This window comes from Puma concolor, chromosome A1, assembly GCF_028749965.1.
Source record: "Puma concolor isolate L17-30 chromosome A1, mPumCon1.1.hap2, whole genome shotgun sequence".
Lineage (NCBI taxonomy): Eukaryota > Metazoa > Chordata > Mammalia > Carnivora > Felidae > Puma > Puma concolor.
In genome coordinates this window covers 224,778,110-224,900,005 of record NC_141667.1, presented here as the reverse complement: position 1 = coordinate 224,900,005, position 121,896 = coordinate 224,778,110, and the positions used below count along the sequence as shown (strand labels likewise).

Sequence of the window (121,896 nt, the reverse complement as noted above, 5' to 3'; positions counted from 1 at the left end):
CAGAATAGAACTCAAAAGAAAATTGCACCATGGCAACAAAAAGTTTCTGACAAAGCAATTTTTAAAATACATCACATCTATATTCTATTCTGTGGCTTCTTTATGTTTAGCGGGTGTTTTGTGTGTGTGTTTTGTCGTTGTTGTTGTTGGGTTTTTTGCTTTGTTTTTTGTTTTCTTGTGTGTTTTTTTGAGGGGGCCAATAGAGTTTACAAACAATTCTTAATGACTGGTGGCTCTTGGGACTAATAATGGAGTGAAAACATGAAGTCCACAGGAAGATGTTCCCCAGTGATTTCAACCAATGGGTTAGATAGGAGCATTCTCGTATCTAAACACCATGCCCTGTCCCACCTGCGACAAAGGTGCCAGGCCACTGCGCGTTGACTGCCACTCCGGGCAGGGGCACGGGCACCAAGAGAGGGGAGTACAGGCTGCTCTGGGGGTTGGCGATGAGTTTGCAGCTGGGAGCCTCAGTGCCTCTTCCGTCCTTAACGTCCAAATCCATCAGAATTGGGGCACCTGGGTGGCTTAGTCAGTTAAGCGTCTGACTTCAGCTCAGGTCACGATCTCATGGTTCGTGGGTTTGAGCCCCGCATCGGGCTCTCTGCTGTCAGCATCAAGCCTGCTTTGAAACCTCTGCCCCCTTCTCTCTCTGCCCCTCCCCCGCGTGCACACGCTCTCCCTCTCAAAAATAAATGAACATTTTTTTAGAAATCCATCAGAATTTCAAACATCGTGGGAGTTTGTGGCGATTATTGGAAATTTTACTCGGGAATTATAAAGCAAACATCTCGTGTAAACAGGTGGCCTGTGTGACTTTATAAATTATCTAGAGAACGTCCTCAAACCAATCAAAAGTAATGCCGAAATCTTAGTCACAGTCACCCAAGGATTTCTTCCCCTCACTGCAAAAATCTCCCTCCTTAAGTCAGGAAGGCCGGCTAACTGAATACAATAAGGATCATGCTGTTCATGCTCTTGAATAATAAAAGTACACAGCCCTCCTTTTTTTAGCCTCTATGGCATTTCCTCGCTAATGCTATTCCAGCTGGGGAGTCCTCTGCTTCAATAATGTTGGGATTCTCCGCACTTCTACCGCTGAGTTCTTCTGACAGACAGAAACAACTCCCAAAGCAAAGGCTGGCTACAGCCGGGGGACCTCAGGCTCTGTCAGGAACCTTCTTGCGGTCGTTGTAGCTGACACCACCAATGCCCTCCAGGATATTCATGGGCAGAGGAAACACAATGGTGGAATTCTTCTCTGTGGCTACGGTGGTTAAGGTTTGCAGGTAACGCAGCTGCAGGGCTATGGGGGACTCGGCCAGCACCAGGGAGGCTGACTTCAGAGATTTGGAAGCATTCATTTCTCCTTCTGCTGCAAGGACCTAAAGGGACGGAAACACAAAAAGTTCAGACATCAAAGTTTACAGGTGTAACTAGTGCTTTCTGCTTCCGGCGGCTGCGGCGGCTGCATAGGGACGCCTCCCTGCCAGCCCCCACTTTCCCACAAGGGTCTCTTCTACTTGCTTCGTTGGTGGGGGTGAGAGTTTCACGTCTTAATGTGATCAGGGGAATATGAAGAGGTTGTGGGAAGCCGGGAGAGACTGTGCGAATTAGGAGTCCCCAGATTTCATGTGCAAACAAAATAAAAGCCCTGACTTTAACTCAAACTAAGACAAGTCTGAAATTCAAAGCCTCCAACTGGCTTCTTTCTGGGGTTTTCACTTATCCTAGGAGATGTTTTTCTTTTATTCTGTTGTCAGCTTCGTCTCATTCTTACAACGTGAGAACCAACGTTTGAAGCTCTCTCTGCTCTTGACTACAAGTGCCACTCTGATAGTACTAGAAGGTTCCCTTTAGAGCTCCCTCCCCCCACCTAGTTCTCTCCCCACCAAGACCGACTTGCCCCTGGGTTGCCCCAGCCCAGCTGTGAGCGCTCTTTGCCTCTGTGCCAAAGCATCCTCCAAGCCCACTGCTGAGAAGCCGCTGGAGCTTTGCAGATTAATGAGAGCTGGGGAAGGGATGGGAGCAGAGGAAAACTTGCACTGGTTCACAAGGAAGATTCTGAAGAGGGTACGCGAAAGGTTTCTCTTAGTGGGCTCTGTTTTTAACGTTTATTCATTTATTTTGAGAGAGAGAGAGAGAGAGAGAATCTCAAGCAGGCTCCCCACTCAGCGTGGAGCCTGAGGCAGGGCTCGATCCCACGATCGTGAGATCGCGACCTGTGCTGAAATCAAGAGTCAGACGCTTCGCCAACTGAGGCACCCAGACGCCCCCCATCTTAGTTGGTTGCTGACACTCTAGGAAACCCATCCATGCAGACGTGAAGACCGTAGGTCCAACAGATTCAAGAGCATTCGAGGCCAGGCTATGCTCGCATTTTGTAATTCTGACCCGGACTGCATTTAATTACCACCACCACTCACTCTTAATCCAGTAGGCACTTTAACAATAATGTTCAAAAGACAGGCACCGGTTGGCTACCTCAGAATTACCAGCTCTCAGATGGTGAGTATACCTAGTGCGATGAGCACGGATTAATGATGAGTACAGGATTGTTGAATCAGTGTGTTGACAACCTGAAACTAATCTAGCTTTGCCAGTTATACTTCAATTAAAAAAAACAAACCACACACAGTCGTTAGCTTTAAAAAGTGTAGACTCCTGGGGGCGCCTGGGTGGCTCAGTCGGTTGAGCGTCCGACTTCGGCTCAGGTCATGATCTCGCGGTCCGTGAGTTCCAGCCCCGCGTCGGGCTCTGTGCTGACAGCTCAGGGACTGGAGCCTGTTTCCGATTCTGTGTCTCCCTCTCTCTCTGCCCCTCCCCTGTTCATGCTCTGTCTCTCTCTGTCTCAAAAATAAATAAACTTTAAAAAATAAATAAGAAAAATAAAAAATGTAGATTCCTGAGCCACAAGAAACTCTGCTTTGCTGAGTCCGAGGTGAGGCCTGGGAATTAGTGTTTGCTGCCTTAAGTTCTCTCTAGGAGACTCTGAAATGCAGCCCGACTTAGGACCCACCTCGCTGAGTCGCCCCTGACCCAAGACCTATTGCCAGACTTCCTCAAGGTACGTGAAGCTGCCCATTACCTTTTAATTCAGGAAGAAATTCGCAGTAAAGACCGTGAAAAAGAAACCCTTTTCTTAACAAAATAATGGAGAATGCCTGATCTTCCATTCAAGGTCTGTTCCTGTCTGCTCCAAGGGGAGGCATCTTGCAGTGTAGACAGAGTAGCCCTTACCCTGGCCCTGGCTTCCCGGGTCGCCTCTGCCTCGGCTGCCATGGATCTCTGTAACTGCATGGGAATCCGGACGTCTTTGATTTCCACTCGGGCCACCCGGATCCCCCACAGCTCGGTGGCATCATCAAGTAAGGTCTGTTTCCAAAGCAAAAGAAAGGCCACGGTTCAGAAGACAGGTGATATTACGGATGTGCTTTCTATTTGCAAGAGAAATCCCTCTTTTTTTTCTCCTTTTGTATTCACGGCATTTGGAGTGGGACCGTTTGGGAAAGGAATAGGAGTCCTTACCGATCACGTCCAGGAATTGAAGTGAATCCCAGGAAGGATTCAGAAGCATAGCCAGATAGATCTTTCAAAAGCTATCGGGATTGACCCCCAAACTATTCCTAATGTCATCCACCTAGAGCTGAGCAAATAGCCCACATTTTCTTGCCACGGACATCAAGCAGGCAGCAGCACACTGGCTCCTCAGACATTCCTGGATTTTGTCCCAGCTCTGCCATTGCAGCTGTGCATCATTGGGCCAGTTGCTTAACCTCTCTGATTCTTAGTTTTCTCATCCTTAAAAGATTTCCTTTCAGGATTCTCGTGAGACTTGGAGACTATATATGTAAGAAATCTACCAGTGCCTCACGGTAACTCAATAAATACTGTAGGGTACTTTTTGAGATATTACGTGCCTTGCTCCATTTAACCTCTGCCCTGTGTCCAGTTTTAAACAGGTAGCCAGGCACAATTTTTTTTTTTTTTTTTTTTTGTAGAGCACAAGCAGCCTATAATCAAAGATATTTTTGTCCTCTGTAAAAACTTAAGACCACCCTAGGATAGCACGTCGGTTATCCTGGATGGGGAGGGATGAAAAAAAAAACTGCCTTGCAAAACAATAAGATCAGACAAGCAGTAGAGATCTCTGTGCTACCAAATGGCAAGTGATCTCTCGCCTTTCCATGATGTCTGCAGAACCCGGGGAGATGAGGAGACCTCCCAAGGAGCCAGTGACCAGACGGTGGCAGGGGAAACATCCAACTTGTCAAACTCATGGGGCTCTTACAAATGATTTGGAGGGTTATGCAGAACTGATATTATCTCATGAAACCTTGGGGACTCTGTGCCAACGGTAGGGACTGAGGAGATGCCAAGACCAAGTTGAATTTCCCCCCTAAGGTACGGAAGGGAGGCTCAGAATCAAAACATAATTGATTTAAAAAACATACACAAATCTGTCTATAAACTGGGGTGTGCAAGAGGTGAGGAGGCTGCCTGCAACGTCCTCATGAATATTATAATTATGGTTACTACCGACGTCATTACTGATATTGGTAGTGTGATGTCAGATTTTCCAGGGATGGCAGGCCCGTGCTGTCTCCATCGAATCCTGTTTTAATATTCCACTTACATGCAGAAACACATGGGCTGACTGAGAAATGGCGGCCCCTCTTCTGGAGTAACCTAAGCTAAAAAGGACTCTAAGCTCTTCAGAAAAGCTAACGTGAACAATGCTAAGTCATAATTTCGAATTCCAAACAAAATGGGTGAAGTGTACAATTGCTATGGCTCCCCTTCTCCTGCTCCAAAATTTAAATCCACCTTGTAGATTGGGTGGCTCAGTCGGTTAAGCGTCCGACTTCAGCTCAGGCCATGATCTCACTAGTCGTGAGTTTGAGCCCCGCGTCGGCCTTTGCGCTGACAGCTCGGAGCCCGGAGCCTGCTTCAGATTCTGGGTCTCCCTCTCCCTCTCTCAAATATAAAATAAAACATTAAAAATTTTTTTAAATAAATAAATACATAAACAAAATCTATACCTTGTGATTAGAAAGGAATAAAACCAAACACTGAGGCCCAATGTTTACAGCGGCCCTGTGTGTGTGTGTGTGTGTGTGTGTGTGCGCGCACGTATGGTTTTTGTGTGAGTGTGTGTGCATGCACGTGAGAGGGGTTCTTAGAACTGCTGATGTTTGGTGATTACTGATCACTAAAATGAACCGACTAAAGATACGGGCTTTTCATTCCCAGCATCTTTACCTGGATGCTGTGGGCGATCTCCTCTCGGCCAGCTAAGATTTGGGACAAGGTCTGCGTCCCTAAGACATTTCTCAGAGTCGTCTGAGCCAACAGAAACGTGGCTTGGTGGACATCGTTGACGTTAGCCACTGCAGAGACAGCACTATGGATTCTGTAATAGACGACTCCATCCACTTGGGTAGTCACAGAGTCTCTGGTGAGGATCTGGAGGGCAAGAACAGGGAAAAGCACGTGTTTACTACGACTGGCACAGCGACTGACAAAGTGCCAGCCAGCCTAAGAGCCCTCTCCACGGGAGGAGAGCGTTAATGATTACGGCTCGTGCCAGCATCACCCAAAATCCGCCCTGGCTTGAGTACAACATCATTGTAGTTGGCGACAAAAATTCCTATACGTTTATAGTCCGTCCCCAGCCCTGTAACTTCATCTCAGGGAAGTCTTACACCCCGAGGCCCTTGATTTGCGCTGGTGAGAATCAGCACTTGTATTTTACAACGTAGCAAGAGCACCTCTCTGCAATTCTACTCTCTAAACAGAGGTAGAACGCTTGTCTCCCTGATGCCTGAAAACATTTTGGTTTTCAGTTTTTATCATATTTGACGAACAGCAGTGCTTCTTAGAAAACATAGATGTCACCGGAGACCGCGTTCTGCATTCAGAGAGGATGTTCTATAGTCTATATTTTACAGAGGCTCTGCCTTAATCGTTCTGAGTGAGGTGACAAGGGTCTCTGCAGCCACTGAGAGATCTCTGGCATAGGAGCAGAACTTAGGCCTCCCCTCTCCCATCTAGAACTGTTGATGAAAAGGCCCACGATAAGTCGCAAGGCATCCCAAACGCTCTCATGACACAGGCCGAATCCCAAAGTAAGGACTCTTCAGTTCCCACCAGGGGCACGGTGAGAGGATTGCCGGGTCTTGACCGAGTTTCCTGGGCCAGAGAAAAGAAAACTAACGTTGACTCATAACCCTCTCGTCACCTCTGCCCTCCCACATTGTAGGTCCCACTCCTATTTTCTTTCCTCTTCATGAGTCCTTCTTATTAGTAACTCTGTTTCTCCTCCCTTTTTGCCCAGTTACTGGTCTTGGATATTTATTTACAGTGCTTTAAGAACTGAAAACAGTTCTTAAAATGCCAGTGGGCTCTGTGCAATGTCTGTTCTTTCCCCAGGACCAGCCACTGTGCTGTATCCACTCACTATATATATATATATATATATATATATATATATATATATATCACCTTCTGGAAAGATGACAGCAAGGATAATATCATAACCAAACCCTGCCCTCCACCAAATTAAATTTAGCTCCTTTATACAACTTACCTGACTCTTCCGAGCATCTTGTCTATTGTTCCCCACCCAGATTCTCTGCCAACTGTACCTTTTCTCTCTATCCTCTGGCACTTTCCCCTCCCAGCCATTCCAAGGCTTAGAGCAATCCAACCCTTGCCCTTGGCTTTATTCTCAAAGCAAAGCCCAGTGGTTTTAGGACCCACCTACGGCTTCTCAAGCAGGCCTCCTATAGTTTGAAAATGAACTGTAAAATGTCAACTGGCCATGTAATGGGGAAGATACAGGTTTTATTTCTAGTGATTTAGCTTTAACCAGCGTTACCTCTTGTGGAGGAATGTTGCAGGTAACAGTTCGGAGATCAACTTTGACAAACACATCGATGCAGGGCAGGACCAGGATCAAGCCTAAGAAAATGAAAATATAGCTTAAAATCTTACCTTATGGTAAATAACAGCAACAAATCATATCCTAGTTATGTGATACATTATTTTTAAGGATTTCTGTTTTAGTTTATTTATGTATTTTGAGAGGGAGACAGAGAGAGAGAGGGAAAGAGCATGCTTGTGATCAGGGGAGGGTAAGCGAGAGGGAGAGAGATTCCCAAGAGGCTCTGCATTGTCAGCACTGAGCCTGACCTGGGGCTCCAGCTCATGAACTGCGAGATCATGACCATGAGATCATGACCTGAGCTGAAATCAAGAGTTGGACATTTCCCCGATTAAGCCACCCGGGTGCCCTACAAGTGTCTTGACCAAAATACACCTCTCGGACAATGTTAGGCAGTGTGTTGGTTGGTTAGAGGGCCTCCTGATACGGCTAATATCCTTTACATGTAACTTAATCCGCACAACTAGTTATTATTGTTAGGTTAGCGAGGGAGGGAGCCAAACCATAAGAGACTCTTAAAAACTGAAAATAAACTGAGGGTTGATGGGGGATGGGAAGGAGGGGAAAGTGGATGATGGGCATTGAGGAGGGCACCTATTGGGATGAGCACTGGGTGTTGTATGGAAACCAATGTGACAATAAATTTCATATAAAAAAAAGAATTGGCAAAACTTATTACTAACACTTGCATTATTAAAGCATAATGGACAATTTACAAAAGTGAAGAGGTTTTCCATTAGCAATTTGGCTTGTTTCCCTCTAGTTCTTATGGTTTTCTGAGGTAACTCAGCCCCAGAGACACGTATGACGAGAGTAGTTATCCTGGGACATCTAGTGGTGAAATCTTCTGGGAAAACTCATTTAAGAGAGATACAGTTTTCTCTAGAGTCCTCCAAGTTATCCAACTTTACCCTGCTTATACATTTGGCCGCACCAAATGCAACATAACCAACAAGGGGTCAACCTTGGTCCGATACACCTGAGTTGGATGAGTCTAACACTTCTATTTGGACAAACTCATGAGACCATCCATCATAAATAATTCTTGCATTCTTTCTCTTAGGTCCTTTACAGAGTTACACAAGTAGGAGTATACTACTTGAAATGACCAACTGTCTTTAGCAAGCTTCTGCTTTTGAAATTTCTTATATTTTTTTATGCAACAGGTATCTGAGTGCCTACCATGGTGCATGGTCAAGTGCAGAGCACTTGCAGTATCACAGTGGATAAGAGAGGTCCTGCCCCCCCAGAGGGGTTATATTCCAGCTGGACAGAGAACGTGTTTACTCACATACATCATAACAAGGAGAAGGAAACAAATGTTATTAGAGAGGTATTGCAGATAACCCGTCTTTTTCATGTATCCTCTAGGATGCTATTTTTGGTGACCTCTCCTTTCAAAATAGTAGAATTTATCCCATGAAATTGTCATGTTTGAGAGTCAAAAACAAATATTAGCCACTTCATATAGTTCAACTACACGTAGACCAAGAGAAGTTACGAGAATTAAATCAATATCTAACTTCTAGAGTTTTAGTACCTCAGACCTTCTCACGCCCCCTCTCCCAAACCCCATCCTTGTACAACATGAATTTAGAACACTCTTCATTCTAAGAGAAAAGATGAAAAGAAATGCTACCTTTGGCCAAAGGAGTTCTACAATGGCTTCCAGCTCTATATTTCTATTAATCTACTTGCCAGAAGAGGAAATTGCCTTTTACTTTTCCATTAGCTCTTTTTGAAGACGGAGAATCAAAAACCAGCTCCTGGAATATTCTTCCCGAGTAATTTAATCATCTACCTTGGCCATTTACTCCCTCTCCTCATTCTTCTGTCACTCCTTTAGTGGTCTCGGTAATAAGTGACATCCAGCCAACGTAACAGAGCCACTGTTTGCTCAGGTTCATTGAATCTCTCGGAGGGAAATGTTAAGAGACAGAAACAGATTTCCAAACTCTCAAACTAATGGTTTAGTGGTCATTCATATTTACTTGCATAACAGAACCACATCCTTCAATTATACAGAGAGGCAAGGGTTCCAGCTTCCTGTGATTTTTTTTTCTTCTCAGTAGAAGGTGCCGGGAAAAGTTTTGGTGGCAATAGTCATAGTATTAGGTGCCCGTGATCCTTGTCAGGGGCACCCACAGTGTCCTACCTGGCCCTCTGGCTTTGTCAGCTTGGATGCGTCCCAGTCGGAATACAACAGCACGTTCATACTCCTTAATGATCTAAGAGATTAAGGGAGAGCATTTAGTCTTAATGGTTCATCAGCTCATACAGAGTCCAATTTATTTCCCAGGGTATTACCTTCAAGCACATCCATATGGAGATGGGGAAGGTAATGATCATCAACAGGACAGAAAGGGAAAACAGGATCCAGCCACAGACACCAAGCCGTTTACTGCTGATGCCTAGAAAATGAGGAGGAAGCAAGCCTGTAATTTATGTGGTTCTTAGAAAAAGCCATTCAGCTGCATGAGTAAGGATACTACCCAGATGGCTGGCCATGCCTGATGGCACTGGGGCGGAGATCTAAATCCATGCACACCTATAAATGCAGTAAACACACACACACACACACACACACACACACACACTATTCACTCAGGGCTTTAGACTGAAATTGACCTGTCCCTTCCAAGCAAACTCTCATAGCAATCAGTAATAATAACTACCATTCTATTTGGTAGGATTGACATGGTTTATAATCCTCAAAACATATAAAACACTGTTGCCCAGAGTATGGACTACCTACATCAGAATCATTAGGGTACCATTTTAAAAGACAACTTCCTTTGCCCCCAGGATTCTCCAGGTTGAAATTCAAGACAATCCTTTAGGGAGACAGGTAGGTATCATTACCCCCAAAGGGAGACAGTGTGGCAGGAAAACCATTTTGAAGAGCCCAAGGTATGAGCTTCTACGAGAGATCTCTCACCTGCCGGTGCTGCGGTCTTAGGCAAGGCACTCAATCTTTCTAAGCCTCCACTTCCTCATCTATAGGCTGGGGATGGCAGTCAACTAGCTTGAAGGATTTGATGAGGACTAAATGAGATAATTTTTATATGGCACTTGGCCCATACATTAACATCTACATTAGTAAATATATATTATTACTCTTATTCTCATTTTACAGATATTACAGGGACTTGTCAGCCACTGATATTTGACATTTCTGACTTTTCACAGAATCTTGTTACACTGACTCATTACATTGGATGTCTTTTTGCTAATCCCACGTTATGATAACAGGGCCATTTTGGCTTAAAGACTATTGCCCTACAATGCTAACTTCAAATCAGACTCCAATCACTTAAAACTTGGTAGCTTTCACCACTTCAATTACATAATTTCTCAGGTTTTCGAGCTCATGTTTGTAAAACCCACAGGTCTGGCTGACCCTGTATGCTTATTTTATTGTTTATATTCACTATTCCACCCTCTTTTTCGTTCTCATTCCTTCTCCCTCTCCTCTTCTTGACGACCGCCCCACCTCACCCCACACTTCCTCCAACTGAGTCCTATTCTCCACACAAGCACCCGAATTAACTGCACATACTAGATGCCTTCCCACAGATAATTCCACAAACAACATGCACTATCTCTAGCTCCATTAATGCCTAAACCATGCACCTTATTGTCCACGTTAGAGACACAGGGTTATCACTGTCCCTTCCCTGTTCAGCCGCGGAAGTCACTAGGTCTAACTGATGCCACCTCAAAAGCATCCTCACTTATCCACTTTACTGTTACTGGCTCGTCAGTGCCCACGCCAGAAGTGTATGAACATTCAGGAGAGTTCTAGGATTTCGCGCTTACAAACAATCTTGTGATGAGTGCTTTCTAATATGTGTTTTTACACACTTTATGTAGGGTAAATGCCTAGCAGTGAAAGCGTTAGGTCAAAGAGATGAGTATTTACAATTTTGTTAAGCGGTAAGTGCCCTTCAAAGACTTCAGACCACCCCACACTGTCATCAAGGGCACACTGTGACACCGTGGCTATTTCCACATGCTTCTCCTCACTAGATATTTTGAGTCTTCTCAATTATGACATTCCGACAGATGAGAAGCATCTAAGTTTTAGACACATATTTAGTATTAAAAACTTGGGGGCAAATGCCCTTTAATAGGCTCTAGACACACATAAAGATATAGTCAATAGCAATAAGGGCTGGGCTGCATACCCAAAGTTTACCCAGGCTCTGAGCTGTCAGCACAGAGCCCCACACTCACGGACTGTGAGATCATGACCTGAGCTGAAGTCGGACGCTTAACCCACTGAGCCACCCAGGAGCCCCCAAAGTTTACATTTTTAAAATATCACCTTCCAAAGCCTCGGACCACACTGAAGTGGATTCGACTATCATTATGCAGGCTAAAAAGACATTTTGTACATTCTAATAGAATCTTTGCTGCATTTTGCTTATTAGTGCTTTTTAAACTATTATTAATGACACAGCCTGTTTATAAACATTCTTATTGTAAAAAAAAAAAAAATCCAAAGCAACATGGATAAAACCAAAGTCCCCCTGACCGTCCTCCCCTTAGTCCACTTTTATCTAGATTGGTCCCATAGTTGTTGATTTGGTGCATTTCATTATAGACCGATTCAATGTATTTATATACATGTAACTATCATTAGAAAACATTTGGCTTCGGGGCCACTGGGTGGCTCAGTCAGTTAAGCATCCAACTTCAGATCAGGTCATGATCTCACAGTTCATGAGTTCAAGTCTGGCATTGGGCTCTGTGCTGACAGCTCAGAGCCTGGAGCCTGCTGCAGATTTTGTGTGTGTCTCTCTCTGCCCCTCCCCTGCTTGTGCTCTCTCTCTCTCTCTCTCTTTCTCAAAAATAAATAAACAAGCATTAAAAATGCTTACATTTGTAGATTTGGTGAGCTGTGGCACCACATTAAACTCCGTTTTTAAAAACCGAACGTATCTTAGAGATGCTTCATGTCAGCACGTGCAGATCGACCTCATTCTTCGTAATTACCGCACACTGTCCCCCCCTCCCCCCCCGCCCCCGAACCCGTGCTCGTACACGTTCTCTCGGGGACAAGTTGCACTTCCCTGGAATCTCGGTGACGTCGTTGCTATTCAGGCCCCTTGGGGTGTCCCGGGGCTGTGACTCCAGCAGGGCAAGGCACACAGGTAGCTGGGCTCCAACAAGGACACGAGCTACACTCTGTGCCCTGAGGGAGCGCTAGACGTTTCCAGACCAGCTACGCTCTGAACACCACGCTGCATGAGCAAGTGTCTGCGGCGGAGAACCAGGCCCGTCCCCCCCAACCGTCGGCATGCCTCCGGAGCCCCATCAAGCCCTTGCGTCACCAGCTGCCAGTGAGGCTCTGTTAGGTACTAAACTTGCTGAGACACAACAGATGAGAGTGTGATTAATCTGCCCAGATTTACCCTTGAGCATTAGCATCCCCCAGGCCACTACCGCTGGGAGAATTGAGGAGCCCGGGGGTGTCATTAGCCGTCGTTAAAGTGGGGCTGGGAGCACAGTTACCCAGCTTCCCTGCAGGCCCAGCAGCCAGCCTGGCCAGCCAGCTGTACAGGCTTTGAGCAGAGGCGATCTTCCAGCCTCCCCTTCACAGAGAACCCACGAAGCAAGTGTTGGGAAGCGGGACCCAGGCTCCCCATTCTGACTGAGAAGATGGGCAGGGATTGTGTTACCAAGGATCTTCAGGAACCTCCCATCGCGCCTCCATTGCAGCCTCCACAAGGTTGCTGCAGGAGCCTTCCTGACGGAAGGAAAGGGCCCCATACAACCTCGGCATTAACCCGCTAAGCTCGCGGCACGCCTAATTCTCTCCTGCTTCCTCCAAATCCACGGAGGTGTCTTTTCTGTAATTGTCACAGTATCACATGGCCATCCTCGTACGCTCACTGCCCAGCAGAGAACTGGGTTTTGCCACCCCCAACAAATTCCTCTCGATTTCTCATCCCTCCGTTTAGCAGTATTTTCCCAGTTCTAGACCAGGCATCATGCTGGGGCCGAGGATACAAAGGAGGAGAAGATGGGGAACTTGCCAGCAAGGGTTCATGTCTGCAGGAGAGAGACAAGAGGGACAAGTCACAGGGTCAGGTCTTTGCTGTGCTGCCTTCTAGGAAATGTCCCCCTGGCAATGTAAGCGGCGGTTCCCTCCTGTATGTGACTGTGACAAAGAACAGCAGTATGTTCAATCACTACACTTCCTTCGAGCTGGAAAGAGAAAGGTAGAGCTGTGACGCACAGAACCCGAGACCCTGCACTGCTGACCCTGGGGGGAAGGACCCCGGGACTTTCAGCTGGAAGGACCTCAGGGATAACGGAGGCCAAGCCTTCATTTTGCAGCCCGAAAACTTCCCGGTTAGTGGTGTCATCATCATCTTAATCTCTTTTTAGGTAAACTGGGACCCACACGTCTCCCAAACTGACAGTAATTCCTGTGTGCCTTTAATGATTTAGGCAATGAGGCAAAACGGAGCCTCACTTACAGAGCCATACCTCTGGGGCTTTGTTTCTGCATTTAGCCCCAGCCTGTAGCACCAGAGGAAACTTACATTACCTTTAGGACTAGGGGTAAACGCTTAAAGCAAGATTGACAACTTACTTGGATGAGGCCAGGAAGTAAGGGAGATTATTCCAAATCCCCACTTATATGGCGCTCGAAGTAGAAACGAATTTTAGTAAAGCAGGCGAGGTGACTTGGTTGCTTATTTCTTACTTTGGCTCGGTCAATAGTCTTTAAATATCAGGTCAATACTACATACGACCCTTGCCCCCAGATCCGTGTTACTACAAAACAGTTATTTCTTCTCTAAGCAGAAAGAGCTGTTTGGGTTTTTGTGACATTGTTTCAAAACGCCAGAACAGAAGGACATACACTACACATCAGGAAAATGAAAAGCAAAACCACCATGAGATAATAATACACGGCTTCCAGAGAGGCAAGTGTTAAGGACAGACAATACCACATTGTGGCAAGGTTGTGCCCCAGTGAACCCTCAAGTATGCAAATTGACATGATCAGCTTGAAAAACTATTTGAAAATATCTACTAAAGTTAAACACACTGGCTCTATGACTCAGTCTTCAACTTCTAAATAATACTTAAGAGAAATGAGAGGTAATGACAGTGAAAACACGTTCAAGAATGGTCATCGCAATTTTATTCATAAAATTCAAGAAATGTAGAGCCACCCTAACCCATCAATAGTAAAATGAATAAATAAAATTGTGGCATTCTCATATAAAGGAGTACTACCCAGAAAGAAAAAAAGACAGGGGCGCCTGGGTGGCGCAGTCGGTTAAGCGTCCGACTTCAGCCAGGTCACGATCTCGCGGTCCGTGAGTTCGAGCCCCGCATCAGGCTCTGGGCTGATGGCTCAGAGCCTGGAGCCTGTTTCCGATTCTGTGTCTCCCTCTCTCTCTGCTCCTCCCCCGTTCATGCTCTGTCTCTCTCTGTCCCAAAAATAAATAAACGTTGAAAAAAAAATTTAAAAAAAAAAAAAAAAGAAAAAGAAAAAAAGACAAAGCTACCACCATATGCAAAATACAGATGAATCTCAAAACAAAATATTGAGCAAAATAAGCCAGACCCAAGAGGGCATGTGTTTTGATCCCATGTGTAATATACTTATTATATTATACTTATATATATTCTTACCCTATGTATAAGAATATATACTGTAAGAGCTCACTTATTTTGCATCATCTCATCCAAAAACAAGCAAAACTAATGTATTAGGTTTGAATTCAGAGTAGTAGCTGTCTCTAATTAATGGGGTTGGGTATTTTCTGGGAAGGGATGAGGAAACTTTCTAGGTGCTGTTATTTTCCATATCTCGATCAGGGTGGTGATCGCATAGACTTACACATATCAAGGCTGTGGAAATACACAAAGACCAATCAAATAAGAACAGCAAAGTTTCTTTATCCAGAGCCTTGCTATCTGGCACAAGAGTCAGCCTCTGTCATTGAGTTTTGTCAGAGACTGAAAGGCGGACAGAGGAGTCGGGGGGCTTCATGGTGGAAAAGGGGGAAGGCTTCAGGCAACTGGAGGCTGTTGGCATGGGGAAGCTACAGCTGGGCTCCCTGGAAGCTAGGCATCCCCTGTGATTGGGTAAAGGAGCAGACTTGGCTTTCGTTAGTTGGTCCTAAGTTGGAAGCAGGGACGAAAAGTAGAGAAGCTGTCAGTTATTTAGGCCCTTTGGGACTGATAGTTACAGAAGTTATTGTTTAGCTTCCTGAGTTGTCACTAGAGATAACAATCTAGTTTCTTGCAAGACTGACTTCCTGACAGGCTGGCTTCCTGGGCTGGTTATTACAGACAAAGGGGGTTATTTTGGGGGACAGGCAGCTACAGGCTGTTCCTCAGAGTTCTATTTTTATATATGGTCCAGCCATTGTCTGTTTGTCTATTCAGTCTCTCCAGATAAGCACTTACGTGTATGTATCTCACACTTCAATAAATAGTTCAAACAGGGGTGCCTGGGTGGCTCAGTCGGTCAAGCGTCCGACTTCGGCTCAGGTCATGATCTCAAGGTCCGTGAGTTCGAGCCCCGTGTCGGGCTCTGTGCTGACAGCTCAAAGCCTGGAGCCTGTTTCAGATTCTGTGTCTCCCTCTCTCTCTGACCCTCCCCCGCTCACACTCTATTTCTCAAAAATAAATAAACATTAAAAATCAATCAATCAATCAATCAAATAAAAACCAGAGGATATAAGGTCAGGCTAGTATTGAGGATGGAAAACTCACTGCTTACTCTGCATTCTCAGAGAGAGGACAGACAGAATGGGAAACCTTCAGCAAAGCCAGCCTGTGGACAGATGGACACAGTGCCCGGCCCCGATGAGCAGTGGAGGCCCTGAGTCATTCACCGCACATTGTAATTGAGACGCCTTCACGTGAAAGTTGGATGACATCCTACTCACCACGCAAGCCACTTAAGTCTTAGTTTCCTCCTCTGTTAATACAATAATAACTAGTTGCGTGGATTAAGTTACATGTAAAGGATATTAGCCGTATCAGGAGGCCCTCTAACCAACCAATACACTGCCTAACATTGTCCTAGAGGTGTATTTTGGTCAAGACACTTGGAGGGCACCCGGGTGGCTTAATCGGTTAAACGTCCAACTCTTGATTTCAGCTCAGGTCATGATCTCATGGTCATGATCTCGCAGTTCATGAGCTGGAGCCCCAGGTCAGGCTCAGTGCTGACAATGCAGAGCCTCTTGGGAATCTCTCTCCCTCTCGCTTACCCTCCCCTGATCACAAGCATGCTCTTTCCCTCTCTCTCTCTGTCTCCCTCTCAAAATACATAAACTTAAAAAAAAAAAAACAAAAAAAAAAACAACTCAACATTTCCATCAGATTGACTAAACAGTAAACAGATTTTTATAGATTCTTGGCCCCTGATCTCTGTTTTCTTAGTGCATTTTCTTTAGAAACACTTATGGTAAGTTCTTTCTCTGCCCCTTCTAGACATACATCTTTTTTTTTTTTTTATGTTTGTATGTTTGTTTGTTTGCTTGTTTTGAGAGAGAGAGATCAGTGGAGGGACAGAGAGACAGGGAGACAGAGAATCTGGAGCAGGCTCTGTGCTGACAGCACAGAGCTTGACACGGGGCTTGAACCCACAACCTATGAGATCATGACCTAAGCCCAGATCATGACCTGAGCCGAAATCAAGAGTCTGACACTTAACCAACTGAGCCAACCAGGCACCCCAAGACATAAATCTTTTTTAAGAAGATTTTTAAAAGCCTCTTGCTAGGATTATTTTCTCAAGCACCTGGGAGCCCTTCTTTTGAAATGTAATCCTCTAAGAAGGCAGCACTCCCAATTTTTTGTGGGGTGCGGGAGCCTGACTGCCGTGGGCACCTCGCTGCAAGGTGTAAATATGCCGCCTGTCAGAAAGATGAGAGAAGTGTATTAGCAAACACAGATGGCCTCTGACCATCTCCTAAGCTCCCCCACTCGTTTTCCAGTAGCTCGCTCCAGGCTTTAGAAACCCTATTCGCCTTTGTTTCAACACAGTTGGTTCACACTGAGTTGTGGCCTCTCTCCTCTATTGCAATAGTCTTCACTAAGTCTTTTAACTTTGGGGCATTTTTTACGCTGAGCACTTACATAATATTTTATTTATTTATTTATTTATTTATTTGGTAATTTGCTTTCTTTTACCAGATAAGATTCTACATATACATTGTGGATATTCTGGTCCGTCCAGACGATGGCCCCTCTATGTGGGCAAGAACGACATTTTCAAGAATGTACAATAAATCCCTACCCCTGAATGTATCTGCCTCCTAAAGTAATGGAGCCCCTGACTGTAAGTTCTTACTTAAAGAAAGAGAGAGGGGCGCCTGGGTGGCGCAGTCGGTTGAGCGTCCGACTTCAGCCAGGTCACGATCTCGCGGTCCGTGGGTTCGAGCCCCGCGTCGGGCTCTGGGCTGATGGCTCGGAGCCTGGAGCCTGTTTCCGATTCTGTGTCTCCCTCTCTCTCTGCCCCTCCCCCGTTCATGCTCTGTCTCTCTCTGTCCCAAAAATAAATAAACGTTGAAAAAAAAAAAATTAAAAAAAAAAAAAAGAAAGAGAGAGAGAGAGAGAGACCAGATCTTCAGTGCAAAACTACTAAATCAGAGCTAGGTGGTGACCTTATCGTCGCTACACCTATGACTACCACATTTCATAACCACGAGGGTTCTCTAAAATGTGATAATTACGTCTCACCCACAGAACGATGATCGGTGCTGAATAGTTACGTGAACCTGACGACACACGTATACTGATTTCCTTTGTGCCGTGGGGTCTCTTATAGAAATATGGAAGACATATTTTGAAATAGAATGTTTAAATGTTCGAGAACGTGTAAAAATAAGTGCTTCTAACGCCTTATGCCCTCCCACCTTCAGCTTAAGAATTCAAGCACGGCCAACCCAAGGGAAGCCCCTCGTGCGGCCCGTGTCATGACCTCCCCCCAGAGGAACCTTGCCTGCAGCCTCCTCACGATGAGTTCCAATGAGCCTTCATCCCATCAGTCAAATGCAGCAACACCCAAGCGCGCATTAGGAGACCAGGCTTGACACACGGGCTCTGAGGAAATCTTCAGTTCAGTTTTTCAGGTGGTAGGGCTATGGTCTGTCACCTCTGGGTCTAGGTGACTAAGCCACATGCTAACACCTGTATTAGAGTTAAGCACGAGTGTCCTCACACATCTTTGTGCCTCTGCGTGGGCCTTTGTGGCCCCCAGCCCCCCTTCACGTCCCCCATTCTCCTCTCCCTCACCTGGCCACACCGCTCCCCTCACTCGTCACCTCTTCTAGGAAGAGTCTTCTCTCTCACCCCCACCTTCGGGCGCTCCTCTTCTGAATTTCTCGTACACCTTCCATCGTGGCTTTTCATAGGACGTTGTAATTTTCAGCTAACTCGTGTGCCTTGCCTGGAGATTTGTGGGGCTTTGAGAGCAGGCATTTTATTTTTAGGTCTCCATCTCCTGACACACGGTAGATTTTAAATTCATTCATCAAACGAATGAGGTGAATGGCAACCAAATGCACCGAATGATCAAAAATGATGCTCAAAAACAAACAAACAAAAAGGATGATGTTCAGCAGCACAATAGATTTAGTGATCAGTTTGACGCCTCTTGTCTGGAAATAATGATCCGTCGGAAGAGATTCTGCCTGCTCTCCAGAGAGGCAATTAAACTGAGAACCATCTGGCCTCACATTTTGTCCTTCACGCTACTGCTGTACCAAACCCCCATACCATTATGAGAAGAAAACGAAGAACATGTTTTCCTCATGAAGGCGTCCAGAATGAGCCTCCCCAGAACGGGCTGCTTTGGCACACGGATTATTCTGAACTGCAGGTATGCAAGGCCCAAAAGACTCAAGAAGAGCTTTTGGTCCAGGAAGAGATCATCGGAGATCATTACAAAGGGTGTGGTTAGCCAAGGGGAGATGGGCAGGACCTGTTCGTTTAAATTCCTCTCCGTATCCCACGGTTTCTGCCTGGTATGACAAACATTTATTTACCAAACGTTTGCTCTTCTCCCCTTCCTGTGTGTTGGAAGCCCCAGCCCACCGCCCCCTTCTTCTTAGCTCAGGCTGGCACATAACCCTCAATTGCCTGACTGTCGTAGAGCCTCTCGCGTTCACGCGAGGTGTTTTTCTCCCGCGAGTCGTCTCACGTTCATTTAATTAGTAGACCTGCCAAAGAACCTAAAAGGGTAGAGAAAAGGTTTGTCTTCTCCCCTGCTTGCATCATTCTTCTGTCTCCTCAACCTCCCTTTTCTGTATGAAATAACAGCATGGCCAACAGCAACAACAAATACTTTGTCCTTAAGATTTAGGTGCAGTCTCGTGATAGTGTTATTTATGACACAGGTAAGTAAAAAACTCTCTGAGAGTCCAGTGGAGAGATAATGAAGCAAACCACCACATACCCACACAATATTGTATCACGGATATTTTTGTAAACAATTTATGAAAACATGAAAATGCCTATGGTATGATGTTAAAAGAAAAAAGCAGGAGAAGGAAAAATTCTATGCACGATATGATCCCAATCCGCACAAAATACACGCATGGAAAAATATTGGAAGAAACTGACCCAAATATTAACAGTGGTTAATTCTGAACAGTGCGAGTATGATTGGTTTATACTGAAGGGGGTCAGAACAAATCTCCCTAAAGTGGGCTACTTTGGCATGTGAGTATTTGGAGGAGAAATCAAGACCCAGTGAGCTCAAGAGAGATCTTTGCTCCTCCCTTAACTACCTAGAAGAACTTAAATCGGGGGGTTTTCCCAGAATGAGAGTTCTTACCAGAGATGAATTTTCTCTAAGTGACCCATCTCTGTGGCCGAGCAAACATGTAATTACCAAGCACCTGCTCTTATTGCCCTGAGAATTGCCCTCCTCCCCTTTGGGGCCCCAGGGCGCTGGCCCATCCCGTAGGTCAGGATGACACATGTACCTCATTTTCTCTTTCTGTCTTTGAACCTCTTATGCATGTGGGGTTCCTGTTTGTACACAATTAGATTATCTCCCGTTAGTCAGTCTCAGGTCAATTTAATTCCGAGGCCAGCCAGAAGAGTCTTTGAAGGGTAAGGGGAAATGTTTCCTCCTCCGCAAGACTGTCCTAAGTTTTCTTAATTTTTGATACCTTTATAATATTAAAAGGGGATCTTTAAATAAGAAACTTAATCACATCAAGTAAAAAAAGAAAAAAGTCCTTTCTGTTTCCACAGCAGGAAAACCTGGATGCCTCCCAGGGGAAAAATAAAAAGTGTGTAGATCGAGATCACCTTCCCTGGGCCTGGGGATGTAGAGTTACAAGTTCTTCCTCTTTCTATTCATTTCCAATCCTGTGGAGAAACAGTCAGTGAAGTACAGTCTCAGCACCTTCCTGGTTCTTTCTTCAGAGAATCAAAGATTTTAGGTGCCCAACGTAAAATCTGAAGTGAACCCCTCCTGGTAAATACTATCTTTTCATCACCTGTAAGTCATTTTCCCTCCTGCCTGTTTCTCTGAAATGTGCACCCAGCTTGCATCAAGGGATATTCTTCAGGGAAAACACAGAATTGCTAGAAAGAAATCCTGTGCTACTCGAAGTGTGGTCTCAGCCCGGCAACCTCACCAGCTTGCAACTTCCTTGGATGCAAAATCGTAAGCCCATCCCAGAACTAGAGTACCAGGCCTTCCAGGGATGAGGACCAAAGCCCCCTGTGTAGTAAAAAACTCCCTGGGAAAAATTTTTTTTCATATTAACATGGAGAAGAAATTCCAAGATTTGGATGATTAAGATTCCAATTGGCTTCACTTTAAGTCTTAAAGAGAAAGGGAACAAAGTAAGGAGTGTGAGAGAAGCCAACGGCTAATGAGTAGTGTCGTCCCGAGTTACATGAGTACGTTACACGAGTACGTGTAAACACGTTACATGAGTACGTGTTTAACAACCAGGTGGAGGGGGGGAGGGAGCCCTAATTTATAGCACTCTGTAGATTTGATCTCCCCTGTGATGTCACTGAGCTTGGAGTTGGGAAGAGACGCACACTGGTGGCTTCCGGACGTTTGTGCCACAAGCTAGTGGCACAGTACCGCAGAAGTCTCCTGCTGGAGGTGACAACAAGGGCTCAATCACTCATTTAATTCCCTCAACATTTGTAAGTGGAAATTTCCGCACAGTGTGAAACACTAACTAAGGTCAGCTCCTTGACGTATCCAAGATGGAGGAGGGCAAGGGCGAACTCACCCCCCCGATCTCCAGAGGATGACCGATGCCACATCTCTCATAAACTGCCAAAAGCATATGAAATCAGAAGTTGTGACATATAAGCTCCATGTCTGTTTGCACTGTGATAGTGCAGGGTTTTCACTATATTTAAAAAAAACCAAAACCGAGTAACCCTGTGGACAGTTTTAAATATCTCACTGGTCTGGAGCTCCAGCCATACCATTTCCCAGCTGCTGCTTTCTCTTGTTGATTGGAAGCTAAAATGTCTCAGGAAACGTCTTGTTTAAAAAGATAATGGAAGGTATTCTCGAGAGACCTCCCTCTTAGCTTCCAAGGGATATTTACTGCCTCCAACATATGGATGTAGATAAATATCTCTACACGTATACTTTTCCTTTTACAAATCGATCATGCCAAATGTGTTCTCTATTTCTAGCTTTCACTGGGACTTCTTCAGCAGCATAAAGTATAGAGAGGGTGGGTAAGGACCCCCTCTCCCTCCTCACACATATGCACATACCTACACATGTGTATCATCACTTTCTGGAAGTTGAACAAGTTTTTAAGCTCCCCCAAACTCAGTTTTCTCCCTCATAAAATGAGATTATGCAAGAAGCTACCTCAGAATTATTGTAGGATTTAAAAATCTGGGGCGCCTGGGTGGCTCAGTCGGTTGAGCGTCCGACTTCGGCTCAGGTCATGATCTCACGGTTCGTGAGTTCGAGCCCCGCGTCGGGCTCCGTGCTGACAGCTCAGGGACTGGAGCCTGCTTCGGATTCTGTGTCTCCCTCTCGCTCTGCCCCTGCCCTGCTCGCACTCTGTCTCTGTCTCTCAAAAAGTGAATACACGTTAAAAAAATATTTAAAACTATAATGCAAGCAAAATGCTTCATAATACCGACATGCCATTCAAGGTAGTAGTTAGCGCTTATGGCCTAAGTTTTTATTTTCCTCAACTTTTCTCCATGTACCAAACATGATGCAGCTCACATCAACTTTTCTTTTTAATCACAGCATCACCAGCTGATATTTGAAAACGGATACATTTCAGCCTGGGGTCTTTGCTATGTAATGCAAAAAAAGAAAAACAAAGAGTGTAAAGACAAACACAAATTCTAGCTAACACTGAAGAAAAGAGCAGATGATAGACTGCTGTTTGAGAAGAAAAAACAAAGCCACAAAAAGCAATGAATCCAAAATCCTGGGCTCCAACTGGAATTGACGCCAGTCCCGATATGTATCCATCCCCTTCATGGCTAACCCTGTAACTCTCACAAATGCCACAACTCTCGCTCTGCTTAACGTACAAAAAACAAGCTTAGGGCACAAAAGAGGGACTTACCCACTAAATTCTCTTTATCCAGCTTCTCGGGGGAAGATGCCCCAGGATCCATCTCATTCTTGAGAAGCTTTTATGCTTGGCCAATTTTCATGGGTTTGGAGCCAGGCCTGGGCTCCAGGCAGCACCCCGATGTGCTTGGGAGAGGGAAAGGAGACAGAGACGGAATGAGCGAGAGAGAGAAGTCCCTCGTCTTTCTGGAGCACCCCAAGGAGCAGTTTCCCTGGTGAAGGAAGCCCGTTAACATAAACAAAACGATTTCTTTCATGAATTCAGACTGCCTTTGTTCACAGAGAACATTCAAAAGAACATGACCTTTGCTTCCTGTAAAACAGCTCTAGGTAATTCTCTACATCATTTATATTTCATAACACACTTTTATGCACCTTGTGTGATTTGTTCACCACAATGAACTGTTGATATAGATTACCTATTCTTACGTTTCAGATGATGAGATTTCATTCAATTCAATCTATACACTGTAGTGAGTGATCTTTTAAAACCTGAATCTGATCATGTTGCCATCCTGCTTAAAGTAATCCAATGACTGCCAACTGTTAGTATGGCAAAGACTAAAATTTTAAGTGCCCCCAAAGTTCCTGCTAGTCTGCCCCTCTCTCCCTTTCCTGTCTCACTCACATGCTAATCCCCTCACTCGGCAAATAGCCCCACTGACCTTCTATGAACCCCACTAAAGCTGTGTCCTCTGTGCCACAGGGCCTTTGCATATGTTGCCACATGCACACTTATCTGGTTAATACTTGCTTCTTCCTCTAGACTAGGCGTTGGCTAACCACAGCCTGCTAGCCAAATTTGGTCTGTCGCCTATTTTTGTAAATAAAGTGTTACTGGAGCACAGCCACATCCATTTGTTTCTGTGTTGGCTGTGGCCACTTTTGTACCACACCTGCATAGTTGAGTATTTGCTATAGACACCATGCAGCCTGCAAAGCCTGAAATATTTTCTATCTATCCCTTTACAGAAAATGTTTGATGACCCCTGAACTATACGATAACTTGCTTAAGGGGTGTGACTAGTTCTTTATTTTTTTGCCATGGCACCTGCAGCATTAGAACAGCCCAGGCACGTAGCTGATGCCCAACAGATACATGTAGAATGAATGAATAACTAATTTGTCAACAATAACAGCTCACAAATGGCAACCCTGTTTCTCGAATTCAGGTCCCCAGGCTCCTGTTTCGGGAGTGCTCCTTTCATCATACCACTTACGGTCAAGGACAGTGTAGGTCTTCCTCCACTACAGAAAGAGCCAATCTTCTACTTTAATGATGTTCATCTTTTTTTTTTTTTAATGTTTTATTTATTTTTGAGAGAGAGAGAGAGAGAGAGAGAGAGACAGAGTGTGAGCAGGGGAGGGCAGAGAGAGAGGGAGACACACAATCGGAAGCAGGCTCCAGGCTCTGAGCCATCAGCACAGAGCCCGACGCGGGGCTCGAACTCACGGACCGCGAGATCGTGACCTGAGCCGAAATCGGACACTCAACCGACTGAGCCACCCAGGCACCCCGATATTCATCTTTCTTATATCAATATTCCAAACAATATTTTGTTTCCCAGGTGTGAAAACAAAGCGATAAAGAACAAACTCGGATCTTTCCCAGGTCATCCTGTCTTTTCCGGTCTTTCTTCCCCAGCTATCTAGCTATTGTCTTCTCCCAGATTGTGGGGTACTTTTGCCAACTACTCGATACTCTTAATTGCCTCCTCTACAAACTCAAATTACAGTAATAGCCAAAAACTGTCACACACAGTTTGTAATTATAAGAATTAATATGGAATATTAGAACTTTGGGAAAGGAGGCCAGGGACCAGAAACTCAGATTAAAACAGATACGTGTGCACAGAGTTCGTGTGTCTGCTGTAGAATACTTTTCTCTGCATTGTGCCCGTACATCCTTGGTTATGGCTTGATGTGGAAATCATGCCAGAGGCACAGTGGGTAAGAAAGCAGGCCCTGGGCTCGCACCGCCTGGGTATGAAGAAGTCTTGGCTCTCCTACAAACTGATCATGTGACACTGGGTAATTCATTTACCAACCCCCCCCCCCCCCCCCCGCCTTCATGTTCTGTTTTGTTTTAATCTGTAAAATGGGTTTGATAATGGTCTCTATCAGAGTTGTCTGCATGAGAAGTATATGAAATGTTCCGTGTAAAATACTCATTATGTTATCAAATAATTACCATTGGATTAATACCATTAATAAATGGTGACTGTTATTACCGTCGATGACAGCTGAGCTGCATTTCTCAGAAGTCAGTTCTCTTTCTGAAATGAGGATGTTGGGCTAACCTTCACAGTACTCTTTCATCCTTGCTTCCAGCAAATGTATGCTTGAGTAGGGATTGATTAGGTGAATCAAAGCACTCCCCACCTCTCGCTTGCCTAAGGCTTCTCCAACTTGCTGCAAATTTGAAAACTGGGGGTCCGCCCCCGGGTTCCCGGCTCTGGCTCTGTGAATCCGTGCATTCCACTCTGTTTCTTCCTGGCCTCTGCTTAATCACTGCGTCATCGTCACTTTGGGACTAACCTCTCATGGAAAAGAGCAACAGGAAAACTTCCTGTTTCCATCATTTCTTGCGACTCGGTCACGGACTCTCCTTGCCTGGCACAGGGAGCCCCTTGCCCTTCGAATCGGACGACCCTCCACAGTCATGCTGCAAAATGGAAAGTACGACTTCAGGTCATTTCTAAATACCGCCCTTACTATTCGCCAAATAGCACTTAACGCCAGCGCTGCCCATCACGCAGGCGCAACGCTCAAAACAACAGGAGGAATAATTGTTCCCTGGTGGCGGCTGGCGGGAGCCCGCAGCGTGCTTGCGACACATACATCCCTGTGGAAGATGACTAAGCAACTGTTTTTCGTCTTCCTGCAAAACGTTGTAAGTATCTCAGCCTAGAAAGCAAGACTGATTTCACCAAGCAAGGAACAAGCAGGCCTCCGGGGATGAATGAAACACGGAATCCTTTTCTAGGTTTCCTCCTCTCTTGTCTCAAGTATAAACCGTCGTGGGCCCCGTTACTGGAATTTTCTCCCCTCCATCGTGGGGGAGTGGTGAAGGTGGGGGAATGAAGCGGGTCAGGAATTGCTGGAATGTACTCCCAATGGGCATTTTCCCGTGTGTTTCTACATTTTCATTCTGTCAAGTACCGAACTAGGGCAAAGTCCTGAATGAGGACAGTTGTTTGGTTTTTGTTTGTTTACTTGTTTGTTTGTTTTCAGACAGCTATATGTTTAGAAGCCCTAATTCCATTCCAGCTCCTGAAATGCAAGATGTCCCTAAATATGTATATTTCATTTTCCTTGACTGTTCATCGTAGAGCACAAACGCTATCTTGAAACAACTCCTTCTAGCCGTAGACCTGTCTCCTTCCCCAAACTTCAGGTTTCAGGAATGCTCTCCCACCACTGGTCACCCACCATCGTTTCTTGCTAAGATGCACAAACACATTCCAGGACATTTCCTACTCCCTTAGGAAAATGTTCCCTTTTCTTTAAACGATGAAGTGCTCTGATTTCATTAACTTTTCACCAGTATATATCATCCATTCTATTTTATTCATTCTCATGTATACAATTCTTGAATTTCCACATCTCTAAATAACGAAGGAAGTCTGCAGATCCGTATGGATATTTATGTAGCGAGAACTCCCCAAATTGCCAATCTGGCCTAGACTTCTCTCCAGAATAATAAGTATTTTCAACTATCAGCTGATGAAATATCTCTACCCAAATATACTCCCCCCACCAAAGAAATATTCTACCCATTAGAAAGCATTCTATTAAATATTTTTGTTATAGAAATTTTGATGATGCATGTGGAATAATATATACAATGTGTGTATGTATATAATGTGTGCGTGTATTTATTGAATAAAAGGGGCAATAAATATACTACCCAACCTCAGAACTAGAACATAACCAACACCATTAAAGCTATTTGAGTATTCTTCCTAAGCTTCATCCCCTTTCTATATACATATATAGATATCAATATATATCAACATGTATATTGATTCTTGATAGTTACATGAGTGGTAAATATAATTCTCCCCATTGTGGCTTATCTTTTCACCTTTTTAATGATGCCTATGATATCAAATATAGGAAGCTTCAATATATTTAGTGCTTGGTACACCTTATTTAAAAATCCTTCCCTTTCTATGGTCTTAAGGATATGCTCTTATGTTTTATTATTTTTTACATTTTTAATGTTTATTTATTTGAGAGAGAGACAGAGCGTGAGCAGGGGAGAACAGAGAGAGAGAAAGACACACACAGAATCCAAAGCAGGCTCCAGGCTCTGAGCTGTCAGCACAGAGCCCAACGCGGGGCTCGAACCCACAGACTGTGAGATCACGACCTGAGCCAAAGTCGGATGCTCAACCGACTGAGCCACCCAGGTGCTCCTCCTATATTTTCTTTGAAAGCTTTAAGAGTTATTTGTTCTTTTTGACTTTAAGTCTTTAATCTACCTAGAGTTGCTTTTTGGGCATGGCATAGTGTAGGGATCCATTTTAATTTTCTTTCACAGAAATAACCAGTTATCACAGCACCTGATAAACAAATAGTCAAATATCTAACTGATCTTCCATGCCAGTTATAAATTAGTTCCCTACGAGTGGGTTTTCATGGTTTCCTTATTATATTCCACTATCATTTTGATTATCTCCAATGAATTATTCATTGTCTTAGATTCTAAGGCCCAATAAGTCTTGGTGTTTGGTAGAGCAGGTTCTTCATGGTCTTGAGAAGAGTATGTATTATTTGTAACCATGATGATTGTGGATCCTCCATTTAAATAGTTTCTCTTTAATGATTGTCATATAGTTAAAAAAAATTCTCCGTACTCATTAGAGTTTGCATTAGGATTCACTCTTGATGTACATTCTGCGAGTTTGCAAAAATGTATACTATCAGGAGGATGTCATCCATCACTATAGTATCATACAGACTACTTTCACTGCCCTAAAAAATCCTCTTCCCTCCACCTCTGCATCCTTCCCTGCCCCCCCACCCCCCGCAAACTCTAGCCACCACTGACCTTTCCACTCTGTCCATGGTTTTCTTTTCCTTTTCCAGAATGTCACTTAGGTAGAATCATAGGGAAGCTTTTTCAGATTGGCTTTTCACTTAGTATTATACATTAAAAGTTCCACTGTGTCTTTTAATAGCCTGATAACCTCCTTTTTTCAGTGCTGAGTAGTATTCCATTGCTTGGCGTTTCCCTTTGTTTGAATGGCATTTTTTGCTGTCCCTCATATTTGAAAATGCAACTGACTTTTGAATATATATTTTTAAATCTCACTAAGCTTTATATCTTCTTTTCCAATTATGTTTTATTTCTTTTTTGTACCTTAGCACATTAGAGTGTGTAGTACAATGCTGAATTGCGTTTTACTTGACCAGTCTCTGATTTTAAAGGGATTTTTATAAAATTCCAGTTATGAATAATGTGTGCTTTATTTTTATAGATTTCCTTACCTGATAAAGCTTCCTTCTTTTCCTGGTTTGCTAAGTGTATGTTTTTTAACCATTATTGTGATTGAGTTTCATTAACCATTTTTTATAGACTGAGAAAATGGTTTCTCTCCATTTGTTAGTGATGACTGAACATTTAATTTTATCTTTGCTTTACTGCTAATAAATCTATCCCTTACCCCTGGCGCAAATCCAACTTGATTATGGTGTATCATTTCTTAGGAATAAATTTGTGCTAATATTTTACATTTCACTATTTTCTTGAGTAAAGTTGACTTGCATTTTTTTCTTTAAAAAAATTTTTTTAATGTTTACTTATGACAGAGAGACAGAGACAGAGCATGAGCAGGGGAGGGGCAGAGAGAGGGAGACAGAGAATCCGAAGCAGGCTTCAAGCTCCGAGCTGTCAGCAGAGAGCCCGACGCAGGGCTCGAACTCGCAGACCACCAGACCATGACCTGAGCCGAAGTCGGACGCTCAACTGACTGAGCCACCCAGGCACCCCTGACTTGCATTTTTTCTTTCTCATACTACGCTTGTCTGAGTTTTAGTATTAAATTGGTCTGTAAGAGTGAGTTGAGGAACGTTTCCTCATATTCTCTTGGAAGAGTCTATGCAGTAGAATGAGGCTAAAAAGCCTTCTGAGCCTCCCGCCTCCTTTCCATTTCCAAGTGTTGTGAAACCAACATACAGTATGACATCTCACCATGTGCTGGTTTCTTCCACTTTTCTGTGCCTTGTTCTTGGTGTTTTATCTTCCTCCACTTTCCCTCTGTATCGATTAGGAGTTAAAAACACCAATGGCGGGGCGCTTGGGTGGCTCAGTCGGTTAAGCGTCCGACTTTGACTCGGGTCATGATCTCGCGGTCTGTGAGTTCGAGCCCCGCGTAGGGCTCTGGGCTGATGGCTCAGAGCCTGGAGCCTGCTGTGGATTCTGTGTCTCCCTCTCTCTGCCCCTCCCCCGTTCATGCTCTCTGTCTCAAAAATAAATGTTAAAAAAAAAATAATAAATAAAAACACCAATGGCTTTTAACTCATACTATAAAACTTTTACCAGATATAAATTAAATTAGAAATGTAAATATTTACTTAGTATCAAAATGCCCCTCCTGAATACAAGGACCTGGGAATACTTTAATTTTGATCTTCTTTCGCAACTGACTTGCCAGTGTTGCCCAATATTTTATCTCTTAACTGACCCAAATGGGACATTTGTTTACTAGTCTTGTGTCATCTTTAGGAACAACAAAGGCGCATTAAATTTGATTTGAAGTCTTTTTAAGTCAATAAATTTTACTTTAAGGAATTTCACATGTGATTCCTCCTACTACCAATCGCCTTAGTTCCTCCAAGGTCTGTCGTAATCTTCAAGGTAGCCCTTTGTATTATTTTATTTATTATTTTTTGAGAGAGAGGGACAGGGAGTGAGTACGAGCAGAGGGGATGCCGAGAAAGAGGAAGAGGAGCCCAAGCAGGCTCCACACTCACCACAGACCCTGACCCAGGGCTCAATCTCATGATTCCGAGATCATGACCTGGGCCGAAACCAAGAGTCAGATGCTTAACCAACTGTGCCACCCAGGCGCCCCCAGGTAGCCCTTTTTAAAAACAACTTTGGCTCAACCCACAGTTGTCATGGTCAGTCAGTCCATAATTCTTTCAGTTGGACTTCTTTGATCTCCACTTGAATATGGACATATGTCACAAAGTCCCCACCAGTAATCTTTGGAATCCAATTTCTTCAAGCAATTGGCTGTAGGGCCCTAGAAGTTAAATTCTAGAAAGTTCATTGATTTTTATTTTTTCAAGTGATGTAAAAGATATTATTCCTTAATTGTTTCTAATATTGAAAAGTCTTGTTCCATCCACTTTGAACTCATGAGCCTACAAGAAATGGTACAGGTCTCACCGTCACCCCTGCAATACACTTGTGATGGGAGCGTAACCTGTGCCTCAATGTAGCCACACTAACAATCTGTGGACACCGCAAACAACAATGCCCGTTCTCATCTAGGATGAGGCTTGGAGGGAATAAAGTCTTGACTAGATTCACCAAGTCAAGTGGTAAGGCTTAAAATTGTTAACCGATTATATGAATTTACAGTGTTTGCAAATCCCACAGAGACTGTGGGGCTTTATGGAAAGAGAATGAAGAGGTACATTTCCCTACGTTCAAGGGCACATTAATCCCTTTCCATAATGCAGATCTTCATCATCTTCGTTTTTAGATTTCTGTAAAAACCATCCAGTGTTCTACCTCTAATCCAACCTGCGTGCTGCAGCCTAAGTGATTTTTTGCAAAGTGCTTTCTATTTCAAACTGCTGACCTCTAACAAAGGCCCAAGCCCTTAGCATGGTTTACAATCAGGCCCCTTGCTTTTTCGAGTCTCCCAAACTACAAACTTCATTCAAACTCCATCCAGTTACAGGATGATATTGTTGTCCTAGTCTGTCACACTGGGCCTCCATGAGGGATGTTATTTCTTACTCATCCTAAGACTTTTTAGGTCACTAAGAAGGCTTTCTGGACTCCCTCAGGCAGAAAGGTACTCACCTTCTCTCCTAAATAGTTTTTTGAAATTTTATTTATTTTGAGAGAGAGAGTCAGAGAAGGAGCACGAGTGGGGGAAGGGCAGAGAAGAGAGAGAGAAAATCTCAAGCAGGCGCAGAGCCTGACACGGGGCTCAAACTCACGAACTGTGAGATCTTGGTCTGAGCTGAACTCAAGAGTCAATGCCTAACCCACTGAGCCACCCCGGCGCCCCTCTCCTATGTATTTTTTTTTTTTTTCAAATTTTTTTTTTTAACGTTTATTTATTTTTGAGACAGAGACAGAGCATGAACGGGGGAGGGTCAGAGAGAGGGAGACACAGAATCGGAAGCAGGCTCCAGGCTCTGAGCCATCAGCCCAGAGCCCGACGCGGGGCTCGAACTCATGGGCTGTGAGATCGTGACCTGAGCCGAAGTCGGACGCTCAACCGACTGAGCCACCCAGGCGCCCCTCTCCTATGTATTTTTTTTTTTTTCTTCAAATTTTTTTTTTTTAACGTTTATTTATTTTTGAGACAGAGACAGAGCATGAACGGGGGAGGGTCAGAGAGAGGGAGACACAGAATCGGAAGCAGGCTCCAGGCTCTGAGCCATCAGCCCAGAGCCCGACGCGGGGCTCGAACTCGCAGACCGTGAGATCGTGACCTGAGCCGAAGTCGGACGCTCAACCGACTGAGCCACCCCGGCGCCCCTCTCCTATGTATTTTCAAAGCACTTGGTAGTACAAGTACCCTCGTATTGGTATTAAATGCGTGGTTCAAATTTACCGTTTACTCGCTGTTGGACTTACATCTTGTCTTATTTATCTGGTTAATTAAGTTGCTAGTACTTCCTTCAGAGGGTTATGAGATACATAAACCCAGACCCCAGTCATTATTACAAGTGCTCCAGAAATGTTCTCTCCATTTTTATATAAACTTGAAGTGCCTGATACGTGAAAGATGAACAGGACATAGCTCCTTTGCTGTGAGAATAGGGGCTCGTTGGATGGTAAACTAAACCTGGCAGCAGGAAGCACTATAGAGCGATTACTCATTCAGTAAATTTTTTTGGGTGGTCAACATATAAAAAAAATATAATCTTTAAAAATTTTTATAAGTGTAAACTTAGAACAAATGACAACTTCCAGCAACTGGCTTCGGAGTAACTATGCAGTTACTTCTTTGTTTGCAGATAATTTAAGGCATCAATAGCTTGTTTCTAGTGTTGGTTATAATAGAACTTTCACGTAAGATACCATTTAAAGGAATGAGCAATCAGTAGTCTATGCGGAGTTTCAACTGAATTTGGATAAAATTATGCTCTATGTATTAGCATATATGAACAATTAAAAGGCCTGTCAAAGCACTTAATAAAACACTTATAAAATATTTGTCATATCCATAAAGTTTATTTTAAAAAATTGTTAAAAACTAACCATACAGGAATATTTATTAATATACTTAAAAAGTTTGTTCCCCGTGTTGAAGGAAAATACATTAGCAACATCTTCCAGACACCATCTTTATAAAAGTAAAACTTCTAGATGCTGAAATGTACTACAGTAGATTCTATAGTTTACACTTTTAAGATTGAAAATCATTCTCCCTACTACCCCCCACCCCCGCCCCCCCGAATGTGGCAGTTCTTCCCGTTAATGAATGACATTCACTCACATTCGATGCTACCACAGACCCTTAGAGCACACACTTCATGTTTACTAACAGAGCAAGTCTTCTCTATTGGTTGTCACATCAGACTTTTGGAGAAGCGTTGGACTTGAAGTACAAATAGAAATACTATGTCCCGTGATTGTAAACATTCACCAAGAGCTTCCGGAGTACAATGAGTAATAGAGGTGGCCCTATGGTCAGTCAAATGTCCCTCACTCGCTCGGATACTGCTGAGATTAAGAAATAAGTGTCGAAGGCCAATCATCACAAGCCTTACTTGCGTTTCTGTAAGAAAGTAGTTCTGGATACATTTTTAGTCGAAAACACCTGAAAGTCATTCTAAAGACTATATTAAGCACCATTTTCACTTACCTGAAATATATTAAGTTAAATTCAGCAGTAAATGTTTGCGCATAAATGTCAGAAGTTAGAAATAACGGTGGGTTTCAAGTTCCCTTCTGTGGCTACATAGGGAGTACTGCGTTCCAGCGATGCTAACGGGAACCACTCATGCATTCCAAGGGCAGTAATGCCCCCAGGGCCAAATGCAACCCATGAGTCTGAGGCACAACTATTACTTCTGTCAGTGGATGCTATACAAGCAGATTTAAGGCTGTATTCGGCTATAAAGAGTTCAACCTCCTCTTTAGTATTCTTCCCACACAGATCACATACATGACTCAAAATTTCATAGGGTGGGAGATGAAAAGTCCCCGAACACCTTTTTAATACTATTCTCCGTACAGTTCGTCATCAGCATATTTACATAGGGGAGTGTTCATACTTAAAACCATTAAAAAATGTAATCGTCGGGGCACCTGGGTGGCGCAGTCGGTTAAGCGTCCGACTTCAGCCAGGTCACCATCTCGCGGTCCATGAGTTCGAGCCCCGCGTCAGGCTCTGGGCTGATGGTTCGGAGCCTGGAGCCTGTTTCCGATTCTGTGTCTCCCTCTCTCTCTGACCCTCCCCCGTTCATGCTCTGTCTCTCTCTGTCCCAAAAATAAATAAACGTTGAAAGAAAAAAAAAAAAAAATTAAAAAAAAAAAATGTAATCGTCATTGTTTTAAACTCTTATCCCAATTTCCCCAAGATTATCCTCATTCTCATTTTCTGAGAATGTCAGCCAACCTCGCATTAGTCAGATTGTTCACTGCAGTCCTTAGGCATATCCGATGTCGCTCCGGAGGAGAATACAAATGAAAATATATTCACTGCCACCCACTTTGGGACAAGCCTGGTTGTAAAGAGAATGGTGTTCCTGGTGTCGAAGGATAACTAGGAAATCCATCTGGCTGAGCTGAATAGCTTTCCAGAGCCGAAGCTGAATGGACCTGATAGAAAGAAGGTGCAGGTTAGCAAGTGCCAAATTCATTCAAGTCTGTACCTGCTTTTGCTTACACCCCACCACAGATATTTAGAATGGGAAAGAACAAAAAAACAACAAAACAAACACTGGGGCAAGATTAAGTCTGCTTATTCTCCCGAAATTTTAATAAACGTTCAAAATACTTCAGATGCTGGAGGCAATGAGAGATACCACTGAAAGACTTCATATTCTTTCCAAAAAGTAAGTTTTCTAGAGAAAATATGCTTTAATGGTCCATTATTTCAGCTTAAATTATAAAAGACCAGCTCGAATTTAACGGACACATATGAAGATTCCATTTGTAAGCTCTAAACTAAGATCTGAAAGTCTCAAAGCGGGAAAAGAATTCATACAGACGAATAGACCCCAGCACCTTTGTTACTCTCCTGAAGGAGGACGAGGATAATCTGCACATTTGGGGAGATTAATCATAAGTCTGCAAACATTCTGCTACGAGCCATTTTGTGGCCAACGTTGGGCTACCATTATTGCACAGCCAGGTAACCACTACAGAAGCCACCTCCGGGTCTTGCCATTGAACTCCCGGTGGACCCTGCCTGCTTACCTGCTGTAACAAGGCAGACTGTGCAGCTGCATTATGCTGTAATTCCTGCAAGGATGACTGGGAAGGATTCTGGGAGAACCCGGGGATACCTGGGAGGGACAGCAGGCCTGGGAAAACAGAACTGCCTGCAGCTTGAAGGCCGGATGACAGGCTAAAACAATAGACAGAAGAATAGGTCAAAATGCGGCGAAGACAAAAGCTATTGCTTCTATATCTGTCAAATACCACCTTAAGACTTAAACTTTAAATTTCTCTGTTGGAAGGAATCCTAAAAGTCAGCCACTCACTGATAGCAAATGTACTTTCTCGTACACAGTATGTTAGTCTGAATTCAGGAAGTCTGTGTTTTGCATAGAATACTTCCCGCTGGTTTATAATGACGACACATGACAAACACTACAATTGCCTGCGCGGGCGTTAATATTGCACACGCTGCTCTCAACGTGGCTGCAGAGCTCCCCGTGTCCTGGGTACTGAAGCTCCGGCCCCGAAAAACCAGACTGCGGCACCAGCGAACAATGAGATTTTGCTCGGAAGACTCTAAACCACAACGTGGGCCAAGAACGACCGCAGCCTCCCCACGCACGAGCCACATACCCGGCCTGGGCAACGAGAGCAGAGTTGAAATTGGAGCTAAACGCCGAGGCGAATCCCGGGAGGACGGGAGCCGGGGACGGGGTCGTGGCAGCGACGGGCAGCGGGGCGACGGCGGCCACCGTGGACGGCGCCTGCAGCCCCGGGAACGAGGGGAGCGCGGGGGCGACGCTGGGGGTGTTGGAGACTGAGAAGCCGGGGTACGAGGGGTTTGAGGCCGGCAGAGGTCCCTGCGTGACCGAGAAGAGGGAGGGGACGGCGGTGGACAGGTTAAGGGGGAAAGGGGCCGCCGAGGCCGGCGCCGAGGCCGCAAGCCCCGGGAGCACGGCTGCGGTGGAGCTGGCGGCGGGCACGGGCGTGGACGTGACCGCCGCAGACGAGGTGGCTAGTAACGACCCTGGAAGAGACACGGAGGGGTTGAGAGACGGGTTGCCAGTTAGGGGGAAATTACTGGTCAGAGACGTGAACGGAGGAAGAGCCGTGAACACCGGAGTGATGGGCGCGGAGGAAGCGTGCGGCGGGAGAGCGATGGACGAGAGCGGGTTGGACACGTTCAGGGGGGCGGGCAAGCTGGGGAGGCCCGACAGGGCGGGGTTAAGGCAAGTAGACAGAGTGATGGGCACCGACGCGGACGTGTACGCGCGGCCCAGCGCCCCCAAACCTAAAGTGCCGTGGGGGGGATTCGCCGAGTGAGACGGGCCTTTGAAGGCCGAGGGAGTGGGGCTCGTGGGCTCGGTTTTGATCATGACAGGGATGGTGGTGACGGCGGGGGCGGACGCGCCGTGCAGCTCCGAGTTACCCGGGTGGGGGCCCTGCAAGAGCGGAGCCGACGAGCCCCCGCTGACCGGCACGGAGGCGGGACACGACGCCGGCGTCACCAGGGGAGAATGCGCGGGCAAAGTAGATGGCGTGGAGGCCGAGTTGGCCACGGTAGCCGGCGGGCCCGGGAACATGGCCAACCCGGGGGTGGACGATCTCTGCGCGGCGGGCACGGCCGAGGGGGCGTAGCACTTGCCGGGGCCTGGAGCGGGGGAGTCAGGGTTCGGGTGAGTCAGAGAAGACAGTGAAGCCAGCCCACTTGTAACAGCAGAGGACAGAGCGGATGAGTTGATTAAACTGGTGTCATTTGAGGTCAGAAAGCCTTTTAAAGCAGACAGAAGAGGACTGTTTGCACCGAGGGGACAAGCCACGCTGGGGGCAGAGCCGCCGGCAAGTACAGGAGGGGCAGGTTTGGACACGCCTTGGGATGTGGGTGTTAAGGGCAAGGGGAGGCCCGCAAACACTGAGGACAGAGAGGCGGAATTCGGGTTGTTGGTAGAAGCAGCGGTAGAGGTGGCAGCAAAGGGGAGGCCGGGGAAAGGGGCAGACGTAGAAGCGAAGGTTTCGCTGGAAGCAGGAGCGGCCCGAGGTGCGGACGTGGCCTGTGGGGTTGGGACGGAAGGTGCAGGGGGACCCGGCAGGGGAACCAGGCCAGAGAAAACGGACGGGACGGGAGCCGCAGTTGTGCTGTGGACGGAAGTAACGGGCGCCGCAGGCAAGGAAGGGGTTCGGATGACTGTCGGATTTGGCGTTGCTGGCTGAGGAGTATGGACGGCCGCGGAGACCTGCCCGGGGAACACAGGGAGGACAGTATTCGGCATGTTCATCCCAGAAACGGTAGCAGCTGCCAGTGCTGACGGATGATTTACTGCTTTGACTGGGGATGCGGTGGGGACTGGAGTTGCAGCCGGTGTTGAAGGGTTGGAACCGTGAGGAGAGAAGAGTTGACTTCCTGGGGTAGAGAATGCTACGGAGGGAAGAAAGAGGCAAGAATCTGTCACCATGCTGAAGTGTCAAACTGTAACCCAAGAGAAATAGCAAAATGTCTAACATTTAACAAACACAAAGAAAACCGGTGACAGGTGTAACTGGCACCCACGTTGCTTGACTCTACGACCCTGATCGGCACTGCGGAGCCTCCGTTAGAGCTAGCTGTCTTCTACCTAGACTCTGCTCAGAAGAGCCCTCAGATGCACACAGAGAAAGCCTTGAGAAATTAGCAAATTCTCTTTTTATATTTTCCCAATTTTTAAAAATTAAAAATTTATTTTGTGGTTAGTGTTGGTGTACTGACTTTACCTTTCATTCTTTCAAACCACTTACCTAGAGTAATAACAAGTCATTGCTCCTCTTAGGAGCTTTTGGGACATCACTTTCCTTGTAGGCCTTCCAGGATTCATGCCTATTTCTCCAGTATTATGGCCACTCGGTGAGTTGAACTTGATATTCCAGTTTATAACCTATACAGCTTTTTCTCCCAAGCATTTTCTCATACTGCCTCCTCTCCTCTACGCAATCTCAACCTCTAATATTTGCTTTGTCCTAGGAGCTCCCTTAGGGGCAAAAGCTGTATCTAATTCATCTTTAGAGCCTTAGCACCTGGCGCTGTGCATGGCATCTAATAAATGTTTGCCACACTAGATATATCACCATTACCTCAACTATAGTTACCAGACCCATCCAAGGACTTACTCTGAAGAACTGTACTATAGTTGGCTATCACATTTTTATTCTGATAAACTCTACGAATAATTACTGTAAGTATTTTGGGGGATGATCTGTGCTTTCTCCCTGAATCAATTTAGTGACAATGTTAGCCTTTGATGATCTTGTTAGTGTCAAGTGGAAAGCATGACTTAGGTTGCTGAAGTCCTAATGACAACTATCGTCTGCTGCCACGCTCATATCGAAGTCTGTTTCAGTTACACGCAGAGAATGTTCCTTTTGCAGTGATAATCAACTGAAAGATATTTTCATGGGCTAAGATTCAAGTTTCTAAGTTTATGCATAATAAAGACTCTTACATAAAAAAGTTAACATGGTCAATGAAGTAATGTACTATACGAATCATGGTGGGGAAGGGACCATAGGAAAAGAATGGAAGAAAATAGCATACACATAATCCATTCGTACTAAGAGACGGCCAAAAGATGCTATATTGGGCTGAACAAATTTACAGTAGTTTCAAAAAGAGGGGCACCTGGGTGGCTCAGTTACTTAAGTGTCCGACTCTTGATTTCAGCTCAGGTCATGACCTCATGGTTTGGTGAGTTCGAGACCCACATGGGGCTCCATGCTGACAGCACAGAGCCTACTTTGGATTCTCTCTCTCTCTCCCTCTCTCTCCGCCCCTACACCACTCACTCTCTCTCTCTCTCAAAAATAAACTTTTTTTTAAAAAAAGGAAAAATGGCAGAATTGACAAACAGTAATATATAAACACATACACTTCAAACCAAGAGGCCTGTACCATATTCATGTCATTGCCAGTAATTTCATTTCAAGAAAAGAAAGCCTAGCTATTTTAAATTTAGAGAACATATGAAAAATGGATTTGTACTTTTGTTGGCATTTGTTTCATGAGCAGAAGCTCAAGGAATATATACCTAGTTTTGTACTAAATAATGTACTCAAAATTTATCTAGGTCAGCATTGGTTGGGAAATATTTGAGAATTCACTATTTTATACAATGACATGCTGAGGACCATGCAGTTAATGACTGATCATAAGATAAGACCAAACTGTCCCACAGCATTCTTTATAGCAGCCTCCAAAAGACTGGAGATCTTTTTATATAACAGAGCAAAAGTCATGCACTGTTGATCGTAGTGCCTATAGTTAAAATGTGACAAAACAACAACAAATCGAAAAAACTCCAAAAATATACCATGATAAATACTACTTTCCTGTCACGTAATTTGGGTGTCAACCATAAAACAGTAGATACTGTGCCAAGTACTTTATGTCTGTCATTTCATTTGTCCTCACATAACCCTCTGAGATTGGTACTAAAAACCCCATCTTACAGACGGGCAATCTGCAGCTTGGTGTGGTTAAAGCAATTTGTTAGAAGATCATATAGCTATTAAGTAGTTTTCAAAGGGAATTAAGGTTCAGGGCACCTGGGTGGCTCAGTCGGTTGGGTGTCCGACTCTTATCTTGGCTCAGGTCATGATCTCATGGTTCGTGAGTTCAAGCCCCGTGCCCAGGATCTGCACAACAGCATGGAGCCTGTCTGGGATTCTCGCTCCCTCTCTCTCTGCCCCTCACCCGCTCCCATGGACACATGCGTGCCGTCTCCCTCTCAAAATAAGTTAGTAAACTTAAAAAGATAGAGAATAAAGTTTCAGTTATGCAAGCTAATAAATAATTTCCAGAAATCTGTTGTATAACACTATGCCTACAGTTAACAATGCTGTATTGTGTACTAAAAAATTTAAGAGGGTAGATCTCTTTGAGATCTTATCATCATAATAATTTTAAAAGGGTCATGCAGCTATTAAGTGATAGAACCAAAATTTGAACCCCAGACCCACATCCTTAACCACTATCCTAGTTTATCTTTTCGTTTCTTGATATTATTCAAAAGGCAAATAAAATCTTAATATCATGCTAACATTCACAACATAGGAAATCAAGGTATGCTATTCCTAACGTTGGTTCTTATGCCTCTTAACTCCCTTCAAAAATAGGTTAGTGAAGCTGAACATTAAGGCTCAAGTTTCCTTAACCTCCATTTCATAGAAGGTAAATGATATGGTCACAAAGCTAGGCAGCACCAGAGCCAGGATAAGAAAACGATGCCCTAACATCTCAGTGTTTTCCAGCCCATTATGATACCTCCTTTAGAAGCCACAGCTAAAAAGCCCGGTTTAGACACCCTGCTCAGGGGCGAGAACTCTCCCACAGAGGCTCCTAACTATGCCCTCTAATGATTAGATTCATGTGCTGCTTTGCTACACAAGAACCGAGCCCAAGTTTTGTCTCCTACCAGAGGGCTTGCATCTCCTTCCTGACCACAAAGATCCTCATCCAGAGGAAGAAGAAAATGTTGTGGCTCTACTGCCCCCTGCAGGCATCGTGCTGGCGACATTTTCCATCTTCCTTTTTCAATTCCACTTTCTGCTTTGGCAACCCTTACTTTTTGTTCTACACTAAACTACGCTACCCCTAATACTTATGAAAATAATGAAATCTGAAACGAGTACTTAAAATAGCTTTTGGAAAACAGGGTTTTTATCAAAAACCTTATGTGTTTCTATCAAAACAAAAATGAGGTTTCTAATATTACATAATGTAAAGTGAATGTGGAACGTAATGCCACATAGCACTCCCATTATATTGCAAGTTTTTCACATAAGACACAAGGGCATATGGTTAATTTTAAACCCAGTTAATATATACGTTTCCTTGTGTATATAAGGTACCACTATCAAGCAACTTTTAGCGAGTATTGATTAAATTCGTTAAGTAGGAACTTTCCCCAAAGCATAGATTCCAGATACATTCAATTCAAACTGTTGTCAGTGGGTAACGGAGCAGAAAACCGGGACAGACTTCAGCTATGTCTGGAGCAAATTTGGTACTTACTTTGATTCTGTGTAGGTTTTGACTGACTGGAAAGGTCTTCATTTTCTATATGAAAATAAATCAATAAAAAGGTTGATTTCAAGTTTTATTCAAGTTAATCACCACCATAATAACCAGAGATTGGCATCAAAAAAAGAAAAGCTCAGGATGTGGATGCATTCTATGTTAGGAAAAACAACGTACGCTTATAGAGAGAGAAAGGAAATGGAGACAATGGTAGTAACTATAGTGAAGATTGACAGCATCATGAGCAACTGACCCCTAACCTCCGTCCCCCACCACTTCTCCTTAACTTATCGGGCTTTAAATCACCATTGATATTTTGCAGACATATTTAAAAACACTTTCCGGAAAGGTGATGGCCTGAGACTGCCACCCAGGAGCAAGTGCAGGAGGACTTAGAGGTGGGAAATGGATGCCGAGCACAGAATCCACTGCCACCTGAGGGAGCGATCTCACAGGCCGTGTGACGATCCAAGCAAACAGAAAGAAAGGGGCCCTGCTTTCCTGTTGCACTCACACTTCTGCAAAAGGCCCTATGCTAGGAGCTGCCGAGAACCACCCTAATGGAGGTAGACTTGAAGCCTGTGACACGGACCCAAGAGCACACTCCCCCCCCCCCCCCCCCACACCCCCGGGAAAGGACCTAACTAGACCATCAGTCAAAGATTCAACGGGAAGAAAATTACCTCATAGCTTGACAGTAAATGCCCAAGAAACAAACAGTGGGACATATACAAGGCGCAGAAGGAACCTGCAAGCTCTGACGTGGTGAGCAAAAAAAGATCATAGCTTGGCTAAGGAACCTGGTACAAATAAACAACCACAACATATGGTGTCTATCAATAAAGATTCAATGAAAGGAAAAAAAATCTTTAAAAACTTGTAATGCAAACTGAGAACACATACACACACACACATAATATGCAAGAAAATATAAGCAGGGAAGGTGAACGTTTAGATATAGAAATCTGATTCCAAATCAATAGATGTAAAGAATGGTGAAGATTAGAAATAACATTATAAAAGCTAACTTGCTTAGTTGGGAATAAGAAACGACAACAAAGTCACACTTAAAATGGTAAAAATACAACAAAAAAAGAGGATATATAAATACATAGGTAAGAGACTTAGAAAACAAATACAGTGCAAAATAAAAGTACCAGAAGGAGAAAGAAAGAACAGATGAAAAAGCAGTAACTAATGGAATAATGAGAACAAAATTTTCCTAAGCTTTAAAGACTTGAATTTTCCTATCTAAAGGGCTTACAGAGTTCTGTGAAAGATTAATGCTAAGATCCACACCTAGACATCCTGACGAAATAGCTGAACTCCAAGATCAAAGACACTTCTGAATTTGAAAGATAAGGAATATTTTCTTTGCAAGCTTACAGAAGGAGACTGAGGTTCTAATAAAGAAGAGAAAGTTAGGGGCGCCTGGGTGGCGCAGTCGGTTAAGCGTCCGACTTTAGCCAGGTCACGATCTCACGGTCCGTGAGTTCGAGCCCCGCGTCGGGCTCTGGGCCGATGGCTCAGAGCCTGGACCCTGTTTCCGATTCTGTGTCTCCCTCTCTCTCTGCCCCTCCCCCGTTCATGCTCTGTCTCTCTCTGTCCCAAAAAAATAAATAAACGTTAAAAAAAAATTAAAAAAAAAAAAAAAAAAAAGAAGAGAAAGTTAACTGGAATTGGGTTTTTCATCTACAACTCTGTATATGTGCCCTTTTTAAAAAGTACTTAGAGAAATTTTCTGCTCACAGAAAAGCACAATGAGCACATCAGGACCGAGGATCAGAGAACAGAGGAAGTAGTAAGAGGCCGTTAAGTTCAGAGGCCCAGAAGGAAACACGTATGGTATTCCAACAAAACACACATACTGATGAAAAAGGAGAGTGAGAGAGAAGCCAGTGGAGCAGGGAGCAGCTTTCTTAAGTTTTTGTATACTGACAACCATTAACAATACAAAGTAATCACTAGTGATCAAAAGTTCTAAGTTTGGGTGGGGTAAGGCGAGAGGAGCTATTAAAAATAAAACAGCAGTGTGACCAATACAAGTAAACAAAAGTAAGGGAAATGAAAAACTGGGACAAAAGATTAATAATGAATACAAAAATAAAATGGAAGGACTAAGAACAAATATGCAATTTTTATGATATGATGACTGAAAATGCCTATTAAGCCTCATTCCCACCGGTTTAAAAATCAGAATCCAGCTATATGTAATCTATAAACCAACTAACCTAACAACAAAATAAAACCCTAAAATAAAAATTAAAAGTAAACATAAACATAAAATCAAATAACGTTATTTCTACAATATGAAAACAAAAAGGACAATACCCAATAACACCACGCAAGAAAGAACTATCTTAAAGTATAACTCAGATGACATTTTTTTTATACCTAGAAAACTCAAGAAACTTTCAAGAAAAAAAAGTAGAATAAGTAATTAGTAATAAGCACGTACAAATGAAATATTCCATTTATAATTTTAATAAAAAATACCTTTAAAATCCCTAGAGACAAACCTAAGGCAAAGAACCTATATAAAGAAAACTATAAAATCTTCAAAGAGATAAAATATGCCCTGGGGGAAAATCACTACCACCTGACATAAAGACAGACACAGGATTGAACAGTAAGACTTAATATCATAAAAATGTCAGATCTCTCTAAATTTATATAACTGTATATATTATATAATTACATATTAATTATATGTATAATTAATGATATAAAATTATATAACATTAATATCTGTAACTATAAATATATATATATATATACATGTACACATACATTCAACTGTTTTTAACTGCATAAAATGATCATGTTCAGATAAAAAAAATTTCCAAATATAGTAAGAAAAATAGAAAATATAGTAAGAGAAAGCTAGCCTTACCAGATATCAGAACACACTATAAATCTGCTAATCAAATCAACATATCATCATAACATAAAATAACTAGACTGGAACAGAATAAAGAATCCAGAATTAGAACCACATGTGTATATGAAAACTTAAGACAACTGCATCTTTCAAATCAATGGGGAACACAGATTAGTTAATAAATGGTGCTGGCATGACGGGCTACTCTCTGGAAAAAAATTAAGAAGACCCTCTATTTCACCCCTACATGAAAATAAATTCCAGATGCCGTAAGAGTCTTACAAGACCCGGATAACCTGGACTGCCCAGGGTTAAGAAGATCTGAAACAAGATAAAACAGTTCCAGCTTTTCTTTCCTAGCCTCTCTTTGTCTATGCAAAAATACAAAACTCTAAAGGCTAAAGGTACCATAAACAAGGGTAAGAAATAAAATGATAATTTTGGAAAAAACTGTTTAGCAACTCTCATCGGAGTACCTGCCTGCAAACAACAGAACCACTCTAGTGATTAAAAAAGAATTTGTTAATAAATGGTATTAAGTAACTCTGGGTCTCTGAGAAGGATAGAAAAAAAAAATTAAGTTCTATCCCTACCCTACACATATCTAGAAATAAATCGTGAGTAGATTAAAAGCTATATGTTAAGAAAGAGTCCCTATAAAAGTAATTAGCGAATACAGATGACATTTTCATACTGCCGGGATGGGGAAGGGTTTCCTTAGCAAGACAAAACTCAGAGGAGTCAAATAAACAATACCTAAGTGAAATATTACATTTTTGTGAAAGAACACAAATGAAAATATAGGCTAAATCCCATGTTCCCTACAGACTCAAAGGAAAATGGTGAACTGAAAACCCAGGGGAGGTTTAAGCCCCTCTGAGCACCTTCATACAAGCTTTTCCTCCCCACATAGGAGTGATGTGCCCAAACGGTAATACTCATTAAGTCAACTGTACTCTTCTACAGCCTCTCAAAGTTTCTTGCTCACGCGCAACTGTTCCTCGTTCCTCTGTCTCTAGCTCGCTCATGTTCGCACAGGTGGGCCAAGGCCGCTCTGGTAGAACCTGCACATCACACTCATCCATCATCAGGGTGAGCTCGTTCTCCCGTTAGGACACACCACGGCAAACAACTGTTCCCTCCAGTGTACATTTGTGTCTAAGTAAGCTCTTACTTTTAACATCCCGTAACAACACGATTTTACCTGTTCCTACTGGATTAGGAGTATATGGAGGCGGAGGGGGGACACCCGGAGCTATGACGTTGGCTAATGGTACCAGACCTGCATTGTTATAAGCACCTAAAATAAAATTAGAGGAAAAAACCATAATTTAGTATCATTCTGTGGCCACGAGTTCAAACCGTATTAACACAGCTATCTAATCTTTAAAACTGTTACGTAATAGAGTTGCCTTTCACGTGGCGGTTTGGGTCTACTGTTAGGAGAAAGCTGAGATCACATGAGACAACTGGAGATTGTGATTTCCCACTGCAGGCTCATTCCGGACATGAGCTCACTGAACGGCAGGGCGGGCAGATCCCGCCGTACTTAAATGATCTGCCTCTTCTGTCAAGCACACACAGTTGAGGATACCTTTGAAAACCAACTACTGAAATGGGATTCAAGATGATTCACCAAAGCAAAAACTCATAATGATTAAAAAGAATCTATAATTAATTTACCAAAAAGTAAATGCCCTAAACTAAACTGGCTGCTGCGCGGCTGTAGACCAAGGCACTGTGGGCAGAATGAGACTCATCAGAGCGTATTTCAGAAGTGCTCCAATTTTCCCAAGTACATACACCAACATTTACTTTCAACTTAAGAATAAAGGGCAAAAAGAAGAAAAAGTAAAAAACGTATGAACTGCTGCTTACTTGGTGCGATAGTTGCGTGTGGCCGGCACGGAGGTATCGGATAAGGGACCGGCTTATGTGGATTGTATGTTGGAGGAGGCTAGACGAAGGGGAAGTACAGCAGTTAGAAGAAAACTAAGTCAGGAGCCTCCCTGCAAAACAGAATACAACTCGTCTTTTGACATATTTAGTACTAAGAGGCTAAAAATGCTCCAGTATATCAAAGGCTACTGGAGCGATACGCGGCACAAAATCAGGGAAATGTCTTTGCTCGAATAAATGTGGTTCCTATAATTTCCAAAGGCAGATGCTGCCAAAGACTGCTGTAGAGGTGTTTTTTATTTCCGTGTTAAATCCTCTCTCATGAAGGGTCAGCTCTTCTCCAAAATAGCAAACTCCTCTCTGACCCAGTAGAGGTTAATGTGAGAATTCCTAGCTCCTCTTCTGTCACACAAGAATTCCGCTAGGTTTTGGAGCCTTGGCTACCCAAGAACTTCCAACATCCTCCTAAACTCATCAGAGATTCATGTTATCATTCTCACCCTCTTGTCACCTTGGGAAAAAAAAAGCACCATATCCGTTAGCATTCAGCACTCTGACAACTCCAGGAGAACGTGGATTGGGGGTGGGGGGGGGACTATGAATTCGGTGTTTTGGTCTTCTTGCCTTTTGAAATCCTCAACTCTTTTATTTTACAGTTCAGCTGGTCTCTAGAAAGCCAGAGGTATCTGAAGCTACGCCAAACGTTGTATTTTTCACTACAGTGAGCGAGAGAGGGACCCCACTTCGGGGAATCTCGCACTCATGCTCTTGAGGCAGAGGGCATCCATTGGTAGTAAAAGACCTAGATTCTTCCTAGTTCTCATACACGGCAGCCCAGTAAGATGCACTAGTCTTGTGCAAGGACTATGATCTGTGACTGTTTTGCTATAAACAACGGCCACTGGAATTCCTGTCATGTAAACAAGCAGGGACCGCAAGACAGCTGTGTGAAGGCCTCAGCCACTTCAACTCGAACAATCCTTCAACCTGCAGGGTCATCTGTGGGTTTAGTTTATATCCTAACCAATCATTAAAATCACTCCCTTAAAAATACCCTCAGCCTCCTGGCTCCGCTCTTGCTTCACCAGTAACACTCATTTGGCCACAACCTTAAAGGTCTCCAGACTCCACTCCTGCAAGGGAACAGGTGAATAGGGACAGCAAAACAAAACAAAACAAAACAAAACAAAACAAATTTGACTGGTCTCGCTTTGAAATAAAACACGGAACCTCAGAATGGCCCTTAACACTGTTAACTAATTATGCTTTTTTATTTCCCTAGACCCTTCACTTTCCTGGAGTTTCTGGTATACTCTAAACTTTACAACACAAAAACAGAATTTATGCTGTCTGCTGTGGACAGACAGAAAACTACATGTAAGAGTTAAGACCTGTTTCATCATTTCTTCTCTACACATACCGGTTTAGATGGACCAAGAATCCGTGCGGCTATTCCTTTGCCTTCATTAGTACATTCTTCACCATCTTTTTTCAAGGGAGTTCCCTATTTAAATAAATACGTAAATATGTAAATAAATATGTATGTATGTATGTAAGTAAGCAAATAAATAAATAGAAAAGAATTGAGACTTAAAAAGAAAAAATCACCTCAAAGCAAAACCAAAACAAATCCCTCACAGTATTACACTGAAGAAAAGGATTGAACACGGTAGGATAAGGACCTGGATTCCAGATCCAATCCTGACTTGGCTTTAAGACCCTGTTAAGGTCCTCAGCCTTCCTCTGCCATAGAACCCTCACAACATGTACAGGCACCCAGAAGCACGCAATACACATGAGGATGACAGGAGAGCAGAATGAAGTAGGTTTTAATTTTTCCCCTCCACAAATGGAGCAACCAGAAACAAGACTTCCATGCCTAGGTATGTGTAACGGTCAAAGGATCAAAAAGAGTACCTATATTACAATCAAAAATAGATGATAAAAAATGATGTTCTCAATAAGCATTAAGTGTGATAGTTTACATTACTCAAGAATAAGTGAGACCTCATTCAAGACTGCTATTATTAACAGATCAGCATGAGCGGACAGACTATTACGATGCATCCTCCTAAGGGTGTGTCCCTAAATGGTACATACTAGTAAGGAAGCCAACTTCCAAGATGGCTCCCAGAGGTCCCCACATCCTGTATGCCCTTGTGAAGTTCCCTTCCAGAATGAACAGAGCTGACCTGTGTAACAATAGGGTATTCCAGCAATGATGGCAATTTGACTTCCAAGACTATGTCCTAAGAGATAACACAGCTTCCACTTGCTTTCTCCTGGATTATTTGCTCTGATGGAAGTCAGCTACCAGGTCATGAGGTATTCAAGCAGCACTACAGGAAAGTCCTTATGGTAAGGAACAAAGACCCCCACCAACGACCAACACTAACTTGTCAGGCGTGTACACGAATCCCCTTGGGAGCAGAGTTTCAAGCTCTAATGGAGTCTTCTGATGACTATATCCTCATGAGAAACTCTGAGCCAGAACCAATCTAAGCCTCTCCCCACTGAGAGAGGCTGTTTTAATCCACTGTTTTAATCCACTGAGTTTTAGGGTTATTTGTTATAGCACAAAAAATATATACCATTCTTTGAAAAGATTATCTTATAAAGACATTTGAGGAACACCGGTTGGTATCAAAACAAATTTTTTTTCCTACAGGACTTCTCAGAGCCTTTAGCATGCAGTGTGACTCTCCAGGAAGGAAACATTGCACATAATTTTCCAAACACACTTAATTGTGAAACCGAGGAACACTGAGAATATGAGAAATGGTCCTTTATTAAGTGCAAATAAGTGCTTCTAACAAAACAAACTCATCCTCTTTTCTGTTTGGCTTGTTTTCTATACATTTGACACGCGTACTTTAACGTAGTCTGAACTTTCCATCAGTAAGGAATCCATGAATTAAGCTGCCAACGTAATAAATTTCCTTTCCTTGGTAGAAGCATCATCAACTGGTATTTTCTTTAAATGTCTTAACTATGCTAAATTTCATACTTAGCCACAAGAAGTTTCCATAGTCACAAACATATACTTACTGGGAAAATTCCATTTATGCGACTAGGTTTTCCTTTGGGATATGGATTTCCTGGGATTGTTCCACAAGAAGATATCATGGCATGAGGAGCTTTGCAGCCCCCCTTGAAAGCCTGTAACAAAAAAAGAGGGTTGTTAAAAAACAAAAAACAAACTCATAGGCTAAGTATTCTGGGTATTAGGAAGACCCGTTAAAAAACATGAACTGAGGAACAGCATCACATTAATCTGTTCATACATTCATCAGCACTTACAGTAGTGAACATGACCAAAATTCTTTAGTAAAATCATTTTATTTCAATGGAATTACTCAAACGGTAACATGTGTTTAATTAGCTTTCTATTGGTCACAACGAACAGACTCCTACACAAAGATATCTCCACAGGAGGTTTTGCAAATTGTGCGCAAAAAAGTTCATTTACTATTTAACGTGTCCCATTTCTCCAATGACCAAGAAATAACTTCGTCCAACTCTACAAATGCCAAGCTTATGTTACAGGTGAGGCAAAGAGAGCAACAGATGACACGGACATGGGTCTGCTCTGAAGACACGTGTAACTTGGTGGAGAAAACACAAGCAAGTAACATGGGAGGGACACTGGGTATCCAAAGAGCTGTACTGTTGAAAAAGCAAGAGATATCTGGGCAAACTGCATTCATCATAGTGTTCCATAGTCATGAGACACAATGAGGGATGTTCTGGCTTATTACTGCATTCTCAGCTTCTACAATGGTACACTAACCAGTCTTGAATTCATACTCAATAAATATTAAATGAATGAAAAACACTACATTAGGCGACATATATCCCAAGAGACCCATATTACGTTACAGGGGTATGAAGTTATATATGGCTGTATTTTACAGCTACGCACGATGTCACATATTCTGTTGCAGAAGTATATTGGTTTTATAAATTCACTCACAACACATGTAATTGGCTATATAATCCCACCCTAAAAATTATCTCAATTTTTGCTTTTTATAAATAGTACCAGGGTAAATACCCTTACATACAAATTGGTATATACTTATTTCCTTGGAATAAATTCCTAGTAATAGAGTTTTGGGGTCAAAAGGCATGAACACTTTAAGGCTCTCCTAGTTTACCTTCCAGAGAAGTTGTACTAACTTACATTGACTAGACAGCCTATTCCACAGAATACTCAGGCCCATGTTACTTCTGAGAAGGAAAAGTGACCTGATCAGAATGCTTTATATGGAAGAAAACAACAGCAGTAAATGCAGTGTGCCTTAAAGAATTTCGTCAAGAGAACCAATGAACAAGTTATTAACGTTAGAACTGTGGGCTCAGATCTTGCTTCTGCTCCAATAGTTCATGAGTAAGGTGAAGTTTTCTGCTGGCTCTGAGCTTAGCAGAGGCTGCAAGATTTAATGTGCCTCGGCAGTCAGGCCCCAGGAGAGGAGTCTGCATCTTCCTCAAGCAGGTTTTTAGTCATTAATTCAGTTTCCAGCCATCACGATCTTAAGAAACAAATACCTTAAGTAACAAGTCAAGTAGGTTTCAGTAAGTACTCCTTCTTCCATTCTTGAGATTTTAAAGTAGTAAACTGGAATTCTGCTTCATTATCTATCTCTTAGATCTGATTAACGTAAGACTGATGACAATGAGGGGCGCCTGGGTGGCTCAGTCGGTTAATCTTCTAACATTGGCTCAGGTCAAGACCCCGTGGTTTGTGGGTTCAAGGCCTGCGTCGGGCTCTGTGCTGACGGCTCCGAGCCTGGAGCCTGTTCAGATTCTGTGTCTCCCTCTCTCTCTGTGCCCTCCCACCCCTCCCCAACTCGTGCTCTGTCCCTCTCTTTCTCAAAAATAAATAAACATTAAAAAAATTTTTCTTTCAAGTTAAAAAAAAAGACTGATAACAATACAAATTTAAAACATCACATTCACAATTACAGAAGATTAAAGGCAAAAGCTTGGAGGCATGGCAAAGCTACTAGGGGATGGAGACCAAATACCGACTGAGGCTTAAGCTGAGGAGCTGAATACGTCACTCTCAAGCCATTTCCTCATCCACCAGTACCCCCTTCACCCAGCTCTCATCCTCCACGGACTGTAGGGCTGTCATTCTTGACCCATCGCACAAGAGCAGTCAGGTCATTTGTCACAGAAACACGGGAATAAGACTGTACTTTTTCATCAACGTTCAGAAGAACCCAGTGTTCTATTTATAGAGCAATCTTGAGAAAATTACCTGTTCAAGTACTCTTTTGCACCGTTTCTTCTCAGACATATTTATCCTGAATAAATCTTCAATGGGACGAGAATTCTGTGCATCAACAATGTTTCTACCAAGGAAATGCAATTTAGCTTTTAAGAACCTGGACATACAATACAAAGGCCACAATCTTTACCATACAACTCTACCTGGGTAAGCGTCTCCCCAATGACACAGGGAGAAAAGTGATTATTTCGTTTTAATTGGTGAATATAAACAACATGCTTACAGAAAATTGATAAATATAACTGAGCTGAGGCTCATCTGGTTACCTAAAAGTAACAAAGTAATTCAATAAAGAGCACCATTCTGAGATTCTTTGAAAACGTCCCCTCACGAGGAGTAGCAGGAGATCTAAGGCAACAGAAAAAAAAAAAACCTATGTGGCAAAATGCATAAGAGTCATGGTTGATCTAAAACTGAAGCTTACCTTGTGCTTTAATTTTGTATTTTTGTGCACATCTACAAAACACTTGTCGGTTGTAAGTTCCATATGTTATATGGTATACAAGTCCCTTATTGCACTTCAAAATGCACGTGCTCGAAATAAACAGCAACCTACAGACTGTTCCATCTTGCAGAACAGCAGGCTCTTTTCTCCTTGAGCTGACATTCATCACAGTCACTTACTCCATGCAGTGCTGAGTGCTTTCACATATCTTACAGTATCAAAAGTTCACATATCCTACCGAGTAGGTGAGATCCTTATCTTTACACCCGAGGAAAATAAGGTCCATAAAGAGTAAGTACGTATCAAGCCAAAAAAAACATGCTGATCAGAATGTGGCAGAACCTAACCACAAACCCGGAGCTTTCTCAATGAGCCTTTCAAACTATTCAGAGTAGGAAGGCAATGGAAGTCACTGAAATGCGGACAAACCAAACAAATAATCTCAGCATGGCCTGTTATTCTCTAAGGTATAACCACGTGTAATAAGTACACTAGATATTTAGATATAAAAAATTCAGTCTACACTTTCACAGATTTTATTAGAGTTCCATTTGCTAATAAAATTCTAACACACACTAATGAGTTAAAAAAGATTTAAAAAGTTTTCCAAATTTTCTCCAATGAAGTAACAAGAAAATGAAATACTTACGAAGCTAACAGCTCAAGAGCAACTAGCTTGTCTTTACTGAAGGTGAAACAATTGAGAATATGGACCACTTCTGCTGGGTGAACAGCCACCATTTTCTATTAATATAAAAAATAATGTTGTTTTCAACATGTCAAGTTTTCATGCCAGAAATTGCCTTTTTTAGGGAAACATGGTTAAATGTTCTTAATGTAAATATTTGAGGTAAAACTGCTTACTTAAAAGTAAGCCCTAACAACCATGTGACTTCAACTCAGGCTTTTTCTACATAACCATTTCAGTTGAAGACCTAAGTTCCCCATGCACTCTTTCTTATCATTTCTCAGTGGATTCATTTATAGAAAAAAATACTTACATATACTACTTTTCTCAGAAAGGTCACAAAAAAGGGGGTATTTATAAATATGGGAAATACTTGGCTTGAGAAGTTAGAAAAAAAACTACATTCCTCAGCTAGAACACCAAGTAGTCTATAATCAGGGATTCCTAAAGTGATGTCCACGTGCTGAATACTGTTACTAAGATAGGGGGACAGCAGAGTCACCTCAGGTAGGGAAAGGACAGGTTAAACAGTACGAGTGTGCACGTGTGTGAGCAGGGGGAGGGGCAGACAGAGAGGGAGAGAGAGAATCCCAAACAGGGACTGTCAGCGCAGAGCCCTGCTCAGGACTTGACCCCATGAACCGTGGCATCATGATCTGAGCCTAAATCAAGAGTCAGATGCCACCCAGGCACCCCTAAACAGAACTTTACTGCAGAACTTTCTTAGGAGTCTTACAATAACGTGCACTGTGACACTCCAAGATTGTGTGCAATGTTACATAATTTGACTAGGGTACTTTTGTTTTTGAAGATAAGATTCAGCCAATTTACAGATTTATGTTAACAGTGGATGGAATTCAAAGGAAAGTCAATGCCAGATCATTTAGAATCACTGCCCAATAGATTCCTACAATTTAAATTTTTTTTTTTTTTACATTTATTTATTTTTGAGAGACAGAGAGAGCAGGAGTGAGGGAGGGGCAGATAGAGAGGGAGACACAGAATCCGAAGCAGGCTCCAGGCTCTGAGTTGTCAGCACAGAGCCCGACGCGGGGCTCGAACCCACAAACCGCAAGATAAGTCGGACGCTCAACCGACTGAGCCAGCCAGGCGCCCCTAGATTCCTACAATTTAGAGCAGTGGTTTTCAGACAATTTTATCCAGGTTAGCACCAAGAGAATTGGTTTAACTATATACCCTTTTGCAAGTCTTTAAAATTTTTTATTTATTTATTTATTTATTTATTTTTTATTTATTTTTGGGACAGAGAGAGACAGAGCATGAACGGGGGAGGGGCAGAGAGAGAGGGAGACACAGAATCGGAAACAGGCTCCAGGCTCCGAGCCATCAGCCCAGAGCCTGACGCGGGGCTCGAACTCACGGACCGCGAGATCGTGACCTGGCTGAAGTCGGACGCTTAACCGACTGCGCCACCCAGGCGCCCCCCTTTTGCAAGTCTTTAAATGGACATCTAAAAACTATGCTACAAGTTTAAATATTTACAAAAATTGATTTATTTATCTTCGTTATATATTTGTAAAAACTTTGGAACTACTGATTTAGTTCACTTCATTTATGAAAATGTCTATTGTATAACCTAATTGTCAAGATCAGTCCTCTGTGAAAACAACCAAATCAGACTGACTTTGTCAGAAAAGACTGGACTCATTAAGTTGTGCCCATGCTAGCCTTTCGCCTCTAAATACCTTAGAATTTTAATTTTAAGGTAGGTCCAAGTAAGCAGGCCTCAGAGCTTTGTCATGAATTTTTCGTCTTAATAAAATAAGGTGAGGTCCCCATCAGTATTTCTTACAAAACCTCTCTGCTTTGCTCTCCCTCTTAGGAAATTACTGGTCTCTTGGGTCCTTGGGGAAAAGATTTTCACCCTGGGGTGATGGGTGGATGGGTGAGATAACCTTTTTTTTTATAAAGTTAAAAAAAAAAAATTGTTAAAGAGGAGAAACACTAACACATCCAGACACTTTCTTTGCCAAATTAGTTTAGGAAGCTAAGGAACTGTAAATTTCCTTAAAGCTATCTGTGCCTGATCCTCCGAGGAGAATCTTCCTACATAGCCAGATACTATTTGACTTAAATGTCTCCTTTAATTTAGGCTCCAGCACTGTGCTGGCCATACAGTAGCCACTAGGCACGTGTCTATTTAAATTAAAATGAAAGAAATAATACAGTTCCACAGGCAGACCAGACACATTAGGTGCTCAAAAGCCACATGTGTTCAGTGGTTACCAGACTGGACAGCAGAGATACAGAACTCTTCCATCATCGCTGGAAGTTCCATTTGGACAGTGTTGGTCTAAAGAATTATAAATATAAACCCAACTGACTACTGTTCTAAAACTAAATACAAAAGGATAAAGATATCAAAAATTTGAAGGACGTACACAAAAACACTTAACAATTCAAATTCTAGGGGTGCCTGGGTGGCTCAGTCGGTTAAGCGGCCGGGTCATGATCTTGTGGTTCATGAGTTTGAGCGCCAAGCCAGGTCTGCCTGCTTTAGATTCTGTGTCTCCCTTTCTCTCTGCCTCTCCCCCACTCACGCTCTGTCTCTCTCTCTCTCAAAAAAATAAATAAGCTTTAAAAAAAATAAGAATTCAAATTCTAGGGGCATCTGGGTGGCTCAGTCGGTTAAGCGTCCAACTCTTGGTTTTGGCTCAGGTCATGATTTCAGTTTATTGAGTTTAAGCCCTGCACCGGGCTCCAGGCTGACAGCAGGGGGGGCCTGCTCGAGATTCTCTCTCTCTCTCTCTCTCTCTCTCCCCCCTTTCTCTCTGCCCCTCCCCTGCTTGCACTCTCTCTCTCTCTCTCTCTCTCAAAAGAAATAAACTATAAAAGAAAATTCAAATTCTATATTTTGTTTGCCTATAAATATTTTCTCTTCCAATCTGCCAATTAGGATCCTATGGTTCACAACTTAATAAGGTACATACAATTTAAATTCACAGTTTGGGGAGTCTTAATTTTTTTAACAATTATTTGATTAATCAAAGTATAATAAAACTTAGGATTAGTTTTTCTAATGCAAACAAATTACAACCTGAGATCAATTATAGAAAACAAGGGGAGAATTCAAGATACTTAAATTCTTCATTCTAAAGAAATGTGGGTTACTTACATGTTGTAATGCTTTCATTGCCTTTAACTGAGGTTCAGCCCAGGAGAAATATCTCAGTAAATCAACCACCTGAAAAAGCAAAGAACTCCTTTAGCTTTAATGATATGTATTTGCCAACATTCTACAAGATTTGTTTCAGTACTTTGAATTACTATTCGGTCCCTTACTGGCACAAATCACAATTTAAGTGCTCAATGGCCATCTGAAGTAGGTAGTTACCACGAGGAATAGTGCAAAAAGAGAACATTTTGGTCATCACAGAGACTGGGGCAGCGCTGCTACAGAAATAAACAAAAAGTATAAAATACAGGAAAAACAAAGTACCTAAAGAAAAGAGAATGAAAAAGTACTAGATGGAGATAAATGTCAGCTGTATTACGAATGGAAAACTCTAAAAATTTAGTGGAGAGTGACAGTTTTAATCAATCACAAAAGGGTGTTCAGTGGTGTAGTTTAGAATAGGTCTGCTATCTCCTGCACTTTTCCTTGAATCTCAAGGGCACAGATCTCGTATATACACCACAGATCTATTCCCTAAAAGTGTAAGAAGCACCATGAGTTACTCCAGCAATTTGTAAACAGTAGGGCATTTGGGGAACAGTTAGCCAGGCTCTCCCACCACTACTGCCACCGGCGAATTTCAAATGAATGAGGGAGATACTGCGAGATCTCTTATAAAAGATGAGGAGGGCATCAAGGTCACAACACTGAAGTTCCTGCATAGTCACCACCACCCTTTTCACTGCCTCCAAGGGAAATCCAAAAGAAAAGAAAAAAAAAAAAAAAAGACTCAAAGAGGGAGTAATAAAATCTGGGTTAGTGAATTAATGTGTGAAGGTTTCAATTATTCTACAAAGCAAAATTAATGCTAGAGACTGGAGTGGTATATGAAGAGCAGAAAATACTTTCACTCCTTATAAAGTGATGTGTATGCTGCAAATGAGTATTATGCATATGTTCTTTACTATTATGGGAATAATGGTTTTACTATACATACACGTAGAAAATGCTACCTGCCCCTTTACCAACCAAAAAAACGTTGCTATCACGTCTGAGATAGGAAGAAAAACCTTCAATACAATAAGGAGGCTTAGAAGGTCATACTTAAAAAATAGTTTTTAGTTTTTTAAAGTTTTTGATGACTTTAGCAAAGTGGAATAACCACCAAGGGAAGTTTTCTACAAAATTTCACACACACACATATACTCAAAAGAAGAAAAGTTATTATCTATGAGATATTATAAATCTTTGTAAAACATTTAAATTAAGGTCATTTTGAAAAGTAATGGGACAGCTGAAAAACACTCACTAAATAGACAGCAATACAATGCATGCAATTTGTAAAGTAGCTTTTAGGCATTTAAGAGTCAAAACCTCTGTAGGCTTAAAGTGATCCAAACCTCAAGTTTTAAAAATCTTGAGATAACAGATGAGAAGTTGGAGCATTTACTAACTCCACCTACAGATTCATCCACTGTCTACCCTCTCCACATTCTTACCCTTTCTCAGAACTCTTCTCCAGATGCACATTTCTCTTTCTGCCCTATTTCCCTATCAAGTGTTTTTTAAGTATTCCTCAGAAATCAGGCCTCTCTATGTATGTTGTGTGTATGCATACGTATGCATATGCATTTTAAATTAGCAAACTCCCCCTAAAGCTGCATGAGTTTTCATTAAACTACCATGCTTAAAACATTATTTGTCTGGCAGTGACAGAAACTACTTCTTAAACACCACATTTTGTTTTAACATGTAGTCAATTTCGTAATTACTGACTTATAAATACTGTACAAATTTGGGTATGTTTACCATTAGAAATTTATAAATTCATGATGCTATGCTCAGAATAAATATTTGAAAACTGGTCTTGGACACTGAATTTTAAAATGTTACCAGGGGCACCTGGGTGGCTTAGTTGGTTAAGTCTGACTCTTGGTTTCGGCTCAGATCATGATCTCACGGTTCGTGAGTTCGAGCTCCATGTCAGGCTCTATGCTGACAGCTGTGGAGCCTGCTTGAGATTCTCGGTCTCCCTATCTCTCTGCTCCTCCCCCACTTGCTCTCTGTCTCTCTAAATAAACATAAACATAAACATAAAATAAATAAAATAAAATAAAATAAAATAAAATAAAATAAAATAAAATAAATAAAATAATGTTAACACAGGCGCCTAGGTGGCTGAGTCAGTTGAATGTCTGACTCTTGATTTCAGCTCAGGTCATGATCCCAGGGTCCTGGGATTGAGCCCCTCATTGGGCTCCACACTGAGTCTGGAGCCTGTTTAAGATTCATTCATTCTCTCTGTCTCTCTCTGCCCTTCTCCCCGGCTCGTGCTCTCTCTCTAAAACAAAAAATAAGATAAAGTTAATATATGATGTTGCAGTGAAAGTAGGTATGTTTATAAAGTACTCTAACTATACACTAGGTAAAATTTTCTCCCCAAATGGAAAGCTTCTAAAGTTTCTGAATAAATACAGCAACAAATGAAAAGCAATTCTGAACTTGACCAGCAAGTAAATAGACATTAACCAGAATATCAGAGTGAAAAAAGATCTTTGTATACACAAATACCTGTTCACTAGAGAAATATCCATGCACATATTCAATTGCTTTTAATTTGTACTCTGTCAGAACAGCCTAAGAAAGGAAAAAGAAAAACAGCATTAGCATGTGTAAGCTAAATAGTAACATGCAGACGTCAAAACTGCCTAAGCAACATGGCAGCCCTTCTTCAGCCCCAGCACAGGCAGCGAAAGTCACTGGGGTGACATGACATTCTACCTTTCCAGGTTCCGTGCAGTAAGGGATACATTGAGACAGCAGGAAAACCTCCTGAGTCTCCCTACTCACTCCTACCAGGAAAAGGAACAAAGCTGTAATAGGCAAGCGTTGACATTAATAGAAATTCCATACAGAATTCCTGTAAATGTTATTAGAGTTTCAGAACATCCCAAATTCAACCAAACTGTCATTTTTAAGAAGCCTAATTATATCAAACATTATTCACGCATTCATGCATCAGTTATTGAGCAGCTATTATGTGCTAACTGATAGAGAAACATGAATGACAAGGTCTGGTCAGGTTCTCAGTACTTCCACTGGAATGTTAAGACCCCAGGGAGCCAAAAAGGGCCCTCAATTCAATCTGTGTGCCTGCTACTAACTGGCCTTGTGGCCTCTGAAAGGCATTTTAATTAGCTTGAGAACCTTTTTAACCATAAAAAGGGAACAACATTCACTACCCACCTCAGAGTTACTGTGAAAATTAAAATAGTCAATAGTAGATCTGACACATAATAGTACTAAGTTATGGTTCCTTTCCTCACAGGGCCTCTATCGATGGGAAGTTCAGAAGGGAAAGTATGGTGGTCTTGACCCAGCACTATCCAGAACCAGCTGAAATCACATATGTTGTCCTTGCAACTGTTTGCCAAGCTTAGAGATGGAAACAACCATAATTTGGTAGCTACTAATCATTAAAAATCAACTAAACCCTTTGTACTATAAAACAATATTTGTACTTGGTATATATATCATTTTGCTAGGAGAAAATATGACCAGTTTACTGAAAGAAACATCCAGGTTGCCCAGTAGTTTTTCACTGAAAAGGGAAGTGAGGAAGAGAGAATGGGACTCTGGGTAAGGTACTCTTACTGTTGAGACGTAATCTCGGGAAGTGATTACCTGGTTTAAACCAATTTATATCTACAAAGTCTGGAAGCAATTTTTTTTTTTAATTTAAAAAAAAATTTTTTTTTCAACGTTTATTTATTTTTGGGACAGAGAGAGACAGAGCATGAACGGGGGAGGGGCAGAGAGAGAGGGAGACACAGAATCAGAAACAGGCTCCAGGCTCTGAGCCATCAGCCCAGAGCCCGACGCGGGGCTCGAACTCACGGACCGCGAGATCGTGACCTGGCTGAAGTCGGACGCTTAACCGACTGCGCCACCCAGGCGCCCTGGAAGCAATTTTTTTAAAAAACAATAGTAATTCTCATTTAGATATGCCTACATTTTTATCCCATTTTAACAGACTTAAGACAATGCTGATATATCTAATTTGCTTGCAGACCAAAAATAAGGATTTAAATAAGAAAGTAAATCGCTATCTCATGTATGACTTTCATCTCTGGAAAATATCCTATTCCCCTCATTAGTATTTGTGTGTGTGTGTGTGTGTGTGTGTGTGTGTGATCTTTTCACAACATAGGAGAGATTTTGCAAACTGCACCCTATAACTTCCAAAAGTAGAAATCTACTTGGTCTACTTGAACCCACAAATTACTTCCTCATAAACAGTAAATATCAGCTCATAAACAAATTGTTACAAATTCTATACATATAGTTGACAACCTGACATTTTATCGCAAATTTTAATTGGACAAGCTGGATTTGCAAAAGCTGAAATTTTGACCAAAAACAACATTCAATATCACCCAACATGTAAATTTAACCTAATACGCGAATTTGAAAAGCAGTTTTAGGACAGATGAAGAAAACTAACACTTTGCTTTATAGAAAATGCAGAAAAACAGCATGTCTACAGGCAATTTCATTCATCTCATAAGCTGAAATCAATCAATCACCAGAGCATAAAGTAACAAATCCTACCCTGTCAGTCAAGGGTCTTAAAGGTTTGGAAATGGCCAGAAGTTCTAAGCAAAACACTCAGTATTAGCATACTAATGGTACAGATGGTCCTTCCAGATCTAATTATGTAAACACTTTTGTGCTTTAAGTATTTACTGGGCTCAAGGCTACATTCCAAATATTTTTGCTGTTTGGTTCACTCTGGGAGGTAGGTTACATACAACAGCCTCGAAAAGAAGCAAAAATCTAGAAAACAGGAAGAAAAAAAGTGTTGAAATTCAAGTTATTGAAGCCCATTCCTAAGAATATGACTTTAAACCTAATACATTTGGACATTGTGTCCGTCCAGGCAACACATAGCCTATCTTCAGATTTGAAAAACATGCCATGAGAACTCCCATTAAAGAAATTTTATACGTATTACCTCTTAATTGTCAGTCTTAGGTTACTGAAAGATGAGATAAAAAGTTAAATATTAAATCACTTTTCCGCCAAGTACAGAGCTATTAGATTTGTAGAGCCGGCTTCCGAACGAGTATTCTTTGAATATATTTTCCACAATACCGCACTGATCGTCAAATTTAGCATTAACAACTTAATTTCCATTTGTATCGTGAAATATATCGCGATACAAGCTCCCGTAGTGTACATTAAAATTCCCACCAATTTTGCAATCCTAAAACTCGTATTTTGCACCATCGGCACGCAGTCCTTCAAAGAGAATTAACTACGAGAATTCGTAGCTCATAGATTGATTTAAGGCATTAAGTGAAATTACCTTTCTAATTTCATCCAACACCGTTTCAAAGGACTTTTTGTCCATCTTGGTTAGTTTCGACGTGGTTTTACACAGTTGCACTTTCAATCACAAAATGTTCATCCCTGGTCTGCTCTAATAGTAAAAACGTTTATAGCTGAGGAGGAAAGACTCCAGGAGCAAGAAAAAGGATGCAAAGAGGTAGAGAGTACTTCAAACTCTGCAAAAATTTCTAAAAATGGACACTTATAAAAACTTTTTATTAAATGCAAAAACCGCCAGACTTTCTCAGCTTCAGGACACCTCGGGGAAGAGTCCGGTGCTCTCGGAGTCCTGCAAAGAAGCCCAGGGCTTGGCAGCCGGAGCTGAGCTTCGGTCCCCTGCAACTGAAGGCCAGGCGCCGCCGGGGAAAGGTCGTGAAGCCGCTCTCCCGAGTGGAGCGGCCGGGAGAGCAGATGCACCTGCGCCCCGGATCCTGCGGGCGGCGAAGAGGAGGTACCGGCCTCTCAACCCGCACCAGCGCCTAGGCCGCCGGCCGCCGCCCCTCACCGCGGCGCATGGCCCAACTTGCGTTCAACCCCAGCAGCTGCGCTGGCTCCTGGGTCCCGTAGCCCGGGCAGCGGAGGCCGGGCAGGCTCTTTGTTACCAGCTGCCACGGCTTCCGGGAGCGGGCCGGCAGCCGGAGAGCACCGGGAGCCGGGCGAGGGGGCCCACACTCTCCGGTAGGGGGACTCCCGAATACCGCGGCGCCCACGGCGTCTAGAGCCCTTCCTGGTTACCCCTACAGCTCCCACCGGCTCCTGGGGGCCTTTAAAGAAGCTCGTCGCGCCCCTGTAAACCCAACTCTGCGCCGAGAGCTGAGGCCTCTCTTTCCCGAAAGCCAAAGGAGGGGTCCTGGTGTGGGAACGTAGGTGTCTACAGCAAATGCCTGGATTTCTCAGAATAGGAGGTAGCAGAAATCTTTCTCAGAGCTTGAAAATCATTTTTTGAGAGCCAAATTTCTATTTTGCGGGTTTGCGTGTGTTAGGTTGTGATTTTTCAATCTTAATTAAAAAAAAAATGAACGTCGACAGGTTAAGGCATATCTATGGATACCCTTATTTTTGGCTGACGGGCGAAGTCCGCAGTGTGGACCGCCCCAAGGGGCGGAAAAGGGTGGTCAGTGGGTCAGCCCGAGCCGCGTGACCTGGGGGCGTGGACCCCGAACGCACCAGGAAACCGCTACCCGAGATCTGATTTTCTCTCACCCCGATCTGTGCTCTCCTCCGGGTTTTCAAAACCCGCGCATCCAGGGAGAGGGAATTGGAGATAGGAGCTTCGGCCCCGAGGTTGGGCCGACGCCCTATGCGGCGACGAACTGCGTGGACCTGAGAGCGTTAGGTGGCCCCCAGCCGCCTGCGGACCCTTCCGTCTCGTCATGGCGAGATTATGGGTCGGCCTGGCAGGCGCTGGCTTCTTTCTTGCATTACTGGTTTTGCATTCGCGTTTTTGTGGCTCGCCGGTGAGTTGAGCAGTGAAGACGCGTCTGTCGGGTGTGTGGACGGCACCGTTGAGAGGCGACGCCGCTGTTGTGGGGTGGAGGTGGCGGGCCCTGGCTCCCGCACTGGCTTGTCTCAAAACCCCCACCCGGGCCGAACTGCCGACGTCCTGCTTTGTCTCTTCGGGTTTAAAAGTTTGTATATGATGCATCGCCGTTTCTGTGTTCTTTCTTTCCCCAGACCCCACTACGTCTCCAAATAATTTGCAGGTTTGTATTGTGGCCCCCTTGGTCTTTCGACGTATAAACCCATTCCCCAATCATTTCTGTCCAGCAGCCTCAACACCTCTGTATCAGGTGTCAAGGCATGCTTAAAAATAAACATTTATTGGGGCGCCTGGGTGGCTCAGTCGGTTGAGCGTCCGACTTCGGCTCAGGTCATGATCTCGTGGTCCGTGAGTTCCAGCCCCGCGTCGGGCTCTGTGCTGATGGCTCAGAGCCTGGAGCCTGTTTCAGATTCTGTGTCTCCCTCTCTTTCTGACCCTCCCCCGTTCATGCTCTGTTTCTCTGTCTCAAAAATAAATAAACGTTAAAAAAATTTTTTTTTTTTTAAATAAACATTTATTTATTTATTTTTTTAACCTAGAGAGTGAACTGAATCTTAATCTTCTGGGGTTTTTTTTTTTGTTTTTTTTTTTTAAGGTTTTAAGGAAATTTGCTTTTCAAGTTTCCTGGACAAGCAAGGAAATTCTTTACCGGCTGGATGTGGGATGGCCTAATCGTCCAGAATACTTTACTGGAACAACATTTTGTGTTGCAATTGACTCCCTCAGCGGATTGGTTTACGTAGCCCAGGTTAGTAAAATTGGGATTAAAAAAAAAATTATGAATACAAAGGAAACAGCTTCTTGATTTGCTGCACTAAGTAACCATGTATGTTTACATTATGGTAATCGTGAAATTTGGGTTTTTTTGGATTGGTTTTGAGTAAATATTTTGGTTTTGAATGTAATAGTTAATACTGTTAGGTTTTGAAGATGGTTTTTAAGCATTATTAATTTCTCAATTAACCTTTAATTGTTGTTTTTCTCTACCAAAATAAAGATTACTTTCTAAAAAATAATCTTATCTAAGCAGTTATTTTTATATACCTTCAGAGAGGGGATAACATCCCAAAGGTGTTAGTGTTCACAGAGGATGGATATTTCCTACGATCCTGGAATTACACAGTTGACACACCTCATGGTATATTTGCAGCCAGTACACTACATGAACAGTCTGTCTGGATCACGGATGTAGGAAGTGGTATGTGTAGTAATATCTATTAAATTGTCTTGCTACAAATCATATTTTTGCCCATGTTCTTGCTTGTATGCTTTAAAATCAAGAGTTGCTAAATCTAATTATAATTTCTTTAATGATTTATGAAATCACTCCTTTCTAAAAATCTTGTACTTCCGTAGAGTCAAGACATTTAACAAGAAGGCTACCGTTGTGATTCTTCCATTAACTTGTCAAGGGACTTTTCCTCTTTGTTAGCACCAGTTGTGAGACTATACTTTCAGGGATCCTTTTTTATAGTTTTTAAAACATCAGCTGCTCCTCCCAGGTTAAATGTAAACCTCTTGTGTGAAGCCACAGAACTAACAATCTCTGAGAGTTAGTGACGTCCCTGTCTCATTTTCCTTTACCAGTTCTCTTTCAAAAGAGATTGTGCTAAGAAACCAGAACTGCTTTGTTGCCCAAAATGCAAGATTTGCAGAAACTGCTGGGTTAATGTTTCTGAAATCCTACCTACTGCAGCATGTCTGAAATTTTCCTTCCAAAAAACATTTTTAGTAGAGTATGTTGTAAATCAAGCACAGTTGAGTTTATAGCTGTGAATGGTTTCATAGATAACTGTTTGCGTATTATTGTGGCTTAAGACAAGATAGTACCAGAGATGACTTGTGATTATAATTTCAGGATCTCAAGAATGAATGGGATCATAAAGACAGTATTTCTAGATAACCTGGCATTATGTCAGGATCTCAGGAATGAATGGGATCATAAAGACAGTGTTTCTAGTATTCTTGGGCCCAGTTACATTCATGGCTTAAAGGACATCCTGTTTCTTCACTTCTGGCTAGTTCAGATGCCATTTTGGAATTAGTGAACTCTCAGTTTTTGTTAGAAGTGCTGTTACCATTTGTTCTCAGAACCCAAGAGATTTCTGAGCTTCAGCTGATAATCCATTCATTTCAAAATGTAGTTTGGATTGTAAGATTTTGGTTAAAAAAAAATCTAGACTGCATCTGATTTCATTGTAATACTGTAATGAAATATGGCTCTTTTCTCTCTTTTTTTCAGAATTTACTGTTAAAAGCCTTTAGTTTTTCATTTATTCCATTCATGTGATCCTTTTTTATAAAATACTTCATTGATTCCCACAAATAAAAAGAACACACATGACCTCTTCATTCTTTCCATTATAGCTGGGTTTTTTTCATGCACAAATATGGAGACACTTTATATTCCTTCCCATTTTTTGAAGAAATACATTCCTTTAATAAAAATATGGCTGTAAATGAGCCTATAAAAAAAAAAATCCACAAGAATGTTTTCCACTGGTATTCTGTGTCCTTTGCCAATTTTTTAGGAATTTTGAAGGTTGCATTCTGTAATAATATTATGTTCTCTTATTATTGCTACAAACTAACTCAAGCTTTCAAATGAGGCATAATAATAAATACACTTTTTAAGTTAGAATTGTAATGCAAGTTTGATTCACTTTATTTCCAGTAAGCTCAGTGTATCCGATTTATCTTTTGAATGCCTAACAGTTAGTTTGGTCTTGGTATGCCTTCAAATTGATTTCTCTTAACTACTTTATGGTTTTTTCCTATTTTTTAATACTTTGTATTTTTGCTTGTAAGGAATTTCCACTCAAAGAAGTCTTGATGTAAGTGAAAGGATATGATACTAACAATTTGGGAAGATTTATTCCCTTCTTAGGAAAAAAATGTTAATGGGTTGAATTTGAACTTGTTTCCACTAGGAGAAAGGGTAGTTTTAAAATCTGTATTATAGTGCACTTTTTGTTGACCTACTAAAATTTGAGCGCATGTGATTGAAATAATGATTTTCAGATATAAGTTCCTTTTCCACTTCCTTTTTGGTTTCTTTTTGCAAGGAATGCTCCTTCAAGGTTGTATTTATGATAAAAAAGAAAATGATCTACCTATAATTTAGCATCACAAGCTTCCTGTATAAGGAGCCAATTGTTTTGGTTTGATTTACTTGAATTTAGAATCTACTTATTTAGGAGTACCTGAGATTTTAATTCATAATAAGTTTGGTTGTAACTAATGAAGAAGCTCAATTAACTGTTTAATTCTAGTACATTTTTGCTCTCTGCTTACTTGAAAAACATGAATGTTTGGACAGTGGTTGTATTTGTGAAGTGTGTGTGTTTATCTTTATAGGATCCTATGGTCATACTATTAAAAAATACAATTCCTTTGGTGATCTTGTTCAAGTGTTGGGTACCCCAGGCAAGAAAGGCACTGGTTTGACTCCCCTACAGTTTGATAACCCTGCAGAATTGTATGTAGACGACACAGGAGATATTTACATCGTGGATGGAGACGGAGGATTGAATAACAGATTGATCAAATTGTCCCAAGGTACCTGGCTTAGCTTTGCATGGCATTATAAGAATGTTATTCAATAAGTTGCATTGCTTTAGTTTGCTTGATATTTGGTAAATATCATAACTGTTGCATGTTGTATATGAAGCTGTGTGTAAAGGGCTCAAGTGAGATGTGTGGGATGGCCAATACTAAATGGTGCTGATGACAGGCTTGCTTAATTCTCAAAAGGTAGGCGTTTGCTTTGAATGAAACTGGAAGCACTTTGGGGACTTATAGTGGGCTCCAGAAGTAAGTGGTTATCCTGTCCAGTTCAGAATAAGGAGATTGGGAACCTGACATCCCAGAGCTGAGGTATCCTTCAGTTTGATCAGCTAAAGTTTGTGTTTGTATTTTACTGTTGTTGTGTCCTCAGTAGTATTCTAGGTGCAGGTCTATTTCAGATGAAACCGTTAAATGGTACTCTGCGGTATTGATAAAGTAAAATGAGACTAGGAGGAGAAACTTCTGTTGACTGGAGAAGTAGGGCAAGGGTTCCTAAAAGAAGTAGTTCTTGAACTACACTGATTTTGGTGGGAGGAGAAGGGAGATGGGAGGAACGTTCACAAGCTCCATCACACAAGGTCTACAGGTGGTAATTAGCAAGTTTTCCAGGAAAGGAGCTTAGGATGTAATTTTTGAATAGTCGAAAGTACGATTTGGGATGTTGAAGGCTTATCAAAGAATTTTGAAGCCATAATTTTGCCTTTAAAATGTCTGAGGTTTTTTAGTGGGAAGGTGATGTTACAGAAGCAGTGTTTACAATAGACACTGTACCGAGATATATTTGCAGTAAGTTCTGTCATTTGGACACGATATAAACCCCTACATGGAAGCTGTGTAGTCAGCTTATCACCCAGTAACTGAGTTTGGTTGGTGATAGTTAAAGGGAGGTGACATAGGGATAAAGCAAGACTCAAAAAATTCTGTGAAAGAAACAACCAAACTCAGGAGACAGATTGAATGGCTGTGATAAAAAAAATTGCCACAGGGGCACCTGGGTCGCTCGGTCGGTTAAGCATCTGACTTTGGCTCAGGTCACGATCTCGAGGTTTATGAGTTTGAGCCCTTTTGGGGCTGCTGCCGTCAGCACAGAGCCCACTTTGGATCCTCTGTCCGCCTCTTCTCCGCCCCTCCCCCACTTGCGCTCGTGCACTCTCTCTTTCTCTCTCAAAACTAAATATCTTTTTTAAAAAATTGCCACAAATTAAATGGCTTAAATGGAAATGTTTTCTCTCATAGTTTTGGAATCCAGAAGCCTGAATCTAATGGGCAGGCCATGCTCCCTCTAATGGCACGAGAGGAGAATCCCTCTTTGCCTCTCCGGCTTCCCGTGGCTCCAGACATTCCTTGGCTTGGGGCAGCATATCTCCAGTCTCTGCCTCTGTCTTCAGATGGCTTTCTTTTCTGTGTGTGTCTGTGTCTCAAATCTCCCTCTCCTTTCTCTTACAAGGACACTAGTCATTGGATTTAGGGTCCACCCTAAATCTAGGATCATCTCTTCACAAGATCCCGAACTTCATTATATCTCCAAGACTCTGTGTCCAATAAAGTCACATTTACAGATACAGGAGTACCTGTGACTCAGGCTTGGGCATATCTTTAGGGGTAGAGGTAATAGGGGTAGAGGTAATAAAGGAGACAGAATATAAAAACAATGTGAATTTTTAAGCTCAGAGGAATTGTAATACCAAATAACCGATTAGTTAGGAAGGGGTATCAGTTTGAGGGAGATGTTGACATGAATCACAGCAGTGGTTTTGAGTGATAAAAGATTCAAGTGGAGATAGTCATTAAAGAAGTCGATTAATTGCTTGAAACAGAGAAGGAATTTTTTTTTCTGGTAAAGCATAAGAATTAAAGTGGTATACAAACAGAAAGCCAGTAAAGCATAATCAATTGGAGGTATAATTGAATAGTTTGTTTGCAACTTAAGACATAAAATATAACATGCAAATGTGTCAGGTATTCTATATGTTGCTCTGACCAACTAACTATGTTTACCACTGTCCAGATTTTATGATACTTTGGCTGCATGGAGAACGGGGGACAGGGCCTGCCAAGTTCAACATACCTCACAGCGTTACAGTTGATTCGGCTGGTCGGGTAAAAAATACACTCTCGTTGTATCTGGAACTGTGTATCTAAATGTGTGTGTGTGTGTGTGTGTGTGTGTGTGTGTGTGTGTGTGTTGGTGTATCTTGTATCTTGGTACCAAGATATATATAGATATATAGATATATGTATATCTATATATATCTTGGTGCACATGTGTGTTTCTGAATGTATAAATTACGTATGAATGTTTGTGGTTGTGTGTATCTGGGTATGTCTGGGCAGTTCCTTTGGGGCTGGGTATACCCACGTACTCTTACAAATGTTTGGGTCCCATACTGGAGAAAGTTCCCCAAATATTTAAAAATGAACAAAATAGATTTTCTATGTCACTGAAAGGTAGAAGGAACAAATAAAGGAATAGAACATAAGTAACCTGAAGAAGAAATGAGTCACCCTCCCACTAAGAAAACTACGATGTGTTTGAATATATTTTTAACTTCAGAATTAAATTCATTCTAGGATATGTTGACCAAAAGGGAGAAGGGAGAGGTTAACCTTGGAAGCTTGAAAACAAGAGCCACCTTGGCAAGCTCTGTTCTCACTAGCTCCAGTGTGGGGAACAGAACACTTTAACTGACGCATTTCAACCCATTTCTTTTTTCCCACCCGTCTCTTTTGCATACCTTTAAGCATACATACCACTTCTTTGGGGTTACTTTCCCAAAACCAAACCCCACCCAAAATGTTACCTTAGTTTTTCCTGTTTTCCTATAGTGGCCTGTACTTCCCCCATTATAGTAACTGTCACACTATCGTATCAATTAACTGTCTCCCTTGACAGAGTGTAGGCTGTATGAGGGCACGTACTGAGTCTCTTTTGCTTTATATCTGGGCGTCTGGCACATACTGGTCATCTTATATGTAACTGAAGTGACTAAAGGACTTACTACACACACAGTAGATGCATCAGACAATCTTGGCTTCATACCGTTAGAAATTTAATCCGTTTCCACTTCTGGCTCTGTGTTTGGCAAGCAACCTTCTGATTGTGATTTGGCTTCCTGTGTAGACAAAATGAGAATGTTTTAATCATAAAATCTTCAGGTAGTTCTCAGTGTAGATAGGAAGATAACTGAACATGTGAATTTTGTCTGTAAATGGGGAGCTAGAAAGTTGGAATTCTGGTTTTAAACACATTACCCTGCTGGCCTGGTTAACTTCTCCCTTTGTGGGATAAGAACAAGATCAAGTTTCTGAGCAGGCAAGACTTAGACCCTGGTAAATTCTCCACAGTGATAAGTGCCCTTTTGAGAGGCCTTGGAGAACATTTGATGGACATCCTCTGGCATTACTGAATGATGAGAAATGTGAATGTTCATTTCCGCATACTTGTGTTTTAACCACAGTCATGCTGTTCTGAACGTTTTACGTGATTGACTCAGTCATCATCCAAGCCTATGTGAAAAGTTCATTAGGTCCAGAGGTAAACTTGCCGGTGTTTCTTAAACAAGATTTCTCAGATTTTGTTCAGTAGGAAAGATAACGCTAACAATCTAAAGTATTATTCAATCTTACGACCTAAACTATATTTCTTCCTTGGTCACTCATCTTTAAGACAGTAATCCCAAAATCTTTAAGGAAATCCATCCTTACTAAAGAATCACGAATCAGGAAAAGGTCTTGAGAAATTGCCTTACATAGAGATCAACAACCTCTCTAAAGTGAAACAGTTTATTTGTGTCTTATTGTAGATGAATTTAGTGGCTACTGAAACTCAAACATACTGGCAAATACATAGTTAGGGTTACCTTGAAGAAACAGTCCCTGAATCCACAAACCCAAGATCCTGAAAGGAGAAGAAGGTAGAGGTCAGTGGGGCAGGCCCATACTTCCAGTCCATTCTCACATACCCCTCTATAATCCTAGCTGCATGTCATAAAGTGATTTCGCTGTGTGTATGCTGTAGGTTGCATGTATCAGATATAGTACATGAGATGCCATTTAACGTGAATCTACTCTCCTGTTTTATGACAGTAGTTTCCTTAGTAACTCATACCAGCCTATAGCAAAACGGAATTAAACCTGTCGTTAGCCTACTGTCATTCTTAAAAGTTACTGAAGTCTTCTAAGCTTCCTCTTCCAGTGGGTTGGCACTTTGGACATGCCTTGCTAAATAGCAGGTGGATGTTTAGTGATACTGCGATAGGAATGAATACCCTAGCCTGGGCTCCTGAGGAACAAGGCTGTGTTTCTTTCTTTTTGTCTTCTAACCTAGCCCTGGAACTGGCAGGGTGGCAGTACTCAGCCGGAAGGTGAATGCCTGTGAGAGGAACGGATGAATTCTGTCCCTCCTCGGTGTTGCTCATGTTCCGCATCATGATGGAGGACTCCGGTTTTCTTGTTACTCGGGTGCTTGGTAGAGCGGGCAGAGTACTGTGTGTGGGCTTTGAGTTGAGACAGGTGGCCTAAAGTGGCTCTCCCACGTATTGGAAGCTCACTTCAAACAAGGGATTAAACTTTCTGAACTTTAATTTCCTGTCTGAAGATAGGGCTTACCTTCTTTGAGGCCCTCTGAGTACCGCATGAGATGATGTATGGGAAACTAGTAGAAATAAACATCCATCCCGCCCCTCTCCCTTTTTGTTTTCTCATTGTATGTGGATCTTTTCCAAAAAACATTTTTTTTGCTTTCTCAGGTATGGGTTGCTGACCGAGGAAATAAAAGAATTCAAGTATTTGATAAAGACACTGGGGAGTGGTTAGGAGCATGGAATAATTGTTTCACAGAAGAGGGACCTTCTTCAGTCAGGTAACGTTTTCCTTTTTTTTTTTGTTTTTTTAATGCTTTTTTAAATCTGATTTATGTTTGCTTCTCTGAAGAGCTAGCTGAAACGTTAAAATATTGTTTTCAGAAGGTGGAAAAGGAACAGAAACAAGTTCGCAGAGAATACGTAACCATATTTCAGATCCCAAGCAGAGGAAGAAAAGCAGTTAAAGTCCCAGTGTACTGTGGGGTCGGGGTGTCAGATAACATATGCTGGACCTCCTACAGCTTTCACCCTCAGGGTACACGTGGTGAATTTTTTTTTTTTTTTAATTTTTTTTTTTTCAACGTTTATTTATTTTTGGGACAGAGAGAGACAGAGCATGAACGGGGGAGGGGCAGAGAGAGAGGGAGACACAGAATCGAAACAGGCTCCAGGCTCTGAGCCATCAGCCCAGAGCCCGACGCGGGGCTCGAACTCCCAGAGCGCGAGATCGTGACCTGGCTGAAGTCGGGCGCCCAACCGACTGCGCCACCCAGGCGCCCCAACACGTGGTGAATTTTTAAACGTAGAACGAAAATAGAAATCTGGAGTCTGTAGTGTCAGCCTAGCACCGACTCTCCTGTCCATTAGTTTCATTTTGTGTGGTTCTTGCGTATTTTTGTTGTCGTTCAAGCTATTCTTTGGCTACATCTACCTTCACAAATCTTTATTCCCTCATAAACAGAATTAGACAAACTTAAATTCTCCTCGAAAGCAACCTTCAGCAAGTATAGATGCCTATTGTTGTTAAGCGTTGTAGGGGAGAAAAATGTTGAAGAAGTCAACATTTATATTGATCTTGCATACATTTATTCTGTAAAATGTCTCTGTCCTTAGATTTACTCCTGACGGGAAGTACGTGATCGTAGCCCAGCTGAATCTCAGCAGGGTCTTACTGGTGGCCGCACCCCCAGTGGGAAGCATTGGCAACTGTTCCATGATCAACACAATCCAACTAGCAGACCAGGTTTTACCTCATCTCTTAGATGTCAGCGGGAAGACTGGAGCCATCTATGTAGCCGAAATCGGAGCAAAGCAAGTGCAAAAATATGTCCCAGTGGAGGGCTATTTTCCTTCGTTCACACATTCATAATGTTTCTTTTCCCGGAGATGTTTCAAGTGGAAGTTCAGATTCTCAAATTCATTGTCATGTCCTTACAAATAACGTTCAGGCACCAGTATTTGTTTCTTTATTTTCCCATGATCTAGTGATGAGAAGAGTTTGTTCTTATATCCTTCAGGACCATATGTTTTGTTGCTGTTCTCATGACTTAGTTTTACTTGTAAGTGCATAAGGCTATTTTAACGAAGGAAATGTAATTCTAAAAAATGGGATCTGAAAGAGGGACTAAGACCGTAAGGTAGGTATTTGCCCAGGTAGACTAATCCTCCCCGGGAGGAAGAGGGAAAGGAATAAAGACGGGTTTTGCAGGATATATTGAACTTCATGGGAGGGACTACAAACCTCCAGTTTGTTCACCTTATATAAAATGTACCTTTTGAGCGATTAAGTCAGATGGGCTCTTGATCAATGAGTACCCACAGGATGCCAGCTCCTAAAGATTCAGAGAGGAAGAATCAGGACTTACCTGTGGGAGCCTGTTCAGTAGCACCTAGTCCAGTGGGAGACAAGTGTGCAAACTGATACAAGCGTGTCAGCAGGCCTCAAGCGTGTCTTGTAGGAACATTACATCTGACTGAGAGAATCCTGGAGATTTTGCGGGGAAAGTCCATTCGAGCTCCCAACTTGAGAAACCAAAGAGGGGAAAACAAGGTGGTCCAAATGGACAAGCTGTAAAAAGTTACAGACTTGCTGAGAACCCTGATAGGCTTTCTTTTAAAAGCCCAGCTTGGCCTGGGTCCTTCAGCTGTAAGATACTTCGTCTCAACCTCTAAATGTAGGAATGAAACAGCAGGCATTTAAGCACTTTACTGAAAGGGATCTTTACAAGTACTAACTGGGATGTTTTTTAATTAAAGGTACGACTGAAAATAGGGCCCTTCATTCCTTTTTTCCTCCTTCCCTCCCTCCCGACCTCCCTCCCTTCCTTTTCTTCTTTTTTTAAAACATGAACTCAGTTCATTCCTAACATCTGTCTACCTCAAAGAAGTTTTAGAATTGTAAATATGGGGATCTGTTAAGGTGAATAATTTCTTAGCTTTCTATTTCTACGTCTCTCTACCCTTTGGTCTGAATACCAGATGAAAGACCATCTTTTCGGTTCTAGTTTATTCTAGGTTCTATTCAGACCTCGCCGTATGATGATGTCAACTCATTCGTCCCCTTCTTCTTGTATTCACCTCCCTCCTTATCCCGGACTTGCACTGTAAATCGTGTAGCATGTGAGAAATCTTGAGCTGACTTTCCTCATCACCCATTGTAGCTGCCGTCAAGCAATTCACACTATTTTGATGCTCGGATCATATCTTGACACAGTTAGAAAGTTAAATCTACCAACAGGAAACTGTCCTGTGTTCCAAGGCCTTTGATAAGTGTGTTTGTGCCACTGACCAAGCTGTGTGATCTTCAGTGAGTCTTCTTAGTTTTTCTCCTTAGTAAAATGGGAGCATCATTTCCTTCCTCCTTCAGAAATGCTGCAAGGATCATATGTACGACAGATACAAATGTGCCCTTTGAAATCTAAGCTCCCAGGGCATTCGAGGCAGAAATTCTTAAACAGAGATCCTTCCAGCTGCTTAATTTACCTGATAGCAACTATCCAGTTTGCCTTAATTTTGCGTTGAGTGCTGTTTTCAAAACCTATCGTCGTGAACTTTATGCAGCTTAGCAAATATAGTAAATTTATCTGGATAGAAGGAAGTGATTTGAGAGTTTTGTTTTGTTTTGTTTTTAAGCCAGGACAAGAAGTGCAAATACGTCTTAGAAGGAATACAGGTTAGGTAAACTGATCTTGTCATTTTAAAAATGTTATAGTTAACTTTGTTTTATGCCAGTTTCTTATAAAACTTGTTGAAAGTATTGTTGCCATATATCTTGCTAAAAGTGTTTATTAGCATACTTGTAATCATAGTATTTCACTTTTTTCCTTTGGGTTAATTGGTTAAATGATTGAGAAAATGTGTTGTATTTTGACTAAAAAATATGAATTAAACTTTTGGAAAGAAAAGGCAGTATTATCTGGCTCTCTAAGTAATGTTTGATTTTATTGTTATAAAAGCAGTTTTAGAACTTCTTATTCTGTTAAAGAATTTCAGCAATCCTGATAGCACAAGTTGGCACTGAGAGAGTATCCTTCATTCACGTGTGAAGTATAGGCTAGATCTCCCGGAGGGGGAGATTACTTTTCTAAATTAGGAAACCAAAGACTGTATCTTCCCTAACCCCTATTAGAACATCAGGTCTCTATGATGGAATTATTTGTCTGCAGAGGCAGCCTGTGTGAAATCAAGAGGGTAAACTAAGAAGACCCATATAATTTGTGCTTCGGTCACTTACCAGGTCAAAAGACCGCTTCAAGCATTGCAGTCGTCAGGCTAAATAAAGGCAGTCAAGTCCCAACTTTTATTCTGCATTTGTTGATTTTGAACACTGGATTTTAAAACAGGGTACATTGGATAGCCCGCACTGCAACTGGAAACTGCCAGATTTTTGCTCCTTTGACTCACCAAAATAAGTCTGTTGGAATCAAGAAGAAAAAAAAAAGTATCCTAAATGTATGACTTTCTTTTACTCTAAAATTTCAGCGATAATCACATAAAAAAAACCTTTAAAAAAAGAGATTCATTTATTCAACAAAAACGTGAAAGCGCAGATGTGCGAAGGCTCTCAGGCAGGTGTCCTCTGCCCTTGCCCTCGCAGTTGGCCATCTACTGGAGAGAAGTTTCCTTTCAGTTCACCCTGGGAGGTGCCTTCCTTGCACTGGTGGTGTCTTACGTTCTTGGTACAAGAGAGGGCGGTAGAGTCCTGCTTACAAGCATTTCTTGAAACCGGAAGTGGATTTTCATCTTTATACTTTGACTTTTTTAACAATTGAGGTAAACCATACTTTTTTTTCTTTAGCTTGTGTATCTTGAGGAAATTAGCTTGTAGGTGACATCCTTTCCAAGGATTATTGGGATGTTTACTGTTGAGACATTTCCATGTTTTAAAAAAACCAAAACACTTTTTTTTTTAATTTTTAATGTTTATATTTGAAAGAGAGAGAGTGGGGGAGGGACAGAGAGAGGGGGAGACACAGATTCCGAAGCTGACTCCAGGCCCTGAGCTGTCAGCACAGAGCCCGATGCGGGGCTCGAACTCACGAACCGTGAGGTCATGACCTGAGCTGAAGTCGGACACTCAACCGACCAAGCCACCCAGGCGCCCCAAAACACTTTCAGTAAAAGCCAAACTAACAGCCAGAAGGGAATAACTTATTTTAAACTGTAACCTGAAGAGGAGTTTAGTGTAATAGAAAATACATTCATATTAGCAGAAAATTATTCCTTTTCTCCTTACTAGGTTTTTTTGTTTTAAACAATTTTGCTTCATAGTTGCTGACTCTTTTACAAATATTATTTACAAAGAGGCCCAGTAATTTCTCCACCAGACACTTACCCATAGAATCCATGAGTTTATAGAGTAAGTTAGTCCTGTGAACATGTAGTGACATATAGATACTCCCTTTGTATGTAAGAACTGAGTGGAATTTAAGCAGTGAAAAATAGCGCTTTTTGAAACTTTTGTTTCTTCCATGGTAAACAATGAAAGGATATTGTTATGATTTAATTCTGCCTTTATGTCAAAGTGGCCCATCTTGGGGGATCCTGTTTTCAGCGCCTATAATAGTCTGACCCTGGTAAACAGATTTGTGGTGTGGAGTTTCCCTTCGGATGCTACATGTAAGAATCCCACAAATAGACTCTAATCCAAAAGCAGTTGACCAAAATAATAACATGGTGTCTGGAAATAATTCTGAGACCTTCAAAGGGTGATCATAGAGCATAGGATTACTGAGCTATCCTTCAGAATGAAGATAATAAATGGAAATAAGTGTGGCCCGTTGGTCCAGCTTAGTGAAAGAACATTCTAGCAAAGAGCTGTTCAGCAGTGGAACAGACTGTGTTCATATGGGAAGTGGTAAAGTTCAGTGATTCAGAACCCGAAATCTGGAGTTAGGTTGACCTGGGTTCTGATCCAAGCTCTGCCACTTACTTGCTGTGTTGTTCTGACACTGCCTCATTCTTCTCCTTTGTGAAATGGAAATATTTGTATTTTCCTCATAGGGTCATTGTGAATAGAAATGAGATTGTGCGGGTAGAACATTAAACCTAGTCCCTGACAAACAGTAAGCACTCCCCACACCTTAAGAGACTCGTTTGAAGTATGTCAGCCAGAGACCGGCAGTCGTGCCATCTTTGGGCAGAAATTCTTACCCTGGGAAGATGAGAAGACCAGATGACCTTCCCTATGGTGTGATTCTGTGTTTAGTCACACTATTGAAGACTAAAGATACCGTTGTAATACACTAAGTCATCTATCATTTAGGAATGGCCACTTTTTAGTCATCTAGGAATATGGTGGTGAGCAAGGTAGACTCCTTTTCTGGAATACACATTCTACACTGGGAAACAGAACAGTTTGAGTGAAAAAGTGAGATTCTGATGAGACTTTGTGGTAAATACTAACACTTGGTTGGCTAAACACCCATTCTCAATTGTCTTCCTTCTACCACTTTGGAGACTGGAAGAGCTAGGTGCTTGCTTTCTCAGCCTAACCAGCATCTAGGGGTAGTCATGATGTTCTGGCCAGTGCAACATAAATGGAAGTCTACTGGGGGATTTCTGGAGAATCATTTGCTTTTGGATTTAAGAGAATAAAAAGGTATGCTTAGCACCACCGCCTTCTCCCTCCTTCCCTGACGAACTTGAATGTAATGCCTTGAGTTGCAGCAGCCATCTTGGAACTATAAAGCAACAAATGACATTCTTAAGGAAGGCAGAAAGAAGGCTGGGTTTTTATGATTGGGGAACCACTGTATTGACCTGGTAATTCCTTACTCTAGATTTTTATGTGAGATAATTAAGTGTTTTAGTCAACTTAAGCCAGTGTTTTGGTTGGGTGTTTCTTGCAGATAAAAAGCATTCCTAAGAAATTCAGTATTAAATTAACCTACGTTCATTTGGATTGATATTTTTTTTATGGTTTTAAGATTCTATATCCAGAAAATAGTCTGCTCTTATGTCTTATTTTATGTCCTTTAATAAGATGTTTTTGGTGGTTTTTTTTTTTCAATTTAGATTCTGTGCATTTCTTTTGAGACACATTTAGATTCCTGTGTCAAATTTATCCTGCACGTTTATTAATTATAGCTACTAGAGTAGGATTTTTTCCCCATTGCTGATTAGTTTTGGGTGGTATAGAGAAAGGGTATCAATTCTTTCTTATGTATGTCATATCTGTTCACCTTAATAAACCCTTATTAATTTTAATTAGCTATTATAGATATTCAGACTTTGTAGGTATACCACTCTGAAAATAAAGATAACTATATGCCTTTCAAGATTTTTATTGCTTGTTTGATTTTTTTAAAATTTTATTGCATTAGCTACATTGTTCAAAACAATGTTAAATGATAGTAGCGATATGATGTATCTTTGTCTTATTTCTGATTTTAACGGAAATATTGGTACTTTACCAAATATGATATTTGCTATTGAATGTTGGTAATTTTCATACTTAGTTTTTTAATCTCAGAATTTTATTAAGAATTATTGCTTAATTTTGGGGTGCCTGGGTGGCTCTGTTGGTTAAGCGTCCGACTTCGGCTCAGGTCATGATCTCACAGCTCATGGGTTTGAACCCCACATCGGGCTCTGTGCTGACAGCTCAGAGCCTGGAGCCTGCTTCAGATTCTTTGTCTCCCACCCTCTCTGCCCCTCCCCCCCAAAAAAAATAAACATTAAAAAAATTTTTTTAAATAGTTGTAAAGAATTATTGCTTAATTTTATAATGGCTTTTGGCATTGATGTGTACAATATATTGACTAATGAAAGGTGCAGATATTTTCTTATGGTTATTGTTAGAAAAACTTTAGTTGGTAATTGATTTCTTGCTTGAAACTTCTATTCTTCAAAGAAAGAGGGCAGTAGAGTGCCATCATATAGAATTTATCAATTATGGTCCACCCATCTCCAAAAAGAATTTGAGCCTCTTTGTGATAACATTTTAAAAATACGTTAAAATAGAGTAATGTCAAAAATTGCATAGAAGGGAGGAAAACATATTTATTCAAAACCTGGATTCATAGTTATGGCAATTAAGCATTATTTAATTCTGAGTTTTCTCGTAGCCAAAGAAGGAAATGTGGATATATAATTTTCATCTAATAAAAGGAAATAGATCCATTCTTTAAGGATGCAAGAACTTTTTTCCCCACTTTTCCATTGCATGGACCTTTAAAGGTGAAATGAAACAATATTTATAAAATATATTTTTTATAATTTATATAAGTTCTATAAACTATTTATAAAAATATTTATAAAACAAAAATTTAATATAACACGAAGAAACTTTTTTTTTAATGTAATGAAAAATCACGGGAGGTGTGAGAAAGGGATAGGGTCTTTAAGCCAGTAGTTCAATATTAACTATTCTTATTTGTCGTATACACCACGGATTGGATGCACAGTCTTTGTCAGGGCTCGATAGAGTGATGGTGGTAATGTTCTGTATTTCCGCTGTCCAACATGGTAGCCCCTAGCACATGGGCTTTTGAGCACTTGAAATGTAGTTTGTGTGTCTGAGGAACTGAATTTCCTACCTTCTTTCTACTTAATTTAAATCGTTACATATGGCTATTGGCTACTGTATTGGACAAACACAGCAGGTGACTAGGTTTTCATAATAATGGCCAGCAGTTTGTTTCGACTCCGTTTCCTTGTTCGTTTGTATGATTTGCTTTCTCTGTAGTGTGACCTTTTGGCAATATTTCTAATAATTCCACGAAGATTAAAGATTAAAAATTATCATGCATCTTGAAATACTTCATTGTTGAATCTTTTGTTAAATATTTTCCAAAGGAAAGTGAAGTCATTCTGTTCAGAACTGAGGAAAATGGTTCTCAAAAAGCTTTTAAGTGTTTATGTGTGTTTGTACTTATTTATCAGCTCACTTCTGGGAACATACCTGTTTTTCTATCTTTTTTTTTTTCCCCCTGAAAAGAAACTATTTTTCACATGCAACAGCTCAGGTTTCAATGCAAACTTGTCTCACATAGATTTTTTTTTTTTTTAATGTTTCTTTATTCTTGAGAGACAGAGATAGAGGGCAAGCAGGGGAGCGGCAGAGAGAGAGGGAGACAGAATCTCAAGCAGGCTCCACACTGTCAGCAAGGAGCCCCACATGGGGCTCAAACCCACAAACTGTGAGATCATGACCTGAGCTGAAACCAAGAGTCAGATGCTTAAACAACTGAGCCACCCAGGTCCCCCCATATAGATTTTTTAATGCATCCCATAGAGATATTCACAATAATTGTTGCAAATACCCTAAAAATCAGGTTAGAAGGCACTAAAATGCAATCACAGCTTCATTACTGGTAATATTGAATTATTGCATCTTTACTAATGATTGTATTAGTTTCCATCTTTATTTGTATGCTTTAATTTTTTTTTTTAACCTTCCTTTTATTTTTTGAGAGACAGAGCATGAGCAGGGGAGGGGCAGAGAGAGAGGGAGACACCGAATCTGTAGCAGGCTCCAGGCTCTGAGCTATCAGCACAGAGCCTGATGTGGGGCTCGAACTCGCAAACTGTGAGATCATGACCTGAGCCAAAGTCCGACGTTTAACCGACTGAACCACCCAGGCACCCCACAAATCAATAACTTTTAATGTGCTCTCTCTCTCTCTTTTTATTGAGAGAGAGAGAGAGAGAGAGAGCTCACAAGTCAGGGAGAGGGCAGAGAGAGGGAGACACAGAATCCAAAGCAGGCTCCAGGCCCCGAGCCGTCAGCACAGAGCCCGACGTGGGGCTCGAACTCACAAGCTGCGAGATCACGACCTGAGCCGAAGTTGGACGTTCAACCAACTGAGCCACCCAGGCACCCCTGGAATATAAATTTTCATATAAGGCTGAGATTAATTTGTTCAGTGCCCAAGTGTCTGGAACGTAGTAGGTGTCATTCATTTAGTCCACACTTGACCAAGTGACCACCTACTTGACCACCTACTAGTTAATGATCTACTCAACTATTATATTAATAGTTATTGGATCGTTAACTAGCTTAAGCTTCTCAGGTCAAATAATCTTTTAATCTATCTACTTGGATTTTATTTCAGTCTGCACTTGCCCTACTCTATTTTCTTGAGACCTATTTCCTTTCGTATTTCCTTTCTGCTTGCCTTTATTCATTTGTCACTGTTTCACCATTCCTCCCCCTCCCCAATTCTGGATTTGTTTCCTTTTTCAGAATTCAGGGCCTCACTGGAATATCCATACTAATATTGTGACTTCGAGCATTGCTATCTCTATTACTTATTTTTTTCTGTAGAGGGAGGACTCGTATGCCACCTCCTGCTTCTTCCTCATCAAATTAGGTACAAGAATCTATTGTCCTTCCCTAGGTATTGAAATACTGTTTTCAAAGAAATTTCGAAAACGTTCTGTATTCCCTATTACATTTTGCACAGACACCTCCAACCTGCTTTCCTATTGTTTCTCCCCGTAAATCCACTTCTGAACGTTACTTTCTCACAACTGCTGTATTTTTTGTGTCCGGCTGGCATTCAGTGAAGCTGGGACGACAGGAACCATTTCACCTGAAACACTAAGTGGTGGTGTGAATAAAGTGCCCCCTCCCCACTGCTCCCAGTATATCCAGAGCTTGATCTCTAGAACTTGTGAATGTCGCCTTACCTGCCAAAAAAGGCTTTGCAGGTGTGGCTGCATTAGGGATTTTGAGATGCAATTATCCTAGACTATCTGGGTGGGCCCTAATAGAATCACATGTTTCATCGTAAGAGGGAGGCAGAGGGAGATCTGCCATATAGAAGGGGAGTCAGGATGGCCACGAAGGCAGAGATTGGAGTGATGCCACCAAAGCCAAGGAATGCCAACGGCCACCAGAAGCTGGAAGAGGCAAGGGAGGGATTCCTCCTCAGCACTTCCACAGTGGACGTGGCCCTGCCTGGGCTTTGATTCTGGCCTCGTGATACTGATTTGGGACTTTAGGTCGTCCACGTTGTGAAAGAATATAAACTTCTGTGATTTTTAAGCCCCTAAGTTGGTGATACTTTGCTGCAGCAGCTGTAGGAAAGTAATACCGAGCTGATACCTGGAAAATATACCTAAAGATGTAAAAGTATAATATGAAATTGGATAATAGGTAGAAGCTGGAAAAAATTTGTAAGTATGATGTAAACAAGATTAGATTGCTTTGGATGGTTGGTAGAAGTAAGATATTAAAGACGTAACTGGTGAGAGTTCAGAAGGAACTGAGCACAGTGTTGAAACCCTGTATTAGATAATACATGCATTGTAAACAGACTGTTAGTAAACATTTGAATTTAAAGGTGTTGCTAGTAAAGGTTCAGAAGGAAATGAGGAACCTGTTTTTGGAAACTGGAGGAAAGGGGATATTTGTTATATGGTGGGAACACACAAGAATGGCTACAAATTATGAAACTATGGACTACCTTTACCTTGCTGGAAAAAGTAAGGCCAATCTAGAATTCTGTATCCAACAAATGTTTCTTTGAAATTTGAAGAAAAGGAAAGATATCTCAAACATTCAAGCTGGAATGTTCATTGCCATCAAATCTATACTACAAGAAATAGTAAATGGAGATCGTTAGTCTGAATGAAAGTAATACCATTTGAAAACTTGGATCTACACAAAGGAATAAGAAGGGCCTGAATTGGGGCGCCGGGGTGGCTCAGTCGGTTAAGCATCCAACTTCAGCTCAAGTCATGATTTCACGGTTCGTGGGTTCAAGCCCCACATCCGGCTCTGGGCTGACAGTTCAGAGCCTGGAGCCTGCTTCAGATTCTGTGTCTCCCTCTCTGTCTGCCCCTTCCCTGCTCACACTTCGTCTCTCTCTGCCTCTCAAAATTGAGTAAACAACAACAACAACAACAAAAAGAAGGGCTTGAATTGGAAAATCTATGGCTAAATATAAAGAACTTTTTTTCTTTTAGAAAAATTAAAAAAAAAATTTTTTTTAACGTTTATTTATTTTTGAGACAGAGAGAGACAGAGCATTAACGGGGGAGGGTCAGAGAGAGGGAGACACAGAATCCGAACCAGGCTCCAGGCTCTGAGCAGTCAGCACAGAGTCCGACGTGGGGCTCGAACTCACGGACCGCGAGATCGTGACCTGAGCCGAAGTCGGACGCTTAACCGACTGAGCCACCCAGGCGCCCCTAGAAAAAATTTTTTATAGATAAGTGACTATCATGGTGCCTAGGTGGCTCAGTCAGTTAAGCATCCGACTCTTGATTTCGGCCTAGGTCATGATCTCATGGTTCAGGAGAACCTGCCCCACGTCGGGCTCTGCACTGACAGCTTGGAGCTTGCTCGTGATTCTCTCCCTCTCTCTCTCTCTCTGCCCCTGCCTTGCTTGCATGCATGGGCTCTCTCTCTCTCTCTCTCCCTCTCTCTCTCTCTCTCAAAATAAAAATAAATAAATAAACATTAAAAAAAAGGTAAGTGACCATTTGAAGCAGAACTAATGATGACTGATGAATTTATATAACATGTAGAAGTAAAAAAATGACAAAAATATCACAAAAGATGAGATGAGAAAATGAAAACATGCTGTTGTAAAAATATGAGAAATAATATAATATTTGAAGTAGATTCTGACAATGTAAAGAGGAGTATTGTAAATTCTAGTGCAACCAAAAATAAACACATATGGAATAGCCAATAGAAAAAGGTAAAACTCTATCTTCATTTTGGTGATTAAAATATCTGTATGTCATTTGGTGATTAAAATATCTCTCAAGGTTCAGCAAACCATACACTTAAAATGGGTGGGTTTTACTGAAGGTAAATTAAGCGTCGATAGATTTGAGTAAAAAATGAAACTGAAGATTGGAGAACGGGAACAGAAACAAGACAGAAGATGGGAAAACGGAGAATGAAAACAACAGAAAAGAGACTTCGGTGGAGGAATGGTGGCGGAGAGAATAGCTGTTGGGTAACCTTGACCCACAAGTACATCTGGTGAGTGAAAGAACGTGATTAGGTGTAAGAAGAAGTAAAAAGAATGTGAACAGCAGTTGTACAGCAGATGCCAGGAAAACAAAATGAATGAATCCATTGTCAACTGAAACCAGAGAGCCAGAATATTGAATGTCAGGTATTCTCGTTTCCTTTAGTTTCCTTAGCCATGGTTTGTAGCCTCGAGGAAGCACCGAGGAGGCATTACTAAGGGTTAGGAATTGCAGAGCACATGTGGCTCAGAAGTACGTAGTGTTAGGAAAGCAAGGTAGATAAGACTGCTCGGTATTTAAAGGGTAGGAGCAGTAAACCTTGGTTAGGAAAGAACAGGTAGAGCATGTATGAAATATAGGAAAGGTGAAATGTCAGAATGGGACGAAGAAAAATATTTTCTATGATCCGTTGATACACGATGCAACCTGAGCTTTCCAAAGTTGTGTAGTAATGGTAGGTCGCTGAGGCTGAAAAGAGAAAACACTTCTACTGGGTACAGACTTAAAAAAAAAAAAAAGTCCCTCCCTTCTCTGTAGGGAATAATCTCAATGGACATCAAACTTATCAACTTGAGCCTTTGACAGAAATGTATTGCTCATTCTCCTTAGTGTGTGGATCTCGATGACATATTTTTTAAGAGTTACTTGGTGCCCAGTCTCTCAATTCATTGTGGGCCTTACAGACCACAGTGCAGGGTATGCTTTAAGGTGTAACTCCTAAAAGCATAAGCCAAGTTCACTATAGACGAAAAAATGAAAAAACATTGGACTAAAATGTTTTTAGCCTCTCAGGGCCTTAATAGGGCTGATGATGGATGATTCCTACCCGAGAAAAAGAGGACAAAGAGATTTTGGCTCATCAATAAAGCACCTGACTCCTTGAGAAATGTCTGGAGATTGAATTTAAAGTCAATCTTAAATTAATTTGACAAATGCACATAAAGAGTATTACCTGCACCAACTGTATGTCAGATCTATAAGTATCTATGTAGAAACAACAGCTTATAATTAATACAGAAAAAAAAGAAGAACACTACTTTTCCTGGTTAGGAGCATAGAAAAGGCAAGTTTGAAACAAAAGTGTCATTCGGACATTTGATAGGACATCAGCTATCAAGATCATGACTTATTTTTTAATAGCTTTGGAAATGTTTCTTGAAGACTCTCTTGCACTGACCTCTCCCCTTTCAATTCATAAAGTACTATTGTCTATTTGTCACTTTTGTACTTAAATGTATTCTCAATTGCTTCTGTATGTCTTTAAAAAATTTTTTTTAATGTTTATTTATTTTTGAGACACAGAGAGAGACAGAGCATGAGCAGGGGAGGGGCAGAGAGAGAGGGGGAGACACAGAATTTGAAGCAGCTCCAGGCTCTGAGCTGTCAGCACAGAGCCCGACATGGGGCTTGAACCCGTAAACCGTGAGATCACGACCTGAGCCGAAGTTGGATGCTTAACCAACTGAGCCACCCAGGTGCCCCATCAATTGCTTCTGTATGTCTTGACCTCCATCAAGCTTGCAAAATAATAGAGAATGGAATTTTGGTATCTTTCATAATGCTTTGCCTAGTGCTACGCACATAATAAATGCTCAATTAATACAGCCACACCTGGATTCTGAGATCCTTCAATGGTAGAGAATAAGAGAGCTATAAGGCAGAATTTCCAGTCTCAGAGATGAGTCAAGAGCAGCAAGGATGTATCAAGGAGGAGTCTCTCACAGTGACTGGTGCAAGCACAGAAAGGAGGAAGGGCTCTTCCTCCAGAATGTAAGTGCCCACTTGTTAGACCCAAAGGAGCCCTCCCTTAAACAGGTTAACTTTCTTTCCCCTATGTGACTATACAAGGATAATCTCAACCTTTCTCATCAGGAGAGGATTGAAAGGTATGATAATGGCATGAGCCACTCACCTGTATCCTCTCGTCCTCCATCAGTAGACTTCCAGAACCCGGAATGCCACCATCTAATACAATGAATAGCCATGGGAGGCAGCGGTAAAGTGAAGAATTGGAAATTCTTCCCAGGTGTGGCGTGCTATTGGGTGGGTCATCTACCCCTCTCTAAGTCGCCTCTCCCCTGTACAACTGGATCTCATAATGTCAATGCATGTTGAATAAATTTCCAGTCTACTCGAGGTCTAGAGAGCAGGAAACTCACCAAAGGCACTTCTAAACGAGCAGAATCCTTTCCAAAGGGACGCCTCCATATCTGGGGACATTTTCGTTTTAACTATGTACATTCCAGAATAGTCAGATCACCTCTGCCTAGGAATCAGGGACATGGTCACAGAGAGTACTTTACCTTAAAAGGAAAGAAATTGGAAAAACAGTGCATGATGGCCCTCATTTCACCTCCACTTGCAGTGGGAGCTCAGACAAGTCATTCAAACTTCCCAGGCCCATTTCCTCTTCTAAAATACGATCGTGACAATGGTTCCTGCCTTGTGAGAATATTGTGAGGATTTATTGAAATACTGCACTTAAAGAGCTTGGAACCATGTGTGGCACATAGACACCATTCAATAAATACTAGCTATTATTGTAGAGAGGAGCACAACAGATACAGCTGTCAGGATACTTGATACTTTGTGGGACTCACAAACTTCATGACTTGAATTCAAGGCTGTTTTAGGACCTTGAAAGAACCATGGGCCTCTTGTTTGGAAGACCCCAACACACAAAATAAACAGATAAAATATATATAGTCAAATTCTCAAGTCAATGGAATTGCTGTCATAACATTTTTGAAAATACATATAATTTTACTATTGACAGCTTTCCTCATTTTGAATATATTTTTTTTAGGTCTGAAAGATTTTTTGAGAGAGAGAGAGCATGTGCGTATGTTTGCACATACACGCAGAAGCAAGGGAGGGGCAGGGAGAGAGGAAGAGAGAATCTTTTTTTTTTTTTTTTTTTTAACGTTTATTTATTTTTTTGGGACAGAGAGAGACAGAGCATGAACGGGGGAGGGGCAGAGAGAGAGGGAGACACAGAATCGGAAACAGGCTCCAGGCTCCGAGCCACCAGCCCAGAGCCCGACGCGGGGCTCGAACTCACGGACCGCGAGATCGTGACCTGGCTGAAGTCGGCCGCTTAACCGACTGCGCCACCCAGGCGCCCCTGGAAGAGAGAATCTTAAACGGAGTCCAGGCCCGGCAAGAAGCCGACGTGGGGCTTGATCTCATGACTGTAAGACCATGACCTGAGCTGAAATCAAGAGTCTGATGATGCTCAAGCGACTGAGCCACCCAGGCGCCCCAGGTCCGAAACACTTTTCAAATGGTAATTGCCACTGTGCGTTGAGTGCTTAATGCTCACCAGATTCTGTCCTACAAGCATTACATACCTTCACTTATTTAATCCTCACAATAACCACGAGATAGGTACCTCTATTGCCTCCATTGTACAGATGAGAAAAACCAAAGCACAGAGAACCTAAGTGACTTCCCCTGATGGCATAGCTAGTAAGGAGCGGAGCTCACATAATGTCCCAACGTGACACCAGTGGAGCTTGAGTACTTGTCAAGCTAGGACATGGCACAACTAGGAAGGACAGAGCTCAAGGTACTTGACCAACGTGACAAAACTATGAACGGGTAGAGCTAAAGGAACTTGTCTACTAGGGCAACAACTGGTAACTAGCAGGCTTCAAGCAACTTCCCAAGTTGGCACAGCTGGTAAGGGGCCGTGACTAAGTACCCTCCCAGGTCACACAGCCTGTGAGGGGTGGAGACGATAGGTGGTCGAGCACCGCGCTCTTACGCTTTCTTCTGTAGTGCCTGTAGTACTGTTTCTTCTGTAGTTCATTGGTTCTGGGCTCTATGCAGTGACTCTTAACAGACAATATGGCCTTCATTTTACATTTGTCTTCTCCCTCATTTCTTCAAAGTGGGTCTTAAGACAAAAAAAGTCTTTTTTTCTTGCCTTTGGGAGGCAAGGGAAGAGGAGCACTGAAAAGCCTGCCTCCCACTGCAACCACTCATCTAGAACGGAAGAGCCCTAAGGCTAGAATGTTGGCTTTTTCTGAGGAGCACAAAGTCGGCTGAGGCTTGTGGCTGGAGAGGAGGAAGAAACGGGTTTAGGATTAGGGAACGGCGAGTGCGCCACTGGCTTGGTATAAAATTTAAGATTCACCAAAATACTCAATAATCAAGAAAAATTTAATAAAATATTTTTGAAAAGTTAAACAGGAAAAAAAAACATAAAGAAGAAAATATCAAACTTTTAAATAAAGGCCAACAGTAGGTGAAGCAATTGAGGCCAAGTCATGCAAGATGAGTGTTCGAAAGACTGCATTAAAATGTTATTTATGTGAGTCACTGCATTTTTAGAAACCCCTTAAATTTTGTGGCCGAGCAGAGTGCCTCACGCACCTCATCCTTATCCTGAATTGGGGAAGAAGAGAAGGCTTGGCATCCATTGGAGCCGGAGGAATAATCCTGGGGCCTCACATGAAAAAAGAGGGCATGAAGCCTCCCTAAGAACATCCCGTGCCAGGTTCCCTGTCATACATTATTTCCTTTACTCCTGACAGCTACCCTTCAAGGCAACTATTAGCATGATCGCTTTTTTGAAAAGTTTATTTATTTATTGTTGAGCGTGAGAGCGAGAGCAAGCAGGGGAGAGGCAGAGAGAGAGGGAGAGAATGAATCCCAAGCAGGCTCTGTGCTCTCAGTGTGGATCCTGACACAGGGCTTGATCTCACGGTTTGTGAGATCATGACCTGAGCCAAAATGAAGAGTCGGGGCTTAACCCGATTGAGCCCCCCAGCGGTCCCGGCATTATCATTTATATAAGGGAGCTGAAGTCCAAAGTTACAAGGATAGAAAGTAGCCAAGCTGAGTTTCCAGATCTCCCTGCCTCTGCAGCCTGGCTATTCCCACTACTGGCCGGTATGTGCCTAATAGCTAATAAGCAGAATTCTTGACATTTTTTTTTCATTTTTAGGTCATAAGTTCTATCACATGAAGACAGAAATCACAATGAGAAATTTCACTTACTTGACCCCTCTGGAGGCTGCCTGGAATTTTAAAGAACAGATTTCCTCTCCTGGTACTTGAAAAAACTACAGTTCCTCCCAAGTCACTCATCTATTAACGGCTCGGGACATAAGAGTGTTGAAGGAATGCACCCTTTTAGTATTGGTGTACCATTTTCTGGGCCACAGCATATTTGGAATAGAAATGATCAGTTAAGTGAATTCAGTGACAATTTACACTTGTGTTGTAAATCCAGCCCGTTATTTATGGTAATCCAATTTTGGGTGCAGCGGAAAGAGAGTGGGCTTGGAGTCTGAAATGAAATCGACTGCCAGTATGTTACTTTGAATCATTTATTGAAATCTCTCTGGGGTTTCAGTTTCCTTTTGTACAAAATAATAGTTTTTTTTTTTCCCCCATGAAAATGAGATATATGAAATCCTGCCTCCCTTAAATCGGCATGACCCAGTGATGAAGAACCTACGTTGTGATTTCTACTTGAACATCAGGAATCCAGTTTCAGTCAATACTTCTACACTGCCAGATGCAATTAAGGCATAGGGCCCTCCTTGATCTAAGAAAATAATTAAAACTATTAGTAAACAAGTGCACATAGATCTGACTCCACTGGTTACTTCATCATTGCTGTCTTCTATAGCCACTATTGGCATCTATCACAGCTTGGGCTCTGGTCCATAAATAGACAGCTATTATAGCTGCATTATTATCATCTTGTTTGTACAAGTTCTGCTGTGAACAATAACCATTTATTATCTAAGAAATCACCTTTGGCTTCCATAAACTAATATTCTATGAATTCATAGACCGGGCATAGTATTTCAGGCAGATTTAATCAAATACATTTTTGCGCCCCAATAGATTTTGGGCATAACTCTGCTGTATTTGTTTAATCTTTGTATTCTCGATGGCAGGTACAATGCCTGGCTTGTGATAGGTTCCTCAAGAGACAATACTTGATCCTTGATGGACATCACTAAAACAGCTGGGGTTTTTGTTTGTTTGTTTATTTCATCCGTGGGTATATAAATATTCTAAACACTAGGCTCTCCAGAGTCTGCTATACCGCTTGGCAAATGACCCATGAATCAGAGCATCCGATTGAAAAGTAAGGATTAGGGACTAAAAGATCCTGGTGTTTGATACTGGTCTAGCTTTTGACTTATTGGAACTAATTTACCTGAGTTGAGGTTTTTTTGTGTGTTTTGGTTTTTTTTTTTTTTTTTGAGAGAGAGAGAGAGAGAGAGCACGAGTTGGGGAAAGGGGCAGAGGGAGAGAGACAGTCCCAAGCTGGCTCCACACTCAGTGTGGAGCCGGATGTAGGGCTCGATCCCATGACCCTGGGATCATGAACTGAGCCTTAATCAACAGTGTCAGACACTCAACCGACTGAACCACCCAGATACCCCATTGGACCTAATTCAGATCAAAGACCAATTCTTGCCATTTAGCTTCATTTTCTAATATTTGGGCATTTGATCCTTTAGAAAGATCTTTGGGGAATTCATTCATCTAACAAATATATGTCAGTTACTGGAGTTCAGTCCTATACACAGCCATAACACATTATTCTTTCAAGGCTCCATCCTGTGGCAGCTCCCTGTATGAGAATGATGGGTAGAATGTACATTCCAACAATGGGAGAGGAAGTGAGGGGCCTCCAATTGCCCAGGTTCAGCTCAAGGGTCCAACAGGTGGCCACATCCTCCCGATGACCCCCTCCAGCAGTCTGGTATAAAGGAGGAAAGAGAAATGAGTAATCTTGTGACTTTAGAATCTATGGCACCGGATTCTCTCCCTGGAACTGGATGAGGAGAGTCAGGGACGGTAAGGAGTTAAGAATGACTCCAGATTTTTGGCTTGAGGTTTCTGGAAAAGGAAACTAAAGACTCTCGACAGATTTGGAGCAAAAAAGCAAAGAACTTAATTTGGGACATGGCTTGACGTTGACATGCTTGTGGTATATTTAACATTAGATGTCTTACAGGCAGTTGGATATCCCAGCCTGGAGCTCTGGAAAAAGGTCTGGGCTGAGATGGGGGACTTGGGAGCTATCTTTTGCTTAGGTAGAAGTGGAAACTAAGCCAATAAGTGAGATCACTCAGAGCGGAAAGAGTAGTGGAAGAGTGAGAACTGAAGTCTCAAGCAACAAGTTTTTGTTTGTTTTTTTTTTAAACGTTTTTTATTTTTGGGACAGAGAGAGACAGAGCATGAACGGGGGAGGGGCAGAGAGAGGGAGACCCAGAATCGGAAACAGGCTCCAGGCTCTGAGCCATCAGCCCAGAGCCCGACGCGGGGCTCGAACTCCCGGACCGCGAGATCGTGACCTGGCTGAAGTCGGATGCTTAACCGACTGCGCCACCCAGGCGCCCCTCAAGCAACAAGTTTTAAGAGGAGAGTAAGAGAGAAGAGTTAGTGAAGGACACTGTGAAGGAGCAACCAGAAGAGTGGGAGGAAATCTGGGGGAGAGTAATATGGCAGCAAGAATAATTTTAAGAAGAGGATGTGGTCAGCGTTTCGACATGTGAAAGACAGATCAAATAATGACATGACCATTGGGTTGAGCCAAGAGGAGGTTCTCAGTAACTTGGGCAACTGCAGTTTCTGTTAAACTATCTGGGAAGATGGGAACCAATTTGCCGTGGGTTGAGAAATCAAGTGGAGGTGAAGAAGGAGAGATGAACAGTGCAATTTTCAAGAAGCTTGCCTGGGAAGAGAACGGAAGAGATAGAGTGGGCAGCTAATGAGGAAGGATCCAGGATTTAATGCATTTATGTCTGGTTTTAAGATTGAAGAGAACTGTAAATATTTGCCGAGAGGAGAAGAGAGTTTAAAAATGGAAAAGAATCCAGCACCCTTTCTTAATAAAAACCCTTGAGAAAGTCGGGATAGAAGGAACATACTTAAAGATCCTAAAAGCCATTTATGAAAAGCCCACAGCTAACATCATCCTCAACGGGGAAAAACTGAGAGCTTTTTCCCTGAGATCAGGAACACGACAGGGATGCCCACTCTCACCGCTGTTGTTTAACATAGTGCTGGAAGTTCTAGCATCAGCAATCAGACAACAAAAGGAAATCAAAGGCATCAAAATTGGCAAAGATGAAGTCAAGCTTTCGCTTTTTGCAGATGACATGATATTATACATGGAAAATCCGATAGACTCCACCAAAAGTCTACTAGAACTGATACATGAATTCAGCAAAGTTGCAGGATACAAAATCAATGTACAGAAATCAGTTGCATTCTTATACACTAACAATGAAGCAACAGAAAGACAAGTAAAGAAACTGATCCCATTCACAATTGCACCAAGAAGCATAAAATACCTAGGAATAAATCTAACCAAAGATGTAAAGGATCTGTATGCTGAAAACTATAGAAAGCTTATGAAGGTAATTGAAGAAGATTTAAAGAAATGGAAAGACATTCCCTGCTCATGGATTGGAAGAATAAATATTGTCAAAATGTCAATACTACCCAAAGCTATCTACACATTCAATGCAATCCCAATCAAAATTGCACCAGCATTCTTCTCGAAACTAGAACAAGCAATCCTAAAATTCATATGGAACCACAAAAGGCCCCGAATAGCCAAAGTAATTTTGAAGAAGAAGACCAAAGCAGGAGGCATCACAATCCCAGACTTTAGCCTCTACTACAAAGCTGTCATCATCAAGACAGCATGGTATTGGCACCAAAACAGACACATAGACCAATGGAATAGAATAGAAACCCCAGAACTAGACCCACAAACGTATGGCCAACTCATCTTTGACAAAGCAGGAAAGAACATCCAATGGAAAAAAGACAGTCTCTTTAACAAATGGTGCTGGGAGAACTGGACAGCAACATGCAGAAGGTTGAAACTAGACCACTTTCTCACACCATTCACAAAAATAAACTCAAAATGGATAAAGGACCTGAATGTGAGACAGGAAACCATCAAAACCTTAGAGGAGAAAGCAGGAAAAGACCTCTCTGACCTCAGCCGTAGCAATCTCTTCCTCGACACATCCCCAAAGGCAAGGGAATTACAAGCAAAAGTGAATTCCTGGGACCTTATGAAGATAAAAAGCTTCTGCACAGCAAAGGAAACAACCAACAAAACTAAAAGGCAACCAACGGAATGGGAAAAGATATTTGCAAATGACATATCGGACAAAGGGCTAGTATCCAAAATCTATAAAGAGCTCACCAAACTCCACACCCGAAAAGCAAATAACCCAGTGAAGAAATGGGCAGAAAACATGAATAGACACTTCTCTAAAGAAGACATCCGGATGGCCAACAGGCACATGAAAAGATGTTCAGCGTCGCTCCTTATCAGGGAAATACAAATCAAAACCACACTCAGGTATCACCTCACGCCAGTCAGAGTGGCCAAAATGAACAAATCAGGAGACTATAGATGCTGGAGAGGATGTGGAGAAACGGGAACCCTCTTGCACTGTTGGTGGGAATGCAAATTGGTGCAGCCGCTCTGGAAAGCAGTGTGGAGGTTCCTCAGAAAATTAAAAATAGACCTACCCTATGACCCAGCAATAGCACTGTTAGGAATTTATCCAAGGGACACAGGAGTACTGATGCATAGGGGCACTTGTACCCCAATATCCATAGCAGCACTCTCAACAATAGCCAAATTATGGAAAGAGCCTAAATGTCCATCAACTGATGAATGGATAAAGAAATTGTGGTTTATATACACTATGGAATACTACGTGGCAATGAGAAAAAATGAAATATGGCCTTTTGTAGCAACGTGGATGGAACTGGAGAGTGTGATGCTAAGTGAAATAAGCCATACAGAGAAAGACAGATACCATATGGTTTCACTCTTATGTGGATCCTGAGAAACTTAAGAGAAACCCATGGGGGAGGGGAACAACAACAAAAAAAAGAGGTTAGAGTGGGAGAGAGCCAAAGCATAAGAGACTGTTGAGAACTGAGAGCAAACTGAGGGTTGATGGGGGGTGGGAGGGAGGAGAGGGTGGGTGATGGGTACTGAGGAGGGCACCTTTTGGGATGAGCACTGGGTGTTGTATGGAAACCAATTTGACAATAAATTTCATATATAAATAAAAAAATAAAAAATAAAAAATAAAAAATAAATAAATAAATAAATAAATAAATAAATAAAAATGGAAAAGAAGGGATGGTTGTCACAGGAAGGGACGGGAAACCACAGAATGGGCAGTGGAGTTTGCTCTCGTTTTTCTTATACCTTAAGCCCTTCCACCAAATCGGGAAAGCAAGAGAAAGAATACCACAGAGGAAGGGGAAAACATTTGTTTTCTCCCTCCCTCCCTACCCATAACTTCCCACTTTTTCTCTACAGCGAGCCCATAACCCCTGCACTGCCTCAAAATTTTGAAGATACGCACATTTATAGGCACAGAGATTGTGTGTCGGAACAATGTTATAAATAAAAAGTATAGTTGTGATTAGCATAAACCTCTCACTTAAACCACACAAAGCTGCACTGGCTTGATCTCAAACACAGGGTAGACTTGAAGCCATTGTTAACTCAGTTATCTTAAAGTGCATCCTTAGGATTTTTGTGGTATTACAGAATTGGCGATAATCAGTTCCCAAGACATTACAGCTCTTTCTGTGATCCCTGAGAGTATTAATTTAGATACTTCAGAAGGGAGCGAAGTCTGTCCCTGTACCGTCAGTTTATTAGTCAAGTGGGACGGGAAGGATGAATATTTGCTCCAATTCTCCATCTTTCTCTCATTTTTCAAGTGAAGAGACAGATTACCATTGGAACAAAATGTGCTCTCACTGCGTGGAAGGTTTACTTTATGTGCCTGAAGAGCCTGATGAGGGCACATCGCATTTAGGGCTTTATAAACAATTAAACAACATCCTTCCTTAGTGTAAAATTATTTGGAACACCTATGTTGGTATCAGTTTGGAAGTTGTTAAGGCAGTCACACAAAGCATGGAAAACATAAAAGGTGCATAAATAGAGAGACGATGTGTCACAGGAAATCAGGATTTAACCTCGAAGGGAGGACAGGAAAAAAGGCAGTATTTGAACCCAACAGATCTAAACACAGATTGTAACTGTGGGGTCCACCAACTGTGTCCCTTACCTGGGCAAATGTGCCCTGTTAAATGATGCCAGTCCCCTTCAGTTGGGCAGAAATCTCGACAGAAACTATAGCATGTTGGTTTCATAGCCAGCTTCTGAGTGCTCATCAAAACACAGAGTGAAAGAAAAATCTGTTTTGCTCAGATCTCCAAATCTGCCACAATTCAGTTGTCTGTCACTTTATACCTTAGAGATTAGGGCAGAGATAGACTTCTCACTGGCTATAAGAGTATCAGCCAGTGGGGTAACAAAGACTGGGAGCATAGTGGGAAAAGGAACACCACCGGTCTGACTACGAGAGAACACTGTGTTGGGTGAGACTTTTCTCTCCTTTGAGGTGCTATGATTGAATACCTCCATCTTTTTCTATAACCCTGTTGACTGAAGAGCTATACAGATTCCACAAGCACAAGCCTGAATACACCAGAAGATGAGCTTATGCCTGAGAAATGGAATATTCCATTTTAAAGACCAAAATATTGCATAGGGTGAACCGAAAAAGGAGCGGCCCGCGAAGAAAAGCTGAAACCCAGAGGGACTAAAATAGGTCCTTCTTAATACCCACTCAACCATAAACATGCACTGTTGTTTTTTTTTTTTCCCTTAAATATCTTCTATGCTCTATTCACTTTTGTTTTCATTCTTAATCTTGTTCATTTGAAATTTCCTTCTTTTTTTTAAAAATCAATATTGCTGGACTTATCCATTTTTCTTTCCAAAGAACCAGTGTTTGCCTTTGTTGATTTTTTTCTGTAGTACCTTGATTTCCTATTTTGCTCCTTATTCTTTCTTCTTGTTCTCTTTGGGTTTATTCTGTTCTTTTTCTAACTTCTTAAGTGTATGCTTAGCTCATTATACTAAATCCTTCTTCTGTCACATAATGCTATGGTTTTCCCTCTAAGTGCCACTTTTGTTGGGCCATTTAAGTTCTCATGTGTGTATCTCCATTATATTCTGTTCCAAATACTTTACTTCCATAATGATTCTTCTTCGAAGTCTGTTTTTAAGGTTACAAGTATGAGGAATTTTATTCATCTTTGTGTTACTGACCTCAAACTCAACTGCATAACTGACAGAGAAAGCAGTATGTGTGATATCGATGATCTGGAATATTGAGACCTGAATTGCAGCTAAGTATATGGCCAATCTTGTAAATGCTCCATTTATGCTTGAAAAAGAATGAGTGTTCTCTAATTATTGTTACTCTATAAAGTCTGCTATTTGTCTTAAAAAGTTTTTGATGTCCTTGAGCTATTGAGAAAAATGAATTTGTTAATTTTCCTTGAAGTCGTATCAGTTTTTGCTTGCTATTTTTTTTTAATGTTTATTTATTTTCGAGAGAGAGGGGGGGAATGCGAGCAGGGGAGGGGTAGAGAGCGAGGGAGTTACACAGTCCGAAGCAGGCTCCAGGCTCTGAGCTGTCAGCACAGAGCCTGACGCGGGGCTTGAACTCATGAATGGTGAGATCATGGCCTGAGCCAAAGTCAGACACTTAACCGACTGAGCCGCCCAGGTGCCCCATTGCTTGCTATTTTCTTCCGTTCTCTTCAGAATGCCAGAGAAAAACCTCAGGAGCTGGAGGAGCACAAGGCTTGGAGAAACTGGTTTACGCCGATCGAATGTATCATTAGGTGGATTTGATTAACTTGAATATTTTCGCCATCTCTCACTTTTCCAGTCCGAGATTTGTTTAATGCCTTGTTACTTTCATGGTTCCATTGAGGTCACAGTGCCCGGGGCAGCGTTTTACTAAAGGAGGAAGGAGCTGCTTCCAGGAAATGTCAAGCCAACCTGCATCATCAATGGTGCCTGCTTGTCTGACAGCTTCCTCTTGAGGTTTACGTTTCCATTAGCCGTGGCTTGTAACTCATAGGGGTAACTTCAGCATGGTCTCACACCTTCTTACACAGTCTGTAATAGTGAAGAGAGAGAGAGAGAGAGAGAGAGAGAGAGAGAGAGACCCTGCCAGCCCATGATGAGTTGAATTTAACAAATTCATCTATTCGTGATTTAAAGGCCCTTTTGTTTTTAGTGTTTCACCTTCTTTCTTGATCCCTTTTATAACCACAGTGAGGTCACTGCATCACTGGTACCTTTTTTTTTTTTTTTTTTTCTGTTTTAGCAGTTAATTTTTGTGGAAATAATTTTAGTTTTGAAGAACTGCAAAAACAGCATAGAATTCCCACACACCTGTTCACCCTCACATTAACATCTTCCGTAACCACAGTGTACTTATCAAAACAAAGAAATTAACCTTGTTACCATACTAAAGTTAATAAAATAAAACAAAAACTTTCTCACATTGCACCAGGTTTTCAATTAATGTCTTTTTTCTGTTCTAGGATCTAATGCAGGATCTCACATTACAGGCACTTGTCTTACATTTACATGACCCCTTCGTCTTCTCAATCTGCGACGGTGCCCCATTCTTTCCTGTCTCTCATGACCTTGATATTTTTCAAGAGTAATGCTCAATTATTTTGTAGAGTGTCCCTCACTTTGGGTCTGTTTGATGTCTTCTCATGATTGTGCTGATGTCATGCATCATTGGGAAGGATACCACCGGAGTGCTGTCACTTTCCAAACGCATCATGCCAGGGGTACATGAGGTCAGAATAGAGCTACTGTTACTCATCGTCACTTGGCTAAGACGTCTGCCAGGAAGCGCACACGTAAATTGACTACTTTTCCCTTTGTAATTACTACATATTTGGGGATAGACACTTGGAAGCTTTGCAGATATCCTATTTGGACTTGAACTTTTGCACCAGGCTACCCAAGACCTAGTCTTCAGTGGGCATGAAACTGAAGCCCTTAGGTTACTGAAACTTCCTCCTTCCTCAAAACAGAAGTCTTCCAGAGTCAGCTTACAAGCTTACCTCGAAGGTTTTCAATTTCCTTTTCACTTTGGCTCCACAGGAATTGTTCTTACTGTCTTACAAGCTCTGTTACTACACTGGAAAGAACGCTTGTTACATTTTATCTAGCATTTTGCTGTGCTTAGGAATGAACGACTCTTTTTCAGGTTAACTAGAACACAGTTGCTGAAAATGGTTGTTGCTTCCAGCAACCCGCATATGTCGACCCCAACGTGCATCTACATTCCGAAGGCCATCATCACGATGGCCGTATTTTCTGAGTCCAAAATGAAGATCCCTATTCCGAAAATAAAACTTCTCTTGATTTGTGATTTTTTAAAGTGAAAAGATTTGCCATTGTATAAAAATCAAATTATGTTATGTTTCGTGAAACTTTCACTCCTATATTTGGGAAAGAATAAAACCACATACAATTGAGGCAAGCCCAGAAAACACTGGACATATGTTTTCTGCACCTACGGCTCATTAATCATGTCGCTCAATTTCTCCCTTTCCGTTCAGGGCACATGATCTCCTGCAACACAGTTGCATCTATGGAACACTGAGCTCCACTGTTTTTCTGTAATTTCACGGTGATGATGATGACATAATAACTACTATTTGCAAACTATGGATAGATTTACAAGTATACTTAACAAAATAGTTCTTCTTAACACTAAAAAAAAATTGTTCCATCATCTCCTATCGCTATTTTATCACATTGCCCGCGTCTGACTTATACACTGATACATTTTCAGCAGCATGCTTCTTTCTATAGTTGTTGTTGTTGTTGTTGTTTTTGACTACTGCCATCTGTCATTATAACTCCTCTCCTATGCTGAGTGGCTTTGCGTGTGATGATTACCGGTCTCCTAGCCACTTGGACCTCTCAGTTCTCCATGAAAGAGGAGGATCTGACTCTGACTCTGGCTGTTATTTAGATTTAGATACCTGACTCATCTAAATTTCCTGCTGAGATTAAAACCTGAAATGGAAAGCCAATTAAGTGTTTTCTGTTGAGGCTGGGGTAGGGTTTGGGGCTATGCGTGTGTGTGTGTGTGTGTGTGTGTGTGTGTGTGTGTGAGTGTACATGCACGTGTGCTCATTTGGAGAGGACAGGCTAAGTCCGATCGTTCAGTAGAGCAAGGAACAGATGGCATTGTCAGTTCTAGGCAGGGCACAATCGCACACCAGATGAGCATTCCCAAACTGTGCTGCATATGCAAACCCAAGCGGCCAGCAATCCCTCTGCTATTTAAATCCCCAGAGCTCCAAGACAGCATATTGCATCGCATTCCTTTGAACAATAAAAATTGCTTAACTTTCTGCCTTCCTTCCACATTCCTTCCCACACCCGGCTCCCTGGGGCGAGCTGGAGATGAGCTTCAAACTTAAGTTTTATGAAATTAAGCCTTTAGTCATTTGTTCTGTAGGGCAAGGGGATAGTGACACATGGCGATGCTGGAGAGTAATGAGTGAGACTCAGCCCAATAAACGTGAAAATTATTTAGTCACCAAACAAGTATATGAAAACCTCCCTTTATGGGCAAAAGCCTATGTGGAATAGGTGATGATGCCAAAAAGAAAAAATAAGAAAAGGAAAGGTACAATCCCTGCCCTCAAGCCAACTCAAGCCAGTAATAAATCAGAGGAGATAAGATATACAAAGTGTCCAAACTACATTGGAACTTGAGGAACATAAAGTGAAAAAGAGCTTAAATGAATGACATCCCTGCTAGTGCAGAGGATAAACTTGATGGAGTCAGTAATGGCATTCGAGCTGGACTTCGAGAAAGTGAGTTTTAACTTGGAAGATGAGGAGGTTGTAGTTCATTAGTGATAGAATGAAAATTATATAGGTAGTACTCAAGCAATTCCTATTTCCATCTCTAATCCTTTAGCTTTTAAAAAATTAAAATGAGAAAAAAACTTTAGTCGTGGGATTTGGCCATTTTCTTCTTGTTGAATTCCCTTTGCAACAATTTCCCCTCGTGAAAGCTTTCAGTGCGACTGGAACTCACACACAGTGCTGCTTGGTACAAGCTGGTACTACCATTTTGGAAAAGTTGAGCTAAATATGGGCATGGCTTATGCTCCCACAATCCACTTCTATATATATTCACCAAAAGGCACTTTTTACAATATTTATAGTAGCAACATTTAGTCCCAAACTAGAAGTGATCCAAGTGCCCATTGACATTAAAATTGATGACTATATCATGGAACATTCACTCAATGGGATGCCATATAGCAGTAAATGCATATAGATATATATCCACACATATATGAATGAACCTCTCAGACATAAAGTGGAGCAAAGGAGCAGACACAAAAGAATAGATACTGTATGATTTTATTTTTATAAAGTATATAAACTGGTTAAAGTATTCTGTGCTGTTAGAAAATGAGACAATTGTTACCTTGAGGGGTAATGACTGGATAGGAGCCCAAGGAGGGGCTTTTCAGGTGTCATTAATATATTGTTTCTTTTTGGGGGTCTGCTTAAATGAATGTGTTCAGTTTATGAAAGTCATCAAGTTTTACTCTTGTGATATGTGTACTTTTCTGAAGACACATTTTAATTAAAAGTTTTAGATATTTTCTCAAATTAAGATAGCCTAGATTTCTCAAAAATAAAGCATAGGAGAATTAATTTCATTAAATTTGCTTTTGCTCTTTGAAACCTAGTTCTTTGTCTTATTATTATTATTATAAAAATTTGACTTGGTCCTTAATCCTCTAATGACTCTTCTGTATAGATAATATGTAACTTTCTCCAATAGAAAGGTTTGGACTAAGTTCCAGATTGATGTTCTTTGGGTTCATTGTCTCCTTAAATGTTGCTCATGTAAGTTCTGTCCTTACATCACTTCTCTTTGTGTTTTGTCCAATCTTTACATGCCTTTCATTCACCCCCTAGCTTCATTTTCTACCACCGAAGAGTATTACCCAAATTTCTAGCACTGTCTTTAGCTTCAGAGGCCCTAAATGTTGTCTCCACTTGGATGTATCACAGGACCTTTAATTAATTAATTAGTTAATTAATTAATTTATGACAAAGTGCAAACAGGGGAGGGGCAGAGAGAGGGGGACAGAGGATCCGAAGCGGGCTCTGTGCAGACAGCAGCGAGCCCAATGTGGGGCTCGAACTCACGAACCACAAGATCATGACCTAAGCCGAGGTAGGATGCTGAACCTACTGAGCCACTCAGGTGCCCCTATCACAGGCCCTTGAAATCGAACACATACAAAACAGAGCTTGACCCCTCCCCACAATAAAATCCCTTTTCCTCCTGTTCTCCCATCATGATGAAAGGCCCTGCTGTCCATCTAGCAATCCCACTTGGCAGTCAGTCATCCTAGACTTTACTCTCCTTCCTCACTTCCTTCATCCGCTAAGTTCACAGGCTCTGTGAACTTACTTACTACTTACTTACTTACTAAAGAGTTCTTACATCTTCATCTTTTTTTCAGTTCCAGGCCCACCCCCCAAAAAACTTGTGGGATAAATGAGTCTCCATAGTCACCATACCCCTGATTCTCAGGTAGCCACTTCCCAGCCATCTGTTCCTTCTACAAGTCTTTATTTATATCAATAGTAAGTCTATTCTATTAGTTCTCTGCACAAAAATCTTTGAGTCGTCTTTGACTTTTCTCCTACACAGCCAGTTGGATAGCTCTATCTTCAAAATGTATTCGGAATATGATCCAGGTTATTGCTTATCACCTCTTTCCCATCCTTGCCACCTGGATTCAGGCCACCAGCGTAGGCCGTTCTCACACCTGGATGTTGTGCTCCACCCACCCTGTTGGGTTTGCTGTGCCCCAGCACATCACACCATTGTGTGTGCCTACTCTCTTCTCCCTGCAGGGATGCACATTCCCCTCTTGCCAACCTGGATAATTCTTTCTCATCTAAGGTGAACATATACCGTCATTTTCTTTAGGATCTCTCTCTCCTGGATCTTTCAGGCTGGGCTAGTACTCTATGTTTTTATTTATCTTTATATCCCGAGTGCCGAGCACATTGCCTGGCACGTGGTTGGTTCTCAAGAAAGTCAGGGACATGATGACGAACTAGCCTAGTGCACTGTAATAAAGCCCTGCCGTAGTGTCTTTTGCAAACATTTATTATAATAATTAACATATCCTAGGGGTGCCTGGGTGGCTCAGTCGGTTAAGCGTCCGACTTTGGCTCAGGTCATGATCTCACAGTTCGTGGGTTCGAGCCCCGCACTGGGCTCTGTGCTGACAGCTCGGAGCCTGGAGCCTGCTTCCTGTTCTGTGTCTCCCTCTCCCTCTGCTCCTCCCCTGCTCACACGCTGTCTCTCTCTCAAAAATAAAGATTTAAAAAAATTTTAATAATTATCACATCCTATTGCAATTTTTGATTTCCATGTGTAGCTTCCTCACGAGGTTAAAAGCTACTCAAGGTCAGACAATGTGTGTCATAATCATATTTGCATCCTTGGGGCACCTGGGTGGCTCAGCTGGTTAAGCATCTGACTCAGGGTTTCAGCTCAGGTTCTGATGTCCAGGGTTGGTGAGTTTGAGCCCTGCATTGGGCTCTGCGCTCGCAGCACAGAGCCTGCTTGGGATTGTCTCTTCTCTCTCTTTCTTTCTCTCAAAAATAAACATTTAAAATAGTAATATTTGCCTTCTTTGTATGCCCATAGTAGTGTCCAAGAATAATTGCTAAATAAATAAGAGCACAACTGAGTTGAGAGTGCATTTATCAGTCTGTGTTTCTTGCTAACTGTACGGACTGAAATGTATTCCCCCAAAATTCATATGGTGAAGTCCTAACCCTCCACGTGATGGTTTTGGAGATAAGGCCTTCAGGAATTAATTAGGTTGAGATGTGGGTGGGCCCTCATCATAGGATTAGTGCCCTTACAAGAAGAGACATCAGGGGGCACCCGGGTGGCTCAGTAGGTTGAATGTCCACTCTTCATTTCAACTCAGATCATGATCTCACAGTTCATGGGTTCGAGCCCCATGTTGGGTTCTGCACTGTCAGTATGGAGTCTTCTTGGGCTTCTCTCTCTACCCCTCCCCCCCCACCTCTCTGCCTTTCCCTCACTTACTCTCTCTCTCTAAAAATAAATAAATAAAAACTTAAAAAAAAAAGGAAGAGTCATCAGAGAGGGAGCCCTCTAATCTCTCTTTCTCCATGTGTCTCCTTCCCTTCTATGTGAAGACACAGCTAGAATCCTGATGTCTGCATACCAGGAAGAGACTCCCCCCAGAATGTGGACATCCTGGCATCCTGATCTTGGACTTCCAGCCTCCAAAACTGTGAGAAAATAAATTTCTGTTGTTTAAGCCACCCAATTTATGGGATTCTGTGACGGCAGCCTGAGCGGATTAATATACTGTCCCATCTGAATTAGCTACTTCTGGCTCTTGTCAAGAGCCATGATTGGGAACCTCCCCAAAAATACACATTATACTTTTTCTACAAATTATTGCTTTGTCTTGACTGTACATTTCAACCGTTTCCAGATGGTGCTAATAAGGCCAAGATCAATTAGCTTGTTGTAATACAAAGTCACAAATTACATTCTTAGCCACAACCAGTCATCTCAGGAAAGTGAAACTGAATAACCCCATTGCTGGGAAATCAATCCAAAGCCCATTTCCTCCTGAGTAGTGGTCTATAAGTGCCATGCTTATAAATTAAGAACAAAATATTGTTCTGATATACTTTCCATTACTTTCCTGTAATTGACTCTTGGTAACTAATTTTTTTCCCCCTCTTTATTTGACTCACAGGAAAATGAATGGCTCTTCAATTATGTCATCACGGATACTTAATTTTTATGAATTAGGTTTTTAAGAATCTAAACCTGTTTACTCCGTGTGTTTTTAAGAAGAATGGGGGAATTCCCATAAGCATATTTACCTCCTCCACTTATAAATTTCTCCCCAAAGAGAATTCACATGGATCAGTTGATCCTGATGAAGGGACAACAGGTGAAATCATACCTATTTGTAATTAGAGCTTCTGGTTTAATATCTTCAAGTCCAGCCTACGTCTGGGTCAGAATACACTGGGCAGCTAGAGCCACGGTGCTTTTCTCGAACTCTTGCCAATGGTAGGTTGCAGTAAATGGTAAGTTTGAAACCAGAAAGGCCCAAGTCAAGTTGTAACCTCCTGGTTGATTGTCTGATTTGTTTTTTTAATCGGGGCGTCAATTCAATATTCAAAAAGGTGGAGAAGACGCTCCTAGGACTGATCTAAGACAGACTAGCTAGGAAGTCATTGTCTGATGCTTCCCCATCAAGTTGCTTACAAGGAATCCCACTCCCAATTCTGTGTGTCGTGCCTTCTTAGTTTCCGCATTGGTTTCTTCTCAAATGAAAACTAAGAAAGAGACCCATATGTTAGTGGCTGTGTCTCTCACACCATCAAAACATGGTGGTGGCGTGATTATAGGATGGTGCATATTCTCCTTAAAAAGAAAAAAACAGCAAACAATAATAATAATAAAAAACCCCTGGAAGGAAAAGGCTGATTCCAGAGATTTCAGGGTCATACATTTTGACACTATTAGAATGAAATGGATCACAATTCACACCAGGGTACAGGCTCCCAAACAGTGCTCTCCCCTCAAGCTCTTACTGTTTCATACTTCCTCTGTGTGTCTCCTCTACTGCTTTCCTGGGCATTCTCAGCTCTTGCTCTTAGAGACCCTTTTTTAAAGTTTACTTTAATTTCTTTTGAGAGAGAGATAGAGAACAAGCAGGGGAGGGACAGAAAGAGGGAGACAGAATGCCAAGCAGGGTCCACGCTGTCAGCATGGAGCCCGATGCAGGGCTTGGACTCACGAACTATGAGATCATGACCTAAGCCAAAATCAAGAGTCTCAGATACTTAAACGACTGAACCACCCAGGTGCTCTAGAAACTCTTTTTTTGAGGGAGGGAGCCATTTTTCCAGGGTTGGCTGGTGAGGTACCAAGCTGTTCCAGTACGAGGGTGATAAAATATTTACTGCATTGATGTGACAATATCACAGATTTTCTCCAAGCAAACTTCCTTCTGGGTCCTCAGCAAGAAAAATAACTGTGAAGTCCAACCTGCAGCCCCAGTGGCAGCACACTGTGAGTCTGCCCCTTCAAAATGGTGACGAGGACATGCCTCCCTCGCTCTTCTGGGAGGGAAACCGCCTTGGTGCTGGAAAGGAAACAAATGGTCTGTTTGTACTTGATGAGTGCTCGCTAGGATGTCAAGCATGCTGGCAAGGGAGAGCCAACGGAATCCAAACTCTTTGGGTTCAATTTGCAGCTCAGTCAAGGCCCATGATGGTTCTCTTACACTTCCTGCCACACCCCACCATCGCATCTTTCGGACAAGCCATCCCACCCACGAGGGACCGTTAGAGCCATCCGGAGACCTGCCGAGCAGAGAGACTGAGAGGGCCGCCTCCAGGGAAGAAGCTTCTGTTCCCTGAAGCTGAGCAGGGGAATCTGTAATTAAGGCTCAGCTCTTAGCGGACCTAGGGCTTTTAAGCCTCATTTTTACCCCTTTCCGTTGTACTTGATCCGAAAACATTAACCTGAAAACTCACAAGTGGAGAGGACTATCTCCAGTCTTCAAGATCCTCGCGTAAGACAGTTTTCTCTACTTTGACCTGAAGTTAGCATCCATCCACAGTTACGATTTGTTTTCGAATTTTGTGGCATGCAGCATGTTCTCCAGCTAAAATCTACCGCCGGCCAAAATATTTTGCTTGATTAAAAGGGAGGGGAGTGTGCATAAGCCCAAAATTCAAACAAAACGAAAGAAACTGCCTATAATTTTGTTTCAAGAGGGTGCTCAGTGTAGGTCTGCAGCGCGGATGATCATGCTAGTCGTCAGCAAGAGTTCCGCACCAAGCGAGTCCTGGGAGCACCTTTCATTTCCATCTCCTCTCAGAGTTTCTCTGTCTCTCTCTCTTTCCAAAAAGGGCTCTTCGGCGCATTAACACTCGTATGCCCGAGTAAAATGTAACAGAGCCAGGCTCAGCACTCCTCCCCATCCTCGGTTCTCTGCCGTCTTCTCCAGATGAGGATGCCATTGAAGAGACAGCTGACTCGTTATCAGGAGGCACAACGGGAACCCCAAGGAAAGTCAGGTTCATGTTGTCCTGATGTAATTACTGACGCCCTTAATTAAATCATGTACAGAGACATTATTTCAGCAAAGTCTGTTTCAGGGTGCTTTACCTCTTGAAAGACACTAATAGGAAATGGTCTTCTCAGGTAAATGAAATGTAGCTGTGCTGGTGGGTAGGGCAGACACACCGCATGCAGTTTTAATTAAACGTTCGCCTACCCGTATAAAAAGACAGTGATGGATCTTCATAGCGCCTGGCAACGCCACCATCCTGCAGTCATTCTTTAATTAGCATGCTGGCGAGTTGAAGAGAAAGCGGCTTTAACTCGGGAGCAGGTGGCTCTTCCGAGTGACAAGGGGAATGACAATTTCTGTCATGTTTCCTTCGCATGGAGCTTTCTGGTCCGCAAGATCCCCGAGGAGCCCCGGCCTGATGAGACCCGAGGTCGGGTTTAATATCTTCTGAAAGCAACCAGTTCCGAATCTTGTTCCATTTAAAAACGTCTGACTCGCGAGCTTTCCGGAGATGAATTTCCTCGGTCTCTCCCTGCTCGTTTCTGCTATTCCATGATGAGATTGGCCTTTCGGCTGTTAAAAGCCAGGCTTTATAAAAATTTATAGTTTCTCTGAGGCAGATAAGACTGTCTGTCAGATCCAATCTAGTCTCAAATGACGACCTAGATCGGACTTTTAGTATACGTGCTGCCCAAACGAGCACTGATCAGACTTTTAAAGTTCGGGCACCAGGAACCCCCACGTCCCTCTTAGCTGGCAATGGGCTTGAAAGAAGAAGGAAGGAAAAGATCTTTGTTTTTCACAGATGTTGTTTTTGAAACAAAAGGAAAAGTTAAGGAAATCCTAAGGAATAAGAAAAATAAGAATGTTCACAAGTGACTGTGTGCTGTGGTTCTCAGGGGCCTGTGCTTAGAACTTTTTTTCATACGTAAATGCTCTCCCCGTGGGCCTCTAGCTCTCCTGGGGTGGCTGTGTTGCCCCTGGGAAATGTTAGATAATGAGTTTAATTCACTTTACATAGTTAAGATTGACCGAATCAAAAATGGAAACTTCATCTGTTTGGAGTAGGAGGGTCATATCTCCGTTGATTTTCAGGTTTTCAAGTATGAATTGCAAACAAACTAGTCCAAACCAATGATGTGCAGCCCAGGGGCTGAGCCATTTGTGGATGTTGGTCTTTCAGACAGCGATATTGTTCTGTCTTCCTGGTGTTCTACTGTTTTTAGATCCAGAGACCATTCATTGCTCATTCACAGAAAACAAACAAACACATATCACATCTAACTACGTGCCAGATAGGTGCTGCGGATCCAAAGACACACAGACCTTTGACCTTGAGGAAATCTCCATCATGAGGTGTATAGAAAGATGGGTAATCATAAACACAAGAGATATGATGAGATCTATAGTAAAGACACAGGCAACTACTTTGTGAACCAGAGGCAGGAACAGAACATTTTTCCAGGTATCATGCATAAATTGACATTGAGTTTGGTTTCTTTCCCCACCCCCCAGCTGTACAATTGACAAATTAAATTGTATATATTTCTAGTGTGCAACATGAAGTTTGGATGTACATGTACATTGTGAAATGATTGCCATAATCGGGCTAGTAACATTTCCATCACCTCAAATAGTTACCATTTGTGTAGGTGTGTGTGGTGAGAACACTTAAGATCTATTCTGTTAATAAGTTACAAGTGTACAATACAGTGTTATTAACTAGAGTCACCACGTTGCACATTAGATCTACAGAACTTACCCTGCATAGCTAAAGCTTTGTACCTTTTGAACACCATCTCCCCATTTCCCTCACCCCCAGACCCTGGCAAACACCATTCTACTCTGCTTCTGTGAATTTGTTTTTTTGGATTCCATGTATAAGTGATATCATGTAGTATTTATCTTTTTGCATCTGGCTTATCACACTTAACATAATGCCCTCACGTTTATCTATGTTGTCACAACTGGTAGGATTTCCTTCTTTTGTTTCAAGCTTGATAGTATTCTAGTGTATATATTTATATCACATTTTCTTTTTTTTTTTTTTTTTAGGTGATCATTTATTTATTTTGAGAGAGAGACAGAGAGCTTGAGCAGAGGAAGGACAGACAGAGAGAAGACACAGAATCTGAAGCAGGCTCCGTCAGCACAGAATCTGACACGGGTCTTGAACCCACGAACTGTGAGATCATGACCTGAGCCGAAGGCAGAGGCTTAGCGGGCTGAGTCACCCAGGTGCCCCTACATCACATTTTCTTTACCCCTTCATCCTTCAACAGACACTGAGGTTGTTTCCATATTTTGGCTTAGTGTGAATAATGCTAAAATGGACATGGGAGAGCAGACATCCTTTTGAGATACTGGTTCTGTTTCCTTTGAATATACATCTAGCAGTGGGATGGCTGGATCATATGGTAGTTCTATTTTAATAGAACTATTATGATGTCTGTACGAATTTACATTCCTGCCAACAGTGCACAAGCGTTCCCTTTTCTCTGCGTCCTTACCAACACTTGTTATCTTTTATCTCCTTGATGATAGTCATTTCAACAGGTGTGAGATGACACATCACTGTGGCTTTGATGTGCATTTCCCCAGATGCTTAGTGATGCTAAAAACACTTTAATTAACTGTTGGCCATTTGTATATCTTCTTCCAAGACATGGCTATATGCCTTGCTCATTTTTAAATCGGGTTCTTTGTTGTTTGCTATTGAATTGTTTGAGTTCCTTATGTATTGGATATTAACCATTTATCAGATGTATGATTTACAAATATTTTCTCCCATTTGATAGGCTGTTTGTTCACTCGGTTGATTGTTTTCTTTCCTGGGCAGAAGTTTAATTTCATACAATTCCATGTGTCTTTTTTTTTTTTTTTTTTTTTTAGCTTTCCTTGCCTATGTTTTGGGGATCATATCCAAAAAATCATCTAGAATAAATGTCAGGACGCTTTTGCTTTATGTTTTCTTCTAGTAGTCTTATAATTTCAAGTACTGTTTAAGTCTTTAACCTACTTGGAGTTGATTTTTGTTTTTTGTTTTTAATTTTTTTTTCAACGTTTATTTATTTTTGGGACAGAGAGAGACAGAGCATGAACGGGGGAGGGGCAGAGAGAGAGGGAGACACAGAATCGGAAACAGGCTCCAGGCTCTGAGCCATCAGCCCAGAGCTTGACGCGGGGCTCGAACTCCCGGACCGCGAGATCGTGACCTGGCTGAAGTCGGACGCTTAACCGACTGCGCCACCCAGGCGCCCCAATTGGAGTTGATTTTTGTATGTAGTGTGAGAGAAGAGGCCAATTTCATTCTTCTGCCTGTGGATGTCCAATTCTCCCACCGTTTATTGAAGAGGCTACCCTTTCCCCATTATGTGTTCTTGGCACCTTCGTTGGAGATTAGTTGAATGTAAATGTGTGAACATATTTTGGGGCTCTATTCTTTTCCATTGGTCTGTCTATATTTTAATGCCAGGATCATACTGTTTTGATGATTGTAACTTCATAATATAGTCTGAAATCAGGAGGTGTGATGCCTCCACCTTTGTTCTTCTCGCTCAATGTGTCCATATGAATTATAACCAGTGAGGAATATTGGTCCAGCATTGCCAGAGCTCTCCCTTTTTTTAAGTAAACATTCAGAGTTTTAAAAACTCTTGAAGTTCCCTTCTGGGAACTTTTCACGGAATTACACCTCCACCAGGCAAAGCAACATTTGCATTCATTACATGCATTCATCACAACGTGTTTGAAAGAAAATGGTAGAGAAAAATGAGGAACTGTCCACAACGAAATTGCTCAATAAATTTTCTGAGCTTTTAGATGAATGCAACTAATTCAAACTTAAAGAAAACAGAACATGTCTGCAAGGTGTATTCATCTCACATGCTGCCACATGGCAACCATCAGCTATTGGAGAAATGCTAGCTTTCTATTTGCTGGTCCCTTCTATCTCCATTCCTATCAAACACATTTCCTGCTGGCGGTTTTGGGAAAATGGATGATCATTTAGGGATACGCAATCCACCTTGGAAACTAATGTTCATGTTAAAGTTAAATTTTCTTCAGAGTTAGCACCTTGGAGGCAGATTTGACTTGAAATGCATTCACTTTGTACCTTTTGAGAAGCTATTTACACTTGCTAGTGTTAATAAAAGAAAGCATTTGGCTATACAGGGAAAAAGCACAGACTTGTGTTTATTCAATCAGTACAAAGACGACTTCAGAAAGCCTGGAGGGGGGTGGGGTGGGGGGTGGGTATGTAAGATGAAGGATAAGGAGAAAGAAAATCCTACTCTACCTAGTAGAAAGATGCCAGGTCAGGAACCCAGGTGCCCAACAAAGCATCTCTTACACCTGAGAGTTTTCTCAATTGTGTTGTAAAATCTAGAATCTTATCAGGACACATTTAATCAAAGAGAATTCCTCGGTATATACTATCTTGCTACTCAAATACTGGTTAACAAAAAATGAAATGTAAGTACAGTGAAATAAAGGGTATGCGTACTCTGAATTCTACAGAGGAATGGCTATGCTTATTAGAAACGTGATTACATTAACCTTGGAGACCTAGTCTATCTTTCTGACAGCAATTTAGCTTGGTCCACAACAAGAGATGTTTATATCATAAAAATCTTCTCAGGGTATTTCACTGGAGAAAATATATAAATGGTCTTTTATATAAAAAGATACTCTATTTCACTCATAATAGGAGAAGCACAAATTAAAACTACACCAAGGTACCATTTCTTACCTATCAGTTTGGCAAAAATTCAAATGCTTAGCAAAGAGGCATTCCTCATACATTACTGGTAGTGCAAAATGGCATAACCACAAAATTAGCCTGGGTTCCCCAGAGAAACAGAACCAATAGGATGTATGTATATGTATATGTATATGTACATGTACATGTACGTGTACGTGTACGTGTACGTGTATGTGTATGTGTATGTGTATGTAGGTGTGAATGTATGTATTGTAAGGGATTGCCTACCATGATTATGAGGGCTGGCAAGCCCTAAATCTGCAGGGTGGGCCATCAGGCTAGAGACCCAGGAAAACCTGATGCTTCAGTTGAAGTCCAAAGGCTGTTTGTTGGCAGAAATTACCCTCTCGCTCAGGGAAAGTCAGTCTTTTGCTCAATAGAGGTCTTCAACTTATTGGTGAGGGCCCACCCACATTCTGGAGGACAATTTGCTTTCCTCAAAGCCCACCAATTTAAATGTTAATCTCATCCAAGAAACACCCTTACAAAATCACACAGAATAATGTTCGACCACGTATCTGGGCACCATGGCCCAGCCAAGCTGGCACATAAAACTAACTATCACAAATTTAACAGTATCCAGTAATACCACATATGCATTTACCTTTCTATCCAACAATCCCCCTTCTGGGACTGTATTGTGAAGGTACCCGTCCACAGCATGAATCAATTTGAAACAACATTTGCACAAAGTTACTAATTACAACATTGTTTGAAATAACAAAATATTGGAGAAAAACTGGGACCATTCTGAGAGAACTGACTGAATAAACTATAAGATAGCCATATAATAGATTGTTAGTGAAAAATGAAAAATACTAAGGTAGAGCTCTATGAACTGGAATAACATTATTTTCAAAATATATTCAGAAGCTTAAAAAAAAAGCACATTGCAAATAAATATATAGTATGCTACCTTGTATAAGAAATAAGGGGGAATTGGGCCCCTGGGTGGTTCAGTTGGTTAAGCCTCTGGCTTCAGCTTGGGTCATGATCTCACTTTCATGGGTACAAGCCCAGCATCGGGCTCTGTGCCGACAGCTCAGAGCCTGGAGCCTGCTTCGAATTCTATGTCTCCCTCTCTCTCTGCCCCTCTCTGCACCTGCTTGTGCTCTCTCTCAAAAATAAATAAACATAAAAAAAATTTTTTTAAAAAGAAATAAGGGGAAATTATATATGTAACATACGTATGTAAATATAAGTATATATATATATATATATATATACATACCTATATATGTTTGTGTAAATACATATTCACACACACACATATATACATACATACACACTCAAAAACACACAAACACATGCTTAATTTTTCAAGAGAAACTTGGGAAGGATAAGCTAGATACAAATAAAATGATGAGCTATAGAGGGTGGGTTAAAACTCTTTCTGGGATCCAAATCCGAATATTATTCTTTTCCTCGATCCTTCCCTGAACCATGTACTTCACAGCTGTGGATCTGTGCCAACTCCAGTGTCTTCCTAAAATTTCATGCAAGCAATCATTTGCTATTCCTTGGGAGAACAAAAAGTATTTAGGGACTGCTATGAGCCAGGGATTCATGAAATTCTATCACCTTTCACAAGTGCTTAATCAAGATCTCAAATACCTTGAGTTGCCTTGTTATTACTGAGGACCTTTTGTTTTCCTAAGCTCTTCTGATAAAGAAGACTCCAAAATAGATTCTATTTATCTTTTTGCTTTTTTGGGGAGGCGGCGTGATTCCAAAAAGACACCACATATCACAAGAAAATGCAAAATTATCAGCTAAAGTTTCATTATTTGATTCCCAATTTACCTGAGGTATCAATCTCTTATTTCTAATCGATTACAAACCATCCCAAACTTCCCTATGCCAGTTACCAAAAGAAAGTACTAGAAGAATCTCTGGTCTCACTGGCATTTTTAAGGGAGTAGAGAGGGAAGAGATTCAAGGTTGGGAGGCCATTAGAAGGCTAAGAGAATAACATAGCAAATGTTTCTAAGGGCTTGAACTAAGGCCATGGTAGCAGTGAAAAAAGAGAAAAAGATTATGGAGATACCTAGGTCTCTAGCTCAAGTGGCTAGGTGGATGGTTAAATTCTACTTTGGTATCCCCCTTCACAGAAGGTGACCATCTTGATTTATGAGCAAAATACTAATGCCAGAAAGAACCACACAATAATAAAGATATTTTTCAAAAAAAAAAAAAAAAGAGAGAGAGGGAGGGAAAGAGAAATTATGCACAACTTTGATTTACTGGTTCTTTAGAAAGTAATTCACGGGTGAAAGAAATTACAGAATGTTCCTTCCATGCTAGGATGAAATATAAAACTTGGCTTTTGTGGTGTGAAGGGGGTGGTGGGAGTTGGATGAATTCCGAGTTCAGCAGTATCAATTTTGACGTCCAAACACTTGGGAACTCCCTGTTCCAGAGCAACAAAGGAAAATGGGGGTCCTTATAACATCATGGCTTCCCTGCACAATTGTTTTGCTTTATTTGGAACCTTCGTTATATATCTAATTTCTTTTCCATGGAAAACACTGATGCTTGGAAAGCAGAGCAGTGTTGATAGTTTTAGGGAGAAAATTACAGGCTTTCTATCATTGCTTGTCTGTCCTAGGAAGAGTGATGGGCACATCCCACGAGAGGAGGTGTATGATCCACAGGAGCACACAAACACAGCCTCTGCTTTGCAGATTCAAGGTATAGCATAATTCCAGGCAATCAGAAAATGATGTGGCACAAGTTAGAGTCAACCCATGCCTTCATCGTGTCTACCCAAAATGTTCAAGCTATTTTGTTGTGGTAGATTTTTATTATTTTTCAAAGTATCCGCTGCTTCTACCGGAGGTAGAGGCCTTCCTGTGGGTTCGTTCCCTCTGTGTGGCTCCATTCAAGAGGACTGTGCATTCCTGCCCTAAGCAGGTACAGCTGTATAATGTATTTTGGCTAGTAAAATGTGAGCGAAGTCATGTGTGTGTTATTTCTAAGCAGACGTCTCCAGAGCTAGTACAGAGTCCCCATCTCTGTACCCTCCACTGGGAGACCAGTAAATCCAGACAAGGGCCTTTCTGACAGACAGGATCCCTGAGTGAAAATACGGAACAGAGCCTCAGCTGCCCCATGATGGCATCTACGGTGAGCCATAAATATAGAGGTCTTTGTCACTGCAGCATAGTTTAGCCTAAGCTGACAAAATCGCATTGCTTGTTCTATCAGTCAGCTGTGGCTACAATTATGCAAAGAGTTGAAAACCACAAAATCTCATCGTGGTTGGTACCAAAAAATAAGCATTTATTTCTCACTCTTGTCTGTGGGTTGACTGGGTGCAACTGATCTAGGCGGGCTTAGCTGGGCCTGGCTTCAGGCTTAGCTTGAGTTCAGATCTGCTCTGGGTATTACTCCTTTAACAAGGCCAGAAGGCTACGCTGGACAGATTCTTTTCACGACAAAAGGAAAGAGCACAAAAGGAAAATCACCAGCCCATAGGCATATTTTAAAGTCTTTATTCTCATCGCATTCAGAATGTTCCTTTCGCCTAAGCAAGCCCTATAGTTAAAGGTAACATCAGTGAGACAAGGAAATAAATTCTGTCTCTTGTAGGATGAGCTGTGAAATCCCATGACTAAGGTGGTAGAGAAAGGCAGGGGTGGGGTGAAGAGTGGAGAACAATAATGCAATCCACCAGTGGTTTTGAGATGGCAGATAATTATGCAGCAGCAGGTCTGAGTGGGCATCCTGGGTGCTCTGGATGCTTCTAGCATGATCCACACCATTGCCTCCCTGCCCACTGAATGTATACAACAAGGGCAGATCCAAATTTTGTGGGACCTAAAACTTCTACATTATGGGGTGTCCTTTTCAAGTAAAAGAATACAAAATACCATGAGAACTCATTGGTAGCTCCCCATGGGGTCCTCAAAATGGCACATGCACGTGAGGGTCTTTGAAACTTAGGCTTCCTTACCTCACATTAAATAGGACCCTTTTCACAGGCTCACCACCATTATCTTTCTTGAGACCACTAACTTTAATCTCATTTTTATACTTGCTGATTTGTCAGTCAGTCCTCAAGAACCTGGGAATTTACAGGTCTATTTAAAATTGGCCCTGCCCGGTCACGATCTCGCGGTCCGTGAGTTCGAGCCCCGCGTCGGGCTCTGGGCTGATGGCTCAGAGCCTGGAGCCTGTTTCTGATTCTGTGTCTCCCTCTCTCTCTGCCCCTCCCCCGTTCATGCTCTGTCTCTCTCTGTCCCAAAAATAAATAAACGTTGAAAAAAAAAAATTAAAAAAAAAAATTGGCCCTGCCCCCTTTTATTTCCTTCTCCTTTCCGGCTTTCCTTTTCTCCATAGAACTCATCATGGCCTCATATACTATATATTTTATGTACTTATTTGTTTATCTATGTCCACCAAAATAGGAACTCCATGAAGTAGGGATTTGTTAAATCAGTTTTGAACATCATTATATTCTTAGTACTTAGAACAGTGCCTCGCACTTGGTGGGTTGTTAATAAATATTTATTGAACACATGAATAAAAGACAGACTCATGAACTCTGGTATTTGCATTCTAAATCATACTGGGAGAGAAAACAGCTTGAAATGTAATGTATATTAACCATATTTACTAAAACAGAGCTGGAAGGTACCTTGGAGATCACAGACCAACCTTCTTACTTTATAAATCGGGAAACCAGGGCCCAGAGGTTTAAATTATTTGCTTCAGATCACTCGTGGAATCAAAATTCAAACATAGCAGTTAGGATGTTTTCAACGGGAAGTAACACTAAGCCCAAGTAAAGCAATAATTGCTTTAAATCATAGCATGGTTCTTGCCTTGTTCCGTTCTAAGGAATTTTCCAGCATTAACCCACTTAGTGCTCATGGCAACTCTATAACGAAGGTGTTAATAGCTCATCTTACACATGGGGACACTGAGGGACAGTGCCTTGGAGTAACTGCCAAGATGACCGAGTTAGTGAATTACCAAACTGGGCTTTAGACTTGGGCAGCCTGCTTTTAAATTTTTTTTTTTTAACATTTATTTATTTTTGAGACAGAGAGAGACAGAGCATGAACGGGGGAGGGGCAGAGAGAGAGAGGGAGACACAGAATCGGAAGCAGGCTCCAGGCTCTGAGCCATCAGCCCAGAGCCTGATGCGGGGCTCGAACTCACGGACTGCGAGATCGTGACCTGAGCCGAAGTTGGACGCTTAACCGACTGAGCCACCCAGGCGCCCCGGGCAGCCTGCTTTTAAAGCCCATGGTCTTATCTGACTCAGACTGGCTTATTAGAGTATATTGGCTTAAGTACGTGATACATCTGATGCGGCTCAGTCTGGTGGTTTAGCTCTCTCACCAGATTTCCTTTGCTTTCTGCACTCTGTATTCCAGTGTTGGCTTCATCCTAAGACTGGCTTCCCTTGAGTTCCCACAACAGCGGCCAGCAGCAACTCACATCATACGTGTTCATCTTTATATCCAGTATGGAGAAAACATTCTGGCAATATTCCTAAAGTTATCTTGTTTCTAGCCTTAACTCACGTGCCCTATCCCCAAATCCAGTCCTGGCTATTTTGTTACCTTGGCTGATGGACTTCAGGCCCGGACACACATAACACAGATGTCTGTTGGGAAGGGAAAAAGGGGGTTGGAAAGGCTGTTGTGTGAATTTACCTAAGTTAGTTTGACTGCATGGCAAATGTTGTGCTCTTTGGTAAATATTGGAACCTCATTTAAGAGTCGGAGGGGGCTATAATTTGGTCCTCCAATATTGCTTCCAGGTAGAATGCTACAATGACAGCAAGTTTCCAACAAAATCTCATCCAACATATATTTAGCAAGCGGGCACACACACACACAAAACTGTCACACTGCCAGGTTGTAGCTCAGGAAAGTTCCAATATTTGTCTCAGACCAGTGGCTTCTGTCCTGGCTGCACATTAGAATCACCTGGGAAACAGAGATGGTTTGGCTCATGCCTCACCATTTAATCAGAATCTTTGGAGAGGGACTCAAATGTCACTGTTTTTATTTTTATTATTATATTTTTTATTTGAGTGCAGTTGATACACAACTGCATTACATTAGTAACAGGTGTATTAGTGACATTAGTTACATTAGTTTCAGGTGTATTACAGTGATTCAACAAGTTTATACATTATGCTATTCTTTTTTTTAATATAATTTATTGTCAAATTGGCTTCCATACGATACCCAGTGCTCATCCTAACAAGGGCCCTCCTCAATGCCCATCACCCACTTTCCCCTCTCCCCCAACCCCCATCAACCATCAGTTTGTTCTCAGTCTTTAAGAGTCTCTTATGGTTTGCCTCCCTCCCTCTGTGTAACTTCCCCCCCCTTCCCCTCCTCCCTGAGGAGTGTTCACTTAGCATAACACTCTCCAGTTCCATCCACGTTGCTACAAAAGGCCAGATTTCCTTCTTTCTCATTGCCATGTAGTACTCCATTGTGTGTATAAACCACAATTTCTTTATCCATTCATCAGTTAATGGACATTTAGGCTCTTTCCATAATTTGGCTATTGTTGAGAGTGCTGCTATAAACACTGGGGTACAAGTGCTCCTATGCATCAGCCCTCCTGTATCCCTTGGGTAAATTCCTAGCAGTGCTACTGCTGGGTCATAGGGTAGGTCTATTTTTAATTTTTTGAGGAACCTCCACACTGTTTTCCAGAGCGGCTGCACCAGTTTGTGTTCCCACCAACAGTGCAAGAGGGTTCCCGTCTCTCCACATCCTCGCCAGCATCTATACATTATGCTCTTCTCACTAGAACTGTAGATACCATCCTCCACCACACGATGTTATTACAATATCATTATGTTCCTTATGCTGTGCCTTTTATTCCCATGACTTGTTAATTCCATCAACCATCAGTATTTTTAAAGGGTCCCAAGGTAATTCTACTGTGTAGCCAGAGTTAAAAACCACTGCTCTGGGCACTTGCAACTAGTACATGTATGAAAGTCCCAACGATATTCTGAAGGTTGGACTAGCTAGCCGAACAGAGCAAGCATGGAGCCCTTTAGGCCCCCAAATGGCAGTCTCCAGTGTCTTTATAATCCTGAACTCTACCAATTTTTTAGAAAATGAAACTTACACATTTAAAAATGATATGTAAATTTTTTTGTCATAAGATTTAGTAATTGCTAAGGACCTAATTTCTGGGATGTTGAAAATACTTGGCATTTTAAAATAAAATGGTTACATTATTTTTCAAAATGTAGTGTATAGACTCTAAATACCATGAATTTATAACATCACCAGCCATTATAAAAAGAACAACTTCTTCAATAGTAAGAAGTTTTATAGTATTCATCTTTCTCTTTGAATTTGTTTTCATTTTCTTCCCTTATAGATTTTCATCTTAATTTATTATATTTTGTGCTTGAAAGGGCTTCAGTGATCAACATATCATAATAAAAATACATGGATACAATTAAATTTTAACTCAAGAATTTTTTCCTTCCTGGACTAAGTTGTCATTGCAATTACACTAAAATTAATAAAAACATCATAAGCATATTGCACATATTTTTTTAGAAAATTATTAAACAGAAGATAAAATTTTATTATAATTGTATTTTTTCATAAGATCGTTGGGAATTTAAAACATTTATTTCATATATATCTACATATATTCATGTATATTTATTAACTAAAATGAGACAGGATTGAGGACTGATTTTCTTCCTATTTAGCATTCTAATAGACAAAATTTCAGAGAAAACTAACTCATATAAATGAATGGGAATCAAAGGAGTTTTGTTATAGGAATGTCATTCAATTCTTTGAACTCCTTCTCAGTTATGTGCCAAAAATCACATAGTGATCTATCCTCGAAATTAATTTTGATCATCTTTCTCTTTCATCTGACAACTTGATTCCATCCTCTTTCAGTGTTTTGAAAACAATAAATTAGAAACCACCTGACCTGTAAAAGTACTTTATTTACTTGTTCAATACCAATTCTAATATGCAGAATTTTTTTTTATCTGTCATCCACTGTCTTTACATTGCCAGCCTCCATCAAAGAATGTGCTATTATTAAGTGTGCTATGGCTGAGAGCAGGGGGGTCTCGTGGGTGCTGGCACAGAGCCCCTAGCTCAGAAGGGTCCCACACTAGGTTTAATGCTCTGCTGTGAATGTCTTGAAAATCTTAATAATTTTGGAAAAAGTGGCCCCACATTTTCATTTGCACAGGGCTCTGCAAATTATGTCCCTGGTCCTGGAGGAGAAGTCTGCTTTTCTTTTGTGATAGAAGAACATTGCAAGAGTGGTGACGGAAAGGAGTGGAGACCTTCAGCAGGCACATTCCCAGGCAAACCCATTTTAGAAAAGAGTACAAGAGAAATGTAAAGATCTGGAGGTAGATTTCCTTAACATCCTTTGGAAAACCTTCTCATACCTCCAAGGGTACACGTGGCCCAGATTGGAGACCACTGCTCCCGTCGTCCAGCAGGCACGTGGCCATGACCACTGGACCTGATGGATTTCACACTTCAACTCCTGAAAGAGACTGTGCAGTATTCCCAATCCACATTACCTGATTTGAGCATTACTCACTTCCCCATTGACAAGTTACTAGTAATGTCTTATAAGCTACCCCAGTAGACCCCCCTGTGCATATTTTGGTAAGGATATTTTAAAGTGAGTAACCACCTCTAAAAGTGGGGCATGGAGTCTTGATTAGAGAACTTCAAAATGCTGTGTAACTATGTTACAGATTGAGATGGATTTGTGCCCAATCATCTCATTGTTTTTATACTATTTTAAATTGCCACACACACAATATTAGAGCAGCCAACAGATGTCCACTATATCAAGCTCAGGCTTTCTGACTCCAAACGTAATGCTATTTTTTTTTTAATAGGCTGTGCTTGTGATCCAGAGAGAATATGGCTCCCTAGGAGAGCATAAAGGAAGAGGGGCTGTGTCAGAGTCCCAGATGGGACTATATAACAGACGTGGGGCGTCTGCCCAGTTCTGAGAAGCTTCTTAATTCACAGCAACCTGGTTTTCATTCCAGGATTTGTATGTTGTTTGTACCATATCAAAAATAAGTTATTTATTTGATTAATTCTGCTCTAGATAAAAATATCATGTACTAGAGTATTTTTTTTTCTTTGAATACATTTGAACAAATACCTAAAAACATTTTAGGAGAAATGTAGGACATTAGAGACAAAACGAAGCAACTACACTCTCGGCAATAGAAGAGAAAAAGAAGTAATGTCCCTGGTAGTGGTGAGAAAAAGTGAAACAACTAGGTTACACTGGTTCCCAGTGACAGAAAGAGAATCAAAATGAAAGCTATTGACATTTAAGCAGGAATTGAAATGAATGCCACCTGTACGTTCTTGTACCTAATGCTTACTAAAGATGACCCTACTTGAAATAAGATGAGTTGGGTTTTAATCTTAGATCCACAATTTTATATGTCACTGAACTTCTCTAAGACATAATTTTTGCTTCTATAAAGTAGTTCTAAATACTACCTTCCTGGTGTCTCTTATGGGAGTGTTGTAAATTCACAGGAGAAAATACTCCACTATTTTGCTACTAAACATGCAACTCGTAGGAATTTCTCAAGCTACTAATTCAAAAATATCATATGTAAATACAAATATATATATTAATATATAATTTTCTAATTATTAAAATAAACTTATATATTATTTTAAGCTCATACTACATATACAGAAAGTTAAATCTAGTTAATTATAAACAAATACCATCATCCTTTTAAAGATTAAATTCAGTCAATAAAAAAAATTCCCTCACCCTTCATCTTCTTTCCAGAATAACGTGAAATATCCAAGAAACTTTTTTTTTTGGTAACACTGAATCTCAATTCTTATTTATTTATTTATTTACTTATTTATTCATTTGTTCATTCATTCATTCGTTTGAGAGAGAGAGCTCAGGTGAGCAAGGGGCAAAGAGAAAGGGAGAGAGAGTGCAAAGCGAGGGGTGGGGCTCAAGCTCACAAACCCTGAGATTGAGACCTCAGCAGAAGTCAGATGCCTAGCCAACTGAGCCACCCAGATGCCCCTCCAAGAGAATTCTATTTCATTTAAGAATTTTGTTTGGAGTACACATACTGTATTTAAGTGCACTTTGAGTATATGTCTGGGTATGTATATACATGGTTAAATGATCACTGATAATGTCATTTAACTGCTCAACCAAAGTATAGGACCTTATCTCCCTTTACATCCTATATCTTCCTCCATTTATAATATAGTGTCTTTAAATATCCCCTCTATATACATTTATAACTGCATCAGACAGTGCTATGACTTTTGCTTAAACAGTCAAACATAGTTTCAAAAATTCAAGAGGAGAAGGAAAGCTTATTTTATTTACCCATGGTTTTACATGCCATGTTCTTTTTTCCTTTTTGATGTTCCAAGTTTCTTTCTTTTTGTTTAGGGAACTTCATTAGACATTCTTTTAGGTCAGGATAGTTCTTTGGTGACAAATTCTCCTAGCTTTCCTTCATCTGAGAATGACTCGATTTCCCCTTCACTCTTGAAAGATATTTTTACTGGATACAGGATTCTGGCTGGACAATGTTGTCTTGTTCAACCCTTAAAAAAATGTCACACCCCCTCCTCCTGACCTCTCGGGTTTCATTTGAAAAATCTGCTCTCATTCTAATTGTTTGACCTATAGATAAGGCACTTCTCTCCTTCTCTCCCTCCCTCCCAAACACTCCCACCTTCTGCTTTCAAAATTTTTTTCTTTGTTCTTAGTTTTGGGAAGATTGTCTGTGATAGCTCCTGGTATGGCTTTTTTGTTTATCCATTTGAGATTTTCTGACATTCTTCAATCTGTAGGTTTGTGTCTTTTTCCCAATTCAGGAACTTTTTGGCCATTATTTCTTTGAGTATTTTTTCAGCCCCATCTTCTTCCTCCTCTCCTCCGGGAGGGCTGATGACACAAATGTTAACTCTTGTATTATAGCTCTATGGGTCCCTGAGGGTTTTTTGTTCTTATTATTTTAAATGTTTATTTATTTATTTTTGAGAGAGAGAGAGAGAGAGAGACAGACAGAGCATGAGCAGGGGAGGGGCAGAGAGAGAGGGAGACACAGAATCCGAAGCAGGCTCCAAGCTCCAGCTGTCAGCACAGAGTCCAATGTGGGGCCCGGACCCAAGAAATGTGAAATCATGACCTGAGCTGAAGTCGGAAGCTCAACCAACTGAGCCACCCAGGTGCCCCTGTTCTTATTAAAGTCTTACCTTCCCTTTTATTCAGATTGGATCATTTCTATCTTTTAATTTTTCAATCTTGCTCATTCTTCGTCTTCTTCATTTAACAGTTGAACTCATCTACTTTTTTTTTTTTGTTTTTGTGTTTTTGTTTTGAGAGAGAGAGAGAGAGAGAGAGAAAGAGCGTGAGTGAGGGCAAGCTAGGGCAGAGGGAGAGGAAGAAAGAGAATCTTAAGCAGGCTCGAGGCACAGCTTGGAGCCGGATGTGGGGCTCGATCTCAGGACTGTGAAATCATGACCAGAAATCAAGATCCAGTTGCTTAACCTACTGAGTCACTCAGGCACCCCAAGAATTTTTTTAAAATTTTGATTATTTTTCAGTTCTAAAATTTCCATTTGGTCCTTTCTTCTATTTTCTATTGCTTGCTTTGCTGAGACTTTCCGTTGTTTTCATTTCTTTCAATTCTGCTCATAATTGCTAGGATTTTTACGATATCTGCTTTAAAATCTTTGCCAAACAGTTCTAGAATCTCTGTCATCTAGATACTGGCATCTTTCGATTTTTTTCTCATTCAGTCTGAGGAATATATATTTCATTTCTGGTTCCTTGCTGACAAGTAATTTTCTATGGAAACTGAGACAGTTTGAATTTTATGTTGTGAGACTCTGGGTCTTATTTAAAGTTTCTGTTTTAGGTGTTTTTTGCTGACAGCACTCTAGCAGGGGAAGGAGGAGAGGGGCCATCTGGTTACTGCAAACAGGGATAAAAGTCAAGGTTCCTCACACAATCTCCATTGACACCAGAAGGACCCCTTGTTACTGCTGGGTGGGGCTGGGAGTTCTGGCTCCCCACCAGGCTTCCAATGACACTTCCCTGCCTGGAAGTGGTTGAAGCATCTCTTCTTAGGTCCACCAACACCATCGTGTGGCGGGTGGCTCCAATACCACCGGGTATTGGCAACGTCCTGTTTCCTCGTTCTGTTCTGATACCATCACAGTGGGGCATCTCATTACTGCAGGTGGGGGTGGCAGTCCCAGCCCATCACTTGGCCCTTTCTGATGCCATTTGGATGATTGTGTGAAGGGTCTTGGGGACCTCATTACAGCCTGGTGAGGAGGGAAACTCTAGTCTTCCCACTCGGCTTTTATTGTCATGGGTGAGGGATCTGGCTAGAGGAGAACAATTATTATCTAAAACTGTTCTGTCTGGGGGCACGTGGGTGGCTCAGTCGGTTGAGCGTTGGGACCCTCGATCTCCACTCAGGTCGTGATCTCACGGTTCATGAGTTTGAGCCCCTCAAGGGTCTCTGTGCTGACAGCATGGAGCCTGCTTGGGATTCTCTTTCTCTCCTTCTCTCTCTGCCTCTCCCTGCCTTGCTATCTCTCTCTCTCAAAATAAATAAAAATAAACTTTAAATAAATGCATAAATAAAAATATTCTGTCTTATCGATCTTCCCCTTACCTGGTTCTTTGGCTAGAGAGAGCAGGTGTTTATTATTGTTGTTCTTGTTTTGACTGGACCCACTGGCATTTTTTTTTTTTTAACGTTTATTTATTACTGAGAGACAGAGAGAGACAGAGGATGAGCGTGGGAGGGGCAGAAAGAGGAGGAGACACAGAATACAAAGCAGGCTCCAGGCTCTGTGCTGTCAGCACAGAGCCCGACGCGGGGCTCGAATTCACAAACCATGAGATCATGACCCAAGCTGAAGTTGGACGCTTAACTGACTGGGCCACCCAGGCGCCCCTTGGCATTTTTTTTTAAGTTGCTCATTTCTCCAAGCACCCAGTCCGGGATACATGAG

At 41.8% G+C, this 121,896-nt stretch overlaps 3 protein-coding genes and 1 non-coding gene across 6 annotated transcripts; 1 reads left to right on the top strand and 3 right to left on the bottom strand.

The window, feature by feature from the left end:
• Nucleotides 1–750: 750 nt before the first annotated feature.
• On the bottom strand, nt 751–22,730 carry STOML3 (stomatin like 3). Its single transcript, XM_086713174.1, has 7 exons — nt 22,522–22,730; nt 9,254–9,357; nt 9,102–9,174; nt 6,881–6,963; nt 5,263–5,466; nt 3,241–3,375; nt 751–1,385 (listed from the first exon to the last, which is right to left on the bottom strand). The coding sequence occupies exons 1-7, from the start codon at nt 22,571–22,573 to the stop codon at nt 1,161–1,163; spliced, it is 876 nt and encodes a 291-aa protein (XP_086569300.1). The 5' UTR covers nt 22,574–22,730; the 3' UTR covers nt 751–1,160.
• Nucleotides 22,731–29,913: 7,183 nt separating this feature from the next.
• Nucleotides 29,914–30,045, bottom strand: LOC112861887 (small nucleolar RNA SNORA1). The gene has a single exon (XR_003223762.1). It is a non-coding gene; the product is annotated as a small nucleolar RNA SNORA1 (small nucleolar RNA).
• Nucleotides 30,046–33,270: 3,225 nt separating this feature from the next.
• Nucleotides 33,271–60,741, bottom strand: PROSER1 (proline and serine rich 1). The gene is made up of 13 exons (XM_025924743.2): nt 59,876–60,741; nt 57,079–57,144; nt 54,508–54,576; nt 51,333–51,427; nt 50,209–50,302; nt 47,994–48,104; nt 46,366–46,449; nt 44,925–45,003; nt 44,251–44,346; nt 40,160–40,204; nt 34,753–36,535; nt 34,156–34,306; nt 33,271–33,555 (listed from the first exon to the last, which is right to left on the bottom strand). Exons 1-13 carry the CDS (start codon nt 59,918–59,920, stop codon nt 33,433–33,435), a joined length of 2,841 nt encoding a protein of 946 aa, XP_025780528.1. The 5' UTR covers nt 59,921–60,741; the 3' UTR covers nt 33,271–33,432.
• A 239-nt stretch (nt 60,742–60,980) lies between these two features.
• NHLRC3 (NHL repeat containing 3) lies at nt 60,981–72,996 on the top strand. Of its 3 annotated transcripts, none has more exons than XM_086713165.1 (8): nt 60,981–61,355; nt 61,573–61,601; nt 62,034–62,186; nt 62,489–62,636; nt 64,850–64,996; nt 67,014–67,105; nt 69,754–69,866; nt 70,702–72,996. In XM_086713165.1, exons 1-8 carry the CDS (start codon nt 61,283–61,285, stop codon nt 70,955–70,957), a joined length of 1,011 nt encoding a protein of 336 aa, XP_086569291.1. In that variant the 5' UTR covers nt 60,981–61,282; the 3' UTR covers nt 70,958–72,996. The 3 variants fall into 3 exon arrangements, with proteins under 3 accessions (XP_086569291.1, XP_025780527.1, XP_086569284.1); XM_025924742.2 differs by having other exon boundaries at nt 60,983–61,355; nt 64,796–64,996; XM_086713158.1 differs by lacking the exon at nt 61,573–61,601 and having other exon boundaries at nt 60,984–61,355; nt 64,796–64,996.
• Nucleotides 72,997–121,896: the final 48,900 nt, after the last annotated feature.

Excerpts from the sequence above, each read along its gene's own strand:
- NHLRC3 (XM_025924742.2), top strand. The coding sequence starts at position 61,283 with ATGGGTCGGCCTGGCAGGCGCTGGCTTCTTTCTTGCATTACTGGTTTT. Across the intron at positions 61,602-62,033 it reads CGTCTCCAAATAATTTGCAG|GTTTTAAGGAAATTTGCTTT; the intron begins GTTTGTATTGTG and ends TTTTTTTTTAAG. Across the intron at positions 64,997-67,013 it reads ATTGATCAAATTGTCCCAAG|ATTTTATGATACTTTGGCTG; the intron begins GTACCTGGCTTA and ends ACCACTGTCCAG.
- STOML3 (XM_086713174.1), bottom strand. The coding sequence starts at position 22,573 with ATGGATCCTGGGGCATCTTCCCCCGAGAAGCTGGATAAAGAGAATTTA. Across the intron at positions 5,467-6,880 it reads GCAACATTCCTCCACAAGAG|ATCCTCACCAGAGACTCTGT; the intron begins GTAACGCTGGTT and ends CTTGCCCTCCAG. Across the intron at positions 1,386-3,240 it reads CCCGGGAAGCCAGGGCCAGG|GTCCTTGCAGCAGAAGGAGA; the intron begins GTAAGGGCTACT and ends CCGTCCCTTTAG.
- PROSER1 (XM_025924743.2), bottom strand. The coding sequence starts at position 59,920 with ATGGACAAAAAGTCCTTTGAAACGGTGTTGGATGAAATTAGAAAG. Across the intron at positions 50,303-51,332 it reads GCTCTTGAGCTGTTAGCTTC|AAACATTGTTGATGCACAGA; the intron begins GTAAGTATTTCA and ends TTTCCTTGGTAG. Across the intron at positions 36,536-40,159 it reads AAAACCTACACAGAATCAAA|CATTCTCTACCCCAGGAAGT; the intron begins GTAAGTACCAAA and ends TTCCCTCCGTAG.